We start from the raw sequence: 133838 nt of genomic DNA on the forward strand, positions 1-133838 counted from the left end.
GGCTGCCAGTTTTCCTGCTTGTAGGTCAGAGTTGGAGATCCAGCCTGCCCTGTCTAGAGTCACAGGGGAGCACATTGCTAGTGGGTGACAGAGAAAATTTGGATGGCCTGCCTTTGAGGAGGGGTCTGGTAGCCCTTGGCCAAGGCACCTGCCCACCCTTCCCTTTGCCCCAAGGCTGGATTGAGGGGTGCTGGGGCTGCCTTTCCCGACCCATGCTGGATGCAGGTCACATCTAGGGCTCACCTGCGGGGGTCCGGCAGGGCTGGTACTGTGGTGGGCACGGTGCCATGTCCCCCGGGTCCTGCACCACCTTCACCAGCGGACACAGGGCTGGGAGCCTTCCACAGTGCGCTCTGCAGATGCCAGTCAGTCAGCGCCTGAGAGCCTGGATGGCGAGGGGGCAGCCGGGGTCCCTGGCGGGTTTCGAAGTGTCATCCCCGTCCCAGCCTGGTCTCTGGTGACTCTGCCTGTGGATGTGGCCTGGGGCTGGGGCTGGGGCTGGGGTCTTGGCGTGGCTGCCTTCGTGTCTAGCAAGAGGGGAGGGTCTGGAGTGTTCCGAGCTGTCCATCAGGGCCGGCATGTTGACCTTCCTGTTTCTTTTGGGGCCACTGTTAGCCTCGGCCAGGACCAGCGGCTGGAGGGTTTTCCAGCCCCACCTGGCCACCGCCTTCCTCCCCTCACTGAGCCCAAGGGGCCTGTCGCCATGAGCTGGCCTCACCTTTCCCCCGAGTGGGGCCCCAGCCAGGCCCGTCAGCACCCCCAGGACCCTGGGCCGGGGCCGTGAGTCAGGGCGGGGCACCCGGGAGGGCCTCGGTGAGGAGGTCGTGGGAAGGGGCTGGGGCTGGCTGGTAGCTGCCCTCTGTGGCTCGCTGCAGAGGCTGGTGTGAGGGGAACCAGTTTGAGTTCAGCTGGGAGGGAGGACGAGGAGGTAGGCAGCTGTCTTCACGGTTCCCAGAATGAGGTGGACCTTTGGGGAAGCACTGGGGGCAGCGTGGGGTCTGGGGAAGGGAGGGAAGAAGCAGCTGCAGGGGTCAGTGGAGGTGTCCGCCCCGTCTCCGCCCCTGGCCGTCCGGGCACCCGGGCGGCTGGCTGATCATCCGAGTGTGAGCCCCCACCCTGGAGCCCGCGAGGTCTGGGGAGGAGGAGGCGAGGGGAGGATTTACTGGGCGGCGGAGTGAGAAGGCCAGAGAGGACTGGCTGGGAGCGGGGGCCGGAGCGGGACCCCAGGGGGACCTGAGCGCCGTCGCGCCGCCGTTCCGGGCAGGTCCGCGCAGACATGCAGCGGCGGAGGCCGGGCGCGCCCCTGGGCCTCGCCCCCGCGCGGGGGCTCTGAGCGCCGGCCGTCCCCATGACTGCGCCCTGGCGAGACTCGCCGCGCTGAGCCGCCTCGGGACGGAGCCATGCGGCGCTGGTCCTGGGCCGTGGTCGTGGTCCTCCTCGGGCCGCAGCTCGTGCTCCTCGGGGGCGTTGGGGCCCGGCGGGAGGCACAGAGGACGCAGCAGCTCGGCCAGCGTGCAGATCTCCCCAACGCCACCGCCAGCGCGTCCTCCCGCGAGGGGCTGCCCGAGGCCCCCAAGGTATGCGGCCGGGACGCACGTGGGCCCTCGCAGGGCAGCTTCGGAGCTGGGGCTCTGGGGCGTCATCCCCCAGCAGGCTCTGTCCTGCCGGCTCTGCCTCCGGGTCGCCCTTTTCGAGGCTCGGCCACGGTCCTGCCTTGGGAATCTGCTGCAGCCCAGCCAGGCCGGCCTCTGGGAAGCCCTCTCCTCCTCTGCAGCCGGGACCTGGCCGCCAGCTGGCCTGGGGCGGGTGGGTGAAGGGGGGCTTCCCGTGGTTGGGGGGCTTCCCGTGGTTGGGGGCCACAGTTAACCCTTTGAAGCCTGGGCCTGCCGCGCCCTGAGGAATCTGTTGCTATTAGGTTAATTGCTGATTTGGGGGCGGGGGTGGGGGGCTCCGGCTGCTTGCTGGATGGTTCACCAGACCCCTTGGGAGCCCAGCGCCCATGATTCCTGCGGCTGGAGACGCCATGGAGAGCCTGTCCCTTGTGCTTTCTGGGGGTTCTGTGTTCATAGCACCCCCGCTTGCAGGTTAAGTCCTAGGGCCCCAGTCTGGCCAGGCGTCCTCACAAAGACAGAAGGCCCCGAGCCCACCTCAACCCTGGGCTTCCTCTCTCCTGCTCAGGGTCTCTCCAGGGGTCTTGGAGGGCAGGCATTGCTGCTGCCGTCGCGGGCCCCAGGACTGGGAGGGGAGCCGCAGTTGCCGGAGCAGCCCCCACCCCCGGCCCTCACACCTTTGATGCTGGTCTCCCTCCTCCCGAGGGCGTCTCTGCCGCAGCCAGCCTGGCTGCCTCTCAGCCCACGCGGCCCCCCGGAGCCCGAGGCCCCGTTTCCCAGATGGGCAGGCTGAGGAGAGTTGAGGCCGCGGCTCTGCCAGCTCAGGAAGGGTGGGCTGGTTCCCGGCGCTAGGGCCAGGCTGGCAGTGCTGGCAGGGGCGGGGCAGTGGGGGGTCTTCAGCAGTCCCAGCCAGTCCCCCTGGAAGGGAGGGGGCACCCCACTGCCCAGGGCCACTGTCCAGAGAACCTGCAGGGTGGTGGGCCTCCCTTGAAGGGTGCCGGCTGGAGAGCTGTGAGGTGTGCACTCAGGCTGGCCCTCCATGCTTCCAGGGTTGGGCAGTTCTCCTGCAGCCTGCTCTCTGTTGCCTCTGGCCCTCAGCCCCCAGATGGACGGATGCACAGGCCCCTCCAGGGCGCCGGGTCCCTCCAGCACATTGCGGGGGTGGTCACCAGGAGAGCAAGCAGATAGCGGATGCCTGAGGAGTGGGGGGAGGAGTTGGGTGGGAGGAGTGGGAGGAGGAATGGGGGGAGGAGGAGGTAGAGTGGGGGGAGGAGGGGAGAGGTGGGGAGGGGGGAGAGGAGTGGGGGAGGAGTGGGGGGAGGAGGGGAGAAGTGTGGGGGAGGAAGGGAGAAGAGTTGGGGGAGGACGAGGAAGAGTAGGGGAGGAGGGGAGAGGAGTAGGGGAGAAGTGGGGGAGGAGGGGAGAGGAGTGGGGAAGGAGTGGGGCGAAGAGGGGAGAGGAGTGGGGAGAGGAGTGGGGGAGGAGGGGAGACGAGTGGGGGAGGAGTGGGAGGAAGAGGAGAGAGGAGTGGGGGGAGGAGGGAGATGAGGAGTGGGGGGAGGAGGGAGATGAAGAGTGGGGGAGGAGGGGAGAGGAGTGGGGAAGAGGGGGGGAGGAGGGGGAAGAGTGGGGGGAGGAGGGGAGAGGTATGGGGGAGGAGGGGAGAGGTGTGGGGGAGGAGGGGAGAGGAGTGGGGGAGGAGGGAGATGAGTGGGGGAAGGAGTGGGATGAGGAGTAGGGGGAGGAGGGGGAAGAGGGGGGAGGAGGGGAGAGGTGTGGGAGAAGAGTGGGGGAGGAGGGGAGAGAGTGGGGGAGGAGTGGGGGGAGGAGGGAGACGAGTGGGGGAAGGAGTGGGGGGAGGAGGGGGAAGAGTGGGGGGAGGAGGGGAGAGGTGGGGAGGAGTGGGGGGAGGAGGAGGGAGGAATATGGGAGGAGGGAAGAGGAGTGGGGGGAGGAGGGAGATGAGTGGGGGAAGGAGGGGGAAGAGTGGGCGGAGAAGGGGGGAGGAGTGAGGAGTGGGGAGGAGTGGGGGGAGGAGGGGAGAGGAGTGGGGGAGGAGGGAGATGAGTGGGGGAAGGAGTGGGATGAGGAGTGGGGGGAGAAGGGGGAAGAGGGGGGAGGAGGGGGAAGAGTGGGGGGAGGACGGGAGAGGAGTGGGGGAGGAGCGGAGGAGGGGGAGGAATGTGGGAGGAGGGGAGAGAAGTGGGGGAGGAGGGAGATGAGCAGGGGGAAGGAGTGGGGGAGGAGGGGGAAGAGTGGGGGGAGAAGGGGAGAGGTGTGGGGGAGGAGTGGGGGTAGGAGGGAGATGAGTGGGGGGAGGAGGGGAAAGAGTAGGGGGAGGAGGGGAGAGGAGTGGGGGAGGAGCGGAGGAGGGGGAGGAATGTGGGAGGAGGGGAGAGAAGTGGGGGAGGAGGGAGATGAGTGGGGGAAGGAGTGGGGGGAGGAGGGGGAAGAGTGGGGGGAGGAGGGAAGAGGAGTCAGGGTGGAGTGAGGGGCTCAGGGCATCAGGCTCTGGCTGCGTCCACAGAAGCCCCGTGTGCTTGCCCTGCTGGTGCCCCTGGCATTGGGACGTCAGGGTTCTGATTCCCCCAAGGGCGGCCATGGGTCCTTCTCCTGGCCAGCAATGCCTTCCCTGGGTCTGCCCTGAGTGTCCCCCGCTGCCCTGGGGTCCCAGCTCTCTGCGCAGCCTCAGTGCGCTAGCCCCGTCCCATCCCTTCAGCCATCCCAGGCCTCAGGACCTGAGTTCTCCGATGCCCACATGACATGGCTGAACTTTGTCCGGCGGCCAGACGATGGCACCTCGAGGAAGCGGTGTGGAAGCAGGGACAAGAAGCCGGTGAGCCCCGCCCGGGCTGCTGCAGGGTCTGAGCGTGGGACAGGGTGTGGTGGTAGCTCCCACTGGGACCCTCACCTTCTTCTTCTGTCTTCCCCCAGTGGGATCTCTTCGGTCCCCCAGGACCTCCTGGGCCCCCTGGTCCCCCAGGACCTCCAGGTGCAGAAGTGACCCCGGAGACTCTGCTTCTCGAGTTTCAGGAGCTGCTGAAAGGTCAGCCGCCCTGCACTGCCCAGAGTCCAGACGTACCTGGGCCCCGCGCTGACCCTGCTGGCCACCTGTGCCCTCCTCCCCACAGAGGCCACGGAGCACCGGTTCTCAGGGCTTCTGGACCCGCTGCTGCCCCAGGGGGTGGGCCTTCGGCTGGTGGGCGAGGCCTTTCACTGCCGGCTGCAGGGCCCCCACCGGGTGGACAAGCGGACGCTGGTGGAGCTGCATGGTTTCCAGGCTGTGAGTGGGGCCAGAAGCTTAGAGCAGGGCGTTGGGTGGGCCACACAGGCAAGACGGGACCATACACACCGCCGGACACTCATGGGGCACGCACGTGGGTTGGGGGTTGGGGGCGGGGCTCGGAGGGCGAGGGGCTGCCTCGGGTCAGGTTTGGGAGGCCCTGGGGGCCCAGATCACACTTTATGCCCAGACTGAGCGTGGGTCTCCGGTAGCCGGGAGGTAGGGAGACCCTCCAAGTGTGGACTCGAGGGTCAGTGCGGTCGGTGCCCACAGTGAGCATGAGGCTCCCGGGGAGACCTTCTCTGAGTGAGGGGCTGTCGTTTGCAGGCACCTTCCCCAGGCGGGGTCTGTGGGATGGGGGCCAGGCCCCACGCTGGCCACTCACCCGCTGCCCCTCACAGCCTGCTGCCCAAGGTGCCTTCCTGCGAGGCTCCGGTCTGAGCCTGGCCTCAGGTCGGTTCACAGCCCCCGTGTCCGGCATCTTCCAGTTCTCTGCCAGTCTGCACGTGGGTGAGCCGGATGGGGCTGTGTGCCGTGTGCTGTGACGGGGCTGGGGCTGAGCTTTCTGGGGGTGCCTGGCATCACTGGCCCTGGGTGCGGGTCCCATTAGAGATCTGCCCTCTGCTCCATGGGGGGCCTTGTACCAGGCATGGGGTCCCTGCTACATGCCCGGCCTCAGGCGCCCCCTCCCCAGCCCCAGCAGCCACTCCTGGGCCTGTCCTCGGCCGTGTGCCCTGAAGCCCCTCCCCACCAGCCCCCACCCCGCCCCCCATGCACCACCCTCCCCAGGGCTGTCTCCGCAGACCACAGTGAGCTGCAGGGCAAGGCCCGGCTGCGGGCCCGGGACGTGGTGCGTGTTCTCATCTGTATTGAGTCCCTGTGCCAGCGCCACACGTGAGTGACCTCAGCCCCCGCTCCAGACGGCAGCCCCCAGACCACCCTTGGACGGGGCTCACAGGCCACAGGGGTCTCTGGGCACTGGGTGCGGGTCTTGGCCCCCTGGACCTGCAACACCTTCCCCTTGCCCTGTGGGGCTGTGTTCAGGTCCCTGGAGGCCGTCTCAGGCCTGGAGAGCAACAGCAGGGTCTTCACAGTACAGGTGCAGGGGCTGCTGCAGCTTCAGGTGAGGCTGGGCTGGGTGTCAGCGAGAGGGCTCGGTGCACTCAGGGGCCGGGCCGGGTGTGAGCTTGGGTGCACTCAGGGGCCGGGTGTGAACTCGGGTGCACTCAGGGGCCAGGTGTGAACTCGGGTGCACTCAGGGGCCGGGTGTGGGTTCGGATGCACTCAGGGGCCGGGCTGGGTGTGGGCTCGGGTGCACTCAGGGGCCGGGTGTGAACTTGTGTGCACTCAGGGGCCGGGTGTGAGATCGGGTGCACTCAGGGGCCGGGTGTGAACCCGGGTGCACTCAGGGGCCGGGTGTGGGCTCGGGTGCACTCAGGGGCCGGGTGTGAGATCGGGTGCACTCAGGGGCCGGGTGTGAACCCGGGTGCACTCAGGGGCCGGGTGTGGGCTCGGGTGCACTCAGGGGCCGGGTGTGAGATCGGGTGCACTCAGGGGCCGGGTGTGAACCCGGGTGCACTCAGGGGCCAGGTGTGGGCTCGGGTGCACTCAGGGGCCGAGTGTGAACTTGTGTGCACTCAGGGGCCGGGTGTGAACCCGGGTGCACTCAGGGGCCAGGTGTGGGCTCGGGTGCACTCAGGGGCCGGGTGTGAACCCGGGTGCACTCAGGGGCCAGGTGTGGGCTCGGGTGCACTCAGGGGCGGAGTGTGAACTCGTGTGCACTCGGGCCGGGTGTGAGCTCGGGTGCACTCAGGGGCCGGGTGTGGGCTCGGGTGCACTCAGGGGCTGGGTGTGGGCTCGGATGCACTCAGGGGCCGGGCTGGGTGTGAGCTTGGGTGCACTCAGGGGCGGAGTGTGAACTCGTGTGCACTCAGGGGCCGGGTGTGAGCTCGGGTGCACTCAGGGGCCGGGTGTGGGCTCGGGTGCACTCAGGGGCCGGGTGTGAGCTGAGCTCAGGTGCACTCGGGCTGGGTGTGAGCGGGAGGGCTCCGGTGCAACCAGGGGCCGGCTGTGAGCTCGGTGCACTCAGGGTGCAGACTTCTGGGGCCTCGGCACCTCCTAGCACAGGGCAGGTGGGCAGACGTTGGCCACCGGGTGGCTGGGTTGTGGCTGCGGTTGTGACGTCCCCGTGCTTCTTACAGGCTGGACAATACACTTCTGTGTTTGTGGACAATGGCTCCGGGGCCGTCCTCACCATCCAGGCGAGCTCCAGCTTCTCCGGGCTGCTCCTGGGCACGTGAGGGCGCCGAGGGGGGCTGGGTGAGGAGCTGCCGCCGGATCCCGGTACCCTCCCACTGATGCCCGTGGTCACCACAATAAAGAGCTCTCCACCCTCCCCACCACCCTCGAGTGCTGCCTGGATGTTTCACTGGGGGTGGAGGCCGGGCTGCCAAGGTCAGTGGGAGATGGGTGGGGGCAGAAGGGTGCTGTTCACACGGGAGCCCAGTAGCTTGGAGTACGGGCCGTAGAGCCTCCCTCGGGGCCGACTTGCCTGGCCTGGGGTTATGGTGATGGCCACAGGCTGGGCGCTGCCCTGGCAGCCCCTGCAGGAGCCACGTCGACCTTGAGAACAAGGACCACTGTCTGTGCCGGCCCCACTCAGCTCTGCCCACGGCCTGTCCAGCCTTGCGGGGGCAGCAGGCCGTGGGGCACTGGAAGCCCCAGAGGTTGGGGAGCAGCACTGCTCTGGGCCCTCGGGAGGCCTGCGTCCTGTGGGGGGCTCTGTGCAGGGCAAGAAGACATGCAGGCCACACACGGGACTGCGTGCTTGCATGCGCTGGCCGCCGCAGGCGTGTGGAGTTGAAAGGCACCCCTGTGGGCTCAGGTGCACCCAGACCGTGCCGTGCCCGGGGCACCCAGGTGGAGCAGGGCTGGGACCAGCAGGCTTCTCCTCGCCTGCCCTTGGGATGGCCGCATCCTAATAACCAGGACCCCTCAGGGGCCTTAGGGGCCAGAATTGCCCCATGGAGGGTGGGGTGGGCCCCATATGTGACCCACATGCCGCTGCCCCCTGGCAGGTCTTGTGGATTTGGGCCCCACCCCCACCCCCACCGCCACCCCATTTTGGCTCTGGCAAACCCAGACCAAAGAGTGTAAACTGGCCTCAGGACGTCTGGGCCTCTGCTGAGCTGTGGAGATGCCCTCTCTGGTTGGCATCCAGTGCCCTTAGTCGCTAGTGGGGTTGGGGAGGTTGGAAGAGGCCAGAGCCCATGGCTGTTACCCCTCCCCTGGGACCTGGACCTGCCTGGGGCTGGCACAGAAGGGGCCCTCCCCAAGGCTTGCTGGGCAGTGAGGCGGGACGGCCCAGCCCCGCGACGAGGTGTGTGGGCAGGCGCCAATCGGCACGAGGTGGGCTTGGCTGCTGACCCGTCCCCACCTCTCTCCCTGGGCCCCCCAGGGTGGCATCAGGGGCTGGGGCTGTCTGGAGGGGCCTCTGCTTCACTTGCCAAGGCTGTGGCCACCGCCTGGGGACGTCCAGGGGATGTCCAGCTGGGCAAGGGCCGGTGTGGGGCACCATCCTGGGGCCCCCAACAGCTCCCGCACCACCTCCCAAGTGCTGAGGCCCTGATGTGGGGCTGTGGGATACCAGGCCAGATGGAAAAGCCCCCACTTAGGGGCTCCTCTCTGCCCTCAGCACCCCTTCCGTGGGCACGGCCTGCCCCCTGGGGCCTGGATCCGGAACGGGGGGGTCTCCCTTCTGCGGCCCCTGCCCTGCTAGGCCACAGCACTCGAGAGTGCTCCCTTCCAGAGAGTCGGGCGGCTGGCATCCACACAGAGGGAACCGAAACTGTGCCGGGCCCTCCTGGAGCTGAGTCAGCGGGGACAGCGTTGTGGGGGCCCTGAGGAAGCAGAGGCAGGATTGTGGCCTGTACCTTCCTGGGCGGCGTGAGACCCGGGCCGCGGACTCCCCTGTTGGCTTCCAGTTTTCAGTGGCTCCTCCCCAACCTTGCGGGCCAACCCTGGGCAAACATGGGCCAGGGGCAGCACCCAGGATCAGGCAGCACCCAGGATCAGGCAGCACCCAGCCGGGCCCTGCTGAACACCACCTGGGGCCTCACCATCTGGGAATGGGGGCCCTTTAGGTTCTTCAGCAGCAGCCAGTCCCCCACCCTACCCAGCCCCGGAGGTAGGAGCTGTGATGACAGAGGGGCCGTGTAGAGCAAGACGGAGATGAGAGACAAAGAGACGTGGAGGAGGGGGCGGGATGGTGGCCGGGGCTGAATGAGTTGGGGGCCAGGGCCCAGGTGAATGGGGGCAGTGGGGGCTGGGGCGGGGACCACGGCCGGGGTGAATGATGGGGGGCCGGGGCCGGGGTGAATGAGGTAGGGGATGGGGGCTGGTTGGGGGTGGCAGGGGGCTGGCATGGGGGCCAGGGTGAATGAAGGGGGGGCCGGGGCCAGGGTGAATGGGGGGGGGTGGGGATGTCCTGGTGCTGGCACCACCTCCCTGGCCTCTGCCTCCTCTGCCTCCTGGTTTCTGCCCCCGTGGGAGGTGATCAGCCACTTAGCTGCAATTCCCCTGGAATATGCCATCTCCAGCCCCCGCTGGGCACCCAGGAGCAAAGGAATGGACAGGTCGGGGTGGGGTGGGCAGCCTCACAGGAGGGTCCAGGCCCCCAGCCCACCCAGCCCAGGCTCCATCCTCTGGCCCAGCCCAGCTGCACCCCTTCCTTCTCTCTCTGCCTCACCTCCTGGGCTGGACCCACACTGCAATGTTTGCCATAGAAGGGACCCTGGACTCTTGACGAGGGTGGGAGATGCCTGAGCGTGCGGTCCCCGGGGCAGGCTCAGGCCAGCCAGAGCTGCTGTTGCTCGGGGTCTGGGCTGGCTGGGGGACCTGGGGAGCCCAAGGAAATGGACCTCTTCAGGCCTGTGCCCCCCGGTTTGGGAGCTGGGGTATTGAGTGTCCCAAGGGTCTGGCAGCTTCGCGGACCCTGGCAGGAACAGAGCCAGAGCAACTAGCTCCGTGCTGGACGGCCTCAGCCTGACCCCTGATGCCTGACCCCATGCCCTGAGCCGCAGGGAGCTGCCGGCTTCTCCGTGACCTCCACCAGGGCTGACTTCCCAGAACTGCAGTCCGACCCTGCTGCCTGGCCGGGGCTGGGGGCATCGGAAACTGCTGCTATGGGCTTCCTGCCATCCTGGGAGGGGCCATGCCCGGTGCGGGGACACTCCCCCTGCCAACCCTCCAGCTCGCCCGCTCACAGGACCAGCCCTTCCCTAGAGTCCCAGCTGGACCTGCCTGGCCCACCCTGCCCCGGGGCTGCCTCGGCTGGGTTGGAGCCAGTATTCCCAGCCCTGGTGCTGTCCTGGTCTTGAACGGACAGAAATGCGGATGGGAGCTTAGGGCAACCAGGAAGTCCTCTTGGGGCCAGGTGCGGCGGCCACCCTGAAGAGGCAGCAGGAGCCAGGGGAGGCGAGGCTGGGGACTCCTGGCTGTGAGGAGGAGGCTGGGCCCCGCTCCGGCCCCGCCTGTCAGGTGTGGACACCATTTGCCATCCGTCACCGGTTGGGCTACGTGGGACCCACTGTTGGGGTACGTGGGAGATGCGGCTGCCCTGGCCTGGCCCCTGGGGGCGCCTGGGTGTGGACCCTGGGGCTGCAGCCAGGACAGGCAGGCGCTGGAGGCCCAGCTTTGGCATCTGACTTCGCCTTCCTCTCCCCACCCCTGCCGCCCCTGCCACCCTGCTGCCCTGCAGCTGGGAGGGTGTCTGCTCCAAGGCCCCTTCGGGCTGCCTGCCAGCCTCTCTGGAGTAAGCCCAGGGCGTTCCTGGGGCCTGTCCCAGGCCCCAGACCACACCACACATGGTGACCACTGTCATCTGGGCCTTGGAACAAGAGTGGCCTAGGGGCGTGTGGGGGCATCTGGGGGCTGTGTAGGATCCAAACAGACCTGCCTGCCCTCCTTTTTAAAAATCTATGTACCCAGGTGCCCTGTGTTGACCCTGGGTTGACAGTTGTGTGTCCCCGTGGCTGCTGCATGTGTGCCCATGTGTCTGCACATCTGTGTGGGCCTCTGCCCTGGGACTGGGACTCTCTACAGAGCCAGCAGTACGGCCCCCTTGGGAGCAAACCCAGGGCAGCCATCCAGGGCCCCGGGCCTGAGCCCTGGGCTGGCCACTCAGTGCCTGGAACAGGCGTGGCCGGGGTCCCTGGGGTCCAGGAGGCCACATAGCCTTGGTCTTGCCAGGGACAACAGAGGGGCCCATGGAGCTGTGATGGCTGCTTCGGCATTTGGGGCTCCCTGAACTGGGTGAAGGGGTCCAGGGAGGGGGCTCCCACCCCCAGCTGGGGGCTGCTGAGCGCACTGTCCTGAGGGGAAGCTCTTTCCTGCCTGCGGAGTGCTGCCCTGGGATCTGCTGTGCTCGGAGGCCGCTGGGAGCTGGAGCTGGAGCTGGGGGCAGAGCTCGGTGCTGCATCCTGGGGCCATTGCTCACGGGCTGGGCTTGGCCAGTCTGCGATTGGACTCCCAGTTCAGGCCACTCTGAGCTGTGGTGACCTCAGGACCTGTCCCCCAGAGGTCTCCCTCACCCTGACCCTGGAATGGCAGCGTGTCTGGGTGCAGGAACACGCCCTGGCCCTGCCTGTGCCTGCTGAGCCACCGGCGTGTCTGTCCGCCTGCGCATCTGACTGCTGTACAGGTGGGCCTGGCACCAGAGGCCTGGGGACAAAGGGTCTTTGTTTGGGAGGCTGGGGGCAGCCCCTGCTCTGGGGCAGTGACTCACGGGTGCCTCGGTGTGATGATATCTGTGTTGCGACAGCCATGTGTCATGTGTGTGACCCAGCCCAGCAGGGCCTCCTGCCCACCCTGCGCCCACGGCCCTCAAGTGGGGGTGACGAGAAGCGTGACAGGTGGGGGCTGGGCAAACCCCATCTCCGCGGGGAAGCGTCTCCAGACCCCTTGGGCCCCCAGCCCGCATGCCTGGGCCTCTCCCTGCCACACAGGGGTGTGCAAGACACCTCTCTGCAGCAGGAGGCACCACGGCCGGACTCAGGCCCTCCGGACGGGTGCCTTTTAGGCTGAGTTCAACTGTTCCTGGGTTGGAAGGTCTGGGTGGGGCGGTTGAGGGTGAGGCACCGTGACCGTTGCCCTGGTGGGAACTTGGGCCTGGCTCTGCCCATCCATCACTCTCTCTCCGGTCTGAGGTGGGCAGCGGCGGGTGCAGGGCCCCTGGGGGAGGCTGGGGCCGCTGAGACCTTCAGACGCCACCGGAGGGAGGGGCTGAGGCTTGGGTTTCCTTCTGCTCTGGTCACCGGGCTGGGTCAGGCCCCGGGTCAGCGGGGAGGGGAGCTGGACTGCGGCCCTCCTGGGCTCCTGTCCTGCCTGCCCGGCTCGCCCTGGAAGATCTGCAGCCACCTGTGGTGTTTACTCTGGAGGATGCAGCTGAGGAGGTCCTGGCAGGGCCACACTCGTAACCCCTGGCTTCTCAGCCGTGGGCGCAGTCTTGCACCCTGGCTAGCTGAGTTGAGGGGGCTTTGCGGCATCTGTGGCCCCGACCAGGGCAGCGTGCCCAAGCCCCAGTCCAGGGAGAGGCCTCGCTGGGCAACGCGACCAGGACAGAGGCCGAGGCTGGATGGGTGGGGAGCGCCTGGGGCCTTCCAGATCCTCCTTCCTGCCCCCTCCCACCTCGACCTCCCTTCAGCCCCTCGGCTGCAGCCGCCTCTCCTCGGATCACTCATCCACTGTCTACCTCTGCTGGGAACCTCGGTGAGGGAGGCTCAGATCCTTGGGGAGGGAGGAGGGGGTGGGTCCCAGAGAGACCTTCCGAGGAGGACGGGGTGGGGCCAGATCTTGGTTCTTCTCCTTTGGGTGGTTCTGACCTGGCCAGCGTGGTGCAGTGTGGCCATCGGGGCAGGGCCAGTGGCACCAGCCTCTGGTAGGGAGGGTGCGGAGGGCAGGGAGGCCAGAGAAGGAGGGGCTGTGAGTGCTGGGGGTGGGGAAAGGAGTGTGGACACCCACAGAGGCCAACTTGATGGGGTGGCGTGGGTTTCAGCTCCCAAGGCTGAGGGAAGGTCCTCTGGGTGGGGGCTGGGAGGTGACCTTACGGGGAGGCCCGGGGTTTGGGCTGTGCCCCCTCAAAAGCCTTCTCTTTGAGGACCCCAGAGATTGGCCAGGCCTGTGGGATGGACACAGAGGTCTTTCCCCTCAGCCCACAGTGGGAGAGGGAGATGCCAGCTCACCCCAGAGTAGGAAACCAGGAAAAAGAGCCAAGCCCTTCCCAGGCCCCTGAAACCAGGGAGCAGGCCCCACACAGCCAGTCCAAGGAGCTGGAAACTCCTCTTTCACGGGCTGTTGGTGGGCCCAGGAAGCAGGGGCCTTGCGTGAACAAGGGGCCTCCTCTCTCCTCCGGGCCCCACGCTGGGTGCGGAGGGCCTGGCATGCACCTGTCTCTGGCCAACTGCTCCCCAGGACTTCCCAGGCCGTCTGGACCGCTGGGGGTTTCCATTCCTGCAATGTCAGCCGGTCTTACGGTGCCATGGCTGGGGAGCCTGGGGCAGGTGGGGCCACAGGAGGGCCGTGACCCCCTTAGACCTGAGGACTCTGAGCTGGGACAGTCGGCCAGGGAGAGGGTGGAAGAGTCTGGGGTGACCCAGGCTGCAGGGGCAGCCCTGCTGCAGGCTGGACTGATGGAAGCCTGCTGGGAACAGGGTGTGGGCTGAGCCCTGGGGGGAAGAGAAGATCTGGGCCCAGTCAGTGCTGGGCGTCTGTGATGCTGCAAGGCTGCAGGAGCCCCTGCCTGCGTCTGCACCGAGGAGCGCCGGGCACAGGGAACTGGGCTGGCATCCTGGGGCTGCTGGACGGGGCGTCTTCCCTCGCAGCCCTGGAGGCCACGCTCCTGACTCTGGGTAGAGCCCTTCCTTGCCTGGTGGGGTGGGGGTGGGGGTCCTCAATCCTTGGCCAGCAGAGGCATCGCCCGGATGTCAGTCTCTGGCCACACAGCGGCTTTCCCAGGTCTTTTCTGGTAAGGACGCCAGTTCCGTGGGAGTAAGGCCACCTCACGACCTCGCGTCAACGCGATTCCACCTGCAGAGACCTGACTTCCAGACAAAGTCAGTTTGTAGCTGCTGGGTTAGGGCTTCGAATATCTTTTAGGGGGCACAATTCAGTCCCATAACAGGAGCCTTGACAGCCAGGATCCCAGCCAGGCACAGGTGGGCAGGTGGAAACCTGGAGGCCTCAGCGGTGGGGGTGCCTCCGAATGCAGGTAGCACTTTGCATCTTGGGGGCGACCACCCAGGCCACAGGCCCAGTGGGTACCCAGGGCTGGCCCAGAGAGCTGGAGCTGACATCAGGTGCCTGCACGCCAGCCTCGGGGGGCAGAGAGGCAGGACCTCAGTCCCCAGGAGAAGGGCAGAGGGGGGTGCTCTCCTCCTGGGGGATCCTGAAGGGACCAGAGCCCATCGTCTTGGCTTGACCTGCATTCCCTGCCAGCCATGTGTCTCCTGGGGGCTGTGTGCGTGTGGCGGCGCCGTGCCCGTCCAGCCTCTGACACTGTCCCCTCCATGGTAGGCTCTCGGGGCCACTAAAGGAGAAACATCTGTGTGGCTGAGGAAGAGTCGTATTCCAAGTTCCCACATGGAAATGAATTCGGTGACCTCCCCATCTCCTGAGGGCCTCCTGGTTTGGCCCTGGTCTCCGGGAACTGAGTAACTGGGTGGGTGGGGAGCTGTACAAGCTAAGACCAGGGAAGGACGCCTGGGGGAGGGGATGCCACGGCCCATGCACAGTCGAATGGAGCCACAGGGCAGGGAGACACCAGGGAGCAGGGAGGATCTACAGGGCAAGTTCCAGGTGAGACCAGAGAGAGCTGCAGCTGCCCCAGCTCTGGGAAGCCCCCAGCCCTCCTGAGGCCCTGCTTTCAGCCCACATATCCTCTGAACCCGTTCACCACGGTACGGCTGGGGAGGGTCAGCCTGGGGCAGGCTTTGTTCTGTTACGAAACGTAATGTCTTAGGCTGAAAAACACTAAATTTCCATTTTTTTGTAGGTCAGAAGTGGTTGTAAACTGGATTTTTGGACTTCCTATTGGGAGTCTTGCACATTTGCACTCTTTTCCATAGGGGTCAACTCTTTGGAGCCACAAAGAACTGGGCAATGCAGGCCAGAGGTGTGGGAGTCCAGCCCTCGGTTCGAATTCCGCTCTCCACTGTCCATGGGGTCCTCAGCAAGCCCTCTGGCCTCTCCAAGCACACACAGGGTTCCTCAAGCAATTCCAAACTCCAGAGGAGACATCCCAGGTAAAATCGGATGGCAGGGACCTGGGACGCCACTGTGATGGGCAGCCCCTGGGCTCGAGTCTATGACTCCCACGGGAGGGCAGGGCCCCATCCTGCTCACACCGGGGTCCCCAGCCCTGGATTCTCACGAGTCCTTGTCCAAGAACAAACTGTGCACACAGGGTGGTCAGTCCTGGATTCAAGGTGGCCCATCAGAGCTCGAACTCATCTGCCTGACGTAGGGACACCTCCAGTCCCACCCCTACCTTTTGGAGGTGGGAGAACCACCAGGCAGGTCACTGACCCACTGCCCACAGATCACCACTCTCCCCTGCCCCTGTTCGTTCCTCCTGAGACCACTGCTGCCTTCAAACACAAGTAACCCAAACCTGCTCCCAAACCCATGGCGCAACTGACCCCGAGCCTAACCCAACCCTGACCCTGATGCTCGAGACTAGACCCCAGACTGGACCTGGCCCCAAAGTGGGACAAAAAAGACCACAGCAGGGACCACCCAGGTCCCCCAGACAGAAAACCCGCGTCAGACTCCAGGGGGCTCATGGTCACCCCTTGTCCTGGGGCAGCTTCATTTTACTTTGGCAAGGACCGCAGTGTTCACTTTCCTCATTAAATGAGGGGCTTCCAAGGATGTGTTAAGGTACGTGAGAGGTAGGCCTGGTGCCGGCTGGTCCTGTTTTCTTAAGGTGGAATTTGGGTAACCGCGTCAGCACTCCGGGGTTCGGATTCCTGGAACCTGGGGCGGAGTCTGAAATAAAGCAGCACCGGCCCTGTGTGGCGCGGACCCACGGGAAGCCTTGAAAGGAGTCTCTTCAGAAAGAAACAATGGGTTCAACGACGTGTACGCTGAAAAGATAATGGCCAGTTTTAAAGTTCTCCTGCGTTTAAACACGGGCAGCAGCGGGGTTGACGGTACAGGCACCAAGTTCTGACATAAAAGTCTTTCCTTAAATCATGTAAAAAAACCGAGACCTGCACATTGCCAACTTACACTCACATCGACACAAACTTACAATATTTATAAATAAGTCACAAGCAAACACTGAGTTACATTTACCACGAAGTCACTGGACAGAGACCAAAATCCCATGAAAGCGGACTGATGTGAAACCACGTCAGATCTGAGACGCATACATGAGAAACACCACTGATAACAGACACGTTAGATCGGAGCCCAGCCCCGTGAGCCGGTTGGGGACGGCATGGGGGTCAGGGTGCGGCTGGGCCCGGGTCAGGCTCGCTGAGGTCCAGGAACGGGCACCTCCACCTGGACACGGTGCGCTGCCCCGGCAACCCCCAGGGGTCTCCCAAACGCAGCCCGGGACGCAGCGACCACAGGCGTGGCCGCGGGACCGGGGGCCTTGGGGCCCGGGCGTGGTGCGCCCGCTTGGCACCTGCCCCAGGGCGCCGCCGGGTGAAGCGGGTGCCCCGGAGGGCTGGGCCGCGGCGGCTCAGGGGATGCCCTCCCTTCTCTGGCAGCACTGCGAGGGCGGCGCGGACCAGTCATACACGTAGGACAGGCGCAGCTGCACCTCGCGCTTGCACAGGCGGCCCTCGCGCGCCAGCGTCGCGTGCTTCTCCAGCATGTCCTCCAGGCTCTGCTTGTGCGTCACCAGGTACTGGTTGCTACAGCCGCGGGACCGGTACTCGGTGTCGAAGCGCGGGTCGTGCTCCCGCTGCACGTCCACCGGCGCCAGCCAGGCGCCCAGAGACACGTCCTCGCTGTGCCAGGCGCGCAGGTAGTCGCGGCTGAGGCGCAGGTAGTGCACCAGGTCGGCCGAGAGCACGTAGCCGCCGCCCAGCGCGTAGGGCAGGTAGTAGTCGCAGAGTTGCCAGGCGGCCTCGCGCCACCGCCCCCCCGGCTTGACGCGGCCGCGGCCCGAGAAGAAGCCCCAGTAGAGGCGGCGGCGGCGCGCGGGGTCGCGGGCGCGCAGCTCCGCCAGCAGCGCGTCCAGCCGCGCGAAGGAGTCGTCGTCCGCCTTGAGCACGAACTCGAAGGCCACGTGCTCATCCAGCCAGGCCAGCATGGCCAGCACCTTGGCCGTGAGGTTTTCGTAGGCGTCGCGCAGCGCGGGCAGCAGCAGCAGGTCCCCGTGCCGCGCCTGCTCCCGCTCCAGGGCGCGCTGCTCCTCGGCGCCCAGGCCGGCCGTGCCCACGGCGAAGCGCGCCCACACGTCGCCCGGGGCCCCGCGCCGCGCAAGCCACGTGCTGCGGATCACGCCGCGGCGCTCGGCGGCGCGGGGCGCGCTGGCCACCAGCACAGCCAGGAAGGCGGCGGCGCGCGCGGGCGCGGGGGGAGGGGGGCTGCGGCCCGACACCGCCCTGGGGCCCCCGGGCTCGGCCGCGCAGCGCGCCAGGTAGAGCAGCACCGCCCCGCACAGCGCTAGCGCGCCCAGGCCCAGCGCCGCCCGCCGCCGCCACGCGCGCCGCAGCAGCTTCATGGCGCCCGCGCCGGGCCGGCGGCCCAGCCTGGACGTGCGAGTGCGCAGGCGCCGCCGGCTCGGGGCGGTGCGCGTGCGCACGGCGCTCCCGGTAGCGCGCCGGAGCCTTCCGCAGACGCGGAGCCCGGGGGCGCTCGGAGGCCGGCGGCCAATCGGCGGCCGCGGCGGTGCCAGGAGCGGCCGTCACGTGGCCTCGGGAACCCTTCTCACTGGTCAGCCTCGGAGCGGCCCCGCGACCGCTTCCGCCCGGAGGAGAGATGGTGGCCCTGGCGTACCCTCAGTGAGGTCGCGGCAGTTCGCCTGCCCCCGCCCGCAAAAAAGATGGCAGTGGCCTGATCCGGGCCCGTTGGCGGCGTCGCGGGCGCTTTGCTCCAGTCCTCGGATCCCGGGCGCGGGGAGGCAGGCCGGTGAGTGAGGGGCCCGGGGCGGCCGCTGCAGGCCGCGGGGCCAAGTGTACGCCGGCCGGACGGCAAGGGCGAATCTGGAGGCCGCCGCCGCCGCCTCCCGCCCTGGGCTGGGGCATCGTCCCTCCGCTCGGCCTCGAGCCCTGGCTAGACTCCGCCGCCACCGGGGCCCCCGGGGCTCCCGGGGGCAGGGACGGGCCGACGACGCGGGCCTTCCCGGCCGCCGGCACGTCTGGTCTTCTATTGGCCAAAACCTACGAATGCCACCGCGAAACGGAGGCCAAAGGGGTCTCTTTGGACTCGCGTTTATCGGCGAGTCGACCTTGGACAAGCTGCCCCGCTTCCCTGCGCCTCCGCTTCCGCTTCTGAACCGCGTGGACCCTCATCCCCAGTTAGTAGGATTTGGAGATGTGAAGTCGGCTGCGTGGAGCCCTTGATGTCTGGCTCAGAGGCGGTGTTATGAACGCTGTTGAGCTTTTAGAATCTAACCTTGTGTGTTAACTGCGAGAAATAGCCTCGTTCCACCAGAGCTGAAGCCCAGGGATGGCAAAGAAATAGCGTCTCTGCCTAAGCTGTTTCCCACGTCCGTTTCGCAAGGGTGTGTTGACTCCTTGCTGGGAACTAACCTTCTAGGGGATGGCGAAGTCGAAACCCCATTCCGGTGGGACCGGCCCGCTCCGCTGTGCTGCGAGCCTCGCTTACCGTGATGAATAGATACTCTGAAGCCAGGAGAGGAAGCGCCACTTGATGGACTCCTGATATTTATAGCTATTTTTGGGTTTCTTTTTATTCCTCCTTTTTCGAGACAGGGTCTCATCTTTTTGTTTTTGTTTTTTGTTTTTTTTTTTTTTTTGAGACAGAGTCTCGCTCTGTTGCCCGGGCTGGAGTGCAGTGGCGCAATCTCGGCTCACTGCAAGCTCTGCCTCCCGGGTTCACGCCATTCTCCTGCCTCAGCCTCCGAGTAGCTGGGACTACAGGCGCCCGCCACCGCGCCCGGCTAATTTTTTTGTATTTTTTAGTAGAGACGGGGTTTCACCGTGGTCTCGATCTCCTGACCTCGTGATCCGCCCGCCTCGGCCTCCCAAAGTGCTGGGATTACAAGCGTGAGCCACCGCGCCCGGCCCTCATCTTTTTGTTTTTGTTTTTTAAAGAGACGCAGTCTCACTCTGTTGCCCAGACTGGTCTCACGATCCTCCTGCCTCAAGTAAACCGTGTAACTCATCAAGATAAGTAGAATCAAGAACTAGCTTTGTTTTCTCTAGGAGCAAAGTACAGTCTGTTTGCATACAGCGTGTGTTTTACGACTGTAGTTAGTGGAGTCAGCGCCAGGAGGAGGTGTCTTGGTTCTTACCCAGGACCCCTCCTGGTCAGGCGAGCTGGGATGACAGGAATAGAATTATGCCACCACTAGGGAAGGGAAAAGCCCTCAGCCATGTTCAGAAAATCAGGCCGGGTGCATGGCTCACTCCTGTAGTCCCAGCACTTTGGGAGGCCGAGGCAGGAGGATCACTTGAGGTCAGGAGTTGGAGACCAGCCTGGCCAACATGGCGAAACCCCATCTCTACTAAAAATACAGAAATTAGTGGAGCATGGAGGCGGGTTCCTGTAATCCCAGCTAAGTGGGAGGCCGAGGCAGGAGAATCACTTGAACCTGGGAGGTGGAGCTTGCAATGAGCCGAGACTGCACCACTGCACTCCAGCCTGGGCGACAGAGTGAGACTCTGTCTCAGAAAAAAAAAAAAAAATCAGACATGAGCCCTCACCCAGGGTTGTGCCCCTCTTGGTTTGTGGCAGAGACTGCACTGACTTCAGGGCCTCTCTCATGGCGGCCCCACTGGCATTTCTCGGTACCTGGAGGCAGCATTTCTCCGTTTAATATTACCCAGGGTAGCATTCGTTGAGCGCCTACTGTGTGCAGACAGAGTGGCAGGTGCCAGGACAGTGAAGCTGAGTAAGACGGCCACAGAACAGGAGTCTCAGTCCATGTGTGTTCAGGGAACAGCTGTGACATGGTGGGGCCTCAGCGGCACCCGAAAGGACCCGCAGGTGTTTGCCGGAGGGGCAGACTGTGAAAGGAGCAGGCTCGTGGGTGGGAGGACCCCGAGTTCCCTTTGGGATACGTGAGGCATGAGGCCCTGTGAGCCCCTGCTTCCCACCAGGACTGGCCACGCCTCGGATGCCAGGACAGACTTCTGGGCTCCCCGGCCTCGGCGTTAGCTCGCGAGTGTGGGCAAGGGCACATGTGTGTAATATGTGCACGCATGAGTGTGGATGTGTGTGTGCACATCTGTGTGTGGGAGTTGTGTGTTTGCTGGGACCAGGCCCTGATGCCCTCTGCACTTAGGGTTGGCTGTCTTCGCAAAGTCTGGTCAGTCGGAGGGAGCGGGGAGCCTCCTGTTTCTCAGTGAGAAGCTGAGGCCGGGGAGACCACATGACTTAGCCAAGGTCATAGATCTCAAGAATGTTCAAGTCAGGGTCTGGAGAGTGACCCTAACCGCACGGGTCAGTGGCATGATGCCAGGAGGGACAGAGCCGGGCCCCACAGGAAGGCTGTGCTGCAGGTGTTAGGCAATGGGGACAGCACCCTGGAGGTGCTGACAGCTCGAGAGAGAGCTGGAAAGACGGAGAGACAGGGCTGAAAATTCAGTGTCTGTATAAAAAAGACCAGGCACAGTGGCTCATGCCGGTAATCCCAGCACCTTGGGAGGCTGAGGCAAGAGGATCGCTTGAAGCCAGGAGTTTGAGACCAGCCTGGGCAAAACAGTGAGACCCGTCTCTACAAAAAATAAAATAAAAATAAATTAGCTGGGTGTGGCGGTGCGCGCCTGTGGTCGCAGCTGCTCTGGTGGCTGAGGTGAGAGCATCACCCAGCCCAGGAGTTTGTGGTCACGGTGAGCCGTGGTCGCCGCTGCACTCCAGCCTGGGTGACAGAGCAAGACCCTGGTTTTTTTTTTTTTTTTTTTTTTTGAGACAAAGTCTCGCTGTCGCCCAGGCTGGAGTGCAGTGGTGTGATCTCGGCTCGCTGCAGGCTCCGCCCCCCGGGGTTCACGCCATTCTCCTGCCTCAGCCTCCCGAGTAGCTGGGACTACAGGCGCCCGCCACCTTGCTCGGCTAATTTTTTGTATTTTTAGTAGAGACGGGGTTTCACTGTGTTAGCCAGGATGGTTTCGATCTCCTGACCTCCTGATCCGCCTGCCTCGGCCTCCCAAAGTGCTGGGATTACAGGCGTGAGCCACCGCGCCCGGCCGAGCAAGACCCTGTTTCTAAAAATAAAGAAAAAAACACCACGTGAGGTCCAGAGAAAGCAATGCCGCGTGTGATCTGGAGAAAACAGTGCCACATGTGGTCTGGATCCTGTGAATCGAGGATGTGTTTCATGTTGCAGGATAGACGTGCTTGGGGAAGTCTTTGCTGAGTCTTGCTAATGATGTGTCTGTGTCTCTCTGCAGACCGTGAGCTGCTTGTCCCCAGCCTGCGGCCGTCCTGGGGACACAGAGCCCTCCGTGGCGCCTGGGGCTTGGATTGGAGCCAGGACCTCACTTCCTCCTCTGCCCCTGCCCCTCCCAGCACCTGGCCCACACCCTGCAGCCCGCCCCATGGTCTGGCCCTGGGTGGCAATGGCGTCCAGGTGGGGTCCCCTCGTTGGCCTGGCTCCGTGCTGCCTCTGGCTCCTGGGGGCGGTCCTTCTGATGGACGCATCTGCACGGCCTGCCAACCACTCGTCCACCCGAGAGAGAGCAGCCAACAGGGAGGAGAATGAGATCCTGCCCCCAGACCACCTGAACGGGGTGAAGCTGGAGATGGATGGGCACCTCAATCGGGGCTTCCACCAGGAGGTTTTCCTAGGCAAGGACCTGGGTGGCTTTGATGAGGATGCGGAGCCGCGGCGGAGCCGGAGGAAGCTGATGGTTATCTTTTCCAAGTAGGTGCCGCCACGTGCCCAGACTAGGGGGCTGCCTGTGTGCGCTTGCCCGTGTGTTCCTGTCCTGGCTTTGCGTGGTGGGGGGCGCCGGGCCCTGTGTCAGGACTCGCTGGGCTGGGAAGGCGTGCCGGTGATCAGCGCCACTTCCAGCCTGCTGTGTTTGTGCCGAGGCCTGCGCTGGCAGCCTAGAGCCGCTCCTTGAATGCCCTTGGTCCACTAGGGGCTCAGAGGGCCACAGTGGGCCTGTGTGGCCGTCCCTAGGACAGCCTGGAGGAGGAGCCCACCTGGCACTGCAGTGGTCAGTGTCCTTCATGCTGAGGGGCAGACGCCGGCCACAGGCAGCCTCCGCAGGCTGCAGCACCAGTTGGATGAGGCCTGGCTGAGGAGTGAGGGGCCGCCACGGGCGGCTGGAGAGCTGGTACAGGGCGCTCTGGGCTCCTCCTGACGTGCCCTCTACCCTGTGTGTATGGAGTCCCTGTCACACACGGGCAGCATGTCACACGTGGGCTGGGGGTGTGTGGGGTTGGCTTGTTTTGCCGGCCTGATTGAGAGCAGAGCTGTGCTGTCAGTGGCCCATCCTTGGCGGTCACTGCCCCCGCCCTGCCGAGTCCCCGAGACCCTCTTGCTGCCTCTGTGCCTAGTGCCGAGCTTTCTCCCCCGACCCCATCCCTGAGTCTTGGGAACCTGGTGTAAGCGGTCCAAGATGGGTCAACCTGACCACTCACCCACAAGGAGCCAGGTCCTGCACGGGCGCCTTACTCCTTATGGCATGGCTGGGGTGTCCTGCAGTGTGGCCCTGGAACCCACTTGCACTCAGCGCTGGCCTCACCCCTGGAGGCAGAGCAGGGTCAGGACGTGCCTGTGAGTCCTCCAGGCCGGCTGGGGTGCCGGGCAGGGAGCCAGGGTGCAGGTGAGAGAACACCCTGGGTCTCCTGGGACCTGCAGGACCAGGGCACAAGGAGGCAGCCCCTGCTACAGGACCTGGCCACAAGCTCACCGTCCCGCAGGGCCTGGCCACGAGCTCGCCTTCCCGCAGGGCCTGGTGCTCCAGGCCAGTGCAGAGGGGCAGGTGGCAGAGCTGGTGAGCAAGGGGGTTGGGCAGGGCTGGGGCCCTGGGGTGCAGGTGCAGGTAGGAAAGGTGTGAGGACTGGCCTGGCTGTGCCAGGGCACTTGGGCCAAGGGCCAGGCAGGAGGGCCCTGAGGATCCAGGCTTTTGGGTGGAGCACAGGTGAGCTGGTGGGACGGAGGCAGGTGCCAGCGGGAGGACGTGGGCGCCAGGTGTGGCGTCCCCTTGCACCTCTCCCCAGATGGCACGGTTCAGGGGTCCTTGGCGGGCTGAGTTCACTTGGTGGTGACCTGACCGACCCACGAAGAGGTGGCTGGTGCTCCCTGGGGCCTGTCGGGTTCACCACCCCTGAGCTCACGAAGGCCTGGCTTGCGGTGTCACAGGGGGAGGGTCCCCCGCCCCCCTCGGCCGGTGCTGGGGGTGGGCTGCACGCCTGGGCGAGGGGAGTTGAGGCTTCTGCTCAGTGCGTCTCAAGCCGGAGTGAGGTTTCTTTTTGGTGCCTGTAACGAAACCCCAAGCCGTCTCGTTTGAGGAGGTGGGCGCAGGGAGTGGGAAGTAGCAGCAGGTCTCTGGGTCTCCCTGACACCTGTGCCGAGCAGCGACAGCGGCCGCCGTGGGTGTTTAGACTTCCCTTCCCAGCACGAGGGCCCCTTCTCGCCCTCCTCCTGCTCAGGGCCCTATCCCTCCAGGACCCACGTTCACTCCACTGTCCTGTCTCCTCTGTCTCCTCTGGGCTGGGACGGCATCTCAGACCCTCCTGTTTTTGTGAGGACGTAACAGTTCTGAGGAGGGCTGGGCAGGAGGTTTTAGGATATCCCTCAGTTTGGGCCTGTGGGATGTGTTTCCTCCTGACTGTACAGGGTTGAGGGTTTTTGGAAAGAGCACCCAGAGGGGAGGTGCCTTGTCCTAGTGGCTTTTGAGCTTCACTTTCCTTCCACTTCCTAGCACCATGAGATGCTCCAGGCTTTCCTTCCTGCTTCCTGGCACTGTGAGATGCTCTGGGCTCGCCTCCGTGCCACCTGCCCCAGCGCAATAGCTGCCACCTTTCCAGGGAGCCCTGGCTCCTGTGGCTGGAGCTGGAAGCCAAGGTCTGGGCACTGGGGATCTTGCTCTTGTTCTCTCAGGAGCCAGAGCTTGATAACATGCGTGTGCACCAGCCCAGTCACGTCTGTGTTCTGCCAGCCATGTTCACGTGTGTGTGCTGTGTACACACGGGCACTGGCCTGTGCACTTGTGTGTGTGCGTGCCAGCTCCATGTGCACACACTGCCCTGCAGCCGTGTCTTCAGGCACCTGAATTTGGATGAGTGACTCCTCGCCAACATCTTGACTGGAATCCTGTGCCATGTGGTTTCTTTCCACCTTTTTGCTCTGCCTCGTGTGTGGCTGTGTCTGTGGTGCGTGTGGTGCATGTGGAGTGTGTGGAGCGTGTGGTGCGTGTGGCGTGTGTGGTGCGTGTGGAGTGTGTGGAGCGTGTGGCGCGTGTGGAGCGTGTGGTGCGTGTGGTGTGTGTGGAACGTGTGGCCTGTGTTTGTGGTATGTGTGGAGTGTGTGGCCTGTGTCTGTGGCACGTGTGGAGTGTGTGGAGAGTGTGGCCCGTGTCTGTGGCACGTGTGGAGTGTGTGGCCCGTGTCTGTGGCACGCATGGAGCGTGTGGAGCATGTGGCCTGTGTCTGTGGCGCGTGTGGAGCATGTGGCCTGTGTCTGTGGTGCGTGTGGAGTGTGTGGCATGTGTGGTGTGTGTGGCCCGTATCTGTGGCACGTTTGGAGTGTGTGGAGCGTGTGGCCCATGTCTGTGGTGTGTGTGGAGTGTGGCCGGAGCAGTCGAGGATGCTGCTGTCCACATGAGTCCCCCCAGGTGCCCCATCTGCCACGTGGCCACCCGGGCGGCCCGCTCCCCAGCCAGTGTGTTTTGGGGACTGTGGAGCTGAGGGTGCCTCCCAGGCCCGTCCACCTCTGGGCTGCCGCGGCTGCTGAGGGAGGGGCGCGTGTGAGCGGCAGCCTGGTCTTCTGTGAGGATCTCTGCTCAGTGCCTCTGAGCCATGCCTGCAGTGTGTGCACCGTCGAAGCTGGCCTGGCCCAGGTCCCAGAGGCCGCACCTGCCTGACGAGGGCCTGCTTGCCACCTCATAACGTGGCCGCGGCTGCCCCTGAGCGGAGCATAGAGGCAAGCGGCCAGGGCACCCTACTCTCGGGGATGCCTCCGGCAAATGCACCAGCCGGGGTCTCGAGACCTCGCACCTCCAGAAGCCCTGCCTCCCAGCGCTGTTGCCCTGGGGGTTAAGTTTCTAACAGGTGAGCTTGGGACACAGGCAGCTGCAGCAGGGGTAGGAGCTTGTGGCTTCCATGAAGACATGATGGTGAAGCTGAGCTCTGAAGCTGGGACAGGAGTGACCTGTCCTGGGGCCTGTGGCCTCCTGACCTGGCCTGCGCTGGCCCCGTGTCCCCGGTCTGTGTCCCTATCCGCCAAGTCTGTGGTCTCTTCCATCCTTGGACACAATGTTAAGTCCCCACACGGTCTTCTTCCTAAATCTTACAACTTTACATTTATATGAAGGGTTTTGTTTTGTCTTGTTTTGAGTCAGGGTCTCGCTGTGCCGCCCAGGCTGGAGTGCAGTGGTATGATCACAGTTCACTGCAACCTCCACGTTCCGGGTTCAGACAGTCCTCCCACCTCAGCCTCTTGAGTAGCTGAGACCACAGGTGCACGCCACCACACCTGGCGAGTTTTCGTAATTGTTTTTTGTAGAGGTAGGGTCTCCCTATGTTGCCCAGGCTGGTCTTGAAGTCCTGGGCTCAAGTGATCCACCTGTCTTAGCCTCCCAACATGCTGGGATTATAGGTGTGGCCACTGCGTCCTGCCTATATGAAGGTTTTTGTGTAGCCATACCTGAAGCATCTAAAATAAAACATGGGCCAGGCCCGGTGGCCACACCTGTAATCCTAGCACGTTGGGAGGCTGAGGTGGGTGGATCATTTGAGGTCAGGAGTTTGAGACTAGCCTGGCCAACATGGTGAAACCCTATTTCTATTAAAAATACAAAAATTAGCCAGGCGTGGTGGTGCGCCCCAGGCTGAGGCAGGAGAATCACTTGAACCTGGGAGGCGGAGGTTGCAGTGAGCCAAGATTGCGCCATTGCACTCCAGCCTGGGTGACAGAGCGAAACTCTGTCTCAAAAAATAAAATAAAACGTGAAGAGTGTGACTTTTGGAAGCTGTGGTTGGAGAGTGGGGTCTGGTGGTGATTCTGCGTGACAGAGCGGGAGGGTCCATGTGTCTCCCTGGGGAGGGGACTGTGGCATCCACCTTCCCCAGTGTCTCTCGCATGGCCCTGCGCCCCACAAGCCCCACGTCCCGGACGTTTCTTGCGTCGCCTGGTGGAGCCTGTCGCTGTTGGTGGCAGGTTCACGCTGCCATGGAGTCCTGGGCCAGCAGCGTCATCTGGCTGTTCCGGGTCCTGGGGGCCCAGTCTGACGGCCGCCCGCCCATTTGCTGTCTTGCAGGGTGGATGTGAACACTGACCGGAAGATCAGTGCCAAGGAGATGCAGCGCTGGATCATGGAGAAGACAGCCGAGCACTTCCAGGAGGCCATGGAGGAGAGCAAGACACACTTCCGCGCCGTGGACCCTGACGGGGACGGTACTGTGGCCGGGCCAGGGCGGGGCGGGGCAGGGGGGCGGTGGGTGGGGCAGGCAGGGCCATGGGCCTTGCCTGGTTCCTAGAGGGCAAACAGGCCCAGTCTGAGGGACGGGTGGTGGGGAAGCGTCAGCTGGAGACCCTGAGGTGTGGTGGGGTGCATGGAAGCTGGGTTCATGATGCCAGAATCTTGGTGACAAAGGCATGCGTGCCAAGCACTGGGCGTGGCCCATGAAGGGCTCCTCTTAGGACTTTGGGGCCTTCACCTGGCGGTGGCTGTGCCTCTTGGTGGCCCCAAGGCACAGACATTGCCAGCTGGCCTCACAGGTGAGGAAACAGGTGTGGGGTGCTGGCCAAGACCCTGGGTCTCCAGACACTGGCATCCTGCCACCTCCAGCCTGGGCAGCAGAGCAAGACCCCATCTCAGTTGAGAAAGAAGTTCAGCTCAGTATCAGACGTCCTGACAGGTGTGACCTTCTCTTCCAGGCCACGTGTCATGGGACGAGTATAAGGTGAAGTTTTTGACGAGTAAAGGCCATAGCGAGAAGGAGGTTGCCGACGCCATCAGGCTCAACGAGGAACTCAAAGTGGACGAGGAAAGTGAGTGCTCGGCCAGGCTCCTGCCACCAGTCTCAGGCATCCCGTGTGTGCGTGTGTGTGTTGTGTGTACATGAGTGCACCGTGCGTGTGCTCGTGAGTACATGTGGTGTGTGTGCGTGTCGTGTATGTGTGCTGTGCGTGTGCTTGTGAGTACATGTGGGTGTGTGTGTGTGCGTGTCATGTGTACGAGTACACTGTGCGTGTGCTTGTGAGTACATCCAGGTAGCCGTTCGTGTGTGCTCCAGTACATGCAGGTGAGTGCGCCCCCACGGCCATTGTATGCGCACATGCACACGTGTTCATCCTAACTGTATAGCCCAACCTGGGTGGTGGTGGCTGTCAGGTGGGAAGTGGGTGAAGCCATTGCCGACCTAGGCGCTGCCCAGGAGTCCGGTGGGGAGTGTGTGAGCTGTGCATGGGCGGCTCTCAGCTCTGCTGGTCACGGCACTTTCACAGCCGTTATTCAGTTAGGTCCTGCAGAGAATCTGAGGCTGTGAGTCTGGGGTGGGGCCTGCCCCATACTCCGAAGGCCACATGAGGCAGAGTTTCCCAGGGAGAGGGCACGGCCTGTGCCTGAGGGCCTGGCCCTGGGGTCTGGGTCTGCTGGAAACATCTGTGTGGCCATCAGGTGGTCACCAGAGAGTGGTCAGGTCCCAGGGAGAGGCTCTTCCTTGGGTCTGGGGTGTGGCCGTTGGCTGGCAGGGCAGCCTCAGCCCTGGGCGGGTCCAAGCTGGTGCTTCTGCGTGAAGAGGGTGGGGCCGGGTGGGGCCTGGCACCCGGGCTAAGGCCAGGCGAGGGGAGAGCTGGGCCACCCTGCACAGGGCCAGGTCTGGGAGAGCCGTCCGGGCAGAAGCCCCTGCTGGCCCAGTTGTGAGGCACAGCTGAGCAGGTACCGTGGCGTTGCTGCCACCCTGGGGCTCTGTGTGCCATTCCTGGTCGTGCCCGTCGTCTGGTTTGGGGCTTTGAGGAGAATGTGCGGACACGCCTGTTCCATCACTGCTCGGCTTCCTGGGGTGGTGTCTCCGCTGCCCTGCAGGGCGCCCGTGTGGCCCACAGGGCCGGTCACGTGACACGGGGCCGCTCCTGGCAGGCTGGGCGTATCTTACACCTTTATTTTTTGTGCCTGTTCAACTTATTAGTAACACACATTTCTTCACCAGAGTCTCAAGGCAAACCACCTCTTAACTTCTTTATTTTTTCATGAGACGGTCTCACTCTGCTGCCCAGCCTGCAGTGCAGTGGTGCAATCTCGGCTCCCTGCAGCCGTACCTTCCAGGGCTCAGGCGATCCTCCTACCTCAGCCTCCCAGGTAGCTGGGACCACAGGCGCCATCACCACATCCTGACTAATTTTTGTAGTTTTTGTACGGATAGATTTGCTATGTTGGCCAGGTTGGTCTCAAACTCTTAGACTCAAGTGATCCGCCCACCACAGCCTCCCAAAGTGCTGGGATTATAGGCATGAGCCACTGCACCTAGTCTTAACCTCTTTTTTTAATTTTTAATTTTTTTTTTTTTTTTTTGAGATGGAGTCTCGCTCTGTCGCCCAGGCTGGAGTGCAGTGGCGCAATCTCGGCTCACTGCAAGCTCCGCCTCCCGGGTTCACGCCATTCTCCTGCCTCAGCCTCTCCGAGTAGCTGGGACTACAGGCGCCCGCCACCACGCCCGGCTAGTTTTTTTGTATTTTTAGTAGAGACGCGGTTTCACGTGGTCTCGATCTCCTGACCTCGTGATCCGCCCGCCTCGGCCTCCCAAAGTTCCGGGATTACAAGTGTGAGCCACCACGCCCAGCCAATTTAATTTTTAATTTTTAATTGTTTAAGAGTGAGGGTCTCACTGTTGCCTAGGCTGGAGTGCAGTGGTGCGATCTCAGCTCACCTGTAGCCTCCAATCCTGGGCTCAATCTATCCTCCTTGGAGGATAAAAAAAATAAAGGTGGCTGGGCACGGTGGCTCACGCCTGTAATCCCAGCACTTTGGGAGGCTGAGGCGGGTGGATCACAAGGTCAGGAGATCGAGACCACCCTAGCTAACATGGTGAAACCCCATCTCTACTAAAAATAGAAAAAAATTAGCTGGGCATGGTGGTGGGCACCTGTAGTCCCAGCTACTTGGGAGGCTGAGGCAGGAGAATGGCGTGAACCTGGGAGGCGGAGGTTGCAGTGAGCCGAGACTGCGCCACTGCACTCCAGCCTGGGCGATAGAGTGAGACTCCAACTCAAAATAATAATAATAATAATAAGGTGTAAGATACGTTCCTGCCGGCAACGGCCCATATCATGTGACCAGCCCCTATGGGGGGCGGCCTCCTGAGTAACTGGGACTACCAGTGTGTGCCACCACGCCCAGCTGATTCAAAAATATATATTTTGTAGACACAAGGTCTCCCCATGTTGCCTAGGTAGGTCTCAAACTCTTGGGATTTCAGAGGGTTCAAGTGACCTGCTCGGCCTCCCCCTGTCCTGGGGTTGCAGACGCGAGTGACCCGCCCTCCTTGGCCTCTCCCCATCCTGGGGTTGCAGGCATGAGCCCCTGTGCCTGGCCTTGACCTTCTAGGATGATGTGGAGACTTTTGAGCCTGTTGACTCTGCCTTCCCTTTTCCCAGTTCAAATACTCTTATCTGGAGTTTGGTCCTGTCCGTCCTAAATCCTACAAATTGGACATTAAAAAAACTAAAAATAAGAGGATCTCCCTGTGTTGCCCAGGCTGGTCTCGAACTCCTGGGCTAAAGGGATCTGCCTGCCGCAGCCTCCCAGCGTGCCGGGATTACAGGCACAAGCCCCAGTGCCCGGCCAAATTGGACACTATTCTTTCCTTTCCAAATGAGTGGTTTACATTTTCCTCACCCCACACGGTTTGTGCCTCCACCCCAGGTCCCGCATTCCCGCCGTCCTGACGGCGCCTTTAACCTTCGTCCCATTGGTCCAGCCTGTTGGCGATGTGCTGGGGCAGGAGGCCCTTGCCTGTGCCCGCGCCCCGACTCCAACTGTGTCTGTCTCCTTGGTGCCACTGTATTTGGGTCTTTTCTGCCCAGGACATGTCCCACCTGGACCTAGAGCTCTGTGACATTTTGTGAAGCCTCTGTCTACCTTTAGGGCTCAGCACAGGTGTGTTTAGTCACTCTGCGTTTTGGGGGTCCCCATGCCTGCTGAGGTGCTGTTCCCTGCCCAACCGTGTCCGATCCGCCTTGGCCTGCCCGACCTCAGGCTGCCTACGACCCCACGACCCCTTCGGGTATTTGGTTTCTGGCTTAGGAAGAGCAGCTGCCGGGTCCTGGAGGGAGGGCCTGGGAAGCGCTGGCAGGCGTCGCTCCTGCGACCTCCGACCCCTCCCTGCATGGCTCCTGTGAGGGCCACCGCGTGAGTCCTGGGGCTGCTGTCCTCGAGCCGCAGACCTGATTCTGGGAACTGCGGTGAAGGCGTGGCAGGCGAGCATCACTCCCTTCCCCCGCCTCCGTTGCTGCCTCTCTCTGGGTCTGCGTCCTCTTCTCACAGGGACAGCAGTTGTTGACCCTCCCTGATCCAGGAGGGTCTCTCCTCCAGATCCTTCACTAACAGCAGAGACCTGGCTAGTGGGGAAGGGACTGGGACTCAAGGCTTCACCACCACCCTGAGGCTGGTGCTGGGGCTGGGCGGCGGCTGTGAGAATTCTGTGCTGGAGAAAGCATCTCTTGGCCGGCCTGTCTGGGGCGTCTGTGCCTCTCCTGGGTGGGTCTCAGTTTGGCCCCTTCCGTCCATCCCAGGAGCTGCGGTGGAGCAGACAGGGAGGGGTGCCCCAGGACCCACAGCCCTGTCACTGCTGTCTTCCTTTAAGTGAACCGGTTGTGTAGATGGAGGTTGTTCAGAAAGGGGTAAGATGGGACGGCAACTGGGCCTCATCCTCCCGCAGTGACCGCGACCCAGAGGCTGCTGGGCTTGTGGCAGGAGCTCCCGCCAGGGCAGAGTTGAGCCTCACGTGCAGGGGGCTGAGCATGGGCCTCAACACTGGACTTGGCCACTGACCGCAGTGAGCCCCAGGACGGGGCAGGAGGTGGTGTTTCTGCCCTGGAGACCGAGGGTGGCATGGGTCCCTTGAGATGTGTGGGGACCTCGGGGTGAGGGCCCGTCGGGGCCGGGTGGGCACGGCAGGAGAGCGGGGGCCACACACCCAGAGGCAGTGCCGTGTCCCGGCCGGGAGGGTTCCTGGGAAGCTGTGCTCAGCCCCAGTCTCAGTCATTTCTAGAAACTGTGTTTTCCTCCCTGTGACGTCACACGTGAAGGAAACGGAAAAGGGCAGTGAGTCCTTTGCCCCGCGGTGCCGTGCGCACGTCAGCCTTCAGGGTGATTCCGCTCTTCCAGAGGAGCAGATGCAGGTGTGGGGGTGGGGCCCGGGCTCATCCTGAGGGGTCCTAGGCATGAGGGGGTCTGAGCTGTGTCCTGGGGGGGTCTGGGCCATGGGGAGGTTCTGGATCATGTCTTGAGGGGTCTGGGCTGTGTGGGGGGTCCAGGCCGTGTCCTGGGGATCTGGGCTCTGTCTGTGGGGAGTCAGGGCCATACAGGTAGTGGGGGGCCTGGGGCTGGGGGGTCCAGGCTATCTTGTGGAGTCTGGGCTGTGTGGGGGGTCCAAGCTATGCCTTTGGGGATCAGGCCTGTGGGAGGCTCTGGGTTATGTCTTGGCAGGGGTCCAGGCTGTGTCTTGGGGGCTGGGCCATGTTCTGGGGACGTGTGAATCCTGGAGGGTGAGGCTCCGGTCTCGTGGGTGGCTGTATCCCTCGAGTTCAGGCAGCACCTCTCGGAACTTTCTGGATTTGCGTGCCGGCGTCTGTCTGCCTCGATGCCCACAGGCTGCGCCCCTCTCAGCACAGGAAGTCCTGGAGAACCTGAAGGACCGCTGGTACCAGGCGGACAGCCCCCCGGCGGACCTGCTGCTGACGGAGGAGGAGTTCCTGTCGTTCCTCCACCCTGAGCACAGCCGGGGAATGCTCAGGTTCATGGTGAAGGAGATCGTCCGGGACCTGGGTGAGGCTGGGTCCAGCCTGGCCAGCACCCCAGGGCCCGGGGACCAACTGGCAGGGGCCGGGCATCGCCGGGAGGTCGGGGCAGGTCCTGCGGGAGCCCCAGCCTGGGTGTGGGCTGACCCATTCCCATCTCACAGACCAGGACGGTGACAAGCAGCTCTCTCTGCCCGAGTTCATCTCCCTGCCCGTGGGCACCGTGGAGAACCAGCAGGGCCAGGACGTTGACGATAACTGGGTGAAAGACAGAAAAAAGGAGTTTGAAGAGCTCATTGACTCCAACCACGACGGCATCGTGACCGCAGAGGAGCTGGAGGTGAGCCCTGGCGCAGCCGTGTCCCGGAGCCGGCTCTGTGAGGCGCTGTGCGGGGAGGGGCTGGTGGATCTGGGCCTGAGACTCCGCCTGGGCTGGTCTCTGGGGCGTTTGCTCAGCGGCGTCCACCAGGCTGCATGGCCATTGTTGGCATTTAGGTTCAAACGGATCAGAGGCAGGCGAGCCGGGCCAGGCTCCATCCTCAGCCCCTTGCGGGAGGCGTCAGGGTTCTCACAGCCCCTTTTCAACGGGACCACGAGGGGAAGCTCATGCTGGGCCCAGCTTGGAGGCAGGTCCAAGGCCCAGCAGGTACAGGTGGGCGGGACGGCCTGTGCCACATGTCTGGAATTTACCACCTTTCTCTGAAGCGTTTCCACTGGTATCATGTGTAGGCTTGTTTTTCTCCCACTGCTGAGTGAGTCATCTTGTTTTTATGTAGAATCCTCTGATTCCTGGCGACAGCCAGTGGGCCCGGCCCAGGTTAGGGATCCTTCAGAACTGGGGCCCAGGCCTGTGTAGCCCCTGTGCCCCGTTACCCCTGCCGGCCAGGGCAGGCCTTCCAGGGCCCCCGGCTTCTCCTTGCCCTGTGCTCTTTTCATTTGCGCCGCCTCCCTTCGGGAACCTTCCAGAACGTGCCTACACTCCCGCTGCAGCCAACAGGCACCTTAAATAAAGAGCCACTTCGTGTGGATGGCCACCGAGCTCGGGCCCAGCTGCTCCTCCCCTGAGCGGAGCCTGGATGGCCTCCCGGGCGGGCCGGCACTGAGAGGGGGAAAGGCGGACACTGACCTGTGCCCCGCTCGCCTGCAGAGCTACATGGACCCCATGAACGAGTACAACGCCCTGAACGAGGCCAAGCAGATGATCGCTGTCGCCGACGAGAACCAGAACCACCACCTGGAGCCCGAGGAGGTGCTAAAGTACAGCGAGTTCTTCACGGGCAGCAAGCTGGTGGACTACGCACGCAGCGTGCACGAGGAGTTTTGAGCGCCCGGCAGCGCCCCGAGCCGCCCCCCACGCACCACCAGGGCGGCCCCGCGGGTGACTCCGGGCTCCATGGCTGTCCCGGACCCCACCTTCTCCCTGCCGCCCGCCACCATTCGGCCAACCTACCGCGGCTGCCCCAGTTGATGAGCGGCGCGTCCCCTCTGCAGCGCGCACCCCGGCGAGGCTTCGGCTGTGATGCGGCCGGGGCGCGGTGCTGGGCTGTGGCTCCGCGGCGCCGCCTCCTCCCTGGTCCCTCGAAATCGCTGCATCTCACTTCTGAGAACGAAATCTCGTTTCAGTCGCTCTGCTGAAGGCGCTGACAGCATCGCAGCTGGAACCTCTGGGCCTGGCCCCTCCCAGGGCCGCCGCTCCGTGGGAAATAACAGCTCCTCCATTTCCTTGAAAACTGAACGATTATTAAAAATAGATTAAACTTCGCTGGAAATGAGTAGCCAGGAAGTTCAGGGGAGGGTGTCGGGTCCTTCCCGGGCCTGGCATGTCGGAGCCACCCAGGTCCCGCAGCTGCCGCCGAGAAAATGCAAATATTTGTTGTGACAAGAATCACATTAATTTACTTTAAATATAGTTGCCTTTTTTGGTCAGCTTCATTCTTTGGGTGTGAAACAAAACACAACACCAGCGTGCTACATTTGTGGTTACAGTTTCCACTGGAGCGCTGGAGGCTGGTGCTGGGTCACGTGGAGGGTTGGAGGTCATGGCCAGTTCGAGGTGATTCTCCTGGCAGGTGGCAATGGGCAGGGGCTCTGGGAGGACGGAGGGCAGTGCTGCGTTTGTGAGTAGGGGTCCAGGCAGCAGCAGACGTGTCCATTGAGTTTGCGGTTTGGACATTTAAGGCAGGAGCCAGAGCCGCCTGGGGGAGTTTTGGGTGGAGGATGGCAAGGTCTTTGGGTGCAGTGGGGCAGGCCTAGCCCCAGGTGGGGCAGAGAATGGGGTGTGTTAGGACGGCTAGTGGGGGTCCCGCCCTGGCGTGTGGGGGCCCAGGCTGTGTCCTGGCTCTCCCGGTGGGAGCTCAGGGAAGCTGGGTGTGCGTCCTCCTCAGTCTGCCCTGCGGTGCCCATGTGACCAGCCTCTGCCCTGAGCCCACCTGCCCAGGGGCCCCTGTGGGGCCGAGAGGGTGGGTTGGCACGTGGGCTGGTTCCCAGGCAAACAAGATTCACAGAGCCACGGCCAGGGCAGGTGGTGGGAGGACGGTCCCACGCCCAGCTTGTAGAGGCTGTAATTTCCTGGATCCAACCTTCGGTGGCCTGGACTCTGCCTTTCCCCATCCGTGGCCCCATGCCATAGCCAAGGACCATCATAGCCACAACAGCATTCGACGCTCTGTGCTGAGGGCCGTGCACCCAGAGGTGGGAAGTGTGAGCTGAGGCCATACTGTGCTGGACGTGAAGGGGGGACAGCTGAGTGTGTGGTGGCACCTGACCCTTCAGAGGCCCCGGCCAGCTCCAGTCTGGTGCTGGAGGAGCAGTGGCCACTCATGGGCTGCCCTGTGCTGCTCACGACACCACCGTGTGGCGCGGGGAGCCCAGCCCCTGGGGATGTGGTTCGAGCTGCAGGCTGCCTTGCAGACCTTGGGAGTCCTGAGCTCTCGGTCAACGTCCAGCCTCCTGTGGCCACTCCACACCCAGTTCTGTGGATACAGTGGGGCTTTCTTGGACCTGTGACCTTAAGCCCAGGACAAGGAGACCTGAGCTTCCTGGGCAGCTTCAAGCAGGAGGGGCCGTACCCCACCCTGGGGCCACTGCAGGTGCCAGCAATGTGCTGGGGGTGCCCTCTCCATGGTGCACGGGCCCCACTCACTGCACCTGTGGGCAGATGTGGCCACTTAGGCCCCAGGAGAGCAGTGTTGCCCACCAAGACCCCCAGTTCACCTGAACCTCCAAGGAACCAATTGCAAATGTAAGCTTCTCACTGTCAGCGGGAAACCCTTGTGAACGCTGGGTGGAACCTTACAGAAAATGCCAGAACTTTCTTCCTCTGCCCACCTGGGTTGGGGTGTGCACATGCATGTACACACACTGTCTGGGATGCTCTGAGCCCTTCCAGGATCCTCTACGTGTGGGGAGGGTGACCAACTTAGGGACTCTCAGTCCGACGGCGGGTGGCCTCTCCCTCCACTCCCTCCCCCTCCAGGCCCAGTGGGCTCCATGGCTGGGAATTTCCCCATGGGTGGGCCGAGGGCAGGCAGCTGTTTCCTGTGCTCCTGGGAGGAGGGGATTTCCAGCCCCTTCCCTGCTACTCTGTTCCTAGAGGCCCCTCTCCACTTGCAAGTTTAAAAATGAACTTTTGGATAATCACAGGCTGGTCACAGTTATTTGAAAGGTGCAGAAGGGGCCCAGGGAGCCCCCAGCCCCGCACCTGCTCCCCAGCTCTCCGGGCAGTTCCCGTCCTCTGGGCAACCCGTGGAACCTGAGGGCTGTTTGCATAGAAGGCAGAAACCTGCCTGCGTGCCCGTGTGTGCCACGTCATCCAGGACCCGCCCTCACAACCTCCTCAGAGGCCTGTCTCCAAACACTGCCACATGGGAGTTAGGGCTTCCACGCAGGAATTTAAGGGGCACAGTTCAGCCATAGACACCTGCTGTGCTCAGGCACACTCAGCGTGGGCCCTGGTCACGGGTGTCTTATTTTTTTTGGAGATGGAGTCTCGCTCTGTCACCCAGGCTGGAGTGCAGTGGCGCGATCTCCGCTTTGCAACCTCTGTCTCCCAGGTTCAAGTGATTCTACTACCTCAGCCTCCCGACTAGCTGGGATTACAGGCGCCCGCCACCATGCCCGAATAATTTTTGTAGTTTTAGTAAAGACGGGATTTCGCCATCTGGCCAGACTGGTCTTGAACTCCTAACCTCAGGTGGTCCACCCGCCTTGGCCTCCCAAAGTGCTGGGATTACAGGTGTGAGCCACAGTGCGCAGCCATGGGTGTCTGGCTTACCATGGCTGTGGTCACTGCTGCTCAGAGCTAGTCTTGGGCATACAAGGGAGACCATGCTCCAGCAGTGCCACAGCCCTGAAGGTCCAGACTGAAGAGTTGCCTCTCCTGACTCCGTGCTGCCTCAGTTTACCCACATGCTCCATGGACCTTTTTGCTGAGGGTCGAGCCGCAGGCCAGGCCCTACTGTGCCCTGGGGTCTGAACATGGTGGTCTTGAGCAGAAGAGGGCAGAAGGCAGAATAAGCCAATGCTGGGGGTGCCCAGACCACAGCCAGGGTCCCCGGCCTGCCACCTTCCTCCTCCCGCCTCCTCTGCCCTCCTCCCCTCTCCCCTCCCCTCCCCTCCCCTCCCCTCCCCTCCTCCACAGTCCTTATAGCCACACCCCGCAAGGAAAACCCAGACTCTGGCGACAGCGGAGACGAGGATGTGCGTGGGGGCTCGGCGGCTGGGCCGGGGGCCGTGTGTGGCTCTGCTCCTCCTGGGCCTGGGGCTGAGCACCGCGACGCGGCTCCACTGTGTCGGGGACACCTACCCCAGCAACGACCGGTGCTGCAACGAGTGCAGGCCAGGTGAGGCCCAGCCTCAGGAAGGGGCGCCACCCACGGGGCACTCCAGGGACTGGGGGCTGGGGCAGGGATGGGCCAGCCAGGAAGCTGGTCCTGGGGAGGGGGCGGGCGAGGGGCTGCCTGGGGAGTCCATGGGCGCAAGCCTGGGGCCTGACCGCTGCCTGACGCCGGCCTCTGCTGCAGGCAACGGGATGGTGAGCCGCTGCAGCCGCTCCCAGAACACGGTGTGCCGTCCGTGCGGGCCGGGCTACTACAACGACGTGGTCAGCTCCAAGCCGTGCAAGTCCTGCACGTGGTGTAACCTCAGTGAGCTCCCACCTGGCCCCACAGCCCCACCCAGCACAGGGGGCGGCAGCCTGTCACCCACATTCCCACGCAGCAGCGTGGGGCCCCCACAGCCGCAGAAACGAACCTCAAACCACAGCGGGGTCTGCTCTGCCACAGGGGTCCTTTGAGGAGCTGAGGCATCTCCCAGGGGCACCCCCTCTCCTTCCGGGGGCCCAGACTCGGCCCAAGCCACGTGGAGTCAGGGAGACCACACTGGCCATGTGGCCTGGGCCTTGCTGGCCTGAGCAGTGAGGCTGGGGGGGTTGGGCCATGGAGACCCTGCCACAGGCGGGGCTGGAGGCTGGAGGAGGTGGAGGGGTAGGGAAGGGCTGCTGGGGCTGCCACAGAATCAGCCCCAGGTTGTGGCCAGGAAGGGAGGGCCCAGGAGCCTCAGGGCTCCAAGCCTCAGGGGAGGTCGCAGACCCCCGCCCATGGCCCTCTGTGTGGTGAGGAGGCCAACCTGTCCTCCAGTGTCCACCCTTCCTGAGGACCCTGTCCATAGCCCCCACCTGACGACCCCCCCATCCGGCCCCTGCTCAGGAAGTGGGAGTGAGCGGAAGCAGCCGTGCACGGCCACACAGGACACGGTCTGCCGCTGCCGGGCGGGCACCCAGCCCCTGGACAGCTACAAGCCTGGAGTTGGTGAGCTCGGTGGCTGCGGCCGGCAGTTGGGGGTGTGCGTAGCGGCTGTCTGTGACGCAGATGGGCCGTGGGCCGCAGGGACCTGGCCCCACCGGTGCCTCCTCTGGCACCCTCAAGACCGAGCTCCTGGGTCAGGGCCCACGGGTGGGGTGTGGGCAGGGAGGGCTTCCAGAGGCCAAACCCACCACCCGGCCGTGGGGGACAAGTGCCTGCCCCATATCCCCAGCACCTGGGGCCTGTGGGCAGCCCCTGACCACTCTATCTTTGTTGCAGACTGTGCCCCCTGCCCTCCAGGGCACTTCTCCCCAGGCGACAACCAGGCCTGCAAGCCCTGGACCAAGTGAGGGGCCTGGCCAGGGGCTGGGAGGGGCTGGGGGTGGTGCAGAGGGGCTGAGGGGTTAGGAGGGCGGAGGGGCTGGGGGGCTGGGAGGGGCAGGTGGGGTGGAGGGGCTGGGGGCTGGGAGGGGCAGGTGGGGTGGAGGGGCTGGGAGGGGCTGGGGGCTGGGAGGGGCTGGGAGCTGGGAGGGGCAGGTGGGGTGGAGGGGCTGGGGGCTGGGAGGGGCAGGTGGGGTGGAGGGGCTGGGAGGGGCTGGGGGCTGGGAGGGGCTGGGAGCTGGGAGGGGCAGGTGGGGTGGAGGGGCTGGGGGGCTGGGAGGGGCAGGTGGGGTGGAGGGGCTGGGAGGGGCTGGGGGCTGGGAGGGGCTGATGGGAGCTGGGAGGGGCGGAGGGGTGGGGGCAGTTTTGGGGGAAGGGGAGGTGCTGGTGGCCCTGGGGGCCTGGCTGTGTGGCTGGACCTGGTTGGGGAGCAGGAAGCTGCTGCCTGGGGGCAGCCTTTCCCTGTGGGTGGAGCTGGTTGTGTGGGACCCTCACCCTCTGTAGCTGGGAGGCCCTGGGGGCACAGGACAGGGAGGTGTCGGTGGGGGGTGTAGATGTGGGAGAAGGGCCTGTGGCCTTGGAGGCCCCTGTGGGGGGCATGTGGGGGGCATGTGGGGCTGGGCAGCGTCCTTGGCTGCCACTGGCCTGGTGTCTGTGGTAGACGCTGCCTGTGGCTGGCCAGCGCGGACCCTGTTATCCCCACCGCATCTCCCGGGTCCCAGGGGGTTTCTGGCCTGAGCAACACTCCCCATTCCCCACAGCTGCACCTTGGCTGGGAAGCACACACTGCAGCCGGCCAGCAATAGCTCGGACGCCATCTGTGAGGACAGGGACACCCCAGCCACGCAGCCCCAGGAGACCCAGGGCCCCCCGGCCAGGCCCACCACTGTCCAGCCCACTGAAGCCTGGCCGAGAACCTCACAGGGACCCTCCACCCGGCCCGTGGATGTCCCTGGGGGTAAGGGCGCCTGGCCCAGCCCAGCGGGGCCCCCGACCCGAATAGGAGGAGGGGAGGGTGGCATGGGGGCCCCTCCTGTGGACCCCACCCAGCAGACCCCTTCCTGCAGGCCGTGCGGTGGCTGCCATCCTGGGCCTGGGCCTGGTGCTGGGGCTGCTGGGCCCCCTGGCCATCCTGCTGGCCCTGTACCTGCTCCGGAGGGACGGGAGGCTGCCCCCCGATGCCCACAAGCCCCCTGGTGAGTGCCTCGTGGCCCTGCCCCACTGCTCCTGGCACGCGAGGCCCACCCACCGATCTCTCCTTCTGTTTTCCTCCCCAGGGCGAGGCAGTTTCCGGACCCCCATCCAAGAGGAGCAGGCCGACGCCCACTCCACCCTGGCCAAGATCTGACCTGGGCCCACCAAGGTGGACGCTGGGCCCCGCCAGGCTGGAGCCCGGGGGGTCTGCTGGGCGAGCAGGGCAGGTGCAGGCCGCCCGCCCCGCCACGCTCCAGGGCCAACTCCGCGCCGTTCCAGGTGCCGCTGGCTGCCTCCGGCTCTCTGCTTACGTATGCCATGCATACCTCCTGCCCCGCGGGACCACAATAAAAACCTTGGCAGATGGGAGTCTCTGACCAGCACTGTGGGCTGCGCACCTGTGGCATGGAGGCTTGGGCCGTGCCCGCCTCTGGCTGGAGAGGGGTCTTGGGCCAGGGTGGAGGTAGGGGGTAGCGGGGTCAAGTGGACGTTGGTCCCTGGGTGCAAGTTCCAGATTGAGTGGGGAGTTGGGGGAGGGATTGGGAAGGCTCAGGCCCAAGGCCGCCTGGGGTGGAGGTTCCTGGCCAGGTGCTGACAAGGGCCACCCACCCCTGAGCCCCAGGTCGCTCAAGGAGCTTGGGAGTGGCTGACCCCTGGGGCTCTGTGTCCTTGGAGGAGGAGTGTAGAGACCTGCCCCTCTTCCCCTCCACACCTACGCCCACCCCCTGCTGCACCTGGGAAGGGGTCCCAGGGCCCTGAGCACCCCGAGGAGTCCCTGCAACAGCCACATGGCCCCTCTGTCCCTGCCACGGGTGTCCAGGGCGACAGTCACCTTGGAAACCACGGTTTCTGCTTGAGCCAACCTTCTGTCCACCCTGGGCCCCGGCCGTCCCACTCCTGTGCACTTACCCCGCCACCAAGAGTCCTGGGATCTGAACGAGAATGTCCACAGCGACTTCATGTAATGTGGCCCCACAGTGGAGAAACCCAGGCGTCTGCCAGCAGCGTGGATTCGTGAGTGCTGGTGTGTTCAGATGAGCTCCCAGCTCCCCGGCCCACACCACGGGTGTCCAGAGACGCTCCCAAGGCCCCGGGGCCGTCCCCGGCCATGTGGGAATCCTCTCAAGCTGGTGACTGGGAGTGGGGTACCCTTCGAGCAGCACAGAGCCTGCTCCCCGGAGCGCCAGTCACACCCGAGGCCACAGCTCCGGAATGAGGCGGTAGCAGCCCTGCAGGTTTCCCGCAGGGAAGACACCCTGGGCGTCCGAGCAACGTCTGTGTCCCTTGGGAGGTGGAGGTGCCTGTTTGCCTCCATTGTGCTTAACAGATGTCAGGGGCAGAAGTGAAACACTCCGAAGGCCAAGACGTCTCACTGCACTTGTTTTTTTTTTTTTCTTTCTTTCTTTTCTTTCTTTCTTTCTTTCTTTCTTCTTTCTTTCTTTTCTTTCTTTCTTTCTTCTTTCTTTCTTTCTTTTCTTTCTTTCTTTTTCTTCTTTCTTTCTTCTCTCTCTCTTCTCTCTCTCTTCTCTCTCCTTTCTTTCTTTCTTTCTTTCTTTCTTTCTTTCTTCTTTCTTTCTTTCTCTTTCTTCTTTTCTTTTCTTTCTTTCTTTCTTTTTTGCCGGAGTCTTGCTCTGTCACCAAGGCTGGAGTGCAGTGGCGTGATCTCAGCTCACCAACCTCTGCCTCCCAGGTTCAAGCGATTCTCCTGCCTCAGCCTCCCAGGTAGCTGGGACTACAGGCACCCAACACCACACCCGGCTAATTTTTGTATTTTATTAGAGACAGGGTTTCACCACGTTGGCTAAGCTGGTCTTGAACTCCTGACCTCAAGTGATCCACCTGCCTCGGCCCCCTGGAGTGCTGGGATTTCAGGTGTGAGCCACCACGCCTGGCCCTCACTGCACTCATGAGAAAGAAACACACAGCTGAGGCTGGTCACGGTGGCTCACGCCTAGAATCCTAGCACTTTGGGTGGCTGAGGCGAGACGATCGTCTGAGCTCAGGAGTTTGAGACCCGCCTGGGTAACATGGCGAGACCCCTTTTCTATGAAAAATAGAAAAAATCAGCCGGGTGTGGTGGTGCATGCCTGTGGTCCCAGCTACTTGGGAGGCCGAGGTGGGAGGATCACTTGAGCCCAAAAGATCAAGGCTGCGGTGAGACGTGACTGAAAATAAAAACAATAAAATGAAATTAAAAAAAAATTAATTAAGTAGAAACACATGAAGCCTCATGGAAGGTTTTGCTGACGGCCTGGACGCTCCGGCTGCCGTGGCTGGTGTGGCCCAGCCCCGCAGCTGCACCTGCTGCCGCACACAGCGTCCCTGGGCCAGCCTACCCTCACCCTGCGTCCACCAACAGCGCACGCTGCCCACGGCTGTCCAGGCCTCCTGTGCTTGGCGGATGGCTCCCCCGCTGCCGGTGTCGTGGAAGTGGGGAACCGGCCTCCGGGGTGCACAGTGGGAGTGCCATGCGCCACTCACAGCAGCCCGAGGTGCCGGGACCACAGTTGGCTATAAGGAAGACGCCCATCTCTGGCCTTGGGCTGCCCTGGACCCCTCCTGCCTCTGCAGCTGGTTTTCTCCCTCGTGTCTCTCTCTCCTCAAACCTCTATCTTCCACCCACTCTCTGCCAACCACAAGCCTCCCCGCCGCAGCACAGGGAAGTCAGAGGCCGTCCTGTCCCCCAACCAGCACCTTCACTGAGTTCCCCGGGTTCCTGCACACGGTTCAGCCTGCAGGCCCTGCACAGGGTTGGGGCCGCGCCTCTGAGAGCCCTCCGCCCCCCGCCCCGTGGGACAGGCGAGGCCAGGCCTGCAGGCAGGATGGCGGGTGGGTGGGGGAAGGGGTCAGGTGGCCAGGACTGGAGTGGCCAGATCCCATGGGGCTGGCAGGTCGAAGGCTGTGGGAAAGGGGCCTCCTCCCCAAACCTGGCGCCCACACCCATCGCTTCCTGTCTCCTCCCCTCTGGGCACAGCGCCCCCCAGGCCCTGTGGGACTTATTCCCCAGCAGGACCCCCTGCCGCACCCCCAGATGGACACGGGGCCACCTCCTCTTGGTCTCCGTGCTCACCCTCCCCGCCCCCTCGCCTGACACCATCTCTGCTGGCAACTCCTGTGCCATCTGTGCCCCAGGCCCTGCCTGAGCTCTGGCTCGGTGCCCATCTTCACCCTCCCCCTGGGCCCCACAGCTGCCCTTCTGGATGCACGCAAGGGCTGTCCCTCGCCCGGCCCGTGGGCTGCTCTGCTGCGTGAACGCCCTGTCATTTGTGTCACTGCTGAGGTGCTCACAAAATACTGGAAAATAAGATGAACAAGTCACCTCCAGCCTCGCAGCCCAAGGACAGGAGTCACGGGGAGCCGGGAGGGGCCTTCTGCGGTGAGAGGGACGGGAGGGCGGAGGTCACACCCCTGGCAGCCCCTCCGGGGACCACCCTATGTGGCAAGCTGCTTGGGCTGTTCAAAGTGTCAGCTGCGCCACGGGGCAGGGGGGAGGGGCTCCGCTGGCTGACTCCCACTTGGCCCCATAAACTGCTCGCCCCTCTAACTCTGTCCCTGCCTCTAGATGGATGACTCACACCATGTGGTCTGATGAGCATTCTTTCTTTATTTTCTGTGATGGAGTCTCGCTCTGTCACTCAGGCTGGAGTACAGCGGTGCGACTGACGAGCGTTATTTACAGGGGACACACTGCATCTTCTCGGGCTGCCGTCTACTGGCGCTCACCAGGATTGAGGGGGAGCCCGTGCTGGTGCAGACCTCTCGGGTTTTTGAAACGGGCAGGGGCGTGGCCCAGCCTGCCCTGGTCTCCTCCCTGAGCACCTTTGCCTGGCGTCCGGGTCTGATGGCGCCTTTTTTTTTTTTTTGGGCAGGGGGGACAGACTTCTGCTCTTGTTGCCCAGGCTGGAGTGCAATGGTGCCATCTCGGCTCACTGCAACCTCTGTCTCCCAGGTTCAAGCAATTCTCCTGCCTCAGCCTCCCAAGTAGCTGGGATTACAGGCACCTGCCACCACGCCTGGCTAATTTTTTTTTGTATTTTTAGTAGAGACGGGGTTTCTCCACGTTGGTCAGGCTGGTCTTGAACCCCTGACCTCAGGTGATCTGAGGCCCACCTCAGCCTCCCAAAATGCTGGGATTACGGGCGTGAGCCACCGATGGCGCCCCTTTCTATCCAGAGGCCCAGACCCCCTCCCAGGCTAGGGGCTGAAGATCTCCAGGCCCCTCAAAGGCCCCCAGGCCCAGCTGGCCCCACCCCTTTCCTTCTGAGCATCCGGGCAGCCTGGAGCCACAGAGACCCCTTCCTTTTCTGCAGTGTCTGAGGGCTGCCTCTCCAAGGCAGGCTCCTACATCTTGGATTTGAGAACTCCGGGGTGTCACAAACAGCTAATTCCTGTCATTTACCTTGGAAAAGGAGGAACCGCCTTATGGGGTGAGACAATGGCTGCAGGTCTCAAAGGGGTGTCGAACCACATCCAGCCGTGGGCACAGCCACGCACACGTTCCGGAGAGCCCCCGCCCCCAGCATTCGTGGGGGTCTCCACCTGTGCTGGACGGCGCAGAAGCAGGGCTTGGCAATCCAGGGAGGCTTCCTGGTGGAGGCAGGGTCCCAGAAACCCTCGGTGCCCACAAGGGAAACTGAGGCTGAGAGACATAGGACAGCCTCCTGAGAGCTCTGCGAGGGCCTCCCCCTGGACTCCCTCCAGGACCCGGATCTGTCTGGTGCGACGGATGAAGGTGGCTCCAGAGAGACCTGGGTGGGAGCCTGAGACGCGGTGGTCCCGGCAGGTCGCTCTGCCCTGGGCCCTGGGTGCCCGCGGGGGCGGCTGACACTGACCTGAGGAGGCGCCAGCACCCTCTCGTCTCCCCACCAGGTCCTTCTGGTGCTCCTCCCAAGCCCCGGGGAGCTTCCTGGGTTGGCAGCTGAGGGGGGTCCTGGAGAGCTGTAAGCAAGGGGGAGGGGAGCCCACAGGCCTGCAGCCCATGGTGGGTTTCACACCCAGAGCTGGCCAGGTGGGGTGCGCTAAGCCGAGGGGTCCCTGTCCCCATTCTGTGGGGTTCCCCAGCGCGGGGGCTCCGTGGCTGAGGCTCTCTGGGGGTGGCCAGAGTTTGTGACCTCTCGGGGACTCACAGATACCACCCAGAGGCGGTAGAATGGAGCGGGTGATTGGCTGCGTCCCGCCCTCCAGGTGGCCCCCACGGGACAAGGTGCTAAACGCCGCCCATTGCACTGGGGCCCACCAAGGTGGCCGCAGACTTTGCATAGAAAACCTTTCTGATCCCCGCCAGCCTGGTTTCCCTGCCCCTGCCGGTGACCTGCGGGGGACCGGGCTGTGTCCGCGGTGTCCACACCCCCTCCTCACACGCATTTCACCTGGGTCGGGATTCTCAGGTCATGAACAGTCACAGTCACCTCCGGGCAGGGCGGGTGAGGATGGGGACGGGGCGTGTCCAACTTGCTGTAGGCTCTTGAAACCCGAGTGTGGCACAGCACGGGGTGATGAGCGCGTTTGGGGCCCTGTGCGGCCTGGCGCTGCTGTGCGCGCTCAGCCTGGGTCAGCGCCCCAGCGGAGGTCCCGGGTGCGGCCCTGGGCGCCTCCTGTTCGGGTGGGGAACGGACGCGCGCTGCTGCCGCGTTCACCTGACGCGCTGCTGCCGCGATTATCCGGGTAAGTAAACCGCGTTTACTTAACGCAGACCCGCCAAGGCGCGGCGCGGAAGCCGGGATGGGCGGGCGCCCCCTTCCCGTGCTCAGACCGGCGCTGCCTGCCGAGGTCTAAGGAGGGTGGGCACAGGGCTGCCAGCGGCCGGAGCCTTCCGGAGGGAGGCAGGATCCCAGAGGGAGGCGGAGGTTTGCCAACTCCAGACAGTTGCCCCGGCGGCGAGGAGCAGGGGCAAGCCAGGTGGGAGGGCCCTCAAGAGGGGTCTGGGGTCCGGAGGTGGAGGACGGCTGTTCCAGGTCCTGCTGGGCGGGTCGTAAGCCCCTGGCCATTGCCCAGCCCCCTCCTGCCCAGTTAGGGGCCCCCCTGCACCACCGTCTGGCCTGCTGCCTGCCTCTGACCTGCACCTGCGGGTGAGGGTTCAGCTGACATGGCTGGTCTGGAGAGGAAGCTGGCAGGGAAGTCACCCCAGAGCTGCTTCCTCCAGGGCCTGTGGGTTGTCCGCAGGCCCAGTGTGGCTGGTGGTGGGGACAGCAGTGCCCGGAGACCAGGCAGGCAGCCTCTGAGGTGTCGACCAGCCTCCAGGGGACTGTGCACTGTTGGGGGCCACCCCTGGGTCCCGCAGAGGCAGCTCCTACTTGCATATGGAGTCAGCACCTGGGCAGGGGCAGCTGTAGGGCGCAAAGGGGGAGTAGCCAGGCCACATGGCCCCAGGAGAAGCAGACAGCTGTAAAACCCAGGGTCCGGACTCCCAGCCAGGAGCCCTCTGCTCCCTGGAAGCAACTGTGGGTGGGGAACAGTCAACCTCACTGCCCTGGAGGGCCGAGGAGAGGCCTGGGGAGTAGGGGCCTCAGCCCAGCTGCTGGGGGGCTGGCCTGTCTCCTGCCCAGGCGAGGAGTGCTGTTCCGAGTGGGACTGCGTGTGTGTCCAGCCTGAATTCCACTGCGGAGACCCTTGCTGCACGACCTGCCGGCACTACCCTTGCCCCCCAGGCCAGGGGGTACAGTCCCAGGGTAAGTCCTGGAGGTGCCTGTGGGAGTCCACACAGGCCAGGGGTTCCACTAGGGCCCGAGGCAGAGCTCGTGGGCACAGGTGTCTGCCAAGGACGTGTGGCGTGTGGGGTCCGGGGCCTTGGGTCCTGTCAGGCTGGGCAGCTCTGGAGTTGTCCTGTCCCCGCTTTCTCGGCCTGGGCTTCTCCATCCAGCGCGAGGGCTGTGAGAACCCTGTGGGGGGTGGGGGCGGGTTCCAGGAGCTGTCTGGCTCTCAGGCCTGGGACACCCATCCTGTCTGTCCTCACCGAATACTGAAGGAGCCTGCCCTGTGCCTCCCGGAGTCCTGTCTGGGGTCTCAGGCTGCACCCCATTCTGGAAGGAGCAGCTCGAGTCCTCTTAGCGGCTTGTTTACCTGACAGGAGGGGCCAGGCTGGGCACATGGGGGCTGGGAGGAGGTACAACTGGGGAGGTTGTGTGAGGTTGGACGGGGCAGGGTCTGGGGTCAACTGGGACCCAGCCTCACTCTCTCTGGGACCCTCTCTGTTCTCCACCCTCTGTTCTACTGGGTCCTGCCTGGCTTCTGCCCACCCTCAGCCCCCAATGGGCAGGCCTTTCCCCTCCCTGGCAGGCCCACTGCACTCTGCACTCCTCCCCCAGGTGCCCTCAATGGGCCCCACCCCAGACGCCCCACCTGGGACGGGCAGACATGGGCCCCAGTCCTGGGCCACGAAGAACTCTGTTGAATGGATGATGTGGGGGGGCACTCTACTCAGCCCCCAGACCCCAGATGGACCCCTGCACTGTCCTGACGCCCTCCTCATCCATCCCAGCAACTCCACCAGCCTCCCTCCCTCCCCCCACACCCCCCACCCCACACCAGGGAAATTCAGTTTTGGCTTCCGGTGTATCGACTGTGCCTCGGGGACCTTCTCCGGGGGCCACGAAGGCCACTGCAAACCTTGGACAGAGTGAGTCCTGGGTGGGCCCTGCCGGCGGCTGGGTGGTCCAGGCCCACTCTGAGGAAGGGTCCTCTCCTGTCCCTTGCGCTGTGGCGAGCCCCAGACAGCACCGAGGACAGCAGCCGGGGGCTGATTGGAGGCCGTGCCCGTGTATTCCAGCTGCACCCAGTTTGGGTTTCTCACCGTGTTCCCTGGGAACAAGACCCACAACGCTGTGTGCGTCCCAGGGTCCCTGCCGGCAGAGCCACTTGGGTGGCTGCCCATCGTCCTCCTGGCCGTGGCCGCCTGTGTCCTCCTCCTGACCTCGGCCCAGCTTGGACTGCACGTCTGGCAGCTGAGGAGTCAGCGCATGTGGCCCCAAGGTCTGTCACAGCCTGGTGGGGGGAGGTGGGAGCATGGCTGCCTGCTGACCGTGGTCCCCCTGCAGAGACCCAGCTGCTGCTGGAGGTGCCGCCATCGACCGAAGACGCCAGCAGCTGCCAGTTCCCCGAGGAAGAGCGGGGAGAGCGATCGGCAGAGGAGAAGGGGCGGCTGGGAGACCTGTGGGTGTGAGCCTGGCCGTCCTCCGGGGCCGCCGGACCGCAGCCAGCCCCTCCCCAGGAGCTCCCCAGGCTGCATGGGCTCTGTGTTCTGCTCTGGGCCGGGCCCTGCTTCCTTGGCAGCAGAAGTGGGTGCAGGAAGGTGTCAGTGACCAGTGCCATGGACCACGGAGGTCGGCGGCCGCGGCTGGGCCCTGCAGGAGGGAGAGAGAGACACAGTCATGGCCCCCTTCCTCCTTTGCTGGCCCTGCTGGGGTGGGGTCTCAGGATGGGAGGCTGTGTCCGTGGGTGTGCAGCGTCCAACACGGGACCTGGCTGCACGGGGCCTTCAATAAACACTTGTCCAGTGACCTGAGTGGACGCATGCTGGGTGCTGGGGGAGGACAGGGCGCCTGGGGCTGGGCTTTGGGGCACCGTGCCCATGCCTGGCTGTGGTCCCCTTCACAGGGGGCAAAGCGGAGGGCAGCCAGGGCCCATTCTGGGAACTCCTGGCCGGGTGGGGGTGGGGTCCGGGGAGGGGCCATTCCAGTCCTGGGCCCAGCGCTCCTCAGGGATACAGGCTCAGCGGCTTCCCCCGTTCGGGGGCTCTTCTCTGGCGCCCCTGGGTCTCTGGTTTCTGGCCACACAGCCTGCTGGCCCCTGGGTGCCATCCAGCACTTTCTGGTGGTGGGCGCCTCGTCTCCAGGCCAGCCCTCTCTCCTCACCACCCCACCCTCGGCCTGCCCAGCCTCCCGCTCCAGGTGAGATCTGATACAGACTCGCTCAGCTGCGAGGGAGTGGCGGGCAGGCCGGTGCAGGCGTCTCAGCAGCACCCTGGAGGCACCGCACACCTGGCCCCCAGCTCAGCTCCCAGTAGGCGGTGGGCCCAGCTCACAGTAGGTGGACGGGGCAGAGGGGACGTCAGCACCCCCCCACCCCAACATGGGACCCGGAGTGTGGAGATCCCAAGGGTGGCACAGGGACACCGGGGAAGGTGCTCAGCCCTGGAAGCAGGACCCAGCCCTTCGGCGCCGTGGCGTACTGGGCTCGGGGCTGGGTACTGGGCTCGAGGCTGGGTACTGGGCTCGGGGCTGGGTACTGGGCTGGAGGCTGGGTACTGGACTCGAGGCTGAGTACTGGGCTCGGGGCTGGGTACTGGGCTCGGGGCTGGGTACTGGGCTGGAGGCTGGGTACTGGGCTCGGGGCTGGGTACTGGGCTCGGGGCTGGGTACTGGGCTCGGGGCTGGGTACTGGGCTGGAGGCTGGGTACTGGGCTCGGGCTGGATACTGGGCTCGGCGCGCTCCTCCCGTGTGAGCCCTGGGGCGGCTGAGCTGTCGGGCCCTGCCCCGCGCACTCCTGCCTGCAGCCCGGATCCTCCCCGCCTGGCCCCGGCTCCCCCCACGCACCCCCCACACCGGGGCTGTCCCGCACCGGCCCCAGAAAACACCGGCGGCCTGCGTAGCGCGGGTCCTGCGGGGCTGACTCAGCGCGGAAACTCCTCGTGGGCGGCCTCGCGTGGGCCTCGGCGCGGAAACGTCAGCGCGGGGGCGCCGGGGCTGACGCACAGCGGACGGGCGGGGGATTCCGCGGGCGGCGGGGCGGGCTCTGAGCGGGGTCTCCGGCGTCTCCGGCTCCTCCCGGGCCCGCCCCGCGCGCTTTACCTGGAGCGCGACCCTCCGGGCCTGGGGGGGTCCCCAGCGTGCGTCGCGGAGCCCGGGGGAGGCGGGCGGGTCCTCGCGCGTGGGGGCGGGGGCGCCTCCAGGGGTCTCAGTGGGGCAGGCCGAGGCCAGCGCGAGCCCGTCATGGAGGGGGGGCCCAAGGGCGCGGAGAGTCGGGCGGGGCGGGGTGCGGAGAAGGGGCCGGGTGCGGAGAAGGGTCCTCGGTCGCCGCGGAGAGGCCGCCGCCCCCTCCCACTCGGGGCGCAGTGGTCTCGGCTCCCGGGGGAGGGGCCCCTCTCTGCTCCCCCTGGAAGCCCGAGCCACTCGCACGGGGCGGCCTCCATCTGCCCGGAAAACCGCAGCTGCCGCAACCTCCCGCTGGCGTCGGACTTTTGAGAAAAGGGCCGGAGGCCATCTCTGTTCCCAGAAGTGCTTCCGGCCGCTGCGGAGCCTCCCCTCCCAGCCAGCTCCCTCCCCACCCTCCACTGAGATCTGGACTTGGCGGTGCAGGAACCCCCCCAGCTGACAGAGACACCTATGGCGGGGGACCCTTCGCAGACAGAGCTGGACGCAGCCTTTCCCAGCCCGAGGACAGGTGGGGGGGTCCTTGAGGGACAGGTGGCCCCCGGCTGCCCCAGCTGCTGGGATCTGTGCCCACTGACCAGGACCTGGGTCATCACTGCTGTCCCCTCCGATGCTGGGCTGAGCTCTGAGGACAGGACAGGAGAGGGCTAGCTCCTCTCGGCCGGTGACCGTCATGGGAGGCGGTGGCGCCTGGCGTCGGGGAGGAAGCAGACCCTCGCCTCTCACAAATCTCATCTTCCCGGAAACCAGGAATTGGGGGGTCTTTCCGGAATTGGTAATTCAGTTGTCTGGTCCCCATCTTAAAGACACACCCAGGGGAGAGAGGCTGAGGGGGCGGGGGCACAGGGGGCCCCATGGACACACAGACCTCGAGTTCTCCGGGGTCCGAGGTCTCTTTAGCTGAAACAGACACGCAGGCCCACTGGCCCTCAGCAGACCCCAGGCCCCAGCTGCTGGTGAGGGTCTGTGCTGGCCAGGCCCCACAATGGAGGCTGTGGGGATGGAGGGTGTGTGGCTGTACCTGGGTCCTAGTCGGGGGCAGCTTAATCCCCCACACCTTCCCCTTGAGTCCCCTACCTGGCAGCAGGACCCAGGACTCACCTGTGGAAGAGACAGGGGGAGAGGGAGGTGTGGGGGGGCGTCAGCTGTCAGGAGCCTCCACCTTGGGTCCCAGGCTCCAGCTTGGCGCCGTCTGCAGGAAGCGCCCAGACCCTGCCTGAACTTCTCGTGTCCCTGAGGGGTTCTGATGCCTTTCCTGTGGCCCCTGGCTGGTCACTTCACTTGAATATTGGGGAGCACCTTGTACTGCCAGATACTCAGGCGCCCACAGTCCCCCTCTCCCTGGTGGTCCATGCCGTTCTGGCCTCGCAGACAAGTGCTTATGGGCTGGGCGGCAGGGATGTGGGTTACTCCTGGCTTCTCTGGAAACCTTGTTTATTCATTGACTTTTGGGCTCTTTGGGGCACCAAGGACTCCTGAGCAGGATCTGGGTCCTCAGCTTAGGTCTTTGGGGGGCCCTGGTTTGCGGGAGGTGGGGCTCGGTCACGACAGGGCAGGCCACCGCCAGCGTGCAACCTCCTCATGGGTTCTGGCGGTGACACATCCAATCGGGGCCCAGGGGCAGCAAAGGCTTCGTTGTCCCCTCGGGCTCAGGTGACCTCTGCTGACATCGTGGGGCCCCTGAGCCCGGGGGTGTAACCCCACCCACCACAGGGAGGGGAGCTGGACAGTTCCAATGTCACCAAGGGACGTAGTCCTGACCTGGGATCATGGCGCGACACAGCACCAGGCATGTGGGGCAGAGCCGAGGGCAGAGGCCGGAGGGCACAGGGGCCCCAGGGGCATCAGGGTAGCAAGAGCAGAGGGCAGCGTCGGGAGGACCCCGAGGTGATGTGGCCGTTAGTGGCCTTGGAAGCTGGCAGGCAACGTGGCCCTGACCCCTAAGAGCAGTTGTGGATTTACCAAGTCCTGGGTGCTTGGCCAGCCATGGAGGCTTCACCCCTCCCAGGCCGCTCCTGCTTCACCCCTCCCTGGCCTCGGTGGGCTGCAGAACAGGCCGCTGCTGCCTTTGGCCCCCAGAGGGTCCAGCAGACCTGCTGGGAGGGGACTGGGGACCCCATCACAATGACAGGTGTGTTCCCAGCCCTTCACCTGGGAACACCCACTCCAGGCCCCAGCCGAAGGACCATGTTGGTGGGGGCTGCCCCTGGCCTGGGGTGGTTCCTCACTGGTGCTGAGACCTGGGGCCTCCTTTGGCCTTGTGGGCCCCAGTTCCCTCTATCCCACCTTCTCCTCTCCCTGGCGCCCTGGCTGTGCCCCACCTGCTGTGCTGGCCAGAGACCACAGCCGATGGTGCCTTCTAGTGGTGCTGGGGCGGCCGAGTCCCAGGGAATGGAGCTGCCGTCCCCGTGGAGCGCAGGGTGGCCACGGGGCCAAGGCAGACTCTGCTGGCCCCTCAGTCCCCTGTGGCTGCAGAGCAGGGCAGGAGGAGGGACCGGCGACTTGGCCGTGACCGTGTGGAGTCGGGGGCAGGGCATGACGGGGGTGGGCCTGGGGGCAGGGCCCCCCAATCCTCAGGTCTCGACTTGGGGGCACAGAGGCCTTGAGCCAGCCATTGGGAAGAGGCCTATATACTTTAGCTCTCTGGGTGGGAGGTGGCTGAGGGGGTGGGTAGTGTGGACGCCTCAGAGGCCCTGGGCCGCCAGAGCACTCCTCGGAAACCCCCAGGCCCACGGGGAACAGAACCATTGGTGGCCACACAGGGCTGACCAGGGCCTGGCCAGTGGGCTTAGCATGTCTTCCGTGGGACCCTCTTGTTGGGGCCAGCTGCTCTGTGCCCCTCACCCCTGGCTAAGTCCTGGGGCCACTGCAGGAAGGTTGGGGGCTCAGGGAGCTGGAGCGCCAGGCCTGGGGCTTGAAGGCCCAGGAAGGTTCTGTGCCGGGCGGGCTGGGGCGAGCTCTGTGGGTGCCCACGGCAGCAATCCTGGGCTCAAGGGGGTCCTCCTTTGGAGCTCCAGAGGGGTCAGACCCTTCCTGGGGACGCCAGGCAATGGCGGATCATAGGCCAGGCTGTGGGGGCCGTGGGGGCCGTGGGGTCACAGGGCTGCAGGAGGGTCCAGGTGCTGAGGGGCAAAGGGTGGTGGGCGGGAGCCCAGAATGGGGCAGCCCGGGAGGGAGCATAGACCAGCCGTGGGGAATCCCCCTCCCTCAGGACAGCCCCCCAGGACTGGGCCCAGCTGTGGAGACCCCCTCCCTCAGCACAGTCTCCCCAGGGACAGGGCCCAGCCATGGACTGGGGGCTAGTGGGGCCTGGAGAAGTCCCAGGGGAGTATCTTTCAGGCCAGTGCTGGCGTGGTGGGGGGCAACCCTGGTGGGCATGGGCTCAGGGGCGCTCAGGTGACACGACTGCTGCAGAGACCGTGTTTGTAACAAAGTAGGCTTTATAGGTCCCTGAGGGCAGGCAGCGCGGCTGGGGCGTGGGGCGCGGGGTACGGGGCATAGGGCGCGGGGCGTGGGGCGTGGGTGGCCGCCCCTAGGACCTTGCGTTCTCGGGCTCCTCGCGTTCCTCCTTGGCTGTCCCCGGGGAAGGCTCTTGCGCTGGGTGCCTGTCGCCTGCGCCCAACTGCTCCATGCCCGGGGCCTGGGGCTCCCCATCGTGGGTGCTGTCCAGGTCGGGGCTGGGCGGCCGGGGACGCTGCAGCACCAAGGGAGGTGGCGCAGGCCTGCGGGCGCCCGGCTGGTCTGGGGCATGCGACGTGGGTGGCCCGGAGGACTTGGCCTGGCGGGTCGGCGGGGGCAGCTGGCGGCGGAGGCTGCAGGAGCCCCCCAGGCGCGGCCACAGGTCAGCCTCACCATTGTGCAGGAGCACGAAGCGGCGCTGGGACAGCAGAGGCAGCATCTTCTGGCCGCGCAGGCTCTTCTGGAAGGTCTCGAGCACCAGGTCTGGTGCAGGTGGGGGAGAGAGGGTGAGTGGGGGGCAGAGGCTGGGGCTGGAGGGGGTGGGGAGGGTGTGAGGGGTGGGACCCAGGTGGGCTGAGGTGTGGGGAAGGTTGGGGCAGGGGGCGGTGCTGCCACACAGGCCCTTGGGAGGTGGAAGAGCCCCATCTGTGGGGGTCTGAACTTGGGAAGAGGGCGGGTGGGCATTCAGGACTGGGCAGGCTGTGGGGGTGTGCGGTGGGGGCTTGGAGGGCTCACCCAGGGTCTCGATGACCACACCTGGGATGACCTCCTTCAAGACCTCGCAGTTGGTGTGCAGGGCTGGGTTAGAATTCATCTCCAGCAGCCATACCTGCCCCAGATGCCAGTCAGCCCCTCCCCAGCCCGAGCCCACTGGGCCGGCAGGAGGCAGAGGCCGAGGCCCTGGTCCTCATTCAGACAGATGGCTCTGGGAGATTGCTTCCTTTCTATAGCCTCGCTCCCCTGTTTGTCCACTGAAGCTCTGAGGGTCTGAAGCTCTGGCCTGAGGGGGCTGCTCTGAGGAGGGGGTGCAGTTCCATCCCAGGTGCATAGGAGATGAGCCTCATGGATACACCCGTCCCCAGGGCTGCATGCAGGCAGGGTGGGGGCTGACTGCAGAGTCTGCCTGGGGCCTGCCAGTGTGGTCAGGGTGTGCAGATGGCCCCTGCCTCCTTGCATCTGTCTACCATGCCCCCCGCCGCCCAGGACAGCACCTTGAAGTTGTCATCGATCAGGAAGTCACAGCCAATGAGGTCAAAGTAACCCAGCTTGCAGTCCAGCTTGGGCTTGGCGGCCAGAAAGCAGTGGGCCATGATCTGCTGCATCCGCTTCTGCAGGGAGGCAGGGAGGCATCCTGGCTGCGGCCTGTAGGCCCTGATCACACCCCAGGTCTGAACAGCCACAGCCACATCCCCCACCTGCACTCCCGTCTGAACCCGCACCTGTACAGCCACACCTGCCCACACGTTTGTGCACTCAGCATCACAGGCTCACAGCCAGAAACTCACTCAACAAACTCCTGCAGCTCCTGTCCTGTGTCAGGCACTGGAGATACAAGAGTGAGGAAAACTCACAGGAAATCTCTGCCCTTGAGCAGTTTGTCACAGCAGACGAGACGGATAGCAAATGGGATACATAAAATCTCGAATCTTGGTGAGAACCGTGAATTATGTTGTATTTTAATGTGCTCTGGTTTCATCCTCTACTCCCCAGCTCGGTGGTTGCCTCAAAAAAACAACAGCGTGCATCCCCAGAACTGGAGATAGCAAGAGACCTCATTTATAAAAAAAAATTGTCATTATTTGTTTTCTTATGTCTAGTGGTTCCTTGGAAGATCCCACTTGAAAGGACTAACAGAAAGTGTGAGGGCCGGGCACGTGGCTCACACTTGTAATCCCAGCGCTGTGGGAGGCCGAGGCAGGAGGATCACCAGGCCCCAGGTGGTCAGTTTGAGACCAGCCTGGCCAACATGGTGAAACCCCATCTCTACTAAAAATACACAAATTGGCTGGGCGCGTGGCTCACACCTGTAGTCCTAGCACTTTGGGAGGCTGAGGCAGGAGGATTGCTTGAGCTCAGGAGTCTGAGATCAGCCTGGGCAATATAGGGAGACGTTGTCTCTACCAAAAAATTAGCAAAATTAGCTAAGCTTGGTGGTGTATGCCTGTAGTCCCACCTACTTGGGAGGCTGAGGTGGGAGGACTGCTTGAGCCCAAGAGGCAGAGGCTGTGGTGAGCTGAGATTGTGCCACTGCACTGTAGCCTGGGTGACACAGTGAGACTGCCTAAAAAGAAGTAGTATGATGATGATGTCTTATCAAGTAATAGAGAATATCGGTGAAGAGAGAAAAATTATAAAAGAGAATCAAATAGAAATTCTGAAGTTTAAAAGTAGAACAAATAAAAAATTCACTAGAAGGGCTCAACAGCAGATTTGAGTTGTTTGCAGATAGAGGCCAATTGGGATTATTTAGTCTGAGGAACAGAAAGAAAAAGGAGGCCAGGCACAGTGGCTTCACACCTGTAATCCCAGCACTTTGGAAGGCCAAGGCAGGTGATCACTTGAGGACAGGAGTTTTAGACCAGCCTGGCCAACATGGTGAAACCTCATCTCTACTAGAAATACAAAAATTAGCCAGATGTGGTGGTGCGTGCCTGTAGTCCCAGCTACTTGGGAGGCTGGTAGGCCAGAGGATCGCTTGAGCCCAGAAGGAGGAGGCTGCAGTGAGCTGAGATTGCACCACTGCACTTCATCTTGGGTGACAGAGACCCTGTCTCAAAACAAAAAAAAGAAAGAGAGAGAGAGAGGGAAGAAAAATAAAGCCTCAGAGACCTGTGGGTGGGACACTGTCAAATGGACCAACATATGCATAATGGAAGTCCCAGAAGGAGAGAAGAGAAAGGAGCAGAAACAATATTTGAAAAAATAATGGCAGAAAACTTCCCAGTTTAATGAAAAACAATCTACACATTCAAGAAGCTCAATGAACTCAAAGTAGGATAAACTCAGAGATCCACCACCTCAACAGCAAACTTCCAAAAGACAGAGAATGTCGAAATCAGCAGGAGAGAAGCAGCTCGTTATGTACGAGGCATCCACAGAAGGATGAACAGCCAGTTTCTCACTGGAGGTCGTGAGGGCAGGCAGTGGGATGGCATATTCAAATTACCAAAAGTAAAAATACTGTTGACCAAAAATTCTACATCTAGCAAAAGCTGCTTCAAAAATGCAGGGGAGATTAAGACATTCCCAAATAAACAAAAACAGAGGTAGACTTGCCCTAACGTCCTTCAGGCTGAAATGAAAAGACACTAGACAGTAACTGGAACTCACAGGAGGAAATAAAGAGCCCCAGAAAAAGTCACTGTGTAATTAAACATGAGACAGCATACATGTATTTTTTGCATGTGATTGTTTTGTCCTAAAAGACAACTGTATACAACAATAATTATGAATCCATGTTGACGGACACAAATATACTGAGAGCTGTAATTTGTGACAACAGCATAAGAGAGGGGTGAGGCTGTGTAGGAGGAGTGTTTTTGTATACTTTTGAAATTAACTTGGTATTAATAAAAACTGAATTGTTTATTTTAAAACATTTTTTATTTTAGAAACAGAGTCTTGTTCTGTCGCCTAGGCTGGGGTAATGTGGTTTGATGGTGGCTCACTGAAGCCTCGACCTCCTGGGCTCAAGTAATCCTCCCATCTCAGCCCCCCGAATAGCTAGGACTGCAGGTGCACACTCCCATGCTGAGCTAATTTTGTTTTTTAGAGATGGGGTCTCACTATGTTGCCCAGGCTGCTTTCAAATGCCTGGCCTCATATGATCTTCTTGCCTCAGCCTCCCAAAGCACTGGGATTACAGGCATAAGCCACCACACTCACCCTAATTGTAGTAAATTAAGATACATTATTAATGGTAATCCTCAGGACAACCACTAAAATAACTCAAAAACATATAGTAAAAGAAATGACAAGGTAATTAAAATGCTACACTAAGCCAGGTGTGGCGGCTCATGCCTATAATCCCAGCACCCTGGGAAGCTGAGGTGGGTGGATCACCTGAGGTCAGCAGTTTGAGACCAGCCTGGCCAACGTAGTGAAACTCTGTCTCTACTAAAAATACAAAAAATTAGCCGGGTGTGGTGGCATGCGCCTGTAATCCCATAGGGAGGCTGAGGCAAGAGAACCGCGAATCCAGGAGGCAGAGGCTGCAGTGAGCCGAGATCGCGCCGTTGCACTCCAGCCTGGGCAACAAGAGCAAAACTCCATTTCAAAAAAAAAAAGCTACACTAGAAAATATCTCTCTAAAACAATAGGAGGCAGTAATGGAGAAATTGAGGAACAAAAAATGACATAAGACAGAAAACAAATAACAAAATAGCATATGTAAATCCTACCTTATCAGTAATTATTATTATTATTATTTTTTAAGATGGAGTCTCCCTCTGTCTCCCAGGCTGGAGTGCAGTGGCGCAATCTCAGCTCACTGCAAGCTCTGCCTGCCGGGTTCACGCCATTCTCCTGCCTCAGCCTCCAGAGTAGCTGGGACTACAGGCGCCCGCCACCACGCCCGGCTAATTTCTTGTATTTTTTAGTAGAGACAGGGTTTCACCGTGTTAGCCAGGATGGTCTCGATCTCCTGACCTCGTGATCCACCCACCTCGGCCTCCCAAAGTGCTGGGATTACAGGCATGAGCCACCGTGCCCGGCCCCTTATCAGTAATTATACTAAATGTAAGTGAATTAAACTTTCCAATTAATAGACATTGACACAGTTTGTTAAAAAAACATGATATACCATCTACAAAAGATACTTTAGTTTCAGAGACAAAAATAGGTGGAAAGTAAAGGGATGGAAAAAGATGTACCACGCACATGGTAACCAAAGTAGAACTGGAGTGTCCTCATTGATATCAACTGGAGTGTCCACACTCATATCAACTGGAGTGTCCTCACTGATATCAACTGGAGTGTCTACACTCCTATCAACTGGAGTGTCCACACTCATATCAACTGGAGTGTCCTCACTGATATCAACTGGAGTGTCTACACTGATATCGACTGGAGTGTCTACACTCCTATCAACTGGAGTGTCCACACTCATATCAACTGGAGTGTCCTCACTGATATCAACTGGAGTGTCTACACTCCTATCAACTGGAGTGTCTACACTGATATCGACTGGAGTGTCTACACTCATATCGACTGGAGTGTCTACACTCATATCACAGAAAATAGATTTTACACAAAAATTATTACTGCAGAGTAAAAGAAAATTTTTATAACAATAAACCAAGAAGATCTAATAATCATAAACATACACGAACGCAACAACAGAGCCTCAAAATATACAAAGCAAAAAACTGACAGATCTGAAGGGAGAAGTAGACAACTGAATATCCCACTTTCAATACAGAGACAGAAGATTAACGAGTAAATAGAAGACTTGAACAACATTATAAACCAAACAGACCTAACAGACATGTTGGGAGCAGGACCCCCCCAGAATCTGGCCATAAACTGGCCCCAAGACTGGCCATAAACAAAATCTCTGCAGCACTGTGACATGTTCATAATGGCCCTAACACCCATGCTCGGAGGTTGTGGGTTGACGGGAATGAGGGCAAGGAACACCTGGCCCACCCAGGGTCGAAAACCGCTGAAAGGCATTCTTAAGCCACAAACAACAGCATGAGCAATCTGTGTCTTAAGGGCGTGTTCCCGCTGCAGTTAACTAGCCCAACCTATTCTTTAATTTGGCCTATCCCTTTGTTTCCCGTAAGGGATACTTTTAGTTAATTTAATATCTATAGAAACAATGCTAATGACTGGTTTGCTGTTAATAAATATGTGGGTAAATCTCTGTTCAGGGCACTCAGCTCTGAAGGCTGAGACCCGATTTCCCACTTCACACCTCTATATTTCTTTTTTTCTTTTTTTTTTTTTTTTTTTTTTTGAGACGGAGTCTTGCTCTGTCACCCAGGCTGGAGTGCAGTGGCGGGATCTCAGCTCACTGCAAGCTCCGCCTCCCGGGTTCATGCCATTCTCCTGCCTCAGCCTCTCCAAGTAGCTGGGACTACAGGCGCCCGCCACCGCGCCCGGCTAATTTTTTGTATTTTTAGTAGAGACGGGGTTTCACCGTGGTCTCGATCTCCTGACCTCATGATCCGCCCGCCTCGGCCTCCCAAAGTGCTGGGATTACAAGCGTGAGCCACCGCGCCCGGCCCACACCTCTATATTTCTGTGTGTGTGTCTTTAATTCCTCTAGTGCCGCTGGGTTAGGGTCTCCCTGACCGAGCTGGTCTTGGCACAGACATCTACAGAACACTTCACCCAAAAGCAAGATACACCTCCTTCTTGTGGTGTGCACATGGATATTCTCCAGGATAGACCATATGCTGGGACATAAACAAGTTTCAAGTGTTTTTTGTTTTTGTTTTTTAATGATCCACTTAATGAATAGTAAGTTTGTTGTTTTTTTAAAGATGGGGTTTTGCTGTGTTGCCCAGGCTGGACTCAAACTCCTTGGCTTAAGCAATGCTTCCATCGCCTCCTGAGTAGCTGGGATTACAGGTATGTGCCAACACACCAGTTCCAATAATTTTTCAATAATTTTTAAAGGGTTGAAATTATAAAGTATGTTCTCTGACACAATGGAATGAAATTAGAAGTCAATAACAGAAGGAAAATTGGAAAAATCACAAATATGTGGAAATTAAATAACAGGCCCTTAAGCAACCAATGGGTCAAAGAAAAGCTCACACAGGAAATGTAAAAATACTTTGCGGCCGAGCATCGTGGCTCATGCCTATAATCCCAGCACTTTGGGAGGCCGAGGCAGGTGGATCACCTGAGGTCAGGAGTTCAAGACCAGCCTGGCCAACATGGTGAAACCCCGTCTCTACTAATAATACAAACAAAATTAGCCAGGTGTGGTGGCAGGTGCCTGTAATCCCAGCTACTCGGGAGGCTGAGGCAGGAGAATTGCTTGAACCCAGGAGGCGGAGGTTGCAGTGAGCCAAGATTGCGCCATTACACTCCAGCCTAGGTGACAAGAGTGAAACTCCATCTCAAATAAAATAAAATATAAAAATAAAAATACTTTGAGACAAATGAAAATGAAGACAACACACAAAATCTTATGGATGCAGCAAAAGTGGTGGTCAGAGGAAAATGTATAGCACTAAGCACCTACCTTAAGCAAGAAGAAAAAACTGAAATCATAACCTAACTTTGACCTTAAGAAATTAGAAAAAGAGAGTTTGAGACCAGCCTGGCCAGCATGGTGAAACCCCGTCTCCACTAGAAATACAAAAAAATTAGCCGGGAGTGGTGGCACGTGCCTACAGTCCCAGCTACTCGGGAAGCTGAGGCAGGAGAATCACTTGAACCTGGGAGGCAGAGGTTGCAGTGAGCTGAGATTGCCCCACTGCACTCCAGCCTGGGCAACAGAACGAGACTCTGTCTTAAAAAAAAATTTTTTTTTTCAATGGACTTTTTCCCCAGAAATGGAAAAGCCAATCTTAAAATTCATATGGAATTGTGGAATTGTAAGGGGCCCCTGAATAGCCAAAATAATCTTGAAAAAGAACAATATTGAAAGACTCACATATCCCAATTTCAGGACTTACTACAAAGCTACAGCAATCAAAACCATGTGGTACTGGTATAAAGACAGACATATACACTAATGGAATGGAACTGAGAGTCCAAAAATAAACACTTGCAGCTCTGGTCAATTGGTTTTTGATACTATGCCAGGACCATTCCATGGGGGAAAGAATAGTCTCTTCAACAAATGATGCTGGGACAACTGGATAGCCACATGCAAGAGAATGTTGTTGGATCCCTAACTCACACCATACACAAAAATTAACTGGAAATGGATCCAAGACCTAAATGTAAGAGCTAAAACTATAACATTTTAGAAAGAAACATAAGTGTAATTTTCACACTGCTGGATTTGGCAATTTTTTTTTTTTTGAGATGGAGTCTTGCTCTATCACCCAGGCTGGAGTGCAGAAGTGCGATCTCCACTCACTGCAACCTCTGCCTCCCGGGTTCAAGTGATTCTCCTGCCTCAGCCTCTTGAGTAGCTGGGACTACAGGTGCATGCCACCACACCCAGCTAAATTTTGTATTTTTAGTAGAGATGGGGTTTCTCCACATTGGCCAGGCTGGTCTCAGACTCCTGACCTCAGGTGATCCACCTGCCTCAGCCTCCCAAAGTGCAATGGATTTTTATTTTTTTATTTTAATTTTTTGAGAAGGAGTCTTGCTCTGTTGCCCAGGCTACAGTGCAGTGGCACGATCTTGGCTCACAGCTATCTCCACCTCCCGGGTTCAAGCAATTCTCTCTCAGCCTCCCAAGTAGCTGGGACTGCAAGCACCTGCCACCACGCCTGGCTAATTTTCATATTTTTAGTAAAGATGGGGTTTCACTATATTGGTCAGGCTGGTCTTGAACCCCTGACCTCAGGTGAACTACCAACCATGGCCTCCCAAAGTGCTGAGATTACAGGCGTGAGTCACCGCTCCTGGCACAATGGATTTTTAGATATGATACTAAAAGCGTGAGTAACCAAAGGAAAAAAATGGATAAATTGGATTTCATCTGAACTAAAAGCTTTTGTGATCAAAGGACATTATCAAGAAAGTGAAAAGACAGCCACAATATTCAATAAAAATATTGGCAAATCATATGTCTGATAAAGGCCTAGTGTTCAGAATATGTAAAGAACTTTTGGCCAGGCGTGGCGGCTCACGCCTGTCATCCCAGCACTTTGGGAGGCCGAGGCGGGCAGATCACGAGATCAGGAGATCGACACCATCCTGGCTAACACGGTGAAACCCCGTCTCTACTAAAAATACAAAAAATTAGCCGGGCGTGGTGGCGGGCACCTGTAGTCCCAGCTACTCGGGAGGCTGAGGCAGGAGAATGGCGTGAACCCGGGAGGCGGAGCTTGCAGTGAGCCGAGAATCGCGCCACTGCACTCCAGCCTGGACGACAGAGCAAGACTCTGTCTCAAAAAAAAAACAAAACAAAACAAAACAAAAACTTTCACAACTGGACAATAAAGAACAGCCACAGCGTTTGAATAGACATTTCTCTAAAGAATATACATGGCTGGCCAGTGAACACATGCAGTTATTTGTCATTAGCAAAATGGAAATCAAACCCACAATGAGATATCCCTGCACACCGACTGGATGGTGATTCTTTAAGAAAGAAAAGAAAATAACAAGTGTTGGCAAGATCTGGAGAAACTGGAAAAGTGATTCCTGGTTCCTCAGAAAGTTAAGTGTGTTACCCTGTGACCCCATGACTCCATTCCTGGGTATTTTCCCAGGAGCCCTGAAAATATATATTCATACAAACATTTTTCTGTGAATATTTATAGCAGCATTATTCATCATAGCTCAATAATAAAACTCAGTGTCCACCAGCTGATGACAAAATATCGTCCATCCATGTGACAGAATGTTGTATGAAAGGGTTACATGGCTGGGCGCAGTGGCTCACGCCTGTAATCCCAGCACTTTGGGAGGCCAAAGCAGGTGGATCACCTGAGGTCAGGAGATCAAGACCAGCCTGACCAACATGGCAAAACCTTGTCTCTACTATAAATACAAAAATTAGCCAGGCATGGTGGCGGGTGCTTGTAGTCGCAGCTACTTCGGAGGCTGAGAGAGAAGAATTGCTTGAATCCGGGAGGTGGAGGTTGCAGTGAGCTGAGATTGTGCCACTGCACTCCAGCCTGGGCAACACAGTGAGACTGTCTCAAAAAAAAAAAAAAAAAAAAAGGAAAGAAAAGAAAAGGATACGTGGACTATGTGGATGAACCCTGAAAACACCACGCTAAGAGAAAGGAGACAGGAGAGAGAGAAGGTCCATCAGCGGCGGCCAGGAATGGCCGGCAATGTAGCTGTGACGGCTGATGAGCAGTTTCTTTTTTGGGGTGATGAAATGTTCTGGAATTGGTGGTGATAATTGCACAACTTTTGAAATACTTAAAGCCACTGAACTGCACACTTTAAGATAGTGAATTTTATGTTCTGTGAATTATCGCAATTAAGAGAGAGTTTGGGAGATGTGAGGAAAGTAACCGGAGGCTCCTCTGAGCGCCGCCGTCCCAGCCACAGTGACATGCGCCTGTGGGTGAGGAAGGACGGTGTCTGGCTGCTGCTTCCGGGGCCTGGCCAGGGTGACCAAGACAGATAAGAGTCCTTCGGCCAAGCCCCGTTTTAATCCCAGTTTCACACCGCGCTGCTCAAGGGCCTTTGCTGCCAGGGTTGTTTGAAGTACCCCCACAGGTACCCCACGGAAAGGAACCCTGCAAAATTAGGACACCCCACCGCACATGGCCCTTAGCTAGGGAGAGTCCGGGCCTGCATGGGCAGCTGCTGCTGCCCCAGGACACCTGGCCCAGGGGCTACTGTCGGCCCTGCCTGCCAAGTGGAGGATGTGAAAGGAACAAAGACTCTTCACATGGTGGCTGTCACTGAAGCCGAGCTGTCCCCTGACCCTACAGCGAGGCTGCTCGGATGGACCCATGCCGACAGACCCCTGGCTGTCCCCTGACCCTACAGCGAGGCTGCCCACGGGACCCATGATGACAGACCCCCGGCTGTCCCCTGACCCTACAGCGAGGCTGCTCAGAGGCACCTGTGCCGACAGACCCCCGGCTGGGCTTTCCGTCCGGGCCTTTACTGGCTGCTGGGGACAGGCACTACCAGCTAAGTGAGCAGAGATGCTGGAAGGGTTTGGTTCCACACGGTCAGGTCACACTTCAGCACAGCCCCCCACGCATGCCAGGGACATCTGTGTGCCTGGTGCCCGGCCTGGCCATAGCCCCCGCCCCGAGGGATCTCACCCCCAGACTGGAGGGCACAGTGGACGCACCGTGAGGGTGGTGAAGACCCAGTCCTTGGGGAGGCCCTGGGCCTTCCAGAACGTGTCATTGATGTGGCAGTTGAGGCGTTCCATGCTCCACACCGTGCCCTCCTTCAGCAGCATGTACAGAGGACTCTTCTTCTGCATGAACTGGGGGCACACGGTGCCTGGAGACCGGCTCCCAGAGTGTCCAGAGGGCCGGTCCTCACGGGGGTCCCCAAGAGAACATCCCCCTAACCCAGAAGGCCTGTTCTCTGGGGGTCCCCTGAGACGGCCTCCCCCTAAACTTGCTTCCCCGGCCCCACCATGACCTGCCTGCAAAGACCCTCCCACAAACACCTTCATCCACTGAGACCCCCTTCAGCCATGAGGACCCCACAGATCTTCACAGAAGGCCCCTACTCTGGACTCTCCCATGAAGACTCTTCCCCAGAAACCTCTGCCCACAGGGCCCTCCTCTGACGCCTCAGAATCCCCTTGGTTCCCATGCCCACCCACACCCCATCCTCAGAAAACTCAGCTGCGGCTTGGGAGCCAGGCTGCACAGTGGGGGCTACAGGGCTCTGAGCCCTTTCGCCGGCTAACGGACTCCCTGCCACGCCCTTCTTCTGACGTGGCCAAAAGAGGGAGGTGAGAGGCAGTGCTGACTGCTGGTGGGGGCAGCCCAGGCTACTTCCAAGCCTGAGACACCTCCCGGCCTGGGCCACCTCCCGGCCTGGGCCACCTCCAGGCATCTGTAGCTGCACCCCCTCTGCATCCCCTAGCAGTGAGAACCTCCCTCTAATCTCATCCCAAGGCTGCAGGGAGGGCCCTCATCCATGGCAGACTCTTACCTGGTTGGTCAAGTGGCCGCTGAGGTCGCTGGAATGCGGGTCGTAGAGGCTAAGGGTGAGGCGGGCATAGCCGTGGCCGAAGAAGATCATGTAGGGTGTGGTGCAGGCGATGAGCAGGTAGGAGCGCACGTCAAACTTTCTCCCATCCAGCAGCAGTGGGTTCTGGATGTACCTGGGGACACCATGTCGGGGCTGCTGGGCTGAGTCACGGGGCCAGCCTGGCCTGCGTCCCCTCACACCCCACCCCGGGCCTGGGCCATTTCCTCAGCGCCCTGCCTCTGTCCCAGGTGTGACCTCCAGGGAAAGGGGGCATTTCTGGGCATGAATATGTCAGGGGAATTGGGAGGAAGGGCCTGGCACCCTGATTGGTGCCCCAGGGCATAACTGCAGTAGGAGCCTGGAGGGCTGCCTGGAGGAGGGGAGCATGAAGGTGGCTTTGGAGAGGAAGGGAAGGAGTGTGCCAGGCGGGCAGCAGGGGGGCACGCTAGGCAGAGGGAGGGCGCCAGGCGGAGAGAGCACGCCAGGTGGAGGGACGCGAGGGAGGAGCCGATGGAAGCTGGGGACGGTGGACGGCAGCTGTGGCCAGAGTGAGGCTCTACGAGGGTCGGGGGTGAGGTCGACAGGCCTAAATCTTCAGCCTCCTGCAGCCACGGGGCTTTCTGGAGGAAGCCTTCCCACTCAGGGAAGGAGTGGTCAGCTTGGCCATAGGCCTGAGGGCTGCAGCTGGCTGGCTGGGCTGGGGAGTAGGGGGGCTGGCAGCCGGGAGGCCACCCAGGCCAGGCCACCTGCAGGGCAGAGGGGGCCCCAGCTGAAGGACAAACTGACCAACCCCTCAACCCTGGATCCTGTGTCTGTGACCGCGGCCTGGTGTGACCCCTCCCCTCTGCTGGCTACACGGGGGCCCGGCTGTGGTCTGCATAGGGGCTGGTGGTGCGGCTGCCTTCCACGGCCAAGGGCTCCTCGGCGGCCCTGCCGACCGCACCAGTGGGGCCCGGGTCAGCCGGCCCAGACCCTCACCCCTCCGGGCACCCGCGGCCGCACCTCTGCACCACCCGCGCCTGAGGTCCCCGGAACGGCGTCTTGTGGTGGATGGGGTCGTCCTCCATGCTTCGGGTCTTGGCCTGCAGGGCGGCAACTTCCTCCTGGTTCCGGAGCAGGAAGATGCCTTTGCCCTGGTTGGAGGCTGTGGGCTTGCAGATCCATATCTGGGTTTCTGCAGAGAGCGCGGCCTGAGCCCCTGCCCCCGCCCCCACCTAGCCCCGCCCCCAACCCGGCCACGCCCCTCCTAAGGCCCGACCAAGACCCGCCCCTCCAGGCTGGGACCCTCGTCCCGGCCATTCCAACCTTGGCCACGCGCTAACCACACGCCTGGCCCCTGCCCGTGCCTCGACCACGCTCACCCGGACCAAGCTCCAGCCCTGGCCCCAGTGCCCTCATACCCCAACCTCCACGAAGGCCAGACCCTCCCCTTTCCAACTCCTCAGTCCCCACCCAGACCAGGCCCAGCCCTGGCCCCTTCCTGACCACCTCGTCTCGTCCCAGCCCCACGCAGCCCCTCGCAGCCCCTCCAGACCCAGCCCTGCCCTCATCAACCCCCGCCTTGGTCCAGCCCTGACCCTGTCTCCCCAGGGCCAGCCTGGTGTCCGGCCAGCAGCCTCTCACCATCAAACAAGGTGAAAAAGGCCTCTCTCTCGTGTTTGAGGTCCAGGCGGTAGGTCTCTGGGAAAAATTCTTCCATTCTCAGGACCCTGCAGGGCAGGGAGGCAGGAGGATGAGCTGCTGTCCCTTCGCCCCAGGCTGGGTGGGCGGTTTGAGGCCCAGCCTGTGGCCCAGCAGGAGGGAGCGTGGGCACTGGCACCTGGCGCCCGCGGCCGTTCTCCTTGTAGGGACTCTGCGTTTCCTGCCCCTTTGCAGCCCCCGCCACGGGCTGTGCTGCTGGCTGCGTCCTTCTGGCTGCTGACCCCCACCCAGGCCCCTCCCGCTGGCTGCTTTTTCCCTCACAGTTGCTCTCCCGGCTGGCACCGTCTCAGCCATTTGTGAGCCACCAGCTCACGGCAGTGTCTCATGGCTGGATGGGCAGAGAGCGTGGCCTGAGCCCCTGGCCCCGCCCCAGCTCTGTGTGCACGGGTGGGGGGGGGGGCGGTCAGCGTGGATCTCTGCCTGGCCTAGCTGAACCTCTGACTCTAGCTTGTGATTTTCCTTTGTGTGGGACCCCCGCCCCGCTTTCTCCTTTTCAGACGACACCAGGTTTAGGTCTGAACTTCGGTCTGAAGGGCCCCTCACAGCTGGGCTGAGTCTACCTCTGTGGCCTGAGGTGTCCTGGGCTTGTCCACGGGAGGTCCTCCAGGGTGGGCACTGCTGCGTCCTTTTCCAACCTGCAGCCCAGGGGACAGAGGGCCTGGACTGAGGGGCCAGCTCATGGTGCTTGGAGCGGGTGGGGACTGGGGGATGGGGCATGGGTGGTGAGTGGGCAGACACGTGAGTTTTGGTGGAAGGAGGTGGCTGGGTGGACGGTGGTGCCTGGGGGAAACGGCTGTGTTGCTCTAGAAACTGCTCTGGAAGTGGACGCTGGACATAGTGTAAAGCTGGCGTCACGGGCAACCAGGGGCGAGGGGTGCAGATGGAGGCAGCTGCGGTTGGCTGGGCGGGTGCTTGGTGCAAAAATGTCTGGGCCAAATGAAGTGCGGGGGGGATAAGTGGGTCCATAGAAGGGCAGTGGGTGGGGCTGGCAGCAGGAGGACGAAGTCGCTAGGATGGATGGCCCAGACTTGGGTGAGCGATGGACGGCCTCACTAAGGGCACCGACGGGTGACAGTGGGCACGGTGTGGGATTTTGGATGGATGGGTGTTTGGGGTGAAGGCAGATTGACAGGTGGGTTATACCTGGGTGGGTTTGTGAGATGGACGGGTGGGTGGGTGTCAGGCCCAGTGGGTTGGGGATGTGTGGGATCTTCCCTGTTCAGCCACGGGGAAGAGGGTGGGCTTATGGGACAGGTGTTTGGCCCTTTAAAGGACAGGTGGAAGATGGAGGCAGGTGCTGACAGGTGGGGGCTGGGGCCAGCCTGGGAGCCCAGGTGGGCAGGGGCAGGGACGGGCGGAGGGGCAGGGGCAAGGGCAAGGGAAAGGGCAGGGGTGGGTGCAGGGGCAGGGGCAGGGGCTGGAGCCAGCCTGGGAGCCTGGGTGGCCAGGCGCAGGGGCAAGGGCAGGGGCGGGCACAGGGGTAGGAGCAAGGGGAGGGGCGGGTGCAGGGGCAGGGACAGGGACTGGAGCCAGCCTGGGAGCCTGGGTGGTCAGGCGCAGGGGCAAGGGCAGGGGCGGGCGCAGGGGCAGGGGCAGACTCACCTGGCCTGGGCCCCCCCCGGCGCCTTGCTGGCCTTGCTCATGGCCCGTGCCCGTCCCCGAAGGGTGCTCAGCAGCCCGATCTTGGTGGTGAGGAGCTTGTTGTTGGGAAGCTGGTACAGCAGCTGCTCTCCTGGAGGTCAGAGGCCAGGGCTCTTGTGGAGGGAGCACAGGACCTCGGTCCCCACCCCTCCAACCTGCCCCGTGCTCCGGCCCAGGAGGCCCCTGCAGGCTGCCCGCCCGTGGTGGCGGCTCCCGCTACCTTCCCGGAAGCTGCCATAGCTGTCTCGGCTCTTGACCTCACACCACTTCAGCGTGTAGTCGTCCCGGCGGCTGTCCTGGATGCGCTGCCAGCCCTTGCTTTTGCAGTAGGAGCTGATACTGCGAGGGGTGGGGGCGGGGGTGACCTGAGGGCCGAGGCAAGGGGTTGGGGATGGCGGGCGGCCAGCGGAGGCCGGGCCGGGCCCCGGGAGCAGGCGGTGGGTATTCAGCGGGACCAGGGCCGCCCAGGGCTGCTACTCACATTGTGGCCCCGTTGCTGCCTCCAATGTAGAAGAAGGGCCCTGGCCGGGTGCTGTGGGGCGATGGCTTCCCCCTGCCAGGCAGGAGCCCCTCCAGGAGGGCAGCTGAGGGCCCGGCGGCGCTTGAGTCTGCAGGCGGGTGGCTGGTCAGGAGCCCAGGGGGTCTGGGCGTGGCAGAGGCTCTTTCTGCCCCCTCCAGGTCCGGCCCACAGTGCCCACCTGCGTGGTGGTCTGGCTGGCTTGACTGACACAGGAGTCCCTCCTCCTGGCTGCTCCCCATTGGCCTCTCATGGGCTGGGCCTGTGAACGGGGTGGGGTCCCACTGGGGTGGCTACGGGAGCCGCCCACTCAGCCTGGACATGGCTCCCAGCCCATTTCTCCAAGACCCTGGACAATCCCCCTGGCCGGTCTGGGGCTCAAGTTCAGTCCGAGGTCTGACCCCACCAGGCGGCCTGGGGACTGCTTACACCTGGGGAGGGGCCGTGACCACCGTCCAGGGCCAGCCTTCCCACTGGCAGGTTCCAGGTGGGGGTGGGAAGCTCGGAGCAGGGGGCAGGGAGGTCGCCCCTCCAACCCTCCTCACCAACAGGGCAGTGGCCTGGTGCAGGGCAGGGGCTGGGCTGTGAGGCCGGTGCTGGGTGCAGACGTGACGCAGGGATGGTCCCAGGAGGGCAGGGGTCACAATGTCCATGATGATGTCATGGGTGACCCAAGGGGCCATTGTCAGGCCAGGAGACGAGGGGCTGCCCTTCCGGGGGCAGGCAGTGCTGCCCATGGCTGCCCATGGGGGTGGTGCCAGCCAGGTGGAACCCTGGGCCGTGGAGTGCGGCAGCTCCCCTCTGTGCATGCAGAGCCTGGCGCCCACAGCTAGCCCCTCTCTCGGAGCAGCGGGGCATGGCCGTGTGTGGGTCCTGCCCCTGCCCCATGAGACTGACTGACTTTCTTGGGGATGGGGCACCTGTCCCAGGGAGGCCTTGGCCTCGGAGAGGTAGGAGGCAACCCAGGGCTGCTCTATTCACCTGGGACTCGAGCCCGAGGCCTCCGCTGGACCCTTGGCCTCTTGCCCCTCTTGGAGCCGGCTTGGGTCCCAGTGGGCGGTCTCCGGTGGTGGACGAACTGCGTGCAGCTGTGGGCCATTGGGCGGGGGGCGCCAGGGCGAGGGCCCTGCAGGGAAGATGCCGCTCTGACCCTCCTGTGGGAACTCCGGGCGGCCCGAGGCCCCAGTGCTTGGATGGAGCAGGCAGTCAGGCCCACCCTGCCCAGGAAAGGGCGCCTCCCAGGGCCGTGGGCTTGAGCCTCTGCGTGTGGCTGGCTCCCGTCTCCGTGGCAGCTGTGGGGCCTGGCGCCGTGTGGGGGCGAGGCTGTCTCTGCACCCTGTCTCTGCCGGGCACGTCCTCCCCGGCCGGAGCTGCTCCGCAGGCGTGGCTGAGCTCGGCCTGGGTGCCAGCTGGAAGGAGGGGCAGCGTCAGGCCTGCTGGGTGGGGCGCCTGCCTGAAGAGTGGAGGGTGGGAGGGCTCCCTGGCCTGAGCAGGGGTCTCCTCTGTCTCTGCTGCTGACCCTGGAGCCCAGTTGTGGGCTGTGTGCCGCCTCCTGGTACCTGCCATCAGGGTTCCTCTGCGGCCACCCCTGGGCGCCAGGCCTGACCCCCAGGACACTGTCCCCAGCAACACCTTCCCATGTTGCAACTTAGGAACTTCTCAGGAATTTTCAGCCAGTCCCTGGACAGATCTTTCTACCTCTGTCTCCAGCGACAAACCCATCCTGGGGCCGCTTGGGAGGTGAGGGCTTTTTTTTCCTGAGATGGAGCTTCATTCTTGTCGCCCCGGCTGTGGTGCAATGGGGCGATCTCGGTTCACTGCAGCCTCCGCCTCCCAGGTTCAAGCAATTCTCCTGCCTCAGCCTCCCAGGTAGCTGGGACTACATGTGCCCGCCACCACGCCTGGCTAACTTTTTGGATTTTTAGTAGAGATGGGTTTTCTCCGTGTTGGTCAGGCTGGTCTCAAACTCCCAACCTCAGGTGATCCACCTGCCTCGGCCTCCGAAAGTGCTGGGATTACAGGTGTGAGCCACTGCACCCAGCTTAGGTGAGGACTTTCAAGGGTTTGAAGGAACTCGCCCAGGAAACGGGAGCACACGGCAGTGTCGGGCAGAGGCTTCGGAAGCTCTGAGGCTGGAGAAGGCTGGGGTAGGCCTGAGGCTCCAGGCTGGGAGCAGAGCTCTCCAAAGGCAGCCCCTGCAGCTGATCTGACCTGCAGAGGCGGCGGCACCGCTTTTGCCCACACGAGGCCTTTGTGTCTGCCCCTCCCTGCCCTGCCTGAGTGACAGGAGGGAAGGAGACAATGAGGAAGCCCAGGGGCCGGGGAAGGTGGGGAAACCAAGGCAGCCGTCCGCACAGTGACCCAGCTGGGTGGCGCCACTGGGGCCCGTCCTCAGGGAGGAGCAGAACACAGGCTGGGCCCCGCACCTGTGGCCAGGAGAGCCTCACGCCCTCTTCCTAGGGTGGGCTGGGCAAGAATGGAAGAAGTCAGGAGCCCTGAGACCCCCTCCCCACCCAGAACAGGAGGACTTTTGGAAGAGGCTGGACCCTGTGCTGGCACGGAGCAGGTGCGTGCGAGACTCTGCATTAAATGGGAGACCTCAGCTCCTTCTCATGGGTTCTCAGCACCCAGGAGTCCTGCTGGGGAAGGGGATCCTCTAAAGTACTGACTCCCAGCCAAAGGGGCTGCCCAGGCCCAACAGGCATCATCAGAGGGACTCCCAGGTGTGAACAAGAGTGACACACAGACGGCCGGGCACGGTGGCTCATGCCTGTAATCCCAGCACTTTGGGAGGCCGAGGCGGGCGGATCACAAGGTCAGGAGATTGAGACCATCCTGGCTAACACAGTGAAACCTTGTCTGTACTAAAAATGCAGAAAATTAGCTGGGTGTGGTGGCAGGCGCCTGTAGTCACAGCTACTCGGGAGGCTGAGGCAGGCGAATAGCTCGAACCCGGGAGGTGGAGCTTGCAGTGAGCTGAGATCACGCCACTGCACTCCAGCCTGGGCGACAGAGCAAGACTCCATCTCAAAAAAAAAAAGAGTGACACACAGACACATCTACACACACACACTCACAGACACAGACACACCTACACACAGACGCACAGACACATCTACAGACATGCACACAGACACCTGTACACATGCACAGACACCTGCAGACACCTACAGACACGTCTATACACACACACACACACACACAGACACCCACACACACACAGACACTGACACACACAGACATGCAGACACACAGACGCACAGACACGCAGACGCACACAGACACGCAGACGCACACAGAGGAAGAGGAAAGGGGAGAAACAGGGAAACAAACCCGCCTGGAAAAGGCTGGGGTGGTGGAGGCAGGACCCCTCAGAGAGCCGCATGCTTTTAAAGCAAAGGCACAGAGAATACAAAAGAGCCGGTGGGAATTAAAAATGCAACACCAGGGTTGGGATTTAAGTCAAGGAAATTGCCCAGAAGGGAACCCTGGGGATGGGGCTGTGGGTGTGAAGCTGAGGTGCTGCGCAGCAGGGTCACCGTGGAGCCCCAGGCCACCGAGGCCACTAGCAGCCCTCCAGCCTTCCTGGGGACACACAGGGCTGGAACCCGCCCAGGAGGCTCCCAGCCGGGAATTCCAGGAATTCCATACCTGGCCTACCAGGTGTGGAGGTGGGAAAAGGTGTAGAGGTGGGAAAAGGTGAGGAGACATCCGTCTCTCCGGGAAGCCTGGAAGACTCACAGGAGTGAGGTGTCAGGGAAAAGATGCAGCAGCTGTGAGCTTGCAGCTGACCTGATGACTGTGTGCCCCAGCCTCTCCAGCTGCACAGCATCAGTCTCTCCAGCTGCACAGCGGCTGGGAGCAGCAGCCTCGCAGGGTTGCTGCAAAGATGGAGTTTCCACATGTAATGTCAGGACAGCACCCACTACACACTGCGAGGTCCACAGGGCTATGGTGATGGTGATTGTGTGGGTGAGGGGGAGGCAGAGAGCTCAGGGACGGCTCAGGATAGGCGGGAACACAAGCACATGTGAAAAGCAAGGCGATCGCCAACTCTGAGGAAAACAAATGGGCGCGACCCGGGGAGGCCGGGCAGCTCTGCCCTAAACATCATTCGTGCCGGGATGATATGGACAGGGCAGCGTGTGGAAGACAAGCCCCTTTCACCGTCCACGGGGAATTTCTGCACTGGAAGCTCCAGAAGCAGCAGCATCAGGTGCTTTTTGGAAACAGGCAGTTAGAAAGTGGAAGCAGAGCACCCACACCCCCACCCAGGAAACTGCCTCCGTCTCTTCTGCTGCAGAAGCAGCAGCTGGAAGAGGCGGCCAGGTGCTGATTTCATTGTAAGCCTGAGGCCTCCTTTGGGCTTTTCTAACTTTGTGTCCTTACTGTGCTCACAAATAACTAAATAAGTTGTGAGCTGTTATTTCTTGTCATTGAAATTAAAGGTTTTTTTTTTCTTTTTTTGAGATGAAGTCTTGCTCTGTCACCCAGGCTGGAGTGCAATGGCGCAATCTCGGCTCACTGTAACCTCTGCCTCCCAGGTTCAAACAATTCTCCTGCCTCAGCCTCCTGAGTAGCTGGGATTACAGTTGCCTGCCGCCACGCCTGGCTAATTTTTGTATTTTTAGTAGAGACAGGGTTTCTCCATGTTGACCAGGCTGGTCTCAAACTCCTGACCTTGTGATCCACCCACCTCGGCCTCCCAAAGTGCTGGGATTACAGGTGTGAGCCACCGCCCCTGGACTGAAATCAAAGGTTCCTTAAGCGGCTGCCCACTGTGTGTGTGGTGAACCTGGGGCCTGAACGCAAGTGGGACGCAGACTCCCAAGTGTCGGAGGCCGCTGGCTCCACACGCCTGTCGATCTAGCAAATGCTCTTTGGAGTCTCTGACGGACGCGATTCTAAATCCAGAAGGAAAGCGTCTCACTCTGAGATGCTGACCGACACGTCCTTTATAGTGGTGGGACTCGGAAAACAGGTGACGCCTGGGGTGGAGGACGGTCGTGATGTCCCTCGATGGGGACATGGTGTAAAGGTGGCGTGGAAACTCGGTTCACGACCTTACGATAAATTGTAAAATAATCGTTTTACCTGGTGAGACGAAAAGACCGGCAGGAGACGGCACCCCGGTAGGATGAACAGAAGAGACTTTTAAACCTGAAGAAATCGTCCGAAAAGCGACCACACGTTAGTGTACTGCTGCGAGTTCTCCCCCCAGAATCCAAGCTTGGCCACCTGGGGCCCTAGGAAGGTACTGACATTTTTCGAAGAGCTGGTGCCTCCCTGCCGGAGGCCGCTGTCAGAGGATGCATGACCTGTGGTCTCAAGCAGCGGTCCATCCAGGACTTGCTCTGTGGAGGCAGACCTGGTCCCAGGCCACAGAGCTCGTCCCAGGGCTGCCCAGCCCTCCCACTCCACCCGGTATACACGCAGTTTCCTGGCCTGGCCTGGGCCCGAGCCTCTGGCACGGTGGCGCTAGGGTCTGGGACCCGCAGAGCAGGCTCAGCCTGGCCCCACCCTACCCGATCCCTGTCCAGTCCCCTCCCCAGCCTCCTTCTTTCCTGGGCAGCCTCCCGAGGGGACCTGCAGGCAGGGCGTAGGAGGGCGGGGCTGAGCCCACTGGACCCCGTCTGGTGGCCGCCGGCGCCTCTTACCTGCCCTGCCCACAAGGTCCTGGGAGCCTGGGCCAGGAAACAACAGTTGTGACCTGGCAACCGTCTCCTGGCAACCGCCGCCCAGCCGGAACCCAGAGGTGAGCGTGGGTTTTCGGAGGATCAGGAGGGGCTGCTGAGCTGCGGGGCCCGCCCGGGAAGCCGGGCTGGGGGCTGAGGCTGGAGAAGGGGTCTCATGGGCACAGCTGCCTCCCAGTCACTGCTGGGCCTGAGCCCTGGTCTCTGCCCCTCCGCCCGGCCCTCCCAGGATGGTCCCTGAGCCGTCTGTCAGGCCCCACCCATGCTCAGCCCCCTAGGACCTGGCCTGGGCCGGGCTCCGCGTGCACCCTGGTGATGTTGGCCGGATACACGGCTCTGGCCTAGGCCAGGCTCCGCGTGCACCCTGGTGATGTTGGCCGGATACACGGCTGCCAATCCCTGAGCATTCTCTGTGCTTCACGTGGTCAGGTCCCTATTCTCACTCCACAGCCCAGGACGAGGTGCCGCTGTGCCCCCCTCTGCAAACAGGAACCGGGGGCTTCGCAAAGTGAGTGCCCCCCAGAGGCGGACTCACATCTGTCAGTCCAAACTGCACCATTCTGTAAGCCCCTCGCTGTGTCACAGACCTCGGCCAAAGTGAAGCATTCCGCAGGCGTTTGGGCCGTGAGGAACAGCCTGCCTGACACCTGACTTGAACACTGCTGGGAAAAACGCCGAGGAACATCACGATTACCTTCTGCGGGAACAAAGGCCAAACAAACGGCCTCATCATGAAGCCGTGCGGCCCGGGCCGCTCCCACCCATATCTATAGGCACCCCAGCCCGTAGGTGGCCGTGGGCTCTGGCATCAAGCTGGTCCCCGCCTCCGCAGGTGTTTGCAATGTACCTGTGTTGCTGTAAAGCAGCCCTTTCTCTATCTCTGTGTGTCTTTAACCCTCACCTTCTCTCTCTCTTTTTTCTATATACGAAGTCTCACTCTGTTGCCCAGGCTGGAGTGCAATGGTACGGTCTTGGCTCACCGCAACCTCCGCCTCCCAGGATCAAGCGATTCTCCTGCCTCAGCCTCCCGAGTAGCTGGGATTACAGGCGTGCGCCACAGTGCCCGGCTAATTTTTGTATTTTTATTATTAATTTTATTTTTTATTATTTTATTTTATATTTTATATATTTATTATTTTATATCTTATTTTACATATTATTATAATTTTTTATTATTATTAATTTTAGGGGGTTTCACCATGTTGGCCAGGCTGGTCTCGAACTCCTGACCTCAGGTGATCTGCCTGCCTGGGCCTCCCAAAGTGCTGGGATTACAGGCGTGAGCCACCGCGCCTGGCCTGCCCTTGCCTTCTCTTTGAAATACCTAATGATACCAGGTCTGGGAGTCCTGGGCTCCTGGCATAACCCCTAGCACGGTCTGATCCCCTCTGCCTCAAACCCTGAGCCTCCAGCCACATGTCCCCTACCCATCCGTGTCCTTCAGAGCTTTGTGTGGGTCACAAGGGCCTCTCTGCTTAGGGTCCCCTTGCAGGGGGCTGGTGGTGTCCCCAAAAGAAAACCACATCCTAGCCCTGAAACCTCAAATGTGACTTTATTTAGAAGAAGGGGCTTTGCAGGTGGGGTTACGTCAGGATCTCTGGTGACATCACCCAGGGTTCCCTGGGCAGGCCCTGAATCAATGACCTCTGCCCCTCTGAGAGGGAGGAGGAAAGAGGAGACGCAGACGTTGGGGAGACGCCGTGGGACCGGGGGGCAGAGATGAGTGACACGGCCACAGCTGAGCTGGCAGGGGCTGAGGAGGCAGACAGCATCCTCCCCTGAAGCCCCCAGGGGGGTGCAGCCTGCCTGCCCCATGGCTTTGGAGTTCTGGCCTCCAGATGCGGGCATAAGTGTCTGTTGTTGTGCCTCCCTGTGTGGTTTTTCAGCAGCCGGGAGGAGAAGGCACCCTTTCGAGAGTGTAGTGCCCGCTCCAGAGCCACCTCCCTGACCCACGCCGGGGCTGCAGCCTGGGGGTTCCCCGCTCTGGGCCCCTGGAGCCTGAGCTGTGGGGGAAGAAGGGGCCCCGGCTGTCCCTGGGGAGCCCCTGCAAGGAAGAGGGAGCTCTCGGAAGCGGGGCGGTGGGGGGCGTCTCCCACCCGTCTTCCTGGTTCTGTCCAGCTGGGAACAGTGTCCTCGTCCACTCCCCACATTTCCACCTTGTGCCTGGTGCTCAAGCTTTGGGATGGTCCTGCCGGACCCTGGTGAGGAGCAGACCCAGGAGGCCCCTCTGCCCTCTGGGAGCCTCAGGTCAGGCGGCAGGTGGGGCTGGGGCAGGTCCTGGACTGAGTGGCTGGGCCTTCGGGGAGTGGGGCCCACCTGGTGGGGGTGATGGATGGGGGCCCCTTCAGTGGCTCCTGTGGCTCTCCAGGGTGGGAGCAGCAGATCCGGGTTCGGAAGCTCTGGCTCTGGGAAGGGGCCTATGTGTGCCCCCTCCTCCCCGAGGCCGAGGCAGGTGGCCTGGCAGGAGCTGATGGGGATGGGAAGGACTCGCCCAGCTCCTCTCCAGAGCTGACCTTTCCGGGAACAGAGCAAGGCAGGGTCCTGGCCCCTGGGCTGGGAGGGGGAGCCCCATGTTCGTCTTCATGGCACACCAGCCTTTGGAGGATGTGATCTGGACACACACCTGGGAGGACGGGTTTCCCTGTGTGGGGGGAGAGGGGGTGCAGCGGGCAGGTCCCCCAACCCCTGCAGCCTCCCTTCCCTGGGGCCCCACACAGGCCTGAGGACTCCTCACCGCCCTCAGAAGCCCCCAGGCTCCCCAGCCAGGCACTACCTCATCCCTCACAGCTTCCCTGAGTTCAAACTTGAAAACTCTGCCTCTTAATCCCAAAATCTGGGTGGTGTGGCAGCCACGGATACCTGCAGCCCCAGCAAGGTTCCTGCGCAGGGCGGGTGGGAGCGGGGCCTCGGGCTGTGGGTGTGCCTGGCCCTCGTGTCCAGGTGGGTGCAGCCCCCAGGGCCAGGCAGAGTGGGGGAGGCCCGGCACCCCTTGGGCAGTGGGTGGGGTCTCCAGGCAGGCCAGGCCCTGCCACGGGAAGGGAGGTGGCCCCTTTGCCACCAACCAGTGGCTGTCACCATGGCAGGTGTGGTTGGACCAGGAAGCCCTCCTCGCTGGCGCCTGTCTGCCTCCATCCTGTCCCCAGGCCTTGCTCCTGCTGGCCTGCACCATACGCTGTTGGTCACCTGCTCAGAGAGGCCCCCCAGGGCCACCAGCTTCTCCCTCAGTAGCTTCCTTCAGCACAGGCTGAGGTGTCTCCACTCAGGGACTCCCCCTTCCCCCAGAACCTTGACCTGAGCTGAGCACAGGAGAGTCAGGGAATATTCCTGAGCAAAAGAAGGGAGGGAGGGACAGAGGGAGGAGGAGGAGGGAGGAGGGGGAAGGAGGAGGGGGAAGGAGGGATGGAGGAGAGGAAGGAGAAGGGGGAGGGAAAGAGGAGGGAAGGGAGGGAGGGAGCCTCTCCCAGGAACCTCAGGGGCCTCTGGGGCAGATGCAGTGTCTGGGGCTCTGTCCTCAGCTGGGCCCTTTGCACGGCGGGGGTCCGTGCTCGTGTGATTAAAATAAGGAGCTGGTCCAAGCATGGGTGCATGAACCGCAGGCTTTATTACTATACAAAGACTTTTTTTCTGTTTTGTTCCCAGTGCTTACGGAGGGGAGGAGGAGGAGGAGAAACCGCACAGGGAGGCTCTGGTTACGGCCCCGCCAGCCCCAGCAGGGTCCTTCCTGTCACACCCTGTGCAACGCAGCAGGCTCTGTGGAGAGCCAGCCCCACTGCAGTGTGGGGCGCATCTTCATCGGAGGGGTGCTTAGAGGGACTGGCCAGACGGGCACAGCGGCGAGGTGGTGCTGGGATGGGGAAGGTCCCCAAGGTCCGGGCAGTGTTGGATGAGCTCAGGCTCACAGGTGTGGCCCTGCCTGGCCCGAGCTCTCCAGGTGTGTCCAAACCTTGTGTTATATGCACCTTGCGGTCCAGGGCTCACCTGTGGGGTCTGGTGAGGCGGACGCCACATTCTGGGGGTGGCACTCCAAGTTCTTCCCCACACACGTCGCTCAGGCCTCAGCAGCGTGGGGGGTGGTTTCAGCCAGCCCTGCAGGGGACCACCCCATCTCCCCAGGGAGGAAAGGGGGTCTGGGGATAGCCCCGGGTGGGGGGGCTCAACCTGCAGAGCCCGGCTTGGGGACAGCTCCAGATGACACCTCGTGAGCCGCCTGGGGTGGAGGGGCCCCCAGTGCAGGGCTGTGTGGCCCCAAGCACCTGCCTTCCCTATCCCATGGTCTTGCAGCTGGGCACCGGCCCCGCCCGCCTCAGCCCCAGAGATGGGCCCTGGGGGAGAGTGTGGTCTGCACCCCACAGCTGGCCCCTGGGGGACGAGGCTCAGGGCCAGCCCCAGAAACCTCCCAGAGGTCTCTGGGTCCTGCTGCCTGGCCGCTGAGAGGCTGTGACGTTGTCCCTGCCGGGCATATGTGCTCCTCCCTGCCCTGGGCTCAGGCACTTTGGGGGGCCCAGCTGCCTCTGTCTCAGCCTCCCCAGGTGGGGAGGGGGCTGGGGCTGTGGGGTGGGGCTCTGGGTGTCTGTGACTGTGGCCCCAGGGGCTGGGCTGATAGCATGGGGTCCACAGCATCTGCCCAGGGGCTATGGCTCGAGGGCCCCAGGAGGCCAGGTGGGCACAGGCCATGGCGAGGGTGGGGCACAGGCCATGGCGAGGGTGGGGCACAAGAGCCCCAGACCGGGCGGCTTTGCACTGATGGGCTGCGGGTGAGCACAGGCCACAGTGAAGGGGGCACGAGAGCCCCAGACCGGGCGGCTTTGCACTGATAAGCTGCAGGGCAGGCAGTTCTCTCCTCTAACGGTGATCAGGCCACGGATGGACGGTTTTACCAGACAGTATTAGACAGAGGGCCAGGTCTAACCATGTCTGGTAAGACGCCCATCCGCCGGCGGTGGTGTGGGTGCCCTCCGGGTCCTGGGCTGGTGTCTGTGGGGCCTGTGAAGGGAAGGCCCTGGGGGCGGCTCCCCCCACCTCCTGCAGCTACCCTGATCCCTCCTGGGTCTGCAGAAGAGCCTCCGAGGCACTTCCCTGACAGCCCCCATCCCAGCACCTGGTCCCAGACCAGCCTGGCCGTGTCGGGGCACCCGGGAGCCATCTGGTCACCCTGGCCCTGCTCTTGGCAAAGGCTCCCTGCCGCCCCTCGCTGGCTTCCTGACGCTCGGTCAGGTTAATGAGTAACAGCGAAGGGCGGCCTCTCCCCAGTGGCTGCCCCCTCCCCAGGCTGGGGCCCTGTGTGAGGGTGCGGTCCCAGGTGCCCTGGTTGCAGATGGAAAAGATTAAACAATGGGTAACCCTGGCCTGGTGGGTTTTGGACAAAGTTCCTGTTCTTGTTGACTGGGGGAAGGAATGAGACCCCTTGTCCCTCAGAAGACAAGCACAGAGCGTCCCCACTCCCCTGCGTGGTGGGGCTCGGGAATCTGAACCCACCTTGTCCTTCCTGCGCCCCCCAACAGACCCTCCACGGAGCCCGGACCACGTGAGGGAGGCCACTGTTCCTCTTCCCTCTCCAGCCCTGGCATTCCAGCTCTATGGCCTTTCCTGGAGCCAGCTCACCCTAACACCCAGCCTGGGAGGTTGGGGGGATGAGGCACAGCGGGTGCGGCAGGGGGAGCAGGATGCACTCCAGGCCACCTGTGGAGGCACCAAGGGGTCCTCAAAGTGTCCGACCCAGCCTGGGTGTGAGTGACCCTGGGGGCACCCCCGGCAGAGGCCAGCCCCTCCCTTGGGGGCTGGGCTTCGGAGCTGACACAGGTCCTCTGCCGCCCCACTCAGCCCTCGGCCCTCACCCATCTGCTGGACCCACTTGGCCCCCAGCCCCAGCCCATCTCTGGAGTAGGAGCTCTGGACGTGCCTCGGTGGGGTCCCCGGCGAGTGGTGGGTCACCTTTGAACATCGTTACCAGACAGTGTTAGAGTCAAGCTGGGAAATCCAGCACTGTCCGGTAAGATGCTCACAGGGGCCCGGGAGGGACGTGGGGTCCCGCAAGGCAGGCAGGGGCTGCCGTGGAAGCCCAGGGAAGAGCCAGAGCGGTGAGCAGCCAGGGGTGGTGCCGGGACCGGACAGGGCTGGCGGAGAGGGGCTTGGGGGCCCTGAGACTGCACACAGGCCCACCGTCCCTGCTTCCTGCAGGGCAAGGGGACCCTGGGCCGCTGACCCGGGACCAAGGTGGGGGCGCTGGTCTGCTCGGTGGCCGGCCCACCCTGTCCGGCAGGAGGGAAGATGGCTGCGGCCAGGCTGGGTGGGCTCCCAAGCTGGGTGGGGCGGCTTCCTCTGGGTTCCACGTGGCTCCCGGTTGGGCCTTGCCCTCCTGAGCCCTCTGTCGGGTCCTGCTCGGCCCGCACCTGCTGGGTGTGGCAGCAGCTCCTGCCCAGGCGCTGTGGGCAGGGCCCGGACACCTGAGCGTCCTAATCCCCGGATCACTGTGGAGCGCCCTGGGTGCAGCTGCAGGAGGCCTTGCATTCCGGGGTCTCTGAGATGCTGGTGGGGGGCGCCCCAGCCCACTTCTCAAGGTCACGTCCTCCCATCACTCTCCCCTGAGCCATCTGGCCTGGGCAGGGTGGGGTCCGGTGAGCGGGCTGTCGGGGAGGGGAGCGTGGGGCTTGGTGGGAGGCCCTGGGGGCCGGGATGGGGTCGGCCGGTCGCTGCGTGCAGGGCTCCGCCGTCATCATTACCAGGCAGTATTAGAGACCTGACTCCATCCAATGCTGCCCAGTAAGATGGCCACGGCTGCCCGAGCTGGGTCTGGGGGCCGCCCGGCTGGGGGTTGCATGGGACTCGCTGGGAGACTCAGTAGCTGGGGGGCCTCGTCCTCCTGGGGCACTGAGGACAGCATCGCCGGAGGGCAGGGGCCGGGGTGAGCCCCACCCGCCAGCCCTGCTGAGTCCAGCAGCCACCAGCTTTGGGTCCTGGGGTGGGCACCTGGGGGGCCGAAGTGTCCTGGCCAGATGGCCAAGGACCAGGTCAGAGTGAGGCTGACACAGGCCCTCTGCCCTCCCTGCTAGGCCCTCTGCCCCCACCCCTCTGCGGGGGACCTTCCCTCTGAGTGGTCCCATAGGAAGGCCTGGACAGCAGCCCCAGCGCCCCGGGCCCCGCGTGGTGTCTGTCTGAGGCAGGGGACAAGGGACTCTGTCTCCAGGATGGTGTTCCAGGAGCCGCTTCCCTGCCCAGCCCCTTCTCTTCTCAAAGGCCCAGTGTCTGCCACGCTCTCGAGACAGAACGGTCCCTCCCACCTGGAGACCCCTCTCCCATGCTGTCCCGCTCACTGCACAGCGTCTGAGGGCAGGGGGTGCAGGAGGGGGTGTGGGTGTGGGTGGGGGTTGGGGTGGGGCAGGGGTACAGGCGGGGGCGTGGGTGGGGGCAGGGGTGTGGGTGGGGGTGCGGGTGGGGCCGGGGTGGAGGTGGGGGTGTGGGTGGGGGTGTGGGTGGGGTAGGCTCCTGGCTATGCCCAGCCATCCCTGCGGTTTGTGTGTCTGCTGGTCTGGGGTCTGACCCAGGCACAGAGGGAGACCGGCCACAAACACAGACACAGGCAGTCAGGCCTCAGACGCCTCGGGGGCTGAGCCGCCTCTGCAGGGGGGCAGGAGGAAGTGGGCAGCCCTGTGGCCCCTCCTTGCTCAGGGCCCTGCCTGGAGCCCAGAGACCCCAGGCACCTACTCCAGGCACAGTCAGGACCCGAGGGAGGTGCAGCCCTCAGGCCAGACCAAGGCTCCCTGCCCACTGGACACGCCATCCTTCCTGTCCTCCTTCCCACCCTTTCTCTGCACCCACCCAGTGCTGACTGGGCCCAGAGAGCTGGCCAGAGCCACTCTTCAAGTTTTCTGGCACCTTCCACCCACAGAGGCTGTAGGGGGGTGCGCAGGCCCTGTGCCTACAAAGGTCGTGTCCGCCCGCCCCCGCCTGCTGCCGGGTCCACCCGGTTCCGGTCTCCTCCTCCAAAGGCCACGTCTCTGAGGACCTGACCGAGCTTCCCTCATGCCTGGACCCTCTCCGGAGGCCCCACACCAGGCGCCCTGCCCTGGCCCCAGCCTGTCAGGCTCCAGGCACCTGGCTTTCCCTTTCCAGCACCTCACAGGCCTTCGCCACCGATCCCATCAAATCCCATCAAATCAGTGCTTCAGGAACACAATTTCACCTGTTTTCTGAGCTAAGGAAAGCTAAGACTTCCCGCTCAGAGCAGAGTTGAATTTCAGCTCCATTCCTGGCTGCCAGGCCACGTGGGGAGGGCAGCAGGTGCCCGGCACTCGTCCCTCGCAGCTGGGGCCAAACACAGTCCCCAGCCCACCCGACGGACGGGCAGGCTTCCCACTGCTAGGTTCAAGGCCCGGGGCCAGTGTCCCCAGGCCCTTGGCCACCCAGGGCCAGCCTTCTCAGGAACCCCACAGGGCCAGAGCTGGCCTGGCCACCCCAGGCTCGTCAGCCATTGCGTTCTCACCCGGGAGGCTGAGGGGCACACGGCAGAGGCTCGGACCCAGGGACAGACCCGTGTGGCAGGCGGGTGGGAGAAGCCTCCTTCCTAAGTTCCAGGGCAGGACTCCCAGGCGCCTCCTGAGTGCAGAAGCTGTAAAGCCAACGAGCAGCTAGCAGGAGAGGCCGACCCTGGCTCCAGGGCTGGGTGGGGAGATGGTGGCCTGGGCCGGCAGGCTCAGCTGGGGGACCCAGGGCTTCGCAGGGCCTTGTGCCTGGCACGGGGTGAGGGGCAAGGAGTCGGGGGGGGGGGGGGCAGGCGGCTGAGTCTTACCGTGGCCACAGGTCAAGAAATGAAAAGTGAAAACGGACGTTCCCTGTTTTCCGAGCCCCACGCGGTGCTTTCTTGTCAACCGTCGCCGGGGGAAGTGGAGCCAGCGTCGCGGTGCCGGTTGAGGTGTTGGGTTAATCATCACCGCGGGGCCAGACTCAGCTTGGGAAAATCCAGGAGTGAGTCAGGAGGCCCAGAGCCGCCCCAGCAAGGGGTTCTCTGCGGAGCACACGCCCCATGGAGGCGCCCCTCGGCTCACCTGGCCGCCCTGCCCGCCTGCCTGGCCGGGTCCCACCTGCACAGGCCGGGGTGGGGTGGGAGCGCCCAGCGAGGAATGTGATCCCAGCGTGAAAACCTAACTTGTTGGTTAACCTGCCCGACGGGCTTAATCAATGGTGAGGCCTCGGAGAACAAAGCGTGAAATCCAACCCTCCCCGGCTGCGGGAGTGGAGCCGGGAGCCAGAGGCTGCTGGGGGTGGGGTGGCGGAGCTCAGCCTGGCCGGCTTGCAGGTTCTTCCCTCTGCGTCGCCGGAGCTGCAAAGCCGCCATTTCATCCACACGGCGGGCATGGATTTGCAGCCCTCTCAGGCCGGCTGTGAGCACGGCCCCTGCGTCCAGGCCACGTCCACCCGCCCCACAGAGGACAAACCAGGCTCCTCCAGGGGTGCGCAACCTCCTCGGCCCATCTCATCTTCCCCTACATACACTAAAAAATGTTCTGACAAACTCATTTCGCAAATAAGTATTTGCAAATTACCAAAATGTCTGAAAAGAACCGCAAACTGCATCCGCATTTTCACAAATGCAAACCTTAATTTTGCCAAATTCAATGTGCTGCCAACCATGCTTTTAAACATTTCATCTAGGTTACTAGAAAAACAAAACAAAACAAAACCACGTCTTTCCCCAGACACTCAGCCCAAACGGGGCCTGAGACGCTCCCAGGGGGTTAATTAAAGCATCGGCTCTTCACGCCCTAAGAATTTTGTTCATCAAGAACAATGAACCTTACCTCCCGCCACCATGATCAATCAGTTCCCAAACTTTAAGAAAGCCAATGATCCGGGCTGTAAAACCGCGTTCAGGTGCCCCCGCGGCAAGTTCAAGGCTGGGCCTCGGTGGGTCAGACCTTGCTCCTGGCTACGGCCACTGTACTGTGCCGTTTCTCATTTAAGTAAAAAACTGTACAAGAGACAGTGCCCCCACCCCAGTCACAGCGTGGGGCCTGGGAACCGGCTCCAGCTTCTCCGGGCTGAGCCCCACCTGTACCAGACCAGCCACGACCCCAGGCGCCAACCTCACTGCCCACAGGCTCGGCCGGCCTCTGACCAGAGGGTGTTGAAACCAAGCCCTTCCCACCGCAGACTCCAGAGCCCAGGGGAGACGCGGGCATCCTCACACCTGGCCAGACCCTTCTACGCACCCACCTCTGAGGAGACAGCTTCCCATCTCTGCACAAAGCGCCTCGGGACGGTGGTGGCTGCTTCTGGAGAGAACTTTCTAGAAGGCCTGCTGTCAGGTAGGCGGCAAGAACGTGACCCCTCTCGGAGCCTGCCCTCTGCCCAGGCCCTGCCCTGAGGGCACCCCATGCCTGGAGCCCACACACTGTGCCCGTGCCCGGAAGACGCAGCCTGTGGGTCCAAGATGGCTCCGCACCCGAAACCTAGCCGCATCTGAGCGGGGGCCCACCTTTCCCTGGGAGGGGAAGGACCTGCTCCAGCCTGTGTCTGCAGTGACCGGAGCTCCCCTGGACGCTGGCCAGGCTGGCAACAGCCCATCTGTCACCTGCGCCCTTGCCCCGCGTCGGCCACGGAGGGGGCTGGCGAGGGCCCCCCGGCAGGGAGCGGCTTCCCTCCGCGACTCAGGCTCCCCGCTGCCCGCCCTTACCTGCCCCCCCACCCTTACCTGCCCCGACAGGTTCCACTGCTGCTGCCATGGCCCAGGAGCCGGGTTGAGGCTGCTCCCGCCCCAACCCTGCAGCCAGCGCCTCCCCTGTGCCAGGCCCAGGTGGGTGTGAACCGGCTTCGGAAGGAATGGGGGGGACGTGAGCCCGTCCGTTCCAGCCCACAGAGCTGGGTGCTCTGCCTCAGCCAAGGTCAGGCCTCAGGGAGTCCGTCGGCGCGGGGAGACCTGCAAAGGTGAGCTTCCTGCCCCCGCGCAGGCGAGGCCCTGGCACAGGAAGTCAGTTCAGACTTGCACAGGTGGACAACTCGCCCGTCTCTGGGAGAATTTCGAGGGCGACGGGACAATGGGAGGTGGTGGCGAGGTGGGGGCCTCCGGAGGGAAGAGCCGGCTCGGCGGGGCTCGCCTTACAAGGAGCAGTGCTCCCCGCCCCACACAGGTGCGAGCTTCCGCTGGCCAATCTCCGCTCCTGGCCCCCGACAGGTGTGTCCCCTGGGCTCCCATAGGCTGGGCGGGAGGCGGGCCAGTGACAGTGACGCAGGCCCAGGACCCGCACACTCCATCCTGCCCCCACCTTGCCGCCCACCGAGGTTGAACAAAAGCCAGGATGGGAAGGCTTCTGTGGGGCCTGTGTGGAGCGTGGGCGACAGGGGCAGGGGTAGGGGCAGCCTCGGGCAACTCTCGCCTCTCCACACCCGCCTCCCTGCCCCCCAGCTCTGCAGGGCTCCTTCCCAGGCTGCCTTAGAAGCAGGTGGGGCGGCCCCAGGGTGAGGGGTCACAACCTGCCCCCGCCTCCCTGTAGCGGTGGTGCCCTGCCCCATGGGGCCGAGGTCTCTCACGGACAGAGGGCAGGGGCCGGATCTGCCTGTCTTAGCTCCAGGCCCCCAGGCCCTAATTTTGGAGCAATGAAGGGACCCCCGTCGGCCCAGGTGGGTCTCAGGATTGGTCTCCTCGCCAGGGGCTCAGCGGCTATGTGCCCCCAGTCCCACCCCAATGGGCAAGAGGCTCCGAGACCCCACAGACCCACGGGCTGGGGGAATGAGGGAGGGGTGTGGGTGCCTTCCTGAGCCTCCCTGCGAGGCAGGGACAGCTGAGGCCCCAGCAGCCCCCGGAACATCCCCATTTGGGCTCTGGAGGTTACTTTGGAGCCCCTGGAGTGGGGGTACAAGTTTTCTTCTGGGAGCTTCGAAGGCCTTGGGGACCAGGGGTCTGGGGGTGGGGAGGGCAGGGCCCCTGCCCGGTCCGGGAAGCGCCCCTCCCACGGCAAAGTGTTTGCTTCTCACAGCTCCCAGCGGAAGAGCCCATAATGAAACGACAAACGGTCCGTAATTAGCCCGACCGGCAGAGAGGTCCCGGCAGACCCCATGATTTTTCATAACGAGCTCTGGGAGCTCGGTCAGGAGCCTCATCACTGTGGGCCTGTGCCCGGGGCTCCTGGCTCTCTTCTTGCTGGAAGCTGGTCCTGGGGGCACCGGTGACCTCTGACCCACTGCCCTCGCCCCAACAGTCCCTCCCCCGGACAGTCAGGGCCCGGCCCACTCTGATGCCCACTCAGGTGTCTGTGTGGGGCAGGTGGGGGTGGGGTCAGGACACACCCGGTGGGTGGGGAGACTGAGGCACTGCCCACACCTCCAAATCCAGAGTCTGCTGTTGGCATCCGAGTGGAAGAAGGCTGGACCCCCGTCTCGGGCTCACACCCCCGCTGCCCGCACGCCGCCTCACTCACTGGTCCCAGGTGTGGCCCTTGGCTCCCTGCACGGCGGGACCTGCCTGGGAGCTGGTCGAGTGTTGGGACAGGTGTGGTCAGATTTCATGGAGCGATGGGGGCAGCTGGTGAGCCACCGGACGCCGTGGGGACCAGGCAGAGTCAGGCTCCCCCGGGGCTGGGTCCACACACTGCGTTGTTCCACGGCTGTGACTGTCCAGGAATGGGCGAGAGGTCAGGTGGCAGCGTGAGAGCCCCCTGGGACGGGACGGGATGGGACGTCTGGGCAAAGGCTCTGGGGTGGAAGGGCCGGGGGTAGAGCTTGGGGAGAAGCTGCTCTTTCTCCAAGGGCCACGGAGAATCGTGGAGGGCAGGAAAGGACCCTGGGCAGGGCCACTCTGGGAGGTGGATGTGGGTCCCCGGGTGCTGGCCGAGGCTCTGGGCAGTAGGGAGAGCCGGGGGGCAGGAGGGGCAAAGGGCCCGGTCTGGGGGCTTCCGTGGTCTCGGGATTGGCTGGTGGTGGGTGGTGAAGGTGGGGCTCTTCCCTGCCATGGTGGGAAACCTGCTGCCTGGGCACTCCTGGTGGGAGCTTGGGGCCTGTGATGTGGGGGTGCCTCAGTGAGAAGAAAGGTGACTGCTGGCCTTAGACCCCCAGAAGCCCCCCTCATGAGTCCAGGGGCTGCAGCCCTGAGCCTCCCAGGATGGGCCTGGCTCTGTGGGCTGCTCTGAGCCCTGGCCGGCCAGAGCCTGTGCAGCTGCTCCTGAGGGTGCCCTGGGAGGGCCAGGACGCAGGCACACAGCCCCACCTCCACCCTTGGTCTCAGGCAGGTGCAGGGGTGTGGGGGGCACCCCAGGTGTCGCTGGGTCCCACGGGCATCCTCAGGTGAGTCTGGCAGGACTGGTGCCCGGTCGGATGGAGCAGGTGGCCCCCGAGGCCCCTCTGGTCCATGCTGCTGGTGCACATGGCCTCTGCTTTGTCCAGGTCCCAGGAGCAGTTCTTCCTGGACCCCCTCTTGGTCCGAGGGAGCCTGGGTTCAGCTCTGACAGAGACAGGGAGAGACAGCACACAGGTGAGGTCATGCCAGGGAACGCCTCACAGAGCCGTGAGTTCCTCTACCGTCTCCCTCCCTCGGACACAGGCCAAGGCCCCACGAAGGACAGACAGTGGCCCCCGCGTGCCCTCTGACCCAGTCAGGCCCAGTGTGAGCAGGAAGCAAACCTCCACTGACCTCCACTGAGCAGAGAGCTTGGCGCCTCCTTCCTTCCCCTCCCTCCTCCCTGCGCATCCCCCCTGCTGTCCCTGCGCTCTGATGGCGGCCCCTGGTCTGGACTCTGCCTTCTCCATCAGTTCCAAAGCTCTATCCGCAGACGAAACGCTTGGAACAACGTTTGCCCTCTGACCTCAGTGGTAAAACACCGTCCGGGCGCGGTGGCTCACGCCTGTAGTCCCAGCACTTTGGGAGGCCGAGGCGGGCGGATCACTTGAGCCCAGGAGTTTGAGACCAGCCTGGGCAACATGGTGAGACCCCGTCTCTACAAAAAATTTAAAACTTAGCCGGCTTGGTGGTGCACACCTGTGGGCCCACCTGTGGGAGGATTGCTGAGCCTGGGAGGCGAAGGCTGCAGTGAACCGTGATCGCACCACTGCATTCCAGCCTGGACCACAGAGTCAGACCCTATCTCAAAAAAGAAAACACAAAGGTAAAAGGCCCCAGAGTTTTCTGCAGATTAATAAACTGTGTCTACCTGGAACTGTGACACAGTGAGCGAGCAGCTCACCGGCCCCGGGACAAGGAAGGCCCCAGCCCCGTCCACGGTTCCTCCCACCTGGGCAGCTGTGTCCTGGCCCAGGTGCAGCCGAGCTCTGCCCTGTACAGCACAGGGCCCTCCACCCTCGCTGCTGTGGACATGGAGAGTGGCGGGGCACTGGGCGTGCCCCTGTCTCCCCATAATAAAATCCACTGTGGCCGCTCCCCTGGCTTTGAGGAGGAATATTTGCGTCTGGCTGAACACCTGCTTCCTGGCTTCATGGTGGCACTCTGGCCCTACCATCCTGCCTAATTCCCGAGTAGAGGGAAAATGACATGTGTCTGGCTGTGGAACTGGAGCCGCCTCTGCTCCTCGTGTGGAGCTGCTCAGAGAAGCGGGAGCTTTGGCAGCACGGGCCAGACTTGCTCACACTTCCTCACCTGCTTTTCTTTTTTTAGACGGAGTCTGGCTCTGTCGCCTGGGCTGGAGTGCAGTGGTGCGATCTCGGCTCACTGTAGCCACCACCTCCCGGGTTCAAGCGATTCTCCTGTCTCAGCCATCTGAGTAGCTGGGACTGCAGGTGTGCACTACCATACCCAGCTAATTTTTGTATTTTTAGTAAAGACAGGAGTTTTACCGTGTTGGCCAGGCTAGTCTCGAACTCCTGACCTCAGGTGATCCGCCTGCCTTGGCCTCCAAAAGTGCTAGGATTACAGGCATGTGCCACCATGCCCGGCCCCTCACCTGCTTTTAAACCAATTGCATGGCTCCCACTGCCCTGCTTTCATCCTGGATGAACCTGGGTATGGCTGCTGGAGGACCCCGAGCCGGCCAGTCCCTACCCAGGCCCCAGGACCCTCGGGTGCCTCTGAGCTCCGTGGATGGACAGTTCTGAGGCCCTGAGCTGTGGGGGGACTGCTAACGGAGTGGCTGAGGGCTGATGCCCGCTCTGAAGTGCAGCAGACCCCCTGTACTGCCCGGGTGCAAGGGTCAGGGAGGGGAGGCCTGTGATGCTCGCTGGCACGGGTCTCTCTGGGGGCAAGGGCAGGGGCAGGGCTCAAGTCTCGGGAGGCCCAGGTCGGCATCCCCCACCTACCAAGGAAGTGAGTGGCCCTGGGGCACAGCGGATGGCGCCTGAGGCCTCTCTCCTCCTCCACAGAGAGGGCCCAGTGGCTCTGCCAGCTGGCGTGAGCTGGTCAGTGTGGGGCCACTCCACACCCGGCCCCGCACAGTGGCTGCACTTTGTGTCGGAATCGCCAGGAACCGGTGGCTGCCAAAGGTACCGGCCTCCTCCTCCTGCTGGGTAGGATGTTGTCATGGCAGCCGGGTGGGGGCACTGGGTGGGGACAGTGGAGGGGAGGGGGTGTGGCTCTCCGGGGACTAGGCTGGCAGCTGATGGCAGAGCCGGCCAGAGGGGACCCAGCCCCCAGCCCCCAGCCCTGGCTGGGCCGGAGGTATCGCTGGGCGGGGCAGGCAGGACAAAGGCCCTTTGTGCTCTGGCTCTGGGCTACTTCCTGATGGCACCAGCCACAGGAAGCCACAAGGTCCCCGTTTCTTGGGCCAGACTGCCGAGGGTCCCACCTGCTCCAGGGGCTACCTTCCCCCTGGGACGGTGCTGGGAAGAAGGGGAGGGCCCAGGAGCCTTTGGAGCCTGGGGCTTAGGACTGGGGCCCCTCTCAGGAAGGGACACAGGCTCAGGGCGCCCGCGGCTCCTCCACTTCCGGGTTCCTCCACTTCCGGGTTCCTCCACTCCTGCGTCCACCGCGCACAGCCTCGGGAGCCGCTCCTGGCTCCTTAGCCACTGGGGCACCCACACCGGGCGGGACGGGTGGAGGCTGGGGGCACCTGCCCAGCCCTCCCTGGGGATGGTGCCCCACCCAGGGTGCCAGGCCCAGGGTCCTTGCTCACCCCTCCTGACCCTCCGCAATGTCAGGGTCTTGACCGGGAGGTGGGAGGGGCCCGTGACCCCCCTACTGGTTGAGGGGAGGCCCGGTGGCCCCTCCACTAATTGAGGGAGGGTCTGGGGCTAATTTTGGCTTTGGCTTCTCTAGTCAGCACCACCCTGGAACACAGACAGGCTTTGCTTCAAGAACCTTGGGAGGAAAACCCAGTCTCCTCGGCGGGAAGGGTGGGGCGTCCCCAGGGCCTACAGTTTGAGATTAAACAGGATCGGGCGGAGGCCCCTCCCACCAGCTCCGCCTCCTCGGGGCGCCCAGCGGTCTTTTCCACCCCGTCGCCTTCCCCCTTCCTGCTCTACACGAACCCCAGTAGCAGACACCCGTTTCTACCCTGGCAGGAAGGCCAGGGAGCCTCCAGGCCGATGGGAGGCAGGGCTGGGGCGGGGCTGGGGGCGGGGTGGGGATGGAGGGGCGGGGATGGCTGGGATGGGTGGGCTGGGGGCGGGGGCTGCAGTCCCTAGGGCTCGCTGGACCCACCTGCTGCCTTTGCCTCTGGACCTTGATTCCAGGGCCGAGTGCTCCCTGCCCAGGCCGTGTCCTTCTGCCATGCTGCCAGACAAGGCGGGTGACCCCACCATGATTCAATGCTGCACAGAGCCAGGAGCCTCCTGCACTCTCTTCCAGCTACCTTTTCTCCCCCTTTGTCCCGGCTCTTCCCACCTGACCCAAGGCCCCAGGCACCTGCTGGCCACTGCAAGCTCAGGGCACGACAGTTCAAGCCAGAAGGTCACTCTGTCCCCAGCCCAAGGTCCTGGGTCCTGGTCATGCTGTGTGACCTTGGGTCTGCCCACATAGGGTTGCCACAGGTCAGACCAGCCCAGCGCCCGGGACCTTCCCCCGCCCTCCTGAGCAAGTGCTGGCCCGCCCTCCCCCAACCTTCTTGCCCTGAACCAAGCTCTGGGACCTGCCCGTGTCCAGCCGGGGCCTGTGGGTCAACACAGGCTCCTGCAGCCTAGCTTACCCTGACCGGACCCACCTCCACCTGAGGTCCTGATGTTCCCATGTCCTCCCCCAGGCTGTATCCTTGATAGCTGTGATGCTTAGCCACGGCCTCTACTGAATTCTCAGGGAGGCGTTAACCAAAAGTCTGGAAGCTTTGCCTATGGTCTGAGACACAGCCCTCTCCCGGGAGCCTGTCACTTTGTTTTCTTCTTAGTTATTAATTGAGATCTGCCCCAATCCTCCATAGCCACCCTCGTCCCCAGAGGCCTCTAAGGCGCCAAATCCAGGGGTCGACCCTATGGCCTCCCAGCCCAGCCTGTGGACAGCCGGTCACCACGTGCCTCCGAGGCTCGGCCCACTCAGCCACCGGAGCACAGGCATCCCTGGGAACCAGCAGGCTGGGGTGCTTGTGCCAGGGAAATGGAGGGGGTGGATGGAGATGGAGACAAGGCATCTGGAGGCTGGGAAGAATGTGCACGCTCTTCCCTGGTATCGTCGGCACAGATTTCCTGTGGATTCCAGCTGAGCAGGTGTAGTTTGAGTGGGAGTTTCCCGAGTGGGGATTCCATGCTGGTTATGAAGCCTGGCAGAGCCTGGGCGGAAGTGCACTGGCTGTGCCTGATGACGGAGGGAAAGGAGGCTGCGGTCAGGTTGGCCATGCCCTGAGGAATCCCAGGACTCCTGAATGGGAAGAGTGTGGGGTCCTGAAGGCCAAAGGGAGAGAGTGCCCCAGGCAGGGGATGTGGCCAATGCCCACAGGGGTGGCCTGTTTGCAGGCATGCTGGCGGAGGTTCTCAGATCCACCTGCTGGCTGAAAAGTACTGAAATGTTCAACCGTCTGTTAAAGCTTCGAAGAGCCAAGGAGCTGGTAAGAACTCACTAAGCCAAAGCCATGGAGGAAATACAGCCTAGAGCACTATGCCTCTTTCCTCGGGGGTCAGCAGATGTGAACTTTTGTTCCAATGTGGAAATCATCCACCAGGAGACCCTCCCCACAAAACCTGGGAGTCCCAAAGGGCTCCACTCCCAAAGTGAGGACAAAGTGAACGTGACTCCATCCTCGCAGCCCCAGCTCAAGCCACTTCCAAAGTGATCTTCCAAAGGCCACTCAGACACAGGCAGTATTGTCCCAGGTGTCTGGCAGAGGAAAGCCGAATGGGGCAGTGCCTTTGCCCGAGGCATCAAATCGTCCTATACTTGTTCAAGTACAATGACCAGCACACCGTCAAAGATAACCAGTCTCGCAAAGATATGATAGAAGCAAGAACTGATGGAGACAGACACCAGCAAGACCCACAGGGGCGGCTGGGCGTGGTGGCTCACGCCTGTAATCCCAGCACTTTGGGAGGCCGAGGCAGGTGGATCACGAGGTCAGCAGATCGAGACCACAGTGAAACCCCGTCTCTACTAAAAATACAAAAAAAAAATTAACTGGGCGCGGTGGCGGGCGCCTGTAGTCCTGGATACTCCGGAGGCTGAGGCAGGAGAATGGCGTGAACCCGGGAGGCAGAGCTTGCAGTGAGCCGAGATCACGCCACTGCACTCCAGCCTGGGCGACAGCAAGACTCCGTCTCAAAAAAAAATAAATAAAAATAAATTAAAAAAAAAAAAAAAAAAAAAGACCCACAGGGGCCTGAGATATTGGAGTTATCAGACACAGACCAAAAAGCAACTAAAATCAGTGTGTTGAAAACAAAAAAAGATGTTTTATATTCGCAGAGAACTTTAGCTTATAAAACTTATGTAGTAGATTTAAAAAAACCGAATGAGCTTTTAGAAATGAAAATATGATAACCACAATTTAAAACTCAATGGATAGGCTTAACAGAAGATTTAAAATCGCTGAAAAGAAAATTGGGGGCTGGATGTGTTGGCTCACGCCTGTAATCCCAACACTTTGGGAGGCTGAGGTGGGAGGATCACCTGAGGTCAGTAGTTTGAGACCATCCTGGCCAACATGGTGAAACCTTGTCTCTACTAAAAATGCAAAAATTAGCCAGGCATGGTGGCGGGCACCTGTAATCCCAGCTTCTCAGGAGGCTGAGGCAGAATAATCACTTGGACCCAGGAGGCAGAGGTTGCAGTGAGCTGAGATTGCACCACTGCACTCCAACCTGGGAGACAGAGCAAGACTCCATCTCAAAAAAAAAAAAAAAAAAAAAAAAAAAAAAAAAAAAAAAAGAAAAGAAAAAGAAAGAAGGTAGGAAGGAAGGAAAAGAAAATTGGGGAACTGGAAGACAGGTAAGTGTAAATTATCCAGAATGAAGGCTAGAGATTTTTTTTTTTTTGAGATGGAGTTTCACTCTTGTTGCCCAGGCTGGAATGCAATGGCACAATCTCGGCTCACTGCAACCTCCTCCTCCGGGGTTCAAGCAATTCTCCTGCCTCAGCCTCCCAAGTAGCTGGGATTACAGGCATGCACCACCACGCCTGGCTGATTTTGTATTTTTAGTAGAGATGGGGTTTCTCCATGTTGATCAGGCTGGTCTCAAACTCCCAACCTCAGGTGATCCATGCACCTTGGCCTCCCAAAGTGCTGGGATTACAGGCGTGAGCCACCACACCTGGCTGGCTAGAGATATTTTTAAAAGACAATATGGATAAGGGTGGGAGGGTGAAATACATATATAAAATATAGAGACTTGGAAGAAGAGAGAACGGGAGAAATTAATATTTGAAGAGATACTATCTGAGAATTTTCCAGAACTGTTAAAAGACATCCAAACACAGATTCAAGAAGCCCCATAAATCCTAAGCCAGATAAATACACAGAAATCCCCAGCTTGCTGCCTACATGAGCCATGCTGAAAGCCAACAGTGATCAGCTGAAAACAGCCAGGGAAGAGTGAGACAGGCTCACTTCCGAAGACCAGCGGTGGGACTGATGGCAGACATGCCTACAGGACGATGGAGACAGAGGACAGTGGAACAGCTGCTTTACAATACACACTGGCCAGAAAGCAAAACAAACAACAACCAGAAGAGAGCTGAGAACATTTGCCACCAGTAAACGTTTGCTAAGAGAATGTGAAAAGCACACACAGCCACAGGAGGATTCCAGGCAGAACGTTTGCTGTGCAAAAAGTGATGAAATCTCCATTGATTTTGGCTTTGCACAGCAATAATAATAACAATGAATTGCAGAGTTTTTAAATATTTGGAATTAAAATGCAATTGTTTGCTAGGTGCCATGGCTCACATCTGTAACCCCAGCACTGGGAGGCCAAGGCTGGGGGATGAGTTGGAAACCTTCCTGGGCAACATGATGAAACCCTGTATCTACAAAAAATACAAAAAATTAGCTGGGCGTGGGAGTGTGCACCTGGAGTCCCACCACTTGGGAGGCTGAGGTGGGAGGATCCCCTGAGCCCAGGAGGGTGACAGAGTGAGACCCTGTCTCAAAAATAAATAAATAAAATCCAATTGTTTACAGTCCCACTAGTGGAGAAACCTGATGGGCACAGCCTCAGCTGAGTGATGGAGGTGAGCATTGACAGAGCTGAGTCATGTGGAGAGCCTGGATCCCTGAGAGGATGATAGAGCTGGGTCGTGTGGAGAGCATGGGTCCCTGATGGGATGATAGAGCTGGGTCGTGTGGAGAGCCTGGATCCCTGAGAGGATGATAGAGCTGGGTCGTGTGGAGAGCGTGAGTCCCTGATGGGATGATAGAGCTGGGTCATGTGGAGAGCCTGGATCCCTGAGAGGATGATAGAGCTGGGTCGTGTGGAGAGCATGGGTCCCTGATGGGATGATAGAGCTGGGTCATGTGGAGAGCCTGGATCCCTGAGAGGACGATAGAGCTGGGTCGTGTGGAGAGCATGAGTCCCTGATGGGATGATAGAGCTGGGTCGTGTGGAGAGCCTGGATCCCTGAGAGGATGATAGAGCTGGGTCGTGTGGAGAGCCTGGATCCCCAGTGGGATGATAGAGCTGGGTCGTGTGGAGAACATGGATCCCCGATGGGATGATAGAGCTGGGTCATGTGGAGAGCATGGATCCCCAATGGGATGATAGAGCTGGGTCCTGTGGAGAGCCTGGATCCCTGTTGGGATGATAGAGCTGGGTCATGTGGAGAGCCTGGATCTCTGTTGGGATGATAGAGCTGGGTCATGTGGAGAGCCTGGATCCCTGTTGGGATGATAGAGCTGGGTCATGTGGAGAGCCTGGATCCCCGATGGGATGATAAAGCTGGGTCATATGGAGAGCCTGGATCCCTGAGAGGATGATAGAGCTGGGTCATGTGGAGAGCATGGGTCCCCGATGGGATGATAGAGCTGGGTCATGTGGAGAGCCTGGATCCCCAATGGGATGATAGAGCTGGGTCGTGTGGAGAGCCTGGAATCCGGACTCAATGGGGTGAGAAGGACACTGGGCTCTGGAACTTAGGGCTCCATCCTCCTCTTCGCAAAACCCATAACCCCAATATAACCGTGAGAAAAACATCAGACAAGCCCAAACTGAGGGACTCTCTACCAAACACCTGAGCAGTACTCCTCAAAACTGTCAAGGTCGCTAAAACCAAGGAAAGTCTGAGAAGCTGTCACAGCCCAAGGAGAGGTGACGAGGCCATGGGGCCTGGATGGGATTCTGGGACGGAAAGGACAGGAGGGAAAAAGGCCGGCCAGCGTGTGGGGTTTAGCTGCTCCTCATCACTGGCTGCTGTGACAGACGGACCAGCTGACGTGCGGGGCTCACAGTCATGCCGGGTCTCTGTGATCTTTGAGCCCCTGGTGCAACTTCTCTGTTGATCAGAAACTATTAGAAATAAAAAGTCTATTTAAATGTATATTTAAAGTCCCACCAGTGACCTTTGTTGATGTCCTGCTGGTGTCAGAAGTGGCTGCTGTGAGCGGAGACCCCGGGGGTAGCAGAGCAGACAGAGACGAGGCCCCGGGGGCAGTAGGAGACAGAGGCAGAGGGGAACGGGGCAGCCCCAGGCTGGGCAGAGCAGGAAGGGGTGCGGAGCCTCCGAGTCCTGGAGAGCCGAGGCCACCAGGATGGACCGTGGCTGCCCCTCCTCACATTCCAGGCTCCCCCTGGGCGGGGCCGTTCTGGGTTTGGTGCCTTGAGCTCACCCTGAGGCCTCTGGCTGGGTCTGAGCATTCCTAGGAGCCTGGCCTGGGCTTGGCAGTGCCACCGTCACCTCCATGTGTTATATGCTGGGGTTGTGGCCTCGACACCGGGGACCTCGCTGGGGGTCCTGCCCTGAGAGACTGTGGGGAGGGGGCCCCGGAGACAAACCCTGCCTGGGACACGGAGGCCGGCTGTGTGGGAGGCGGGAGGCACTCCTGCTGGGTGGGGGTCCCGGGACAGGTGAACTGCGGGAGGGGCCTGGATCCTGAGATCTGGGTGCCAGAGAAGGCCGTTGAGCGGTGAGGACCCCGGGCTTCTCAGACGTCCTGAGCCTTGCAGGAACGGCCCCCAGCTGGCTCCTCGGAACAGACGGGCAGGGCCCACCCCAGGGGCTGCTGACCCGGTTCTTAAACACACCGTGAGTCCTGAGGTTCTGGACCAGAGATGCCTCCAGACCAAGCCCTTAGGACCAAACTCGAGGAGCCTCAAGGGACGGGCGGTGGCCCTCAGCACTGTGGGCCCTGGATAACCACTCCCCTGCCAGTGTTCCCAGGGCTTGGCCGGGTCACAGAAGATGAGGGCACCTGGCAGAAACAGAACCTATCGCTGCAGGCTCCGCGAGGCCTGGGAGGAAGCAGGCATGGAAATCCCAGCCCGCGGAACCAAAGCAGCTATGGAAATGTCTCAGGCAAATCACCCGGCAGCAGCCCCACCAGGCACGCAGGTCCTAGACGCAGCCCGCTGCTCGCCAGGACCCCTCCCGGCCCCTTACCTCCGCTCCCCGGCACCCCCTCCCGGGCTCCTAGAGGCCCAGCGGGAATCTGGGGACTTGGGGCCTGAGAGAGGGATGAGGGAGGCTGCCCCGGGGTCCCCAGGGAGTCCGAGGCTGCCCTCAGGCCCGGTGGGTGGCAGGACACCCGGGGTCGGAGCTGTTCCAGGGCGGCCACTTTTTGTCTTTCGGAGGAGCAGCCGTGAGAGCTACCGGGCCGGCCCCCTCAGGCCTTGGGGTGGACGCCCTGGAAGAGGTCAGTGAGGGGGCCCCAGCTCTGCCTCCCCCTGCAGCCCCTGTAGCCCCTGTGAGGGTTCAGGCCCTAGGTCTGGCCTCCTCCCAAACAGGGCCCTGGGGAGGACGAGACAGCCCCATGTGTCCCCCGAGCCCTCGGATGGTCCTGGCCCGCCCCTGCCAGACCGAGAAGCTCTGGGTCTGGGGCTCCAGGTCTTCTGCTGGGGAAACCCGGGCCTGCTTTGGGGGCCCAAGCCGACAGGGTGAGCTCTCCTGCCCCTCGCCGGGTGGGGCTGGCCCTGCTGGGAAGGCTTCTAGGTGGGGACGGCTGATGACTCACCGGCCTCCAGGAAGGAACACAGGGCAGGCAAGGCCTTCCTGCAGGTGCTGGGACACACCTGGGTGGGCCTGTGTGTCTGTGTGTGCCCTGCAAACAGGCGTGCAGCTTGGGCCTGAGGTCATGCACCTGCTGGGGAGATGGGAAGTGGCCCTACCCGGCCAGTGGAGCTGGAGGCCTCTGTGCACCCCTGGGCCGCCACCTCCCAGCTTTCCAGGGTACCAGGAGCCCCAGACCCGGAGCGGCCTGGCTGGGGAGCCTCGGGGGCCGAGGACCTTCCTGAGTTCAGGCCTCCGCTGGCCACCCCTCACCTGGCCCGCAGCCCCGTGCTCTCACAGCAAACTTCTCCACTGCTCAGCAGGGCCTAGAGTAGCTGGGAGGGGTCCTTGGACAGCCCCCCTCCACTGCCAGTCATGCAGCCCACACTCAGCACCCCTGTCGGGTCTCTGACCAGCCCCCAGGCCTCCCCCTCCTCCAAGGGAGGGCTGCAGACGCTCTCCATCCTCATAGCCTCCGACCACTGCATCCCCAAAACCAACCTCCTGACACCCCAACCCCATGTCTGTGTCACCTGCAGGAACCCCCAGACTCCCAGAGCACCGGGGTTCGACCCACGGGACCTGCCCTCCTCTGCCCCTTCCCACCACAGGGCGCCCCTTCCCACCACGGGACCTGCCCTCCTCCGCCCCTTCCCACCACGGGGCGCCCCTTCCCACCATGGGACCTGCCCTCCTCTGCCCCTTCCCACCACGGGGCGGGGCCTGCAGACCCTCAGCAAACCCACTCCAGCCACTCAGCCACCTCCTAACCCTGGGGCTGGGGAGGGGTCAGCAGTTGTCCCCACCTTCGGCTCCCAGGCCCCGCACCTCGTGTTCCAGCCTCCTCACCCACCTGCCTGAATTTCCGGAGTGTTTGGCCCTGTCTGTTCCTCTTTGCAAGGCCTCCTGTTTGGGGTGACTCGCCCCAGCCCCTCCCTCTCGCACCCTTCACCAGGGCCCTGGGTCCCCCTCGGCTGCTGATGCCACACAGGGTGCCCCCGTGGCAACTGCACCCCCCTGACCTCTGATCCCGGACCCCGCTTCATTCCCTCCTCCTTCCCTCGGGGGCTGGAGGCCTGGCTGTGGCCTTGGTTACTGGTTTATTAGTTTTAGAGACTTTCCTTTGTGGGAGCTTTTTCTTTTCATTTTGAAATAATTTCTCCGGAAGAGTTGCAGGTGCTGCTTCTTCTGGGCCTGACGCTCTTATCCTGACACGCGGGTGTCCATCCTGCGAACAGGGGCCCCCCAAACACCCACAGTCCCAGTGCAGGCTGCGACCTTCCCACACCCCCAAACACCGGCAGTCCAAGTGCAGGCTGTGACCTTCCCACACCTCCAAACGCCCACGGTCCGAGTGCAGGCTGCGACCTTCCCACACCTCCAAACACTCACAGTCCCAGTGCAGCCTGCGACCTTCCCACACCTCCAAACACCCGCAGTCCGAGTGCAGGCTGTGACCTTCCCACACCCCCAAACACCCGCAGTCCCAGTGCAGGCTGTGACCTTCCCACACCTCGCCCCCCTTTGTAGACAGGACCCAGCCCGGGCTGCACGGTGAGCCGTTAGTCTCTGCCGTCTCCATCAGCCCGGGACACGCTTGGGCCGTTCCCCGATGCCCTCGCAGTTTCCGGGCCAGGACGTCGCATGTGGGTCTCAGGTCCTTGTGGCACTAGGAAGGCACAGAGCGGTGCTGAGTCCTGCTCCCGACTGTCACCCACGGCGGTTTCCCAGGAACCTCATTCCTTCCACACCATCAGCCGCATTCCACCGTGAGGAGAAGCTTCTCCACTCCCCACTGACTTACTTCACAGCCCTCAGGGTGGCCCCGGCACCTCCTGCTTCTGCAGCGGGTCATGGGCTGTTCCTGTTGTCTGCTTCAATGCTCGGATGCTGGGCTCTGCTCCTGTCCTCTCCGTCATTCCTTGAGTCCTTCCTTGCTTCCCGGTACTGCAAGATGCTCCAGGCTCCTCCTGTATCTTTTCTGCACAGCCCAGGAATCAGCCTAGTATCTCCCGGTGGAGAATGGGATTTAGAAGCCAAGAGCTGGGTGTGGGTGAGCTCGCGGCTCCTGGGGTGTCGCTGGGTGGACAAGCTCAGGGATGTATGTGCAGCAATCCACGGACGCACCTGCGCCTCGGCTCTCCACCCCCACCTGCTGTGACGGGATCCACGGGCTCCGGCCCATCCAGCCTTCTGGATTGTATGATGTTTGTGGCATTTATCAGCTTTTCAAAATTTGCCATTTATTGTGATTTTGTTTCAGGTTCTAAATAAATATTTCACTTCTTTCCAATTTTTCATGCTTTATTCTGTACTCTTGTTCTTCCCTTTTTTTTGAGACAGGGTCTACTGTGTCTCCCAGGCTGGGGTGCAGTGGCATGATCTCGGCTTATTGCAGCCTCAGCCTCCTGGGCTCAAGTGATCCTCCTACCTGAGCCTCCTGGATAGTAGCTGGGACCACAGGTGCTGCCACACCTAAATTGTTTCATTTTTTGCAGAGACGGTGTCTCGCTGTGTTGCCCAGGCTGGTCTCAAACTCCTGAGTTCAAGCCATCCTCCCACCTCGGCCTCCCAAAGTGCTGGGATGGCAGGTGTGAGTCACCGTGCCCAGCCTGTGCTTTTTCTTAAGGAGAACCCCAAACAATATGAGCCTCAACAACCAAGACGGGCACCATCCTCTCTCCTCACCAACTTACACTGAGTCCCAGGCAGGAGTGCCCTTGTGCCCCCTACTCCTCCCTCTTTTTATCAGACCCCTTGCAAACTGCAGCCTGAGTCCTGTCATCCACCTGTGGGGAGCAGGCTGGGGCCGCTGCAGGGCCTGGAAGATGAGTCCAGACTCACCGACTCCAATCCCCCAACCCCACATTGCTCGGCCCCTCAGCAGGGCTGGCACCTTGGGCTGGGACCTCTGCCTTGAGGAGATTTCCTCTCGGGCTCCAGGCACCAGGGGTCCCCACCTTCCTACCTGGGTTCCAGGCACCAGAGGTCCCACTTCCCACCTCCCTGCCCCTGGTGGCTCCTTTTCTGGCCCCTCCTGTTCTGACCTCTGAACCCACCACCACAGGGCTGTCCTTGGTGTCACCTGGTCCCCAGGCTCTAATGCCCTCTGCAAGTGTGAGTGGCCAGGGGCCACTCAGGTCCATGCAAACCTGAGCTCAGACGCCGAGCTTCCCCGGACCCGCCCCCGCCAGCCTCCCAAACCCTGGGATCCTCCACATCCCAGCCCCTGGGAGAGCAGGCTGTGCTTTCAAAGTGCACCCGGAACCCTGGGTCCTCGCAGCCAAAGGCACTGCCCCCGAAGGCCAATGCCCGCAGGCTGGCTGATGCCATGATGCCCACTGGCCCCGCGGCCACCCTGCACCATTGCAGCCAGTAAGGATGCGTGAGTTGGGCCAGCCCTGTACTCAGAGCAGGCCCGAGTCCCTAAGAGTCCATATTGCCCAGTCCCCACTCCCTGCACCCCCTTCCCGCCCTCTGCCCAGGCAGGGCCCCTCCAGAGCAGCCCCCAGTGTCTGTGCATTTCTGGGTCGGGTCCAAGCACCAGCCTTCATGCCCCTCCTGGCCGGCCCAGCAGATCCAGCAAAGCCACTTGGATGTTTCCCCAAGCAGAGGTGAAATGACAGTTAAAAAACCCCCCCCAAAACCCCAAAAAACCCATTCAAGGTCAGCTTCTAACCGGCTCTGCTTCTAACTAACAGTGGCCTCCCACCACCGCTGACCACCCTCCTCCCTCAAGGCACAGGGCTGCCCCAGCAGGAGGGGCTGAGCCCCCTTTTGAGGCCACGGCCAGGACCCCTGTGGGAAATTCCAGCCAGAGGTGGCCACAGGAAGGCGGCTCTGTGCACCCTTGGAGGGGCTGGACATTGTGTTCCCTGATGGAACCCACAGACCAATGGCACTGCCAGGCTGGGGGGCAGCTTTGCTCCCTGGAGGCCTCGACTTGGTGCAGACCCAGCCCTGGCACCGGCCAGGCCCAGGGGTTCCCCCAGACCTGACTCTGATGCAGCCACGTTTGCACAGGTGACAGATTTGCTTCCCAAAGCAGTGGTGGTGGCAGCATCATCATCTAATTTGAGTGAGAATTCTCAGATTCGGGGCAGGGGGGCTCTGGAACCCCAGGCAGTGCCAGGCAGTACTCAGAATGGGTCCTCCCAGGGCTGCTCACCAGCCCCCAGACCCCAAAGGGTGCCAGGAAGGTAGTGGACAGGCTCCTCTCCCACCAGGATGGGGCCAAGAGGGCTCTGCGGGATCCCCTGTGGCCTCCCGGCCCTCCCAGCCCCTGCACTCCTGGCCTCTCCATGCTGCTTTGTGGCCTCTGAACCCTGACCCTCCTGGGTCAGCCAGTGGAGAAGGTCCGCCCCGAGCCTCGGATGCCCTGGCAGGCCCCACCCTGGCACCACCTCTGCCAACGTCGAAGGCCGGTCCCCCTGGTTCTGCCGGACCTGCAGCCCCTCCGGCCTCCTGGACTCACCTGGGCTCTGCCCTTGCCCCCAGCCCTTGGCCTTCTGGGACACCCCTGGGGGGTCAGCCATGAGGTCAGGGGGGTCAGTGAGGTCATGAGGATCAGCCATGAGGTCAGGTGGGGTCGGCCATGAGGTCAGATCAGGTCGGCCATGATGTCACTGGGGTCAGCCATAGGTCAGGGAGGTCAGCCATGCGGTCAGTTCGGGTTGGCCATGAGGTCAGGTGGGGTTGGCCGTGGGGTCACTGGGGTGAGCCATAAAGTCAAGTGGGGTCAGTCATGAGATGGGGTCGGGTCAGCCATGCGGTCAGTTCGGGTCGGCCATGAGGCCAGGTGGGGTCGGCTATGAGGTCACTGGGTTTGGCCATGAGGTCAGGTGGGGTCGGCCATGAGGTGGTGGGGGTGGTGGGGGTCATGAGGTCACAAGGGGGTTGGCCATGTGGTCAGGAGATTACATGCCCTCCTTGCCTTCCTTCCCCGGGCGGCCCTCAGCTGCTCCCGCCTGTCCCCTGGCAGGACGTGTCCTCTGGAGATATGGGCAGGGCTCACAGGGCAGAGGCTGGATGGACAGGGCCAGGTCCGGCGCTGGGGTTCAAGTGACACTGACTGAGGTTCCCGGGGAGCACAGGCCAGGAGGGGCCACGGTGTCAGCCAGGAGGGACTGTGGTTGGGTGAGGGGTGACCTCCAGGGAGGGGAGGAGCAGGGGGCTGTGGGGCGAGGACCCTCCCGACTGACTGGGTGCTGTGGGCACTGCTGGCCGCATGCCAGAGTTCCTGCCTGGTGGAGACTCCGGCCTGGGCGAGTGCAGGTCTCAGAGCACAGGTGCAGCAGTGACCCCAGGCCTCAGTCCTCTCGCCTCCTGGGGGTGGGAAGGAAGGGAAGAGAGGCCAGGAAGGCCGGGGACTCCTGCCAGGGGAATGAGGGAGGCCTCGGAGGGGTGGGTGGCCTGTCTGGGAAGCCGCTCTGGATCCGGCGTCTGGCCTGGCCCGGTCCCCGTCTGCACAGCCTGCACCACGGAGGAGAAGGAGGAATCGCCTGGAAGCCCCGAGAGGCAGGCGTGGCCCCAGAGGCTGTAGAGCCCCTTGAGGTGCTCAGAGCCGAGTGTACCCGGCAGGCCAGGCCCCGGGCCCAGGTGCCGTTGCTGGGGCCCTGTGGCTGGCGGCTTGGCTGATGCAACCCAGGCTCCAGGAAAGGCTGTGGTTATGGGCTGTTTCCCCGGCAGGGAGGGGAGCACTGGGGCCCTGGGATCCTGTTAGCAGAGGCCTGACCCAGCTGGGCCGGGTGTGGCCAGGCTCCTCCAGGCCCCTGAGCTGCGGGAGTCCGCACCTGCCCTGCCCTGCCAGTGGACAGGCTCTTTCCCCCTTTCTCGCCACCGCAGCAGAGTTAATGAGGCCGCTGGGCCTCTGCGGGGTAATTGGTCTCCAAAGGCGGGAAAGTGTCACCAAAGATGCTGCTGGGACCAGAGCAAGAAAATCGCCACCGCCTTTTCCACTCCCAGGTCTAATTGTGCCCTGGGCCGCCCAGCCCCGGGGGAGCAGGCTTGTTTTTCAGAGGCACCGGAGAGAAGACGCACTTCCTCCTCCCCAGGTGCTCAGAGGAGGGCCGGAAACAGGCCTGGGCCTGGGCAGCTGCCAAGGGTGATGGGGCTGCCCAGGGCCGTCAAGAGGGGAGCCTGCTTGCCCGGACCTGGGAGGCAGGTGCTGGCTGTTCTCAAGGGGCTGGATGTGATGGGAGAAGGGGCGGAGACAAGGGTGCATTTTGCAAGAGAGTTTGTGTTTTAATTGGGGCAGAATTCACATAGTATAAAATAATTTTGAAGTGAGAATTTGGTGGCATTTATTGCACTCACAGGGCTGAGTATCCACCACCTGTATCAAGGTCTAGAACATTCCGTTGCCCCGAGGGAGGCCGAGCTCCCAGGCTGCAGCCACCGCCCCGTTCTGTCTCCACGGACTTGCCTGTCCCAGGGGTTGCCCAGTAACAGGGTCACACAACACACACAATCTGGGGCCTTTCTCGCCTGGCCGAGGGGACCCCAAGAACCCCACTCTTCACACAGCCGCGCCCTCAGACACGGGGCAGCTCTGAGCTCCCACGGAGCCTGTCCAGTTTGTTCACAGCAATGGCCCTGCCCTCAGTCTAGGCTCCAGGACCTGGCAGGGCAAGGGGGCAGGAGGGGCCCAGCAACAGAGCCACACCCTCAGAGGATGCCTAGGAAGGACGAGAGAAGCCACACAGGGCTGAGCATGGGGCGGCCGGGCCCCCTGATGGAGAGCCGGGCCTCTGTCCACACCTGGACACCTCCCAGCCATGGGGAGCAGAGGTCGGCCTGGAACTGCTCCGGAGATGCAGTGTGGGGCTGGGGGGCTAGAGAGAGAGTCGGGGGAGCCCCCAGCGGGGCTGGGGGGCTAGAGAGAGTCGGGGGAGCCCCCAGGCAGTGCGGGGCTGGGGGGCTAGAGAGAGAGCCGGGGGAGCCCCCAGGCCTGAGGTAGGCAGTGTGGGGAGGCAGGTTTGGGAGAAAAGCAAAGACCACAGTTTTAGACACAAGTTTGTGTGAGAGCAGGACACTTCAGCAGCCATTAGGGAGGGAGGCTGGGCCCATGAGGCTAGAATCTGAGACGACCCATAAGGCCACAGCCGGTGGTGGCTCAGCCCAGCTGGGGTCTCTGAAGTTCCCGGTGCCAGAGCTGCCACGTGAGAAGAGGCAGGTGCCGCCCTCCATGTCACAGCCCACAGCAGGCATGTGGCACCAGTAAACCCGGGTCCTCCAAAGATAAGAACAGCAGCTGGGGGGGGACCTGGCATTTTCCAAAGACACGGGGGTGTCTGGGAAGGACTCTGCTGCCCATGCTCCCTGGTGGACGCCGGGGCTGCCTGGAGCTGCGTGGGGACCTGGCTGACGAGGGGCCCTCCCTGCGCCAAGACGCTTGGGGTTGCTAATATCAGGGGTGAGCCGGGCCCCTGACGTGCAGGGTGACCACGTGCCTGGAGAAGGAAGATCCTTTTAGAGGGTAGGAGGAGGAGAGGGTGCAGGTGGGGAGGTGGGAGGAGAGCAGGGGTCCCGGCTGCCTTCAGAGGCTGAGGGGAGGCTGGGGTCATGGCAGGAGGCAGTGGGGGAACCGTTTTGCTAAACGGGAGGTTGAGAGCGTGGCAGTGCAGGGGTGCTGTGGGGAGGACGGTCTTGATTGAAAGACAGGGACTGGCGGGGCGCAGTGACTCACGCCTGTAATCCCAGCACTGTGGGAGGCTGAGGTGGGGGGATCATTTGAGGTCAGGAGTTTGAGACCAGCCTGGCCAACATGGTGAAGCCCCATCTCTACTAAAAATATAAAAATTAGCAGGGCGTGGTGGCAGGTGCCTGTAGTCCCAGCTACTCAGGGGCTGAGGCAGGAGAATCCCTTGAACCCGGGAGGTGGAGGTTGCAGTGAGCCGAGATCACACCACTGCACTCTAGCCTGGGTGACAGAGCAAGACTCCATCTCAGAAAAAATAAAAAAAAGAGAGACAGGGATGGTGTGCTGGGGACTGAGGGCAGACATGGCTCAGCGGGAGAGCAGGGCCCCCGGGAGGCCCATGAAGAGCTGAAGGATCCAGGCCTGGGGCTCCCCTCTCCTGAGCACAGTGTCCACACCGAGGACTGATGGGTTGACGTGAGGAGGAGGCAGGTGGGGGTGGCAAGAGCCTGTGGGGTCTTCAGGAAGCCGAAGAGGGGCCGGTGTTTCCTGTAGCCAGGTCAGCTGTGGAGCTGAGGGTGGGGGAGTGGTCTTGGGCCCTGGGGACCAAAGCCCAGCGTGAAGCTGCCCCCAGTGATCCACAACCATGCAGGGTCTTCCCGGCCAGCCCACAGGCCCGGGTGCCTGTCTCCTGCAGCGTCTCCCCTCAGCCGGCCCACGGGCCCAGGTACCTGTCTCCTGGGGCTCGGGCTGAGGGTAGCTGAGAGGAGTGACCAGCATGGACTGGGGGCTGTGGGCGAGACGGCTGGGGCCTCCGAAGGCCACTCTCTGGGTGCAGGAGGCCAGGCCTGGGGACGTTCCTTGAGGCTGGGGGTTGGAGGGGCACTGTGGGGGGCAAGTGAGAGCCTCTGAGAGGGAGGATGCTTGGCCGGGGTGGTGGGGACAGGAGGGAGTCAGGTGGATGCAGTTGGGGAAGCAGGGATGGGGGGGACGGGGGTGGGGATGAGGGTGGGGACAGGGGTAGGGATGGGGGTGGTGACAGGGGGATGGGGGTGAGGATGGGGTAGCAGCAGGGGCGAGGACGGGGGCAGGGATGGGGGTAAGGACAGGGGTGGGATCGGGGGTGGGGATTGGGGTGGGGACAGGTGTGGAGGCGGGGGTAAGGATGAGGTGGAGGCAGGGGTGGGGATGGGGTGGGGACAGGGGTGGGGATGGTGGTAAGGATGTGGGTGGGAATGAGGGTGTGGTTGGGGGTTGGGTCGGGGGTGGGGATGGGGTTGGGGATGGGGGTAAGGATGAGGTGGAGGTGGGGGTGGGGATGGGGACGGGGATGGGGCAGGGACGGGGGTGGATATGGGGGTGGGGGATGGGGTGAGGAAAGGGTTGGGGATGGGGACAGGGATGGGATGGGGACGAGGGTGGGGATGGGGGGGATGGGGGTGGGGACAGGGGTGGGGACAGGGATGAGGACAGGGGGATGGTGTGAGGAAGGGGTTGGGGATGGGGGCAGGGATGGGGTCGGGGGTTGGGTTGGGGGTGGGGACGGGGGTGGGGACTGGGGTAAGGATGGGGTGGAGCTGGGGTTGGGGATGGGGGCGGGGATGGGGTGGGGTCGGGGGTTGGGTTGGGGGCGGGGACGGGGACGGGGGTGGGGACGGGGGTAAGGATGGGGTTGGGGCCGGGATTTGGGGAGGCAGTGGTAGTGCACGGGGGGCCTTTGAGGAGATGGTTTGCCGGGACCCCCAAGTGCCCACCTGAACAAGTCAAGCCGGTCCCATTTCCCCCACCTTTGTCCGGTGCGTCGGAGGCTAAACTAACGGCCTCAGCACCTCGAAGAACAAAGCCAGGTGGGGCTGTGCCCGCCAGCCTCGGAGCCAGACCCAGCTTCTCCCAGGCTGATTCCTGGCCTGGCCCTGGTGTTGGGCCAGCGTGAAGCCTGAGCTCTGTGACTGCCAGGGGTTCTGGAGCAGTGACGGGGTGTTGGTGAGCACCCCACGCCATTCCCTGGCTGCCTGCTGAAGGCCGTTCTCCACCTGTGGACTCTCTGGGGCCCCTTTCACTGCTTTACACATTGACACCCCCACCTTCTGACCCCAGGAAGCTCGCCAGGACCCAGGTCCCCCGGTTCAACGTTGACACCCCCACCTTCTGACCCCAGGAAGTGCCCCAAGACCCAGGTCTCCCAGTTCGACGTTGACACCCCCACCTTCTGAACCCAGGAAGCTCCCCAGGACCCAGGTACCCCGGTTTGACATTGACACCCCCACCTTCTGACCCCAGGAAGCTCCCCAGGACCCAGGTCCCCTGGTTCGACGTTGACACCCCCACCTTGACCCCAGGAAGCTCCCCAGGACCCAGGCCCCCCGGTTCGGAGTCCTGCTTCCCCCGGATGCAGCTCAGGCTGCCTCTGCGCGTGGTCCTGGGGCAGCACTCCCGCCTTGTGAACGGGGTCCTGCCCAGTGTGGCCCCTGGGGTCCAGAACCCGCAGGCTGGGCCCTCCCATGACCTGGAGGCCGTCCCATTGCAGAGATAGGGCCCTAGAGTCCACCTGCAACACACTGCAGGCCCCAGGCCCCCCAACCTGTCCCCAGCATGGCTGCCTCCCTGCTTGGGCAGGTCCGTCTTCGGGGAGCTGCTTCCCAAGTTCTCACACCGCAGAATCCCCCCGGACCTCCCCCAAGCACAGCCTGTGGCACCCCAGCCCTCTGCTGCAGTGACCATTGCCCGAGGCACCGACGGTTGTGTCTGAGTGGGCCAGGCCCTGTGGGTCACTCCAGCCACCTTCACTGCCAGGTGGGACCAGCTGTGGCCACCCAACCACCCAGAGGAGGGGCCGGGCCCAGACTTGGTCAGATGGTGCCCTGCCCCCCAGGATGCTCTGGCCCCCACCGGAGGGAGGAGGCTGCTCTCAAAGCCCCTTCCCATCAGCACAGCGTCCCCCACACGCGGCCCACAGCTCATCCCCGTTTCCCAGCTGGGGTCCCGGGCTCTCACCCCTGCTGCCACCCCCGGCTCCTCTCCCCCATGTCCAGGTCCCAGGCAGCATGGTCAGGCCCAGGGTCCATGCTGTGGCAGGTGGGAGCGCACGTGTGTCCCCGCAGGGGCTCACAGAGAGCCTGGGGCGGGCGTGTCTCTGGGGCCATCGCAGGTCTCTCCAGTGGATCTGTGCTGACTGAGGTCAGGGCTGACAGCAGCCAGGGCTCCTGGGGCCACATGGCGGGGCTGAGGCCGGCACGTGAGTGTGTAAGCTCCGGTGTGCAAACCACAAACACACAGCACACATCCGCCAGCAACCCCTCCTGTTGGTGTCAGACGTAACAGCCCGGGAGACACTGCGCAGGGCAGAGGTGGCCCCCACACGAGCCTCCAGGTTGTCACTTTTGCAAAGCGATGCTTACTTTGCTCTTTCCTCGGAGGGCCCCGGGGAGACCCAGCTCAGACCCAGAGCCTGGAGTGGGGTCTGCGGGGCCACGGGGACCTTGGGACCTGTGGGTGTGCAGTGAGTGCGCAGGCACCGTGCCCAGCGGGAGCCCAGGAGCTTCGGCACTCGGAGGAGTGGCCCAGCTGGCAGAGGTGGTGTGGACGTGAGAGGCTTCCTGGACGAGGGGATGCCAGGAGGCCCACAGGAGGGTCTGTGGGGCCAGAGTGGGCTGGGCCAGGAGGCCACCAGGGCGAGAGCTGAGTGGGTGCCGAAAGCAACATTAAAATTGAAATCACAGATCGGTAGAAAAATGTGGTAACCGTCTCACAGGCTCAGGCTTGGTGTACGGGACGGGCATCCCTCCTGGCCCTCCCCTCGCCCATCAAGGGCATCTGCCCCTCTCTGAACCTGGAGGGCAAAGGGGTGTGTGCAGTTTATATGTGGAGCCCAGACCTCCAGGGGCCCTGGCCCATGCCTCTCCACCACAGACCTCTGGGCTGGGCCTCAGTTTCCCCACCTGCACCAACAGGTCGCTCAGGCCTCTGCAGGGGCTGCCACACGGGATGTTCCTTCCCCTTCTCCTTTCCTTGGCCTTTTGTCCCTTTTTTTTTTTTTTTTTTTTTTTGAGATGAAGTCTCACTCTGTCGCCCAGGCTAGAGTGCAGTGGTGTGATCTCAGCTCACCGCAACCTCTGCCTCCCAGCTTCAAGCAATTCTCCTGCCTCAGCCTTCCGAGTAGCTGGGATTGCAGACGCCCGCTACCACACCCGGCTAATTTTTGTATTTTTAGTAGAGACGGGGTTTCACCATGTTGGCCAGGCTGGTTTTGAACTCCTGACCTCGTGATCTACCCGCCTCAGCCTCCCAAAGTGCTGGGATGACAGACGTGAGCCACCACGCCCAGCCAACCTTTTGTCTTTTCTAAAATGAATCCCCAGGCCGGGCATAGTGGCTTGAACCTGGGAGGCGGAGGTTGCCGTGAGTGGAGATCGCGCCCTGAGACCCTCCGCCCCGCCCCCTGCTCATTCCCACCAGGCAGGAACTCGTGGGGACGACCTCCTCTTGCACAGCCCTGTCCTGAAGGCCTCCATGGGCTCCTGTGATGGGAAGACACCCCTGAGGCGTGAACTCCCTCCAGGCCACACAGGACGTGAGCCTGAACCCAGAGGCTGGGCCACACCTGAGCATGTGCCTGGTGGGAGAGGAGGGCATGTGAATCCTCTATGGCGCCCCTTCCTCTGAGAGTCCCCACTCCTGCTGGCAGGCTCAGGGGTCTCCACTGCAATGGCCGAGACCCCCTGCAGGGCCCACTCCACTCACTGCTGGGGGACCCAGACCTCCTGGACAGAGGACCCCAGGCCCCGTGAGTGTGGGGCCCCAGGACCCAGCCAAGGGCTGGGCTGGGAGGGAGAGGGGAGGGAGGCGGGAAGGGAGGGGGAGGGAGGTGGGGATGGAGGGGGAGGGGGAGGGAGGGGGGATGGAGGGGGAGGGAGGCAGGGAGAGAGGCGGGGAGGGCAGGGCTGGGAGGGAGGGGGAGGGAGGGCGGAGGGCACACTCCCAGTCGCAAGCCCTCCAGGTTTTAAAGCTGTCCAACGACAGCAGGCTGCTGTGCATGGGGTCCGACACAAATCTGTAAACCGTCTTAAAACATAAAACATAATGGGATTTTTTTGGCAATTTTTTTTTCGCTCATCAGCTATCGTTAGTGTATTTGATGTGTGGCCGAAGACGATTCTTCCAATGTGGCCCAGAAGCCAAAAGATCAGCCAAAAGATCAGCCGCCCCTGCTTTAAAGCATCGGCCCTGTTCCCGGAAACCCCCCAGCCAGGACTGACTTCAGTCCAGAGGGTTCCGGGGAGGGGCTGCCTGGGGGGTCCTCGACCGCAGCCCTCCCACCCCAGGGCCGCAGAGAGCTTGCGGGGGGCAGGGCTGAGTGTCCCGGGCCCCCAAAACCGGCCCAGCGGGGGCAGGGTCCTTGCGTCCTCGGGGTCTGGCCCCTCATCCCGTGTCCCGGGCTCTGAGCCCCGTCCGCCCCGCTGCCGCCCCCACCCCACGCCGGCCTCGACCGCCCACTCTTTCCCTGAGCGTGCGCAGGAGGACAGGAACTCCCAACGCACCAACCACAGAGGGGGCAGGGGGACCCCCAGGACCCGCCCTCCCGGCACCGCCTTTGTCTGCGCGCACCTGGTGGGGCTCTGGTTTCCCGGGCGGTGCTCGCTCTGGCCGGCCGCGCCCTCCCCACCCTGGGCGCCGCGTCATTAGCTGGAAACCAAAGAAGGGGCGCGACGGAGCCAGGCAGGTGGCCCAGAGGCCCAGGTGCAGCCCCTGTCCCGCCCAGGGCCCGACCGTCCCAGCCCAGCCAGCGGGGGTGTGGGGTCCCCACCATCCCACGAAGGCACGTGGGGCCAGGTCCTCAAACTGACCACCCAGCCGCCCCTCCTGCCGCCCCCCACCAGGCCCCACCAGTGCCAGGGAAAGGGTTAAGTCCGCCTGGCGACTGCACCTTTGTTTGCCCAAGAGCTGCACCTGCGCCCCAATTAACGTGGGCAAATGGAGACCGGGTCCAACAGGAAAGGAACCACCCTCCTGTGTGCTAGGCAGCCCGCAGGGACCCAGGGCAGGGCGGGCTCCACACGCCCTGCAGCTCCCACCTGAACCCCCTCCTGCCTCCCATCAGAGAAGCTGAAGCTCCCTGAGCTGGATTCTTCTTTCTCAGAAGGTTTTAGGGTGGCCACTCAGCACCCCACACAAACACAGCATCTGGCCTAGCTCCTCTGCCCTACCCAGCACCCACAGGGCCTCCACCTCCACGCCCACTGTCCTCAGTCCCCATCCTCACCCCCACCACCGTGTTTCTGAAAGCTCTGCCCCTTCCCCTCCCCTCGACCACACCACAGGCCAAGGGTTGCAGTAGCCCCCAGCCCAGCCCCCAGGCACCCAGAGGGCTGTGAACAGTGGTCCCCAGGCACACTGTGAACAGCAGGCTCCTTTTGGCCTTGGCCCCCTCAGCATGCAGCCCCCTGTCTCTTCAGTGGAGTGAGAGGGGCCGGCCTCTCAGCCAGGACTGGTTTGTGCCACCAGGGACCACACCAATTCCAGACCTGGGTTTTGGCCCACTGCAAAAGTGGAATTTCCAGAAGTTGGGCCCTGTGAGCTGCAGAAGCCGGGCCCTGTGAGCTGCAGAGGTCATGTGCAGCGTCCACACAGGTGAGCTGTGGACAGAATGAGGCGTGGCGGGATGGGAGACACCTGTGCTTCCATCAGTGCGAGGAGAATGTGGAACACTCTGGAACCCCTCACCCTCAGCCTTGCCAACGGGAGCTGGGGCAGTGGCCCCTGCCCGCCCACATTCACCGGCTGTCCTGGCAGCATGAGACCAGCCTGGTTGGGGTCTTTATGTCAGAGGCCTTTGAACCAGAGCAACTCCATCTTGCACAGGGCCTGGGTAAAATGAGGCTGAGCCCGGCTGGGCCGCATTCCCACGACGTCAGGCATTCTTAGTCAGGATGAGATAGGAGGTTGGCACAAGACCGGTCACAAAGACCCTGCTGATAAACAGGATACCGTGAAGAAGCTGGCCCCAAACCCACCAAAACCAAGACAGCCAGTCCTCACTGCTCATTATGCGCTGATTATAATATATTAGCATGAGAGAGACACGCCCACCAGCACCAGGACAGTTTACAGTTGCCATGGCAATGCCAGCAACTTTAGATGGTCTAAAAGGGGGAGGAACCCTCACTTCTGGGAATGGCCTGCCCTTTTCCTGGAAAACTCCGGAATAATCCACACTATGTTTAGCACATGTCAAGACACAGTAAGAGTTCTCGGTGGGGCAGCCCAGGCCGCTGCTCAGCCTATGGGGCAGCCCTTCTCTTATTCCTTTACTTTCCTATTAAACTTGCTTTCAGTTTATCAGTGGACTTGCCCAAACTGTTTCTTGCTCGAGGTCCAAGAGCCCTCTTTGGGACCCCTTTCCGGTGACATATACGCCCAGGGAATTTGTGCCCAAATGCACAGATCAGGCCCCTACCCTGAGGGCTCCCACTGCCTGTGACTGTCCCATTCCAGACTCTCCCAGGCCCCTCCCTGGGGAGGGAGGTGGCAAGACCCTGTATCCAGGCCCCTGTGGTGGAGTGGGGTCTCCTGAAGGCCCAAAGGACACGGGAGGAGCCCCTGGGTGGTCAGAGCATCGGGGCAGGGAGGGGACGGTGACCCCGGGGATGGTCAACGGCTGCAGCCGAGATGTCTGCCTGGGGGAGGTGGGATCACGGGTGAGGTCTCCAGGAGTGGAGGCCTTGGTGGCTACACGGAGATTCAAGCCCTTTGACACGGCAGGCGAGGTCAGCGGGGACCCCACAGGTCCGTGACTCAGGAAGGCTCCTGGGAAGCCAGCCATCCCTGCCCAGCCTCTAGGGAGCCTGGCGAGGAAGCCACACCCCTCATGGTGTCCCCCTCCTGAGAGGGCTGCAGCCTCAGATGTCAGACGCTGCTGCGGGATGTGCCCATCGGGGAGGGGTGACCGGACAAGGCTCTGGTGCTGCTTCAGTCAGCCCCAGGCCACTGTCTCCAAAGCCTCCCCATGGGGCCACCTGCTACTGTGGGGCTGTGCGCCTGCACGGACCCCCACCGGCCTCCAAATGCGCAAACACAGGCGCCTCCCGGGGGCACCTGTTCGGCGGAACGCTGAAAAGGGCTGATGCCCATCCCACTGAGGGTCCTGCGGGCACCTCGGCAGGACAGTGGACCCCGAGGAGCTGGCAGAGACGCCCAGGGCCCTGCGAGGCCTCAGCCGCCCCGTGTCGGGGGCTGTGTGCAGAGTCTGGGTGTAGGGACCCCTCCCCCCTGAGGCAGCCCCCTGGTCCCTGGGGGAACTGGATGTTACTGGAGCTCCCAGGACAGCACAGAACGGTTTAGGGAGGGAAGCGCTGGTGACCTGTTCTGATTTTTGAGAGTGGAGTCAGGGTGGCGGGGTGAGGGGGTGAATGGTTTGAGAGTGGAGTCGGGGTGGCAGGGGTGAGGGGGTGGACGGTTTGGGAGTGGAGTCGGGGTGGCAGGGGTGAGGTGGTGGATGGTTTGGGGCAGGGCAGAAAGCAGACGCGGGTGTGTGGGGAGGGGGACGTGAGGGATTTTGCCATGAGGGGATGTTTTGACAGCACTAGTTACCTGAGGCCTGTATTTCTTTTTTTTTTTTTTTTTTTTTGAGGCGAGGTCTCGCTCTGTCGCCCAGGCTGGAGTGCAGTGGCGCGATCTTGGCTCACTGCAAGCTCCGCCTCCTGGGTTCACGCCATTCCCCTGCCTCAGCCTCCTGAGTAGCTGGGACTGCAGGCACCCGCCACCACACCCAGCTAATTTTTTATATTTTTAGTAGAGACGGGGTTTCACCGTGTTGGCCAGGATGGTCTCGCTCTCCTGACCTCGTGATCCGCCCGCCTCGGCCTCCCAAAGTGCTGGGATTACAGGTGTGAGCCGCCGCGCCTGGCCTTACCTGAGGCCTGTATTTCTTAGGAGAGAGAGAAAACCACTAAGTTTTCCTGCACACGGGAGGGGACTTCAGCAAGGAAGCATGAGCAGCCGCCCTTTTCCAGGAAAAGAAAACAAAATCTACGTCTTGGGAAGCTTTCCCTCCCCACGTCAACCACCTCCCCGGCCAGACCCGTGGAAGGGAGGCTGGGAGGCCTCAGAGCAGGGCCAGGGCCCGCGTGGGGTCAGTCAGCGGGGAGGAAGTGGAACATTAAACCCCAGGCGGAGTCGTCCTGGCCGCCAGCCCAGCCTCTGCCTGACACTGGGGTCAGAGCCCAGCATCTGCCGAGGAGGTTGGGCAGGCAGGCGGCGGGCAGGGCACAGGGCGAGGGGTGCGGCCACTGGGAGCCCCCCACACCGGACCCCGAGCATTGAGGCTGCAACGCCCGCCCAGCTGGAGCGTCATCCTTGGCAGGACCCCACCAGGAGGGACGTACCAGGGATGCTGGACACCCAGGCCCCATCACCCCAAAACAACATCTCCACGTAAACCCAACTGACCTTCCCTGGGTGGGTGTGATCCGCCCTCCCCACCACGCTCAGGGCAGATTTCTCCTCCACCTGTATCTCCCCCGGGCTCCCTGGGGTTCCTGGTCCTTCTCCTCCGTGTTTCCTGCTTGCTCCTAAAACTCAGCTTCACGCGGAACACACAGCCCGGAACCACCCTGCTCTCATGCCGAACATGCGAGCACACGCAGCAGAACTCTGCTCTTCCTGGGGTTTTAAGGATGAGACATTGCGAGGTTCCCCGGGGTACACAGTGACCCCTCTGGCAGGTTGTGCCCCCCAGAGTTCATGGTTAGAATCCAAACTCTCAGTACCCACAACGCGAGCGTGTGTGGAAAAGGGGCTACGAGACAGGTGAGTATGTGGGAAGCAGCCGTGAGGATGAGCCCTGGCCGGGTCCCACTGGTGTCCTAGTGGCAGGAGGAGGTTAGGACAGAGGAACACGGTATGGATGTGCGCAGAGGCCGCCTGCGAGAACGTGGCAGGAGAGGCCTCCGCAGAACCAGCCCGGCAACCCTGGGACACCAGACCTTCCCTTCCCGCTCCGAGGCTGTGAGAAAATACATTTCTGCTGCTTAAGTCCCCAGGCTGGGTATTTTGTGCCGGCAGCTGGAGCTAGGGCAACCCCAGATGCACCCGGCCAGCCCCGAGGGAGGGCGTTCACTGGGTTCCCGTACGCACTGCAGGAGGCCGCATGGGCACCCTCCTTGGCCCTGGGCACCCTTGTCGTACCTGACAACCCTGTATAGATTCCCTGCAAGCATCCAGGGGCCGAGGCGGCCGCAGGCTCCCCGGACAAAGGCTTCCTCCACACACGGCTCAGGGCCGTGGGCTCCCTGACATTGACCCCCCCGGCAGCCGCCCTGGTGTTTCTCCCATTTGCCAGCGGACACATCCCAGGTGACACCCCACCTCGGACGAGGCCCTCTTGGCAGGTGCCCCGCCCCAACACCCAACACCCAACGCCCAGGGCTCGCGGCGGCGATGGCGGCGGGTCTCAGGCAGGAGTGGGATCTCTCTGCTGTCCGGTCCTGCCCCTCGCCCCTGAGAGGCCCCACAACCCCAACCCCTGCACCCCGTGCACGGGCACCCCTGTCTCAGGCTCTGCCTCCGGTGCCCTGACCCTGGGCGCAGAGGGCCGCGCGCCTGTGACTCCGCTTCCCTGGCGGTGAGGGGTCCGGCCTTGTGTCCCATGACGTGGGCTTTGCTCCCTGACGACCTTGCTGGGGCTGCCCCCACCCTTCCGTGGAGTCCTTTGCGATGGTTTCTAAGGCTCAGAGTGCAGCATTGATTCCAAGCATTTGTCTCTCTCATTAAAATAGTCCTGACTTTGCCAGTGGAATGTTTCGCTCTCCTCCCATCTTAAGTTAAATGTGGTCAGCGTGACGGAAGGAAATGCGGGTTTTTCTCCAGACCATCTGTGCAAGGAGAAGAAGACTTGAAAAGAAGGCACAAACTATTAGGAATGTCCTTGAAGAGATGAGCGAAAACACGTGGCCACAGAAAACGATGAGGATGCGACAGAAAGAATGACTCCGAGGGGCCAGGCGCGGTGGCTCAAGCCTGTAATCCCAGCACTTTGGGAGGCCGAGGCTGGCAGATCACGAGGTCAGGAGATCGAGACCATCCTGCCTAACACAGTGAAACCCCGTCTCTACTAAAAATACAAAAAATTAGCCAGGCATGGTGGTGGGTGCCTGTAGTCCCAGCTACTCAGGAGGTTGAGGCAGGAGAATGGCGTGAACCTGGGAGGCAGAGCTTGCAGTGAGCCGAGATCACATCACTGCACTCCAACCTGGGAGACAGAGTGAGACTCCGTCTTAAAAAAAAAAAAAAAAACAAAAAAAAAAAACACGAATGACTCCGAGGACAGAAACGAAAAGCGCTAGAGGAGATGAAGCCAGGACGTTCCCCGAACGTGAGGTGAAAAGGCAAAGAAAATGGGATAGAAAAGGTGATTAGAGGACCTGCTCCAAATCGCAGCGATATTCACCAGAGAAAGAGAGAGCAACAACAAAAAGAAAAGATAAAGAACAAGATCATTTAAAAATTGTAATTCGAGAACATTTCCTGGAGTCGAAGCTCAGGCATTTCCAGACAGAAAGAGCCACTGAGGACCCCGTGAAAGGAATGAAAACGGAACCACACAAAGATCCACCTTCACAGGACGGCAGAGACGGAGACAAAAAGAAGGCCCCAAAAACTTTCAGCAAAAAATCCGCGGAAACAGGTTCCATACCAAGGCCCCGGGGTTGGGATGCCGTCACCGGACCCACAGCAGCCTCGGGAGCCGGGGACCCTGCAGCAAGGTTTTCTCAACTCGCAGGGAAGAAGGCCTTGGTGGGGGCCCGCCTTGTGCGTCTCACGGGGAGCTGCAGCGTGGTGGGGGCCCGCCCTGTGCCCCTCACGGGGAGCTGCGAGGGGCTTGTTCCACCAAAACACCGAGAAGACAAGAAAGGGGAGGCGTGGGGCTCGGGAAAACCCCACCCAGGGGAGAAGCAATGGGACCTTTGTGACACGGACCATGAAGCTTGCAAGACGCCAGCCCTGCCCCAGGCCTGAGGGAGCAGACCAGCACCGGGCAGGGCAGGAGGCTCCAGGAGGCCCCTCAGAAATACCTGGCATGCTGGAATTTAAGTCATGGGGGAGAGTCTGAGGCTGAATTAGTAATGAGTTCAGAGAAAGCTAAGCAAGAAGAAAAGCAAAGGCGATTATTAACTTCAGGGAAACAGCTCAGAGTTCGGGTGAGAACAGGCAGCCGTGGTGGACCCAGCACCAAGCCAGTCCCCGGCGCCCAGCGGAGTGATAGCAGAGACCAGACCCCAGGCGTGGCGCGTGACGGCAGAACGAGAGGTGGGAGGGCGGCAAACAGCCCCTTCCCCAGGGCAGATTCGGTGCGGACCCTGAAGCTGGAGTGCTGAGAAGCTGCCGTTTGACGGTGACGTTGGAAGTAAACACAGGAGCCTCCCAGCACACAGAGCTAGTGGCCTCGGCGCTGCCAGAAGCTCACGTGTGTCCAAGCCTTGCAGAGTGTTTGACTCTCAAGCAACCTACAGGCATAACTGGTTTTTTTTGTTTGAGACAGAGTCTCACTCTGTTGCCCAGTCTGGAGGGCAATGGTGCAGTCTGAGCTCACTGCAACCTCCGCCTTCTAGGTGCAAGCGATTCTCCTGCCTCAGCCTCCAGAGTAGCTGGAATTATAGCTACCTGCCACCACATCCAGCTAATTTTTTTTGTATTTTTAGTAGAGACAGGGTTTTATCATGTTGACCAGGCTTGTCTCAAACTCCTGACCTCAAGTGATCCGCCCGCCTCAGCCTCCCAAATGCTGGGTTACAGGTGTGAACCACCGTGCCTGGCCACAAGCATAACTTTGATAGAAAAGGCAATAACAAATTAAGTTGGTGCAAGCTCTACCCTCTGAGGCCTGAGAATCATTTTTAAAACATAAAGGTTTCCAAAACTCACAGCTGTGAGCTTATCTGTTCCCAAGGGGGTATCTTTGATTGATTTTCCTAACTCTTTGACGATAATCGGCCTTTTCACCTCCTCCACTTCCTCTCTTTCTGGCGGCCAATGCTCATGCATAACAGTGTCTGTTTCCCTGGATTTTCCCATCCCAGGGCCACGTGGAGTGCAGCTCCCCCACCACGGCCACAGCATTCTGTTCCTCTGTCGCGTGGCCATGCATGGCTCAGCGCCGTGGGAGCCTCTCCGTGTCTGAGGCCAAGGGCAGGCTGGTGCCCCATTCGCTCTGTACCTCACAGGCGGCCCTGGCGCTCTGAGCTCCAGATCTCTGCAGGACTGGATTTCAGCCGGGACAGAGGAGGCTGTGCCCCCACCACGTTGTTCCCAGTGCCCACGCGCCTTGTCAACTGGAATAAATTTGGTTTCCCTGCAAGAGCTCTCTGCCAGGAAATGTAAATCATGGCTTCTCAGTCTCTCTCCCGCTCTGAGGGCCCCCTGGCTGGGTCATTCACAGGCCCCTGGGAACTCTGGGGCCTTCACAGCCATCTTTTCCTACAGGAACCCCAAAACACCCACAATCATCACGGGAACCCAAGACCCCAGCTTCTCCCAGGGGGCACATGGTCACCCTGTGGCCCCCTCCAGGCAGCTGCCGTCAGGCTATGGGACCCCAGGCCCGGCCCACCTGGCCAGCACAGCCCTGCAGGCCCCAGCCGACCCTCACCACCAAGGCTGAGCCAATAGCAGAAGCCGCCAGCCCTGGGGAAGGCCCTCCGGCTGAAACCTCCTCTTCTGAGGCCTTGCCCTCCCTGCAGGCTCCGCCTTCCACGACTGTGCCCTGGGCTCACCAGCGGGACCCCCAGTTCCTCCCCAGCACACCATAGAGGCCCCTAAGGGCTGGGCCTCGGCCAGGCAACTGGGGAGGGGCTGGTCCCGGAAGAAAAGTTTTGTGGGGCCGTGGGTGCGGGGGCTTTCGGCTCATCAGAAGCCACCAGCCCTCGAGACAAAACCTCCCAGACGCTGTGGGTCAGACCCACAGAGCCTCAGTCCTACCTGGTCCTGGAAGGGCGGAGGGCGGTGTGGGCCTGGTCCCAGGACGGCGGAGGGCAGTGTGGGCCAGGCGCGGACTCCCCCGGGCGCCCTCACGGTCTTATCTCTGCCCGGCCGGCGGAAGGTGGCGGAAACCTTTGCCTGGTACAACCACTGCCGCTCCACAGCCCAGGAATTTTGCATTGAATAATTTTTAACTTTTGCTCTGAAAGAGGAGCTGGCCTTGGGTTTAGTGTCTGTGCACCCAGGAATGCCGGGGCTCCGTTTTCAAGTAAGTGCCTCGCGGAAAGCCGGCCTCGGAAAAGCAGAGAGAAAAGAGCAAGAAAAGTCAGAGGGGCTGGCAGATCTCACTGGCGTCCAGCGGTGGCCAAGCCCGCAGCCCAGGTCTGACCTCACAGATGGACAGCTCCCCATGTGGGAGAAGCTGCGGGCATCTGGGGGGGCACCAACTCCCTGGGGCCTAAAGCAGGGTTTGCGCTTCCTGGCAGGGGGGAAAGGCTGCACCTCACACCTCTCTGGGTGCAGAGCGGCTCCGGGACGGCTCCCCTCTCCTGCGTGCCTGTCCCACCTGTAACCCCAGGCCTGGTCCCACACAATATGTTTGAATGCCAGAAACTGATGGAGCCCGCGCCACGCCTGAAACCTGCACCCCCATCTTGCAGTCGCTGCCCTTGGCAGCCGGCACGAGCGCCAGACCTGGGCTTCCTTCTATGCTTGTCTGAGGCTCAGGCCTGTGACCCTGGCTGCAGGCTGCCCCCACCCCCACAGCAGTGGCCACCAAAGCCCCAGTCCTGGGCCACAGGGGGGCGGTGGCGATGACACCCAGGGCCCTGCGGCTGAACGTGGCCAGGGCTACACAGAGACCCGGGGCCACCTTGTCTCCAGCCACGGTGGGGGAGGCAGCGGCCATGTGGCTCTGCCCGTGGAGTTGGGAAACATAAGGCCCCAAAGCAGACTTGTCCTTTAACTGAGTTTCGCTGGGGCCAGCTTGGGGACCCACCTCTCACGAGAGCGCTGTCCTGCCAGCATGCCAGAGCCCCTGACACCACACAGGAGCCGGGTGGGGCTGGGCGTAGCCCGTGCTGTCAGCCCCCCAGACCCGGCTACCTCGGCCTAGGGCAGCAGCCGGGGAGGACGGGGGTCTGGGTGGCCGGTGGCTTCCCGTGACCACTGCTCAGCCCCACTCTGTCCAGTCCCCTGGGAGTGGCTGTGGAGGGCGCCCGGCAGGCTGGAGGGACAAGATGGGGAGGGCTCTTGTCCAGAGACCCAGGCGTGCCATTTCAGAAAACAGAGCATCATGTGCGGGGGCCAGACACAGCTCATCTTTTCCAGGGGACCCGCGAAGGACATGCTGGGTTCCGCCCTTTCAGGCTCCTGCTCCTCACAAGGGAAGCGCCTCCAGGGAGCTGCATTAGGGAAAATATCCACCAAGCACTAAAGAAACACAGCCATAAAGCATCCACGAGGAAAAACTTATTCAGATCAACAAAGCTGCGGCAGGCCAGGCGTGGTGGCTCACGCCTGTAATCCCAGCACTTTGGGAGGCTGATGCGAGCTCCTCCATGCCCGCTCCTGTGGTACAGTCTCCTGTGGGGGCAGCTGTGCTGGGCCCTGAGACCAAGCACTTCCCTGCGGGGTCAACAGGCCGCCTCACTGTCTGAGTGCCACCCTGGGGCGTCTTTCTGGGCTGCAGCTCCGGGAGCCGGGAGCTCCTCCAGCACCATGGCCTTCCCTATCGTCTCAAAACAGAGAGAGCAGGCACAGGGGCCGTCCTGTACCACGCAGACCAGGCTCCAGCAGCCGGGGCTCCCACCGCCCCTGAACTGAGCTGGGGACTCATGGTCAGAGGCTCCCCTTTCCCCACATCCCTCCTGCCTCCCCCAGGTGGACAGACCCCTCGGCCTCCACGGCTGCTCAGGGGCCGCCCTGGGGAAAGCCTTCCACAGCCTTCGTCCTGGTGAGCCCTTATTTGTCAAATAAATATTTGCCCAGGGTGGGGCTTGCTGCTCAGGGTCAGGCATTAAATGAGCCTAAAGTCCGAGGACCCTGCAGCAGTGCCGTGGCCCAGGCTGACAGCAAGCGAGGGAGAGGCTGGACCGGGGGTCTCTGCCTGACCTGGATGCGTCTTCCAACGCTGAGCTCCTGACTCACAGAGACTCTGCAAGACCAAGGGGTTCTCGGGGTCTGGAGAACGTGGAGACCCTGGAGCTGATGCGAGGCAGCCTCCCCCTGGGTGGGGCAGAGGGTGGCGAAGGGCCGCACCCTCAGCCTGTGAGGCTCCTTCCAAAGAGAACCTGCGGTGCCTGCCTTGCCTGTGCCCACAGGGCTGAAGTTTCCAACAGAACAGAGGCTGAGGGAACCCGGGAATGTGAGGTCTAGAGGCAGCAACCCCACGCATGTGGCAGCACCAAGCAGCGAGCGGACTGGGTGCAGGAGGAGGCCCCAACAACGCCCGGAATTCACGTGGCTTCCTGCACGAGTTAGCTGCTGCCATGTAACAAGTGACCCCACATGCAGTGGCTGGGACATGGACGTTTATCACGTCTGCTTCCGGTGCTCAGAAACTCAGAGCTGTGGACATAGCAGGAGAAACAATTGTGAAGTGGACAGGGTGGTGGTTTGTCAGAGCTCAACTGCAGGGCATGTGTGTGCATAGGTGTGTGCCCAGGTGTGTGCTCAGGTGTGTGTCCAGGTGTGTGCTCAGGTGTGTGTCCAGGTGTGTCTCCAGATGTGTGCGCAGGTGTGTCCAGGTGGGTCCAAGTGTGTGTCCAGGTGTGTGCGCAGGTGTGTGTCCAGGTGTGTCCAGGTGTGTGTGCAGGTGTGTATCCAGGTGTGTCCAGGTGTGTGCACAGGTGTGTGTGCATCTGTGTGTCCAGGTGTGTGCGCAGGTGTGTGAGGTGTGTGCTCAGGTGTGTGTCCAGGTGTGTGCTCAGGTATGTGCACAGGTGTGTCCAGGTGTGTGTGCAGATGTGTGTCCAGGTGTGCGCACAGGTGTGTCCAGGTATGTGTCCAGGTGTGTGCACAGGTGTGTGTCCAGGTGTGTGTCCAGGTTTGTGCACAGGTGTGTGCCCAGGTGTGTGCACAGTGTCCAGGTGTGTGTCCAGGTGTGTGCTCAGGCGTGTGCATAGGTGAGTGTGCAGGTGTATGCTCAGGTGTGTGCAGGTATGTGCTCAGGTGTGTGCATAGGTGAGTGTGCAGGTGTGTGCTCAGGTGTGTGTGCAGGTGTGTGCACAGGTGTGTGCATAAGTGAGTGTGCAGAGGAGTGCTCCGGTGTGTGCTCCAGTGTGTGGTGTGCACAGGTGTGTGTGCAGGTGTGTGCTCAGGTGTGTGCTCAGGTGTGTGTTGTGTGCTCAGGTGTGTGTGCGGGTGTGTGCTCAGGTGTATGTGCAGGTGTGTGGTGTGTGCACAGATGTGTGTGCAGGAGTGTGTGCAGGTGTGTGCTCAGGTGTGTGCAGGTGTGTGCGCAGATGAGTGCAGATGTGTGCTCAGGTGTGTGTGCAGTTGTGTGCAGGTGTGTGTTTAGGTGTGTGTGCAGGTGTGTGTCCAGGTGTGTGCTCTGGTGTGTGCGGTGTGTGCTCAGGTGTGTGTGCAGGTGTGTGGTGTGTGCGCAGATGTGTGTGCGGGAGTGTGTGCAGGTGTGTGCACAGGTGTGTGCTGCATGAGCTTCCGTACTTGCTCCTGGGCTTCTCACTGGCCGGGGCTGGCGTCCAGGGCCAGCCATCCCAGGCAGAGCACACAGGAGGCAGCGTTTACAGCCCCATCTGGAAAGCACCACCCTCACTTCTGCCTTTGTCCTCAGGGGAGGGGCCCGCACGGGGGAACAGCAAGCGCTGCCTCCCCGGGGGCCCTGGATGTAGAGCGGCCTGCAGCCAGGACTCCCGCCCGGCGTGTTTGGTGTTGCTGTTTTCCTGGAACCCTCTGCGTCCCATCTGCAGATTTGCTGGCACTAGTGGCTGACTGGTTAATGGTATGAAGTAGAGCAGTTTTTTTTTTTTTTTTTTTTTTGAGACGGAGTCTGGCTCTGTCGCCCAGGCTGGAGTGCAGTGGCGCAATCTCGGCTCACTGCAAGCTCCGCCTCTGGGGTTCACGCCATTCTCCTGCCTCAGCCTCTCCGAGTAGCTGGGACTACAGGCGCCCGCCACCACGCCCGGCTAATTTTTTGTATTTTTAGTAGAGACGGGGTTTCACTGTGGTCTCGATCTCCTGACCTCGTGATCCGCTCGCCTCGGCCTCCCAAAGTGCTGGGATTACAAGCGTGAGCCACCGCGCCCGGCCGAAGTAGAGCAGTTTTGAGAAGATCTGCACTTTGTTTTAGCTTCATGCAGGCACACGCGGGCACACACGACCCTGCAGGGCCAGGAGAGCAATTGTGGAGAAGGCTGTGCTCCGAGGAGGCAGAGCTGAGGCCAACAGCAACCGCAGAAGTGTGGGGCTTGTCCTCATGCCCTACTCAAGGCGTTCCTCTTCATTTTCACAGACACAGCTCCGTGTTTTGCACGTATTTCACCGTCTATGTCGTATTTAATTAAACTGCATCCTTGCACGACCAAAGCTCTGGCCCGAGTCTGAGTGACTGGCGTCCCTACGGTGAACCAGGGTTTCCTGTGTGGACACAGGACTTTGGTGCACAGAGACCTGCATGGGGCGGAGGGGCTGGTGGATGGGGCTCCAGGTAGGCGTCTGGGGTTTGAAGCCGGGGTGTCTGCCCCACGCTGGCCCCAAGGGTGTTGGTCACAGGCCCCACCTCCCCGCGGGTGAGGGGCACCCCTTGATTTAGGAGGTAGAATGTGGCACCAGAGAGAGGCACCATGGGCACGGGAAGACGCCCCCACCTCGCTGAGTCACCAGCAGGTGTGTCCAGGTGTGTGTCCAGGTGTGTGCACAGCTGTGTGCACAGGTGTGTGTGCTCAGGTGTGAGTGCAGGTGTGTGCATGGGTGTGAGTGCAGATGTGTGCTCAGGTGTGTGTGTTGTGTGCTCAGGAAGGGGGGACCCTGAGGCATGGGGGCCGTCGTGGGGTGTGAGGAGCACAGCTGGGGACTGAGCTTCGAGGTGCCATAGCTTCATTTCCGAGAGAACTGGCCTCACAGGCCGAGGCGGGGGGCCCTCTGCCACCCACCCAGCCCGGCGGGGCTGCCTCGCATCAGCTCGGAGATCCCCCAGATCCTGAGAACCCCCGTTCAGGGTCTCCTGGGGAAGGTCCCGGCCACACTGCCTGACTTCCCGGGCAGGAGTCGGAGTGGCTGGGACAGCAACGCCAAGCGCAGTGCCCAGGTCCGGGGGAGAGACGCCACCTGCAGGCGGGCTCAGGGACCTGGCACTGGGGAGACGAGGGTCCGCGGATGCCCCAGCCTGTGCTCCCAGGGCCCCACGACCCAACCAAGTCTCTGCCCGGGTGCCAGGCCCACTGAGGCCACAGGGGAGGGCGGAGGGCGGGGTCCTGGGGAGGCCATGGCCAGACAGAGGCCCCCCAGCCTCCTGCCCAGCCAGGCAGCCGAGCTGCAAAGGCAGCTGCAACCATGGTCATCTCAGCCCTGGGAGGTTGAGGCTGTCCCACAGCCGCCAGAGGCTCTTTAGCGAGTGCAGGACAGTTTCTGGGGAAGAGACGCCGCCACACAGAGGGTTCCTGAAGCTCTGAGGAGGGAGCAGCCACGGTCCAGCCCGCTGGTCCCCACGTCTCCTGGTTGTCCATCGGCCGAGAGCCCAGTGGGCATCAGGGCCAGCGGCTCAGCCTAGGAGGCTCCAGGACCTCAGGGTTGGCACTCCTCTGCCCAGAGCAAGGAAGGCCCTGCCCCATCCACAGAACGGGCGCCACGTGAGGCTGGCCTCGCCCCTGGGCCTGCTGCGGCTGCTGTAGGGGCAGAAGTCCCAGACGGGGCAGGGCGGTGGGGGGAGGAAATCCCAGGGGGCAATGGGGGAAGGGGCAGCGTGGGCACCAGGAGGGGCTGGGGGTCGCCACAGCCCTGTCCCGCACAGAACACAGGGCCCTGCCGCCGCAGACCAGGAGGCTTCAGCCTCGCTGCAGGGCAGCGGCCTGACTAGGGAGGAGGTGGGGCTGTGAACAGCACTTGCGTCCTTTAATTAGGGGATTAACTGTGTGCTGATAATTGAGCCTTCCCCAGCACCTGCCTGTTTGGAGGAGCTAACACCTCCACCTGCTCCTCCCTTGGGCAGGGAGGCCTCTGGGCCCTGCATGTCGGTGTTGGGGGGCGGGTGGACAAGGTGCCCAGACTCAGCACTGCCGGGGTAAAGGGCACCCAGCTGCAGTTCTGAGCATCCCTCCTCCACGCACGTCCGGGTGTAGCTGTATGGGGACTGAGCCCCTTCCCCGTGAGCTGAAGAGCGCCCGCCATCAGGGAGGCATGGCCTGGCCAGCTGGGAAGAGCAGCCCTTCTGAGAATGGCCTGCGGATAATTGGGGTCCCAGTGTAGCAGGAAGCCAGCAAGCCTTGGCACGGCAGCCCCAGGGACCGCACAGAGGTGACGCAACAGAAAGCGAACCCCACCAAGGCCCCCAAAACCAAGCCCCACCAAGGTCCCCAAAACTGAGCCTCGCTGAGGTCCCCAAAACTGAGCCCCACCGAGGTCCCCAAAACTGAGCCCCGCCGAGGCCCCCAAAACCGAGCCCCGCCGAGGTCCCCAAAACCGAGCCTCGCCGAGGTCCCCAGGAACCCTCAGGAGGAGCTGCTGTTTGTCATGGCTGGGAGCTCTGCCTCAGTTTCCCCTCTTTCCGAAGTTATCTCTTAGGTGTTTTTTGTTTTTGAGAGGGAGTCTTGCTCTGTTGCCAGGCTGGAGTGCAGTGGTGTGATCTCGGCTCACTGCAAGCTCCACCTCCCAGGTTCAAGCGATTCTCCTGTCTCAGCCTCCTCAGTAGCTGGGATTACAGGTGTGTGCCACCATGTCCAGCTACTTTTTGTGTTTTTAGTAGAGATGGGGTTTCACCATGTTGGTCAGGCTGGTCTCGAACTCCTGACCTCAGGTGATCCACCCGCCTTTGCCTCCCAAAGTGCTGGGATTACAGGCGTGAGCCATCGAGCCTGGCATCTTCTAGGGTTTTGAACTCTTTGTCCAAATAGCCATGTTCTAGAATAAAGGACAAAGTCAATGGCCCAGAGACCGTCAAGCCCAGTCAGGGCCGAGGAGCTCAGGGACCCCCCACCCCAGCTTCCCCCAGCGGAGCTCAGGGACCCCCACCCCCCAACCCTGCTTCCCCCAGCAGAACCGCAGGAACAGGAAGGCAGTGTCACAACCAGGAGGCATCCAGGCCCATGTGAGTGGTCCCACCTCCTGGACCCCTGGGGTGCCCGCCCCACCCCTGCTCACTGCCGTGATCTGTGATCCAGCTTCACTGTTTTGCCCTTTAAGAGCCATAGAACCAGGCACTGTGGGAGGCAGGCAGGTCGCATGAGCCTGGGAGTCCCAGACCAGCCAGGTCAACACAGCAAGACTCTGTCTCTGCTTAAAAACACTTTTAAGAGCGAATGGTAGATTGTGGAATCACCGAGCATGCGCCCTTTCGAGGCAGGATTTTCTCGCCAGCCAAGGCCCTTGGAGTTGTCCAGGTCCCCACAGACAGACGCTGCCTCCTTTTTTGTTGTTGTTGTTTTTGTTTTTTGTTTTTTTTTGGAGATGGAGTCTCACTCTGTGGCCCAGGGGCGCGATCTCGTTTCACTGCAACCTCTGTCTCCTGGGTTCAAGTGATACTCATGCCTCAACCTCCTGAGTAGCTGGAATTACAGGCATGTGTCACCACACCTGGCTAATTTTTATATTTTTAATGGAGACATGGTTTCACCATGTTGGCCAGGCCTGTCTCAAACTCCTGACTTCAAGTGATCCGCCCACCTTGGCCTCTCAGAATGCTGGGATTCCAGGCGTGAGCCACCACGCCCAGCTGGATCCTGGCCTCTTCATGGTGCCCGCTCCTCAGCGTGTCTGCACGGAGTGGGCTCACCACCCACCTTGAGGGGGAGTGTTGTTTCGAGTTTGGAGCTATTAAAATGAAGCTGCCGGCGAGTGTGTGAAGTTTTTATTTCTCTGAGATGAATGCCCCAGAATGCCACTGCTGCCTTCCACGGCATCTGCATGTTCCAATTTTTAAGGAACTGCCAAGGGCTCTCCAGGGGGCCGCACCGCTCCGCAAGCCCCGCAGTGCACAAGGGACCAGCTGTGGCTGTTTAAATCCTGGCCATCTGGACAGGCGGTGGCATCTCCTTCTGCTCTTAATTCACAGCCCACCAGCAAACATTTTACACTGTATTTACAAATGCATATGTTCTAACTCCTTTGCAAACACTTTGAATTAACAAAATCTTCCCCACTAAATCACTGATATACCTCCAGACTCGTTAAACATATAGTTTATTCCTAAAATCTCTTGTTTTCCAAGACCCTACATAAATGCAGTAAGATTTCACTTAAACTACGAGCCTAAATAATTTCCTCATCTGAATGATGATTCAATGGCGAAGCCAACCCTCTCTCAGGACAAGTTCTCTTGAGCATTATGAATGCTGGGCCGGGCATGGCAGCTCACACCTGTGGCCCCAGCTGCTGTGGGAGGCCAAGGCAGGAGGATCCTTGAGCCCGGGAGGTCGAGGCTGCAGTGAACTATGATGGCACCATCGCACTCCCGCCTGGGCGACAGAGCGAGTCCTTATCTCAAAAAGCACCCCGCCCCTACAAAACCCCATGCATTACAAACATCAAATGGTTCTATTTCAATACAAAAAATATTAGTGCACAACTTTTCAGTTCCCCGACCTTCCCATACTGCACCTGAAATCTGGGAGGAAAGGGCTCCCTCTCGGGGACATAAACAGCCCAGTCGGCAGAGGTGGGGTCCCTGGTGTGATCTGCGGGCACCTGCGACTTACGATGCTCCCCTGTGGCCTTCAGACCTAGCATCTCTGCTATAACCTGAGGATGGGATTCAGCCCTTGTGGCCCTTAGGGTAGTAAATGTTGTTTCTGTTTTAGTCTAGAGATTGTCCTTCAACTTGATGTGACTCTATGGTGTCCTTATGTTTCCACCTGGCCTAGTGGAATCCTGCACCCTTTCATGTTCTCGGGAATGTGCACCCCATGGGGTTACTCAACAGGGAGCCTCCAGGGACATCTCGCATGGCCTTGTCTCCCTTCCCCAGGGAGAGGATGAGCTATCCACTGCCCGCCTGACAGACAAGGGAGTGCCCAGTGCCCAGGCAGCTGCTGTCAGGTTGGCCCACGCTGGCAGGGGCTCTGCTCCCAGAGATCAGGTGGGTACTGGTCTCAGAGCACAGTTCAGCAGGTGCTGGGTGGGACCTGTTGGGGCCTGCAGCCCGGGCCTGAGGCACATGCACACATGCACTGCAGGGCTTCCCGCAGCCCCAGGGCTTTGACCTCTTCCCCCTGACAGGGGCCAACCTGTAGCGAGGTGCAGACCACCGTGAGTGACAGAACAAGGGGAGGGGATGCTTGTGCACCAAGCTCCAGCATAAGGACACGGTCACCCAGGGCCACAGCCCCAGGCCAAGCCGAGGGGTAGGGACTTGACACTGACACAGGCAGCTTCCGCAGCTGTGAAACGACCCAGGAAACGCTGGTCTTCAGGAAATAGTCAAGAAAGTGGACGATAGGCACGGTGGCTCACGCCCGTAATCTCAGCACTTTGGGAGGGCCAGGAGGGAGGACTGCTTGAGCCTAGGAGTTTGAGACCAGCCTGGGCAAAATAGACCCCCGTCTCTACAAAAAAAAAGAAATATGTGCCAGGTGTGGTGGCACACACCCGTGGTCCCAGCTACTCCGGAGGCTGAGGTGGAGGATGCTTGAGCCTAGGAGGTCCAGGCTGCAGTGAACGATCATCCACTGCATCCGGCCTGGGTGACAGCATGAAATCCTCTCAAACACAAAAAACAAAAAGGAAGTGGAAACACTGGCTCAGCTCCACGATGAGTTGCCGCAGACGGCAAGAGCCTGTGGTGCAGACTGGACTCCGAGAAGAAGACGGCGACTGTGTCCTCCCTGTGGTCCTCAAACGTTGCCCAGGCCAGGTTCCTCTTAATGGGACCGACACTGTGGGCGGCAAGCCACCCAGGCGCTGAGGCAAGAGACCGAGGACACAAGCTGTTCCAGTATAATAAAATATAAAACAAGAATAGTCATACCAGATATAGATCTTAGATATTATATATGAATATCATTAATCATTAGTTGGTAGTCGTTACTCTTTATCCCAATATTATTATAATCCCTGCTCTATAATCATAACCTAGGAAAAACCAGGCCATACAGAGATAGGAGCTGAGGGGACATAGTGAGGTGAGACCAGAAGACAGGAGTGCGAGCCTTCTGTTATGCCTGGAAAGGGCCACCAGAGGGCTCCTTGGTCTAGTGGTGACGCCAGCATCTGGGAAGATGCCTGTTGCCAGGCGGACCATGGTCTAGCGGTAGCAAAAGGTGTCAAGGAACAACACCCGCTACTTAGCAGACCGGGAAAGGGAGTCTCCTTTTCCCCAGGGGAGTTTAGAGAAGACTCTGCTCCTCCACCTCTTGTGGAGGGCCTGACACCAGTCAGGCTTTCCCGCGCTTATCCGGAGGCCTAACCATCTCCCTGTGATGCTGTGCTTTGGTGGTCACGCACCTAGTCCACCTTCATGTTCCATCCTGTACACCTGGCTCTGTCTTCTAGATAGCAGTAGTAAATTAGTGAAAGTACTAATAGTCTCTGATATGTAGAAATAATGGCGTAAGCTATCTTTCTCTTTGTCTTCTCTCTCTCTCTGCCTCAGCTGCCAGGCAGGGAAGGGCCCCCTGTCCAGTGGACACGTGACCCACGTGACCTTACCTATCATTGGAGAAGACTCATATTCTTTACCCTGCCCCTTTTGCTTTGTATACAATAAATAACAGTGCAGCCAGACATTCGGGGCCACTACTGGTCTCCGCACATTGGTGGTGGTGGTCTCCCAGGCCCAGCTGCCTTTTCTTTTATCTCTTTGTCTTGTGTCTTTATTTCTACACTCTATCGTCGCCACACACAGGCAGAGACCCACGGACCCTGTGGGGTTGGACCCTACACGACACACAGAAGCTGCACGTCCGCGGGCGCATGGCCGGAAACCCTGCAGCTGTCAGCGAACCCCTAGTGCTGGGCACCCACGCCCAGGCATCCCACGACCAGAGGCACTGGTGGCATCAACTCCTCCAGAGGCCCTGAGGGAACCCTGGGATGGACCCTCAGGCGAACACTGTCCCTCTAAAGAGAAGACACAAACGTGACTTCCCCACCTGTCCCCAATACTCCTGTTTAGAAAACATCCTCACGCTGTTAACATGGGGGCTTTATTTCCATTGAAATCTCTGGCATTTAAACTTGGGATGGAATCCGGAGGCGGCGTCCATCAGGAGGAACAACCCCAAGGCGCATGCAGGACGGGCCTGGGAGCTCCCGGGAGCAAGGGAGCTGGAGGGTCTGGGGGGTCTGGGGGGTTTGGGGTTCTGGGGGGTTGCGGGTATATAGAGGGTTGGGGGTTCTAGGGGGTTGGGGGATCTGGGGGTTTTGGGGGTCTGAGGAGTTGGGGGTATATGGGGGGTTGGGGGTTCTGGGGGATCTGGGGTTTTGGGGGGTCTGAGGAGTTGGGGGGTCTGCGGAGGTTTGGGGGGGCCCGCGACACCTGCAGCGCCCCCCACCACACCCTGCGCGCTGGCCCAGCTAGGAGAGGGGACACCGACAGGACCCAAGCCTTTGATGAGCGGACGGACGCCCCCAGTTCTTTCGGGGAGCTCCTTTAAACGTGTTTGCCGAAAGCTGCGGGCGCCGCGGGACGCACAGAGTGGTCTTTTCTCCGAGGGTGGCTCAGAGGCAGAGCCCCGGAAAAACCCACGCGCCCGGCCTATGGGGCAGCGACGCCGCCCAGACCCCGGGGCCGCCGAGACTCACGGGGTCCTGATACCGCAGAGCCCTGACCCGTCCAAGAGGCGGAGCCCCGGGAGCCCTCTGGGTCCGAGCCGTCTCAGCCCCGCAACGAAGCCAGGGTCTCTCCCGCCGCGCTCCGACACCGGCCGCCGAGATCCCAGCACTGGCGCCGGCCGCGGACCTCGGGCGCATTTGGCGGCGGCTCGCGAGGCGCTCAGGGCGCTCCGTGGGTCTGGAGGACGCTAGCTCCGCGCACCCGTGGCCAAACCTGGTGCAGCCGCGCCGCCTTCTCCGATGAAGCCGAAGCCGCCCCGGCCGCCCCCAAACGCTCCGCCTCCGCCTAAACCGGCGAAACGCGAAGGACGCCGACGCTTGTGCGGTCGCCCGGGAGACCCCGACGACGCCCCGCCCCGTCTCCCGGCAACGCCAAGCAGCCGGCGCGCGAGGAATCCGGGGGAATATAGTCCCTCCATGTCGGGAGCCCGAGACATGGGCCGGGTCTTCCAGGACTACATTTCCCAGGGCGCTTCGCGCCCCGCCCCGGCACCCCACCCACGGCCTCGCGCGACGGTACCACCAGGTGAGGGCGGCTCTCGCGCGGGCCGCCGGGAGTTGTAGTTTTCTTTGGGAGCTGCGGGGCCTGGCGCCGGGGCCGGGGCGGAAGAAAGACTACAAGTCCCAGGGGGCGCGGCGCCACCGCCTGAGGGCGGGGTGTACGAAAGAGAAACCCGGAGGGCGCCGGGGTGAGTGAGGGGCTGGGGGCAGGCGTGAGGGCAGCGGGTGGAGGCGCCGGGGTCCGTCTCAGCGGCCGGGTAGGCGCAGGGAGTGCGAGAGGCAGACAAAGGTCGGCGGCTCCGGCCCGGCCCGAGGGACGCCCCCTGCGCGTCCCCCATCGTGCGGCGCGCGGAGGACCGCCAGTGCCTGGGCCCATGTCCTCGTCGCCGCCTCCCAGCGAGCCTTGCCGCGTCCTGTGGGGGAAAGGCGCCCGGGCTGAGCGGGACGCCTGGGGAGGGGAAGGGGCGTCTGAGGAGGGAAGGGGGACCCCGGGGAGGGGCGGGGAGGGGGTTCCCGGGGCGGGGAGGGGGGTCCCTGGGGAGGGGAGGGGTTCCCGGGGCAGGGGAGGGGGTTCCCGGGGAGGAAGGAGGTCCCTGGGGAGGGGAGGGGGTCCCTGGGGTGGAGGGGCACCTGGGGAGGGGAGGGGGTTCCCAGGGCAGGGAGGGGGTCCCTGGGGAGGGGATGGGACGGGCGCCCGGGGGAAGAAAGGGGGCGCGCTCGCCTCGCCTTCCCCGCAGCCGGGAATGGCCCCGGCGCGGTCCCCGGTGTCCTAGAAGTCGGCCAGGATTCAGGTCTTTTTCCTGCGAGGCTGTAGGATTTGTTTTTGTCCGTTTGTCACCTGGAGTAGCCGAGGGCTAGTCACGGTGCAGTTTTTCAGGAGCGCGTTGTTCCGGTGGCAGATGTTCCGGAGTCGATGATTGAGTTTAGGTGTAATTTAAGCCCAGGTGTTCGGGTGCATTTTTTACCGCGTTTCAAAGCAAACGCGGCTTCTTCCCCGGGAAACTACATTGTGAATGAATTCTTAGCCACCTCGTCCTGTTAAATTTCAGGATGTCAAACTTGGCCCCCTTTTTTTTGGTTTTCGTTTTTCTTAGTATTACCACAGTGTGCAGAGAAGGCAGAGCTGCGTCTTCCTCTTTTATTTTTCCGTGAGTTACTGGGGTGCAGGTGGTTACATGGGTAAGCTCTTTAGTGGTGATTTGTGAGATTTTGGTGCTCCCATCACCCGAGCAGTACGCACTGCACCCTATTTGTAGCTTTTTATCCTTCTCCCCCTCCCACCCTTCCCTCTGAGTCCCCAAAGTCCATTGTATCGTCCTTAGGCGTCTTCCTGTTTCCTGATGGCTTAACCTGGGAAACCCTCCCAGAGGGAGCCGGCTCTGAGCCCCGGAGTAGGGGTGGCCGCCTGCAATGTTCAGTGATGCGCCCGATTACTCAGGTTTATGTTCCCCATTTGCATTCAGCCAGGATCCGTCATGGCCACGTTGTTTTTAACATACATGTTTATGAATTATACAGAAACGTTCTTTTCCTGACACACATCCCGCCCCCAGTACTCCTCCTAAAAGCCGGTCAGGCAGGTGTCTCCACGCGCAGTCACCTCAGTCCTGGGGCCCACAGGCAGCATCCCGGGAACCCCTGAGATAACTCCCAGCCCCTCCCTGCCTTGCGGCTGCTCTCCACCTGAGCTCTGACTTACTGGGTAGCTCATTTAAAGAACAGCTAGCACTGTGGGTGCAGGAGTGGGAGATCGCTTGAGACCAGTCTGTGCAACATAGGGAGACCTCGTCTCTATAAAAAATAAAAAATATTATCCAGGCATGGGGACAAGCGCCTGTGGCCCGTTACAGTCGGTAGCTAGTCAGACATGAGCAGGGCAGAAGAGGGGCCCCCCTCTACCAGGGACATTTGGCTGGTAAGAGAAGGTGGCCCTGGCTGGGCGCGGTGGCTTACACCTGTAATCCCAGCACTTTGCAAGGCTTGGGGAGCGGAGGGCGGATCACAAGGCCAGGATTTCGAGACCAGCCTGGCCAATATGGTGAAACCCCG

At 61.7% G+C, this 133838-nt stretch overlaps 8 protein-coding genes across 26 annotated transcripts; 4 read left to right on the top strand and 4 right to left on the bottom strand.

Annotated features, from left to right (window-relative positions):
* Positions 1-1234: 1234 nt before the first annotated feature.
* C1QTNF12 (C1q and TNF related 12) lies at positions 1235-7295 on the top strand. 2 transcript variants are annotated; one of them, XM_055262090.2, is made up of 8 exons: positions 1235-1577; positions 4330-4446; positions 4545-4656; positions 4742-4893; positions 5295-5403; positions 5683-5787; positions 5938-6016; positions 7095-7295. In XM_055262090.2, exons 1-8 carry the CDS (start codon positions 1401-1403, stop codon positions 7249-7251), a joined length of 1008 nt encoding a protein of 335 aa, XP_055118065.1. In that variant the 5' UTR covers positions 1235-1400; the 3' UTR covers positions 7252-7295. The 2 variants fall into 2 exon arrangements, with proteins under 2 accessions (XP_055118065.1, XP_055118066.1); XM_055262091.2 differs by having other exon boundaries at positions 5697-5787.
* An 8432-nt stretch (positions 7296-15727) lies between these two features.
* Positions 15728-17674, bottom strand: B3GALT6 (beta-1,3-galactosyltransferase 6). The gene has a single exon (XM_055261946.2). It carries the CDS (start codon positions 17627-17629, stop codon positions 16640-16642), a length of 990 nt encoding a protein of 329 aa, XP_055117921.1. The 5' UTR covers positions 17630-17674; the 3' UTR covers positions 15728-16639.
* Positions 17675-17695: 21 nt separating this feature from the next.
* Positions 17696-34156, top strand: SDF4 (stromal cell derived factor 4). Of its 4 annotated transcripts, none has more exons than XM_055261592.2 (7): positions 17696-18036; positions 21483-21955; positions 26523-26659; positions 27143-27256; positions 32094-32252; positions 32389-32564; positions 33372-34156. In XM_055261592.2, the coding sequence occupies exons 2-7, from the start codon at positions 21630-21632 to the stop codon at positions 33546-33548; spliced, it is 1089 nt and encodes a 362-aa protein (XP_055117567.1). In that variant the 5' UTR covers positions 17696-18036; positions 21483-21629; the 3' UTR covers positions 33549-34156. The 4 variants fall into 4 exon arrangements, with proteins under 4 accessions (XP_055117567.1, XP_063488164.1, XP_055117568.1 ...); XM_055261593.2 differs by having other exon boundaries at positions 17866-18036; positions 33191-34156; XM_063632095.1 differs by lacking the exon at positions 17696-18036 and adding an exon at positions 18131-18631.
* Positions 34157-36861: 2705 nt separating this feature from the next.
* TNFRSF4 (TNF receptor superfamily member 4) lies at positions 36862-39977 on the top strand. Of its 5 annotated transcripts, XM_055261591.2 has the most exons (7): positions 36862-37065; positions 37246-37368; positions 37930-38031; positions 38305-38371; positions 39168-39364; positions 39474-39602; positions 39684-39969. In XM_055261591.2, exons 1-7 carry the CDS (start codon positions 36921-36923, stop codon positions 39752-39754), a joined length of 834 nt encoding a protein of 277 aa, XP_055117566.1. In that variant the 5' UTR covers positions 36862-36920; the 3' UTR covers positions 39755-39969. The 5 variants fall into 5 exon arrangements, with proteins under 5 accessions (XP_055117566.1, XP_063488167.1, XP_055117565.1 ...); XM_063632097.1 differs by lacking the exon at positions 38305-38371 and having other exon boundaries at positions 36885-37065; positions 39684-39977; XM_055261590.2 differs by having other exon boundaries at positions 36885-37065; positions 39474-39969.
* On the bottom strand, positions 36964-44964 carry LOC129472210 (uncharacterized). 4 transcript variants are annotated; one of them, XR_010118988.1, is made up of 3 exons: positions 44000-44964; positions 40510-41765; positions 36964-37045 (listed from the first exon to the last, which is right to left on the bottom strand). XR_010118988.1 is itself a non-coding variant. In XM_055261615.2 (2 exons), exons 1-2 carry the CDS (start codon positions 44962-44964, stop codon positions 41744-41746), a joined length of 987 nt encoding a protein of 328 aa, XP_055117590.1. In that variant the 3' UTR covers positions 40025-41743. The 4 variants fall into 4 exon arrangements, 3 of the variants coding, with proteins under 3 accessions (XP_055117590.1, XP_063488166.1, XP_055117591.1); XM_055261615.2 differs by lacking the exon at positions 36964-37045 and having other exon boundaries at positions 40025-41765; XM_063632096.1 differs by lacking the exons at positions 36964-37045; positions 40510-41765 and adding an exon at positions 43310-43448.
* A 131-nt stretch (positions 44965-45095) lies between these two features.
* TNFRSF18 (TNF receptor superfamily member 18) lies at positions 45096-48095 on the top strand. 4 transcript variants are annotated; one of them, XM_055261618.1, is made up of 5 exons: positions 45096-45264; positions 46146-46268; positions 47128-47215; positions 47366-47568; positions 47634-48095. In XM_055261618.1, the coding sequence occupies exons 1-5, from the start codon at positions 45096-45098 to the stop codon at positions 47756-47758; spliced, it is 708 nt and encodes a 235-aa protein (XP_055117593.1). In that variant the 3' UTR covers positions 47759-48095. The 4 variants fall into 4 exon arrangements, with proteins under 4 accessions (XP_055117593.1, XP_055117594.1, XP_063488170.1 ...); XM_055261619.1 differs by having other exon boundaries at positions 47366-47547; XM_063632100.1 differs by having other exon boundaries at positions 47366-48095.
* A 4794-nt stretch (positions 48096-52889) lies between these two features.
* TTLL10 (tubulin tyrosine ligase like 10) lies at positions 52890-74157 on the bottom strand. Of its 5 annotated transcripts, XM_055261611.2 has the most exons (16): positions 74141-74157; positions 73817-73922; positions 73649-73714; positions 69532-69963; positions 69100-69176; positions 68519-68816; positions 68258-68376; positions 67999-68128; positions 66957-67031; positions 66319-66404; positions 65698-65869; positions 64657-64828; positions 63833-63973; positions 54138-54254; positions 53662-53755; positions 52890-53409 (listed from the first exon to the last, which is right to left on the bottom strand). In XM_055261611.2, exons 2-16 carry the CDS (start codon positions 73894-73896, stop codon positions 53000-53002), a joined length of 2469 nt encoding a protein of 822 aa, XP_055117586.1. In that variant the 5' UTR covers positions 73897-73922; positions 74141-74157; the 3' UTR covers positions 52890-52999. The 5 variants fall into 5 exon arrangements, with proteins under 5 accessions (XP_055117586.1, XP_055117588.1, XP_055117587.1 ...); XM_055261613.2 differs by lacking the exons at positions 69100-69176; positions 74141-74157 and having other exon boundaries at positions 63833-64027; positions 68519-68645; positions 68727-68816; positions 69536-69963; positions 73817-73946; XM_055261612.2 differs by lacking the exons at positions 69100-69176; positions 74141-74157 and having other exon boundaries at positions 63833-64027; positions 69536-69963; positions 73817-73946.
* Positions 74158-77887: 3730 nt separating this feature from the next.
* LOC134735661 (uncharacterized) lies at positions 77888-80145 on the bottom strand. Its single transcript, XM_063632101.1, has one exon. The coding sequence runs from the start codon at positions 78919-78921 to the stop codon at positions 78052-78054; it is 870 nt and encodes a 289-aa protein (XP_063488171.1). The 5' UTR covers positions 78922-80145; the 3' UTR covers positions 77888-78051.
* Between the last annotated feature and the right edge of the window lie 53693 nt (positions 80146-133838).

Source organism: Symphalangus syndactylus, chromosome 22, assembly GCF_028878055.3.
Source record: "Symphalangus syndactylus isolate Jambi chromosome 22, NHGRI_mSymSyn1-v2.1_pri, whole genome shotgun sequence".
NCBI lineage: Eukaryota > Metazoa > Chordata > Mammalia > Primates > Hylobatidae > Symphalangus > Symphalangus syndactylus.

Excerpts from the sequence above, each read along its gene's own strand:
- C1QTNF12 (XM_055262090.2), top strand. The coding sequence starts at position 1,401 with ATGCGGCGCTGGTCCTGGGCCGTGGTCGTGGTCCTCCTCGGGCCGCAG. Across the intron at positions 4,657-4,741 it reads GTTTCAGGAGCTGCTGAAAG|AGGCCACGGAGCACCGGTTC; the intron begins GTCAGCCGCCCT and ends TCCTCCCCACAG. Across the intron at positions 6,017-7,094 it reads AGGGGCTGCTGCAGCTTCAG|GCTGGACAATACACTTCTGT; the intron begins GTGAGGCTGGGC and ends TGCTTCTTACAG.
- B3GALT6 (XM_055261946.2), bottom strand. The coding sequence starts at position 17,629 with ATGAAGCTGCTGCGGCGCGCGTGGCGGCGGCGGGCGGCGCTGGGCCTG.
- SDF4 (XM_063632094.1), top strand. The coding sequence starts at position 21,630 with ATGGTCTGGCCCTGGGTGGCAATGGCGTCCAGGTGGGGTCCCCTCGTT. Across the intron at positions 26,660-27,142 it reads CGTGGACCCTGACGGGGACG|GCCACGTGTCATGGGACGAG; the intron begins GTACTGTGGCCG and ends CTTCTCTTCCAG. Across the intron at positions 27,257-32,093 it reads ACTCAAAGTGGACGAGGAAA|CACAGGAAGTCCTGGAGAAC; the intron begins GTGAGTGCTCGG and ends CGCCCCTCTCAG.
- TNFRSF4 (XM_063632097.1), top strand. The coding sequence starts at position 36,921 with ATGTGCGTGGGGGCTCGGCGGCTGGGCCGGGGGCCGTGTGTGGCTCTG. Across the intron at positions 37,369-37,929 it reads CTGCACGTGGTGTAACCTCA|GAAGTGGGAGTGAGCGGAAG; the intron begins GTGAGCTCCCAC and ends GCCCCTGCTCAG. Across the intron at positions 39,603-39,683 it reads CGATGCCCACAAGCCCCCTG|GGCGAGGCAGTTTCCGGACC; the intron begins GTGAGTGCCTCG and ends TTTCCTCCCCAG.
- LOC129472210 (XM_063632096.1), bottom strand. The coding sequence starts at position 44,964 with ATGCGTGTGAGGAGGGGGTGTGGACACCGCGGACACAGCCCGGTCCCC. Across the intron at positions 43,449-43,999 it reads GCGGTTCCTCCTTTTCCAAG|GCGCCATCAGACCCGGACGC; the intron begins GTAAATGACAGG and ends AAAAAAAAAAAG.
- TNFRSF18 (XM_063632100.1), top strand. The coding sequence starts at position 45,096 with ATGAGCGCGTTTGGGGCCCTGTGCGGCCTGGCGCTGCTGTGCGCGCTC. Across the intron at positions 46,269-47,127 it reads CCAGGGGGTACAGTCCCAGG|GGAAATTCAGTTTTGGCTTC; the intron begins GTAAGTCCTGGA and ends ACCCCACACCAG. Across the intron at positions 47,216-47,365 it reads CACTGCAAACCTTGGACAGA|CTGCACCCAGTTTGGGTTTC; the intron begins GTGAGTCCTGGG and ends CGTGTATTCCAG.
- TTLL10 (XM_055261611.2), bottom strand. The coding sequence starts at position 73,896 with ATGGACCGCTGCTTGAGACCACAGGTCATGCATCCTCTGACAGCGGCC. Across the intron at positions 68,817-69,099 it reads ACCAGGCCACTGCCCTGTTG|GCCCAGCCCATGAGAGGCCA; the intron begins GTGAGGAGGGTT and ends CCCCGTTCACAG. Across the intron at positions 54,255-63,832 it reads GGGTCTTCACCACCCTCACG|AAGCGGATGCAGCAGATCAT; the intron begins GTGCGTCCACTG and ends GCCTCCCTGCAG.
- LOC134735661 (XM_063632101.1), bottom strand. The coding sequence starts at position 78,921 with ATGGCCTGTGCCCACCTGGCCTCCTGGGGCCCTCGAGCCATAGCCCCT.